Source organism: Chelonia mydas, chromosome 4, assembly GCF_015237465.2.
Source record: "Chelonia mydas isolate rCheMyd1 chromosome 4, rCheMyd1.pri.v2, whole genome shotgun sequence".
In the NCBI taxonomy this organism is placed as follows: Eukaryota; Metazoa; Chordata; order Testudines; family Cheloniidae; genus Chelonia; species Chelonia mydas.
In genome coordinates this window covers 51,144,041-51,288,219 of record NC_057852.1, presented here as the reverse complement: position 1 = coordinate 51,288,219, position 144,179 = coordinate 51,144,041, and the positions used below count along the sequence as shown (strand labels likewise).

Sequence of the window (144,179 nt, the reverse complement as noted above, 5' to 3'; positions counted from 1 at the left end):
AGCTCACTTTGGGTCCCCTCATCCCACTGTCCCTGCCCCTTTATCTTTGAACTTTCATCCCTGTAATCCACGCCTCCACCATGCTACCATGTCCTCCTTATAGTTACTTATTTTGAATGCACTTGTAGGCCTCTTCTCAGAAGGACTGCCCTAGTCATTCCCTCAGAGAAGTGTTAAACTAGACAACAGATTGTCTTCCTCAGTTCTTGTCCCTTTGCCTCCTCTCAAAGTCAAAATAAAAGTCTTGGCACTAGCAAAATGCATGTTAAACACTACCGTTCAATCACAACAATAGCAGTCCATTCCTTTCTCTGAATTTGAACATTGTCTTAAATTCTAAACAAAAATTCTTCCCGGATTTATATCCTGTGTAGTGCCATTGAAGTTTATAGGGTTTCTTAATGTCTGAAGTATCCCAGAAGCAGCACCAAAGAATGTCCTGCTAATCAATTATTGCAAACTCTTTGCATTATTAATTGTTCTCACACTCTAAAAAGCAGACAAAGGTGCATAATCCTAATTTCTAGTTCCCTCTATAATTTAACTATTGTTCAATGATGTTTCACTGGAGAAAGATTTTTCAAAAGTCTTTTTAAAAATCTGTATTTTTTACATGACAGCCATACTTTCAGCTATGACTATGATTTGGTCAAACATAGGGGAAGGTCAGAACATCATATAAAATAGATCATCTTGCTTCTAGTGACACTCCAGCAAAGTAGAGAAATAGATCAATAAAGCATTATAATCCAGATTCTGAAAATTCCTCTTAGCAGAGTACTTGCAGACATGAACAGAAAATGTGTTTTCTTTTAAGGGTGACCAACAGCAGTGCTGCTGTCACTCAGACACTGAGAGCCCTCTTTGCATGCAGATATCATGCTCTGTTCATATAGGTGGCACTTTTGTTTCGTTACCTATTGTAAATAGATAAAATAACTCTGCCAAAACTTTGATCATTTTTCAAATTAACTAAACCTCTTTGAAGGGTGGAAATATTTGAGACTCCCACATCCAGTACTCACTAACCAACTAACTCAGATGGGATGGAGGTTCAAATAATCTCATCTCCACCCCCATATTGATATCTGAGGATGAGCAGAAATTCTGAGATAATCTTATCCATCCATAACAAGCAGATTTATTTAATCAGTAATTAGAAAAATAGAATTCCTTATTCTTAATTGCACAAAGATGAGCAAAATCCACCCTGCTCCCTAAGATTGCAGTCCACAGAAACAGGCATATTTAATTCTTGATTAGACATGGCATAATGTCCACTATTCATAAAGATCCCAGGTGCTACCATTATACAAGTGTCAGCTAGCCAATTGATTTATGTATACAAATTTCTTAGGCCAAGATCACGAAATTAAGGCAGCAACAAAGAAAGACCAAAGTTTAATGTGATTAAAAAAAAAAATTTTTGTATCAGAAAAATGAATGCTTGAAACTAGTTATAAAATCAGTGGCATGTGGTTCATATTTTTGAAACTACATCTTAGGGTGATCTACATTTCAAGGAAATAAAGGACAACTGGCTGCAAATACAGGACAAAGCTTATTTTTTAGGGCACCTGCCCCACAATGTTTTATAAATGGTAAAACATGATATATTTGCAACACAATATGTAATCCTTTATATGATTATTCCTTGAAAATTTACAGATGTCAGTTTTAAGACGAAATATATGGCTCTTAGTGTTTCAAAAGCAACCATCAGAGAAGATGGAGAATCACTAGAAGAAATAAGTCTTTACCTTTCTCGGGAGCAAGAGTTTCCTGCAACATCAAAAAATCTAAGTAGAAAAAAAAAACAACTTAAAGCATCAAACATGGTAAGATGACGATGATGGGCACTGAAGTCCAGAGGAGAGCAACAAAAATGATTAAAGGTCTAGAAAACAGGACCTCTGAAGAAAGATTTAAAAAACTGGGTTTGCTTAGTCTGGAGAAAAGAAGACCCCTGGGGGACACGATAACAGTTTTGAAGGTAAAAGGTTGTTACAAGGAGGAGAGAGAAAATTGTTCTCATTAACCTCTGAGGATAGGACAAAAAGCAATGGGTTTAAATTGCAGCAAGGGAGTTTGAGGTTGGACATTAGGAAAAATTTCCTAACTGTGAGGGTGGTTAAGCACTGGAATAAATTGCCTAGGGAAGTTGTGGAGTCTGTGTCATTGGAGGTTTTCAAGAAAAGGTTGGACAATCACCTGTCAGGGATGGTCTAGATAATACTTAGTCCTGCCTTGAGTGCAGGGGACTGGAGTAGATGACCTCTCGAGGTCCCTTCCAGTCCTATGATTCTATATTTAGGCTTTAAGGATGCCATCAACACGACTTCCACATCAAGTGCTATAATAGATTGCATCTGGGAAGAGAAAAAGATAGCGGTGAGAGAAACATTACAGAGAATAACAGTGAAATAAGCCAAATATAACCACATGACACGGAGAAGCTTGAATAGACCAGCACAAGATCAAAATAAATAGCTGAAACTGGTAGACATCCTATACCCCTGACAGGGCAGGAGGATAAAGAAAGAAGAAGAAAAAAGAAAATTCTCTAGCCCAGATTATCTTCTCCTGTCTTTCTTTTTCCCAGTACTTTTGTCACAGATAGGGTTGTTTCGGCATTCCTCTTATCTATAAAGATTAGGTTATCCAATCAGAGAACAGCAACAATACTATATGACTTAGGTGATAAATCACACAATTGCAAATATTGAATTCTTCAGGAATAAGTCACAGTAAACAATTTGCTAGCAATCAATAGGCTGAAATTTGTTCTCACAAAGCATTAGTTAAAAAATTATGAATTGTGAACAAATTCATGAAAATCTGTGTTCCGCAGATATTTATGGATTTTATTGCCCTGGTCTCTAGCTCATATAATCTGTGCCTTGGAAGGAGTATTTTCATTTTCCTGTAGAAGACTGGAGAGAGGGAAGTATGCTAGAGAGAGATGTTCAAACTGCCATATGTGGCTATGTGAAAATTATGGCTTTGATTCCTGAGCAGAAATTGTCTCCTTGGGAAATAAGGAGCCCTAAAAGTTTGTAACACTGGCTGCCTAGTTATATATTTCATTTGAGGCCTAGTTAGGAATCTACTGCATGGCTAAATAGCTTCATATTAAAAATAACAAAACAAGTAACTAATAGCCTGACTTTGAAATAAAGATGTAGTCCTACAGCAGTTTTATTGGTACAATTTATGATCTATTACTAACACCTTATAATTTTCCTAGTCCAAAATGTTTTGCAAAGCACAGACATTTTGGATAACGTGCTTTGTCATGTGTGTGTTAATTTTTACAGGATACTCCTAGTAATTTGAGATGTAAAAGACCTATCAAGTTATCTAGTCTATCCTTCTGCAAGTGTAGGATTGTTTCCTAGAGTGTATGTTTTAGTACATTCAATATATATTTATAAATATTTGCAATATTTAAATATGCTGCAACTAACTGATATGCTGCTTGTACGCCTATAATAAATATAAGCAGTCTTCTTCTGTTGTTGATGTGCAAGAGCAAACCCTGCAGCTTGAGTTTTATATCACACACTTTTTATAGCACAGGATTTATAGCTACATGCACATGCTCTTTCTCTTTCTCTCTCATGCAAACACGCCGGCATGAACACTCGCACAGAGGCAGATGTATATTCCATAAGACTCACCTCCAAACATGTATAATATAAATCCATTTACAAAAAAATAAGACAAAAGTGGACAGTTTTTATCCTGTAATTCCTTCATAACATCTCAGAGCTTGATTTCTCGCTGATTTCTGTACTCATTTGCACAAATGCTAAGACGGTGTAAAATGAACCACTCTTTCTTTATTATGCAGGGCAGAGTCTTTTCCTGGTTAACAGATTATAGGCTTTTGTTTATTGAATGGTTACCTAAGTCCTTCCCATTGGTTATAGTTTATAAAAGATAGTGGGTCTGATTCTCCTCTCACTACTCCAGTCTTATGTAACTCTACAGATTTCAGTGGAACTACTCTTGATTTACACTAGTGTAAGTAAGAGAAGAATAAGGCTCTAGAGTTTTAAGAAAATCAAACATTCTTTTTGTCTTGTACCTGAGATTATAGAGTCTGGGGGCCTTAAAATTCCTCCTGTCCATGTCTTTATTACCAGAACTCAGTATTAGTCCATGGAATTCACCTCACAGGCCAGGAATTCCTCTGCAGGACATGTGAAAGTGTAAAGCTCCAGGACTGTACCACACTGTACTTGGAATCTAATGTTATCTTTGAGAAGAGCAGACAGGATTTGGTCTTTATTTGGTCAGGAGGAACTAACGTATTGCTCAGTGCAGCTCTTCTATTACAAAATTGCCATGAGCCAGTTTCATCACAGGAGTATACCTGAAAGTGTCCGGAGTTTGCAATGAATTCAATCCTGAAGAGATTGAAGGCCAAAGACTGAATCTGAATGTAGGATCGTTAGAGGTGGTTCTCAGGGACTAGAGTTGGGTCACACAGGGTGTGAAGAATCTTGAACATTCACTTCTTAGTTTTCAGAGTAGCAGCCATGTTAGTCTTTATCCGCAAAAGGAACAGGAATACTTGTGGCACCTTAGAGACTAAGAAATTTATTTGAGCATAAGCTTTCGTGGGCTAAAACCTGCTTCATCGGATGCATGCAGTGGAAAATACAGTAGGAAGATATATATATATACACAGAGAACATGAAACAATGTGTGTTACCATACACACTATAACGAGAGCGATCAGTTAAGGTGAGCTATTACCAGCAGGAGAGAAAAACAAACAAACAACCTTTTGTAGTGATAATCAAGATGGGCCATTTCCAGCAGTTGACAAGAATGTGTGTACCCACCTGCTGAAGTGAAGAAACAGAATGACAGAGCCAGAAGAGTACCCAGAAGTCACCTATTACAGGACAGCCCAACAAAGAAAATAACGGAACGCCACTAGCCATCACCTTCAGCCCCCAACTAAAAACTGGGAGTGGATGGGTCATTACACAAAGTAAAACTATTTCCCCATGTTTATTTTTCCCCCCTACTGTTCCTCACACGTTCTTGTCAACTGCTGGAAATGGCCCATCTTGATTATCACTACAAAAGGTTGTTTGTTTTTTTTTCTCTCCTGCTGGTAATAGCTCACCTTAACTGATCATTCTCGTTATAGTGTGTATGGTAACACACATTGTTTCACGTTCTCTGTGTGTATATATAGATAGATACATTATATCTATCTAGCTATCTATCTTCCTACTGTATTTTCCACTGCATGCATCCGATGAAGTGGGTTTGAGCCTTATGCTTATGCTCCAATAAATTTGTTAATCTCTAAGGTGCCACAAGTACTCCTGTTCTATTCATTGCTTATGCTTTTATAGTCCTTTGGCTAGTGAACTTCAATCTCTAGGGCTGTCAATATGGTACCATTCATAACAACAAATGTTATTGATGGAACACCTGATGCTTCTTATACGGAGTGAATTATTTTAGTTTTGTGATATGCTCGTCAAAATCAATATAACTTATGGGAAATTAGAAAAGGTTTTTTGACATTTGAGGATAGCAAGAATTAAAAAGAGAGGAATTTCAGAGCTGATATGCAGAGTATTACAAGAGAGTGGTATCAAGCTCCAAAATGGTAGAGGCCCAGTCAAATATGGCTGGGCTTTTAAAGGAGTGCAAGCTGTAATTTTACAGAAGAATCCTCAGACAATCTGTTCACTGAGTAGTGTACACAGGCTCTGAATTTTTATGGTATGCATGCAGAGTCTAGCACGGCGATGAAGAGTTTCTTTGGAAACATTAAAAATTCTCAGCTTGTTCAGTTCCAGTCCTGCCCGAAGGGAAAATCTAGAGGAAGCTGCAAATACTTCATTGCATAGTATGTCACAGACTTGGTAAAGTTCAAGAATTTAAGCAGTGAAATCACAAGCAAAGATTCCGAGGGAAATTCTAAATGCTTTAGAGAAACTGAAGGAAGAACTCAACCTGCCTGTGGACTCCTGAAATGAAATGGACTGTTTGCCTAAATGGTTAAAGTCTTTTGAATTCATTTTACCAGCCACTTCCTGCTTTAAAACTACAAGCCATTGATAACTTAAATAATTTATTTCAGGACTCTGAGCTTACACTGGATGAAGAAATAAGGCTGATGAAATCACTTCTAACTGAACCTGAGTGCTTTTGAGAATCTTAGCCTCTGTTGATGAATCAAACTTTTAGCAGTTGGTCTGGGCCTTGGACAAGATTTGAAGAAGAAAAGAGGAAGATCGAGGACAACATTCCATCATGAAGACAGGATAACTGTGTAAGACTATGAAAACCAAGAAACAGAGTTCAAAGCTTTACATTGCTCTAGACACCTGTATCTGCAAAATTACAAGAAGATCTGAAGCAGCTGAAAAAATCAGCAGCATGTTCTAATTTATTTGGAATCCAACACACATGATACCAATTCCAGGATCACAAAAGTGTTAGAATTGTCAAAATGCCACCAAGAGATTTGATAGAAGAGGATTTTACTGAAGGGACCCTTCTTTTAAATAAGCTGAGAATGACACTATTTGAAAAGTGACTTCAATTAAGTTGCTAAACAAGATTTCTGAAAAAGGGCTGCAGAATGTTTTCACATAAACTTGCGTCACTCTGAGGATTTTTGTCTTGATACCAATTCCCTTTAGTAACTAAGCCTTGATTAAAAAGCAAACGAACAAAAACTCAAAAAAAGCCCAGCCTCCAATTTACTATTGGCCAAAACTGCATTATTGGCCATAGTGAGGCTTTCAACAAAGCACGATCTTGAAAGGAACCTAAATTATGATAGCATTATAAATGTATTCCCTAAAAAAATGGAGAAAGATAAACATGATGTAATTTGTCTTTTGTGGTAATAAATCAGTTTTGAAGTTTTCAATAGATTTCAATCGACTACATCTGCTAGGAATGGGGTGGTTGGAGCTATATATATAAGGTCCCTTCCGACCTTAGTATCTATGAATCTATGAATATTCTAAGTTTGTTTTTGCTGGAGGAGGTCGGAGCTGGGGGTTGCACTGGGGGTGCTTCTATGGCATTGAAAAGTAAAGTGATGGTTATGGGAGATCTGGGGGATGAGCTAAATAATAATCCCCTCTAGACCCCCCTTTTTGACTCTCAATTTCATTACAATGAAGGGGGTGACTAGGAGACAGAGAATGATTCTATTCAAAAGCAAGGGGCAGACCAGCAAGACATGCTGTGAAGTCATTGACCAGGATGATCCCCAAGAAGCACTGCAGGAGTGGGAGGGGCTTGCAAGCTGTAGCAGGAAGCATGAAAGCAGATGTAGTCGACTGAAATCTTAATGCACCCAGCCCAATTACCTCTCTCTTTCTCTTTCTCTCCTCTGTCTAACTAAACAAAGCTATTATGGCTTAACTAGGATATGAACTAGGATATGAACTGTTGTTTTTTTCCCCCTACCCCACAGCACCTGCAACAGATAATCAAAGTCAAGGCCTCTATCTATTGCTGACAGGGTGGCCAACCTGAGGGGGAGAGAAGTTTGCAGAACCCATAGAAGAGTCACAAAGGTAAACCAAGCTGGCTGAGAGGGTATATGAGGACCAAAGGGAAGAAACAAATGCAGTTCTCTCAGGAGAAGGACAATGTTTTAGTGGCCAGGGAAAGTGTAGCTGTGGCCAAGGACAGCATCACCATGATAAAGGAGAGCATGGAAAAAGAGATGCAGAGGCAACTCATGGACTCTATCCTGAGCCAGAATGCCTGCCTGCAAAACATGCTCCTGCTAGGCCATAATTTGGGATGCAGTCATGTCCTTCAGCTCACGGACAGTGCTGGATACTTGGACCAGCAGCAACCCCCAACTGCTACATCCCCACAACAGTGCTCCTAATGGCTCCCATTCACCTCTCAAATCCAGGCTTTGGGTATTGGGAATGCTTGTGCTTGTATGCACTGAGAATTTTGTGCTATGGCACGCCATCCCAGGAACCCAGGTGGACAAGAAGAGCCAGAGGTAAGGCGTATTCACCCATTATGAGTCATCACTGCACAAAATACAGGTAATCTTTTAAATAAAGCTGAAGTAATTCAAAGGGTTTCACAAAAGCACATAGGAACATTAAACTTTAACCACCTCAACATGATATCCCAGTGCTTGCAATGTCTGCCTCCTCTCCTCCCATGGGCTAACATGCTCAGGCATGAGACTCAACATACCAACAGTAGGCATCCCTGACAGCATCCCTTGTGAGTTTATGTCCTCTGTGGGATGCCTTACTGGCTGCTTGAACCTCCAAGCAAGCGTCTGGACCTCAGTCTCCCACCAATCAGTAAGGCTTCTCCTCTGCTCTCTCAAATACTATGCAAAATGCAACATGCAGTTATAATTAATGGAACTTTTTTTTCCTACTGCTTCCAACCTATTCCATAAACAGTGACATCTACCTTTCTAATGGCCACATGCACACTTGACTACTATTCTGCAGCTTCTAAGGTGATAGTTAAAATGTTCCTTTCTTTTGTCCAAGAGGCCAGCATAAGATTTCATTAACTAAGGCATCAGGAGATAAGCCATTCCCAGAATAGCTGGACAGTTATTAGCAGTTATTAGTGTCCACAGTGCTCCTGGGGGCGAACAGTCTTTTCTCCAGTGATTTAAATAGTACTGAGTTCTGAAACATTCTTGCATCATGGACCCTCCGAGACCACCCTGCATTTATATCTGTAAACCTGTTCACCATTCCTTGTAGGGAGAAATACCTTTTTCTGTTTATAAATTCTGTGCCCTGGGATGGAGGAGCAAATGATATGTAGTTTCCCCAAAACAATTTGGGAACCCTGTGCCTGCAAAGCTATCAATAATCTCCTGAGCATTACCCAGCTTTATGACCTGGTTAGACAGCACCTTATCAGTGGCATAGCAGATCTGCATAAGAATGACCCCAACAGTTTATCTCCCTAGGCCAAATTGGTTGGCTACAGACTGGAAACATTCTGGGGTGCCCAGCTTCCAAATACAACAGTGACCCATTTCTCCATGGGTATGGGCACTACATTTGGTATGCTTGTTGCTGAAGGTCTGGGGTCATTTCTGCACAGGTCTCAAAGAAGGTAGTCCTCCCCATCCTAAAGTTCTCTAGCTACTGCTCATCATCCCAGCTCCACAGAATGATTCTCTCCCACAATCCATGCTGGTTTCCCGGCACAGAAATGGTGCTGAAAGCTGTGTAGGGATCTAGGACCCAAAGCTCTTGACCCAACAGCTCAGTTTTCTCCTGTTCTTCTATCTTATCCTGCTGTCACTGCTGCAGAGTATCCTTGTGCGGCCCGAGAAGCTGCTGCTGCTGCTGTAGAATATTTTGCTGCTCCCTCATCATTTGTTAGGTGATGTTATAGGCAAAGCCTAATGCCAAATTCGTCAGGCTGTGAGTGCTGTAATACAGCCCAAGACAGGCTGTGCATATTTGTGCTTGTCATAGAGTGGTGTAGAGAGCACTGTTAGGTCCCACAGGTTGACAGCAATTTGAAAATGGTGAGAGTCAGCCTGAAAAGGAAGTATGTGGTGGAGACAGCGGAAACATGGGATTTCCATAATTCACAGCAAAAACAATCCCACAGTGCACGCTGCTCAACTGCAAAGCAAAGGAATGTTACCCCTAGAGAATGTGAGTCCCTCAGTTCTCAGCAAACTGCCACTGTGGGTTCACACAATGCAAACTGAAAATGGAACAGGCATTCTGTATGCATGCTATTGTTACTTGCATACTCTGCGTTATGTTATGCATATCAAAAAGCTTCATATTAACCCCCCTGTATAGAGACATAGATTACCTGTTGAATGGAAAACAACCGGAGGCATCCTCAAACACATATGCAATGCATGCCAGTGCTAATCGACCAGTCAGCATGAATACTTGTGATGCCTTTCATCTAATTTAAGAAATGCATAAAGCTACAATAAAAGCTCATAGTTTGGCGTTTGGAATTTAAATTGGATGAAAACATGTTTAAACGGTGAACTGATGTAAGTGCTTGGGATCATGAGAAAAAAAATTAGAAGAGACCATGGGACCAAGGTTGGTTAGATGTGATTGAAAATTAGAAGTGTTGAGCACTGTATGTGATTTCTGTGGTGTAAATGGAATTAAACACATTATGGTTTAACAAGTCTGTGTCTGTCTCTCTTTGTAATTCAGAGGAATTCTTTTCTTTCTTTGCTGGTAATTAGTACAGATGCCATTGTCCCCTGACACTCATATAGTTTAGCTGCATAATTCTTTTTGTTTCAGAATCCTGATCTCTGCTTTTTGCTACTAAAGTTTCATGGTTTACGTGTAGGTTAATTTAAAAATCTAAATTAATTTGGATGGTGAGTGTTATTGTGGCCCTTTCTTGTAGTTCATGTATCTAAGTGGTGGGACCTGCTGATAACTGAGTAAAATAAGAGATGGGCTAGGCAGTTTTGATGTAATAAGAACCAACCTGTGCTTGTGTCCATAACTCAAACCCCATTTTTCCTGTAAGTCAAAAAAAGTCTGGCTAATTTATCTCCCATTAGTGTGCACCTCTGTCTTTCTGTTTGGCTTGAAGTGACAGTTTCAAAATATCAATTTCCCAACCAGTTGTGTAGACTCAAGGGGATGGATTTAGATGCCTGTTTATAAATCGGGAGTAACTCTAATGATGGGGACAGAGGAGGCACTTGAACTCACTGAAATTACTCTGGATATAGACTATTCAGAAGTATAAAACTGAGATCAGAATCTGGCCCAAAAGTTTCAGATAGTTCAAAGAAGATTCTTATTTTAACCAAGCCAAACAAATTCCAAACTGTTTTGACTTTTCTGACATTAGCTGAAATCTGGTGAACAGGAACAAAGTTTTAGGTGCTATGCTGTGAAACTTTGAAATCATGAGATTTCCTTTCTTTTTTATGTTTAACTGTGTTTTCATTCAAATCCCAATTCAGGGCTCTAGTGCTATATCAGAGAGAAACAAGTGCAGGATTAAATATTGACCATTCTAATGAAAAATGACATGTATATTGTGAAAGATATTTCATCCAAGCAATTTTTGAGATTTCTGTACCAAGTGGTCCAAATTTTCTATCTCTTGCACAGGTGAAAATCCACAGTAACTCCACTGAAGTCAGCATAGTTACTTCATTTACACTGGTGTAAATGAGAACAGAATTTGGCCATGAGTCTGGTATTTATTTGTGGAATTGGTAACTATATGTCCTTTACATCACTTAAAATTCTCAGTCAGATTCCGCTACCCTAGAGGAAGCAGAACTGGAACTTCTGTAAGCATTAAGAAAAAATCCTATTCAAGTCAGTTACACGCATAGAACTTCTCTGAAATAATGAATTGAAAAAGCTGCTGTTTTTGTAATCAATAGCTAACCATAACTATTGCAAGACTGATCTTTGCAATGATTTTGCAGATAACATCAGAATGAGGGTCTCTACTGAAATGATAGATATGGGGAAAAAAAATTCAACCAACTCTCTTGTTGTGATCAGCCTCCATGGAGTGATGCCTGCTAAGCCTGTGTAAGATCACTTGGAGCTTGTTACTGCATGTTTCTTCTTTCACGTGTATTTTAGTATTAAAAAAGTTGTTCAGATCAGACAGCTATGTCTAAAAATGGACTTAACTACATGGAACAATTTCAACAGTCACGGACTTGCCATAGTCACAGCTTGTGCATTAAGGGCCAGATTCTGCCAGTCTTGGTGAGGCTGAATATTACCTTACTCTGTGACTAATTGGGCTGGAACAATAATTTCAGTGAGACAATTTATGGAAGAAGGTACTATTAAATGTGTGTAGGGGTGGTGGAATCTGTTCCTGAGTGAGTGCAGAGAGAAGCTAAGCTTGTGTAACTCTCAATGGAAAGGTGAAAAGAGAGCATTGTAACAAGAAGGTATAAAGAATGCCGAAGTAGAAGTAGTTCATCACCTTTATATAATATCATCTTCTGGGAGCTCCTGGGCTTGTAATTGAAACTAATTTAGACTCCCTTACACTCACAGCACATAAATAAGTGAATGTAAGTAGGGCTAAGGAAATCTAACTATTAACACCTTACACATCACCTTTTGATTTGACCTATAGTATGCATGTTCAAACTTAGGGCTGAAGAAACTGCTGGTATGTGGAAGAGTTCTGATAGTGGATAAAGTTCCTCTTGAAGATTCTGGTCTTTATCTAAAAATAATAATCTACAGGCCACAACAAAATAACTGCAGTGGAAGGGACAGTGTTGTTCTGTAGCTGATATATATTTACAATGTAATATGTTGCATGGAACAGACACAACAAACAGATGGAAAGTGCTGAGAATTAGACAATGATCTCCTAACTGGAAGTCTACAGGCTACTTTATTAAGCACCTTCATACAACATATTCTGCCCCTCTTTACAAACTGCAGGAACTGTACTTTGAATCTACTTGTTCTTTCATTTTAATAAAAGGCCTATCAGGCCCAGTTTAGGTGTAGCTTTTTTGAGTGGAAGTGCCTAAGGGTTGGGTTGGGGCATGAGAATATTGCAGTTATATTAGTCATATTCAGAAATGGAAAATCAACTCATAATGTCCTCAACAAACAAGAGGTCTGTACTTGTTGGCTAGCACTTAAACATTATACGTTATAATTGTTTTCAATACACAGAGAGAAACTATATGCTTTCCAAATTACTGAATGGCTTTTATTTGAGGTGACGGGAAATGAACAAACAAGAAAGAGTCAAAATAAAGTTGCCATAAGATGCAATAGTTTTTGCCTTTTTTGTAACATGCTACATCCAATTTGCCTTACAAAATGGTGGCTGCCACAGCTGATAAAAATTTAAGGTTACAATACAGAAAAAGTCATAGCAGCTACATAGGTACGTATAGTGCAATTAGACTGTGAATGACTATCATCTGTAGAACTATAATACTTTATATATAATATGTATAGCAAAATAATTTTACTATGATGTTTACTCAATGAGCAGGTGTCAAATATTCAAACTGATTTCTAATGGGGACAGTTAGAGAAAAAATTATTTGTAAAATTACATCTATTTTCAAATTGATTAATATTTATGCCAAAGTGTAAATGTTCTCTCCTCCTCCTAGATACAAAATCGTTCTTTCTCTATGCAGGACATATGGGTGGGAGGTCGGAACTGTGTGTTACTAAATGTGGCAGTGTATTAAACTTTAAGGGCTCCATTCCACAAGGTTCTAAGTGAAGCTGGGCAATAATTTTCAGTGAAAAAATGGGGAAAATAATAATGAAACATTTGCAAAACATGCTTCTATTTTTTGACCAGCTCTGGCTCTGAGCACTCCTGTGAGGCTTTGAGTAACTTCAACTCCCACTGACTCCTTAACGCCAAATGGGAGTTGAGGGCACTAAGTTCTAAGGTTAATTAATAATATTACTTCAAACATTATTAGTGTCTTCCATCTGAGAATCTCAAACTCCTTGACTAATGTTAATTTATTAAGCTTCAGAGCATTGAATCAAGTAGGGATCTAGAAAGGTAATTTTATCCTCCTCTGAAATGCAGCAGTCTCTGCAATGGAGTGCAGTAGTTGTTTAAGATTGCACAGCAACACTGGACAGCAGTTTCATACAGGAAGTGAAAAAGAATATTATATCCACTGGAAACTAGAGGGAGGGAGGGATTGCAATTACCTGAATAGGATTTTAGCCAGGACACTGGTTTAACATTGCTTCTGTAACAAAATGCCACTGGATCTTTAAGACTGTAGTTGGTCAGGACTTTGATTTATGGCACCTTTTAAAGATAAGCTACTGTACGTAATGCTTGTGGTGTGCTTTTCTGAATTATAGACGGTGGCATTTTCCGAGTTTCTAAGGAATCTGTTGAGCTTGGATACTTTGTGTGGCACAGACCTTATCACCAGCTGGCCAGTTTCAGTTTTCTGTTTTAATGTGTCACGCTTTCTTCTCTCCGTTTTACGTGGGGACTGCCACTGAGGTAATGAGCTAGTGCCATTGCTAACACCACACAAGTGAGTGGGAATTCAGTAAGATTTTCTTATGACTCTCCACATTCTTCAGGTAAGCAGGCACTATTTCTTCCTAAATTGCTCCTGTGCAGTAATCAGCATATCTGTGACCTTGCAAAATGAATGAAAGCATACATACCCATTCATCTTCAACAGGCTTCCATTTTCCCACTGAGAACAGAAGCCTTGCTGGGCCCAGATTATAGTGACCAGGCACCACGATAACTCTGGGTTCAATCATTTAATGAGCTGTTCAAGGAGCATACATGAAGGTTACTTTTTTCTGGACGTGTCAAACTGCCACATTCATTTAGAGTAAGATAGCAGGAATTTGCATTTTGTTGTAGCTACACTGTTTCGTTCATCCTCCACTGGGATTTTGCTATCCTTAGATAATAATTTTATTCACTTATTTATTTTCATGGGGAAGTTCTTTGTATCTTCCATGATACTCATATAAATAAAGTTACACATGTATGGACTAATACATTGTATGTCCAGCTAGGAATTTTTGGAATCTTGTTTTTTTTCTTTTTCTCAGTTAAATCCCTAAAGAGGCACTACCTTTCCCTTGTATCCATGTTGGAAAAACTTGTTAGAATGGAATTACAACTGCAAATCTGAAAAATTACTTTTTACATTGTTACCAGATGAATATTAGAATTAAGCTTTGGACTTAAAAGGAAACTATGCGTTTTGTTCAGTGCTGATTTTTGAAAATACACAGCAGGAAGAACTTCATGAGTTGTATAGACCACGAAACAAATTTTAAAAAGAAAGTCTACTGTATAATTATTTTGCCTCAGTAAGACTGCTGCTGCCATCAACTGTCTAACAATACACCCAAGTCCTATATCAAAGCAGGATGGAAGCTGGTTGACAGACTCCCAGTAACCTAGGGCTACCAGTATTAGTGGCAGCATTATATGATGTCATTATCTAGCAAGAAAACCATTTCCTGAAAATTACCAAATGTACTAAACACTTTATAGTTAAAAGCTACCCATAATATATAGGGTAAGAAGTACTTCTGGCATGAGGGAGTCCAAATTGTTGTGCTTCAATAGCGTTCTGAAAAGAAACTTCTGCTTCCATGGCATTCAACTGAGTCTGATTGCATGGTCTATCACTCATTGTATGCTCCAATTTGCCTTTGTCCTTTACATACTGGATATTTCTTTATTATTACTGTAGACGTGGCACTGGCCACTGTCGGAAGACAGGATGCTGGGCTAGATGGACCTTTGGTCTGACCATTCTTATGTTCTTATTAGAATTGCTGAACTTTGAAACTCAAATTGCAATATAGTGACTGAAATTAATCCATCATCTTTTGTGGCTTCCTCTTCTGTGTTTTTGTTTGCCATTCATTCTGAGACTTTCTCACACATTTCAAGGTCAGGGTCACACCCTTGGGTCCTGGCAGCTCAAGAACTATGTGTATGCTCCTGTCAAATGTATTAAAAATGACCAGCTGCTATGCTGCAAAACTGTGAATGGGGGATGCTATGAAAAAGAAAGAGAAGCAGTTGGTAATTAATTATCCCTTGATTGGTAAATAGAAGAGCCATGATACAGATAAAGTGGAGAAAGCCTAGAAAATCAGACTGAAGAGAGATCAATATTGTTTAAATTAATACAGTTCATGATCACTATCAATAATTCAGTAAAATTTTGATATTGGTTTTAAATATGATTGAATATATGACAAACAGGGAGCTGGTAACTGCAAGCTATAAAGCAGTTATAAATAGCTTACCATGTTAATCTTGGCTCTCAGATCTTTGTGGGTATGACTGCACAAAGTAGTGTATAATGCCATCATATGCAGTTTCCCACCAAAAGAACAAGATACAAGATAAATGATGACAGAGAATGTAGTATACAGTTGTGTATCATGTTATGCACTGATCTTGTACCGATTTCCTTCCCACACATCCATTAGAGATTGAGAGAGTTTCCAGCAGAGGAGCAGCACAGAAATGTGTCATTGCACAGTAGACCTAAAGTGGTGACCACTCTAACTGATCTACACTATGCTGTATTGTCAGTGTAGGGTATCAAAACAGTTAGATATCAGCACAGAAGGAACCAAGGTGTAAAGTGAGGATCTACTTTGAAAAGCAACTAGGTAAAAGTGGCATTTTATTACTCAGAACACCAGTTTTATGGGTGTATTCAAAGTCATATGTGCTATCTTTACGGACAAAAAATAAAATAAGATTTTATTATTTTTTTTACTCCTGCCAGCCTTGCAGAAGCAATACATCTCTGGCAAAGTGAGCTTTTTTGTCACTCGTGATCAACCTAACTATAAAAAAGTTCAGCTTGCCATCTGTACAACCCCTTGTCTCAAATTCTGTGTATACTTGGGTAACTCTACTGAAGGAGATGAGTATAATTGATGGCACAATATGAGGACAATGAGGTTGCACAAGAATAACTGTTGGAAGAACACTGCTTGATTTTCAGATCCAAGAACTGTTTGCAAGGATGGTAATTAGGAAATAAATATGTATTTTTTGTGTGTAAACTTTGATTTGGAAATTACTGAGAAACAATAAAATTGGAGCTCAATGATGCAATTTTTGTAGAGTTACTTTTCAGAGCAGAGCCACAGTTTAGTTAAGGGTCACAGACACAGCCAAAAAATAAAAGTTACAGTTCTGAGAAGGGTCTGAGGTGGATTGGTCACTTGGAAATAAAGCAGGGTCTATACAAATGCCGGTTGCTTGACACAGATGGAGTGTTGTATCAATTTTTCCCATTCCCAAAGTGTTTTCCTGAATTTTCCTGCAGGTTTTATGACACCATGCTATTAGGAATGGTGCTATAAGGCATCTGCATGGGAGGGGCCCAGAATCAGTAGTAGCAGCTTTTGTATGCATTTTAGGTTGGCCTGTGTCATGAAATAAAAATTCTTCCCTGAACCCTCAAAGGAACCAATATAATATTATATATACATCTAATCTGCCACTATAGTAATTTCCATATTATTCTCCTAACACTGTACCCCTGCCCTCAACATAAAGGAGCAGTTTGCTGCCAGGATAAATAAATCACATTACTGGGTAGATGATTTAGTCACTTAGCTTCTTGTAGGAGTTGCAGAAAAAGGAGAGGAGAGGATGGTGGGTTTTTTTGGAGCTGCTCAGGAAGGATGTTCTTTGCATAGGCATACTCTTGAACTCCCTATTTGCCCTGGCAACTTTTACATGTTGAGCAGAAGTTCTCATTGATAATGCTGAGCTCATTTACACTGAGATATCGCAGCTACAGTAGCTTAGAATTTGTCTGTGTTGGTTATAGCTGGCCTTTGCTTACATGGAATTTCATCTAGCATTATGTTACCCCATTTCCTAGTAGTGTTAGGTCCTTGGGAATTTCCTCATACCCCTCACTTGTCATCAACAAATTTTGCCAGTTCAATGTTTGCCCCTTCTCCCCGTTCGTTAGTACACATGGTGAACAACAACAGGCCTATTACAACTCCATTGGCCACTGCACTACTTACCATTTTCCATGCTGAAAAGTGCTCTCTTCATCAGTTTTTAATCCATGATAGTACTTTATGACTCACTTCTTGGTTATTAAGGCTCCTTAATTGCCTCAAATGAGTGGCTTCATAAAAATTCTTTTGTAAATCTAAATCTTTTTATCTGCCACCTCTCTCTTCTCTTTAGAACCAAATAATTGTAGTCTGGATGATGAAAGAGAACTGCAGCGAGATCTTTCTTGTACACTCTCTAATCATTTTCTAGTACCTGCAGCTTTATATATACAATGGCTGTTTTTACTGCCACTGTACAGTAGACTCACACTGTATATATACAGTATATGTATATACAGCACTATAAGTTAAATATTTAAAAGGAGTATACTTTTGTTTACCCATTATAACCACGTTCCTTCTTTAAAAACAAAATCTTTGCTGCCATAGGGGACTGACAGTGATGAATTTATTTTCATTATCTCATCATACATCTTGCCTCTCACTGCCTCCTCCTGTTTTTACAAATCACGATACTCGCTTGAGCTAAAACAACCGTGATAGGATTTTCTAATGGACCTAACTCATTAAAAACCTGGTGCAGCAGGGGCAGCTTTTTGTAACTCGGTTGGCTGGTAGGGAGAGGGGAGTTAGAACAATGACTTTGTCTACACTTGGAGCTAAGGGTTGTGATTCCCAGCTCAAGTGGGTATGCTTGTATTAGGTCTCACTGAGCTAGAATACTAAAAATAGTAGTGTAGACATGTGCTAGCTGCCCCAAGTAAACCCCTCCCCCCCAGGTACCATGGGTATGTACTTGGAGTGGCCAGCTTGTGCTGCCATTCACGAATGCCCATGCCACTATTTTTAGTGGGCTGGCTCAATGAATGCTAGTGTGAGTATGGTGTCTCCAGCTGGGAATCACACCCCAGCTCCCAGTGTGGATGTAGCCAATGACTTCCCTCCATTGCAACTATTTTTGGGTGGCTTGTGCCCTAAGGTTGGCTAGTTCTGATTACAGGGATAGCAATTGTGCCTGGCCATTATGCAGCAAGGCGAGGATGAGAGATAATGTCTTGCACCCTTCTTCCTTCTGCTACAATCTGGCCCTTGGTATTAGACAGTGGTGCCATTCTATTGCACAGTGGCACATTTGTGTAGCATGAGAGTCTTGCCACGGGTCAGGTTTTTACATCAATAGCATGCTAAAGCCTTGACACACACCAAAGTACACACAATTACTTGCAGTGATATTTAACATCCATGGGAAAAGCTCCTGTTAGAAAGATGGAGCTTAAAAATGACCAGTGACCTCCAGTGACCTTTGACTCTCCATCTGGCTGCACCGGGTTTGAAGCTGGGATGCTTGATAAGAAAGGGGTCTACACAACCTTTTGTCGTGAGCAACCTTTATGGCCCAGAAGGAATTTGTGGATGTGTCTGAAAGGCGCAGGCGTGGATCAGAAGGACAAGGAGAGGAGGGAGGAAAAAGCTGTGGCTCTTAATGGTTTCCTACTTTTTCCTATGGCAGAAGGGCTATCAAAGCACTTTTCTTCCACCACCAGCAACAGCAGTCAACCTGTTTCATCATTTGTTTCACATCAAAATTATCACTGGGATGTTGTTTGACAAACTAAACCATTTGTTTTTTTTTTTTTTTAAAGTACAGTTCATTATTTGAATTGGTGGGCCTGATTCTCATTTACACTACCGCCTCTTTACACCATTTGGGCAGTGTAAAGGTGCTTTGGAGTGGGTGTAAATGTGACTCGTTCTCACTTGCCCAAGCAGTGTGAAGGCGTCTTAGTGAGATAAAATCCGATATTTTTTTATTCTGAATGAATACGTCTTATTATGTCTCTTGTTTGCGGGTGCGCGCACACACACACACACACACACGCTATATAAAATGTACACTAAATAGGGCTGCTAGGGTAATCATCTTAAATGACAGGGGATAATTGCTGTATTAAATTCCACATAGCTTATCTGCCATGCAAAACTACAGTGCATTACATGTAACTTGTCAGCATGTAAATTACAGTTGCCTCAGGCATCATCTTTTCCAATTTTTAAAAAACTTACTCATGCATAGTTGTATTAACTTCGAAAAGGGCTAGTGGTGAAAATGAGGCAGTTCTTGCTGGACAGCCACTCTGCATGCTCTGGTATCTGTCCACAAAGTTGATCTATCCTCTGGTCATCTCCTGATGACATATCTTAATATCTATGAATCTCAGAAGGGACCATTATGATCATCTAGTCTGAGCTCCTGCACAATGCAGGCCACAGAATCTCACCCACCCACTCCTGCGATAAACCTCTCACCTATGTCTGAGCTATTGAAGTCCTCAAATCATGGTTTAAAGACATGTATCTGAAAGAAGAAATACTTTAGTGAATTCTCCTTCTCCAGTCTTGATGCCTGTTCCTGATGGGAAAGAGTGAAATGAAGGGATTGGAGATAATTACTAGGGTCTTGTGCTGGCTGAGAATTCACTTTGTTCCATACATTTCGTATCATGACAGACAAAAGTGTGAGTAGCATGGATCTAGCTACAGTTGAGTGCAGTGGGAGGAGAGTAGGAAGTGCTTCAAATAATATGTCACTCTCTGCTAAATGACTGCAGTAGTTTTACTGGGTTTGGGATGGTTCATCCTGCAAGCCTCCTCTGACAGGAGGAGATTCTTTATTCTGAATAGTATTTGAAGCTGGACAAGGCAGCTTCGTGCACCATGGGGACTTTTCATCTCCCCACAACTGGATCTCTATAATTTGATCTATGAAGAAGGGCTTTGGGATGGCCAGGAATCAGGCGGCTGGGTGAACAGGGTGACTGTTCTGAAGCTTTGTCCTTGCATTAGTCTATATAATTCACGTTCTTGGGAAATGAACCCTTGCCTGAGAGAGTGGTACACCAGCACTTCAACAGGAGCACCTTTATTCCTCCCGGTATCAAAGGTGCACTAGGGAGAAGAATCATTTCCCTTTTCACTCCAGGCTGCAGGAACAGTGGAATTTACATACTAGACTCAGTCCTTTCTGGGTTCAAACTCCTGACACTGACCTCAACTAGAGCAAGATGGGATCCTGTGAGCCAGTTATTAATCATGAGACTTAGATATTTAAATGTGTCCAGGACACAGTTAAGGACACACAGCAATATAAAAAACTGCTCCATCAGTGGGTAAATGTGCATAAATTAGTGGTAATGTCAGGTTTGGATTAATCTTTGCATTCACAAGTATATTAAGGGATTACATTGTTTTCATTCATTCTTGACTAACCTTAGGCAAGCAGCCTGAGTTTCAGGCCTTTGGTGGAGTTCTCAGGTCATCAAGGCATTCTGGGAGCTACAGATAGTGAAGCACACACCTAACATTAAGCATGTGATAGATTTTTTGTTGTTTTTATTATTTATACTGTACTAGTGCCTAGAGACTCAGTGATAGATCAGGGTTCCATTGTATTAGGCAACGTACATATGTATAACTAAAGTCAGTCCCTGATCCAAAGAGCTTACAGTCTAAGTCCCACTAAAATCAAGGGGGCTACTCATGTGCTTAAAGTTAAGCATGAGCTCAAGTGCTTTGCTGGATTGGTAAACGGCTGCAGCAATGGTGTCCTTGACAGTGGCTTTAATGAGAATAGAGGGGAATTGAGAGTCACGCAGGCAGTGCTGGGGACTGTTCTGCAGCCCCACTGGTTCCGGATTCACCTGAAGTATGGTATATATTATTTTCCTCATTTAAAAATAAAAAGGAAAAGACATTCTTATTTGTTATTCATTGACTTAAAATGTAATGTAGTCATAGCCGTGTTGGTGCCAGGATGTTAAAGGGACAAGATGGGTGACCTCTGCAACCTGAAGAAGAGCTCTGTGTGCTCGAAAGCTTTCTCTCTCACCAACAGAAGTTGGTCCAATAAAAGACATAACCTCACCCACCTAATTACTCTTAAAAATGTAATGCAGTTTTAAAATTTCTCTATAGAAAAATGACCTATACTCTAAATAGGTAAAAGTTCATTTTAAATGAATATTTTGTAACCATTTCCACTGCAAACAATTATGCCATAACCATAGGATTGTTTAAGGACATGGACCAAGCAATAAGAGCAATTTATGTATAAATAACTAACAGCCAATATGAGATGGACTGCTATCTATGTACGGCACAGCTAATTGCTTGATATCCATGTGCAAATATAATGGCTTGTACTGTACTTAACGCCACAGCTAGACACTAAGATTAACCAGTGATTATCTGTGTGGACATGATCCTAGAATTCACGTAGTTGAGTGTACTGAATTTATCATGCATTTATTTATACATGCCCAGGGACTCTGGTCTGCAGATGAGCACAACTATGCTTCCCTCTTCCATTCATGCAGCCTGATTTTAGGGGTATGAGTGTAACATGCTGGCTAAATGTGGGGTACCTCTTCCAATGGCTCATCCACATACAGAATAAGAGCCTGTTACTGCTACAGTTCAGGTGGTCAGTGCTGTGGACTGTGCTATCGATGCTGAAGGTCACAGGTTCATGCCTGCTGATGACCTATGGTTGAGGTTGTTCCACAAGCAAGATGCATCCTTTTGAACATCTGTCTGTAACTAGCCACGCTATAAATCTCTCTTTGTAGCCTTTAGCAAAAATGAAGCTTAGTTTTATAGTTCCTAATTAGATTTCTCCGTTCCTGTACGAAGTTCCTTGTCTGGAATGCTGTGACCAACAATAGAGCATGTAGTTTTCAATTTACAAAGTGTACCAGAATGTGAACCTGTCACATATACAGCCTTAAATGCTTCTGACATATGACACAAATCTGGGTGTGATTTTACTATTTTCTCAGTGAACGGGTTGGAAAGGTTCTGGGCTGGTAATCTGGTGAAGTGGTTTCTGTGTCTACAAATTGCTGTCTTTCCACATGCAGATTTCTGTGAGAATTGGAATTGCATTTGAATAGTTAATTAATGCCTTAAGCACAGTAAATCAACTGTCCATTGGAGAATCTTATATCCCACAGCTAAATTCTGAACCCATGGGAATAGCCAGACTACACTCCACGATATGACAAATGACGAAAAGAGAATTAATACATGATTAGAGCTAAAAACAACTTATCAGAAATGCCCCCCACACCTCAATAAATACCCAGATAAACCAATCCCTGGTATTCTGCCTTTACACTCATACCACCACAGCAGTGGGGTCAATATGAATGTGAGGGCAGAATTTCACCTACTAAATGTGCTGGTGAAACAGTTGTATTAATGTATGCTGTTATCAGCTGTGTCAATCTCCAGACCTCTAGTCCTTTGGCTTATTATTAGTATGGTACTTTTACATTCCAGCTTTTTTTTAATGTTTGTTTTTGTTTCTAGGGCACAATCGCTCTATTGAATGGGTGCTTCCTGAAGCTTTTACTAAGAAGGTAAATAGAAACTTGTTTGAAGTTGTATGGGGGAAGTAGTTTAGAATGTGTAAGCTTTACCAAGGCTTCTTTCTTCAATGAACAACATAGCAGACCCATGGGTCTCATTTACCTTTGACTCTGTCTCCATCTGGAGAAACTATTATGTAATGATGATAATGGGGCATACAATCCTCTTCTCACAGGCCCCATTCAGAAATTAATTCCCCCCATGCTCAGCGATTAAATCTGAGCACTACTTAACCGAAGAATTTAAAAGGTAAATGCTGAGATGTTCACAGTTTAAACAGATGCAGGTGTTAAAATACTTTTGTGAAAATATATTATGGTGGGGTTTTGTTTAAAATCAAAAATAAATAAAACTCTTGGTCTTTAAATTTTTCTACCATGTCCCAAAACTTTTCAGACGCCCCAGAGCTTTGGGGATTTTTGGAGGCCCTGGATCTTTTTGGAGTTTCATATGCCCCGGAGCTTTATAGATTTTGCAGATTTTCAGAGGCCCCGCAGTTTGGGGATTTTGAGTATACACGTAGAACCTGCCATAGAATTACATTTGTTTTCTTAAAGTAGTTACAATAATAACATATTTTTTAAATAACTGACTAGAAGCAGAAAAGATGGAGTAAGAATGCTAAAAGAAACTTCTCTTCCTGTATGTGCCAAAGTAAAAGAGTATTACCTTCTGTGCCACATACAAGGCACACTTCTTCAACCTTGTCTTCTCTAAAATAAACAGTTAGCAACATGTACACTATCCCCCCTCCCCCATGCTCCTCTGCACCCAAAACAAAACTCTACACACACAATTCTCCCCCTGGAGAGGGGATGAGAGAAAGAAGGAACCACACATGACAGCTTGTTGGTCATATTGCTTAATGCACTTCTGGAAGCCGAGGGCAGTAAGAGAGAGTATGTAGAATAGAATAGGACTGACTCTCCTAAGAGTCCTGGTTAAAAAAGGCTATGCTCTTTGTTTGCTATGTCAGTTTCTTCCCTCTATATTCGTCAAAAGATTGGAGGTGAAATCCTGGATGTTTTGAAACCAGTGGCAAAACCCTCATTGATTTCAGGGGAGGCAGAATTTCAACCGTGGACTCTACATGAGTAAAGCATGTTGGGAAGTTATTTGTTTAGGATATGTAATTCAGCCTTATGGACCCTTTCCTAGCAATACCACTGAACAAAAAGGTTCTTTCTTCTGGAAAATTATCAGTGACTCTGGATTAGGATATCATGTATCTAGGGCAGTGTTCTCAAACCAGAGTCCACCAATTATTAATGAAATCAGGACTGGGTCCTCTACCATATTCTTATGGACAGAACATTTCTGATCAAAGAAAGTTGAGGGAAATCATTTGAATGGTTACTAATCCCCCTTAGTCACTCATTTCCCACTTTCAGTGATTTTAAAAAGTTTATACCTCTTTAATTTTTATTTTAGCATCTTTCAAAGGATTTAGACTGCATTGGACAGAAACTTCTGGATGAAAGGTGTGTATATTATGAAGTGCAAACCTGATTAATGAAACTATTCAATCTTGAAAAAATGGTTAGTGCTACTAGTGACAATAGTTATTTCTCCTATTTTGTTGCTATTCTATACAAAAGTGATTTGATATACCTGATCAGAATGATATTTACAGAAACTTGGCCAAATTCTGCTGATATTAAAGTAGCGTAATTGTAAATTAAGGCAAAAATTGGTCCATTGACTGCACTGGGTAGGTGATTTTGTATATTAGAAATCTTAGAAAGTTATATTTTCCTGTTCTGGTTCTGTAGAGATAAGATTCTGAAGTTTAGTTTGATTGCCCTGAGACACCTCTGGTTTATTTCTGTTTGAAATGGCCTTGGATGTTAACCTGAATTTGTTCCTTTGACTGAACAGTTTTGTTGACGTATTGGGGTCAGCAGAATGTGCAGATCAGCATACAGCAACTGAATGGGGTAAATGAACAGCTGTGACTTAAGATGTTGCAATAGCTCTTTAATTTAATACTATCTTTACTACACGGTACATACTTGTAGTGCACAGTTACATTGAGCTAACTGCATCTATTAAAAACATCATTTCCTTTATGCATTACTCCCAAAAGGGAAAGTGCCTATAGCAGGATGCAAATAAGACTTTATTCCAGAACAAGGAGGGAGAGGGGGAGCGGAGGAGAAAAAAAGAAATTGGATTTAGCTCATAGACTGTTCATGTTAATCCTCTTTCTAATCACACATGACTTCAGCTGAAAAACCTCTCACATTTTTCAATCTGTTGCAGCAAAACAAGCTTAGTGACAAATCACTGGAACCTCTTAAGAACTTTTAAAGCACTTTCTGACACCCCTCTGTTTCATCTTCTGAATAAGCTGTCTGCCTCTGCTCAGAAGACCTAAGAGTAAATGATAAATGCTAACCCTGCTATTGTATCTTTCAAATAGTCTATTATACCATGACTAACACTTCAAAATGACATGCCAGAAATTGAACATAATTATTTTTTATGTAATTTGCAAAGAGAAAACTACACTGAGTTTTGCATTTTAAGGGCATATTTATAAATTTATGAAGTATATTCTAATGCACCACTAGAATCCTCTGATTCTGATTGCAGTGTTATTACAGAGGAAACCACTGCAGGTTCTTAAAAGAATAAAGTAGGACACATTCTTAAAGACCTTCTCTGTTGTAGTCGTAGAAGTAAGAAATAGAAAAGAACTATTACAGTAGTTTATTTAGTCTATCCCTTTGCCTTGCTCCAGACATCTTTTCTAGTGGTTATCCAGTCTAATTTTAAAGGTCTCAAGGAATGGTGTTTCCAATTAGATGTTCAAGGATTGAAACAGAGGGTTACTTCTGTGGCTATCTTTTGTGGGGATGCAGGTTTTTCTTTCGTGACAGTTCTCTTAAACGGATCATGGAGGAAATACTGGCTCTATGAACACAGTTTTATAAAACAATTATGATATATGGCCTGACAGTAAGCAGAAGCTGTGTCACAGTGATATTGCATCTTAAAAAGGAGCTTGTATCTTAGACAATTCATAAGGAAGATCTAATAGCTAGCCTGGAAAGTCAATGTTCAGGTGACTTTTTTCTGTAATGAATTTCTCTGTCATATTTAAACACCCCAACTGACGGGGAAAAATAGACAGCAACTTTTTGTATGAAATGCTACTAAGAATAAACCTGCACTGTTTCATCATACGAGATTTATTACTTTTTCTTTGAGAGTATTATGCCACCTGTTTGTGCCTACATTTATAATGCATTGGCATCAATTAACTTAATTGATGATTCATTTCCTGTGTTTGGAATACATAAAAAGTCTGGAAATGCCTAGAAAACCATTTAGCTCTATGTGGTACTCATCAGTTATTAGACTTGGGTTTTGTTTCATTTGCATATTAGAGTTTGGGATTTGTTGCATATCGACATGGGAATGATGGTGAAACTCTCCAACAAATGAAACAAGAAAAGTTAATCAGAATGGGTCTTTCCTACATAATTATTTGGGGTGGTGTAACGGAGGATCATAGATGGAGTATTATTTCCTTAACATACTATCCTTGAATCTAATTTTGAGTAATGATTCTTACATTCCTTGATTCATCCATACCTGATCCCCGCACCATTGCCAGTATGGGGAGTATAATAGTATTTTAAACACTGCATTTTATAAATATAAATCTGGCTGCTTTTGATGGTTGCACAACTGATCCCTTGTGAACTCAAAGGATAGCATTTACTCATAAAATCCCTTTGTGTTGGAAATGAAGCAGAATTTGATTTTCCACTTTTAAATATGTGTGTACAAATGACAGTGATCAAAAAGATATGCAGAAAGGTGAACATGCATCAACAGAGCTGGCCCTGAAAAGAGGAGAGCCAACAAATGTTCATAATACTTGAACATTTACATGGTATGAAACACTTCTTGTCAAAAACTCTTAGCTGTATTTGAAATGGGCATTTTTTATTCCAGTGATAGATGTCTACAAATAGGTGTATAGTTACACTTACATACACCTTCAGATTCCAACAGGTGGAACTTGAATAACAAATGCTATTGTACATATAAGGGGGACAGTGATAGTAGAAACACTTAGGCAGGCTGGGTGTGATCGTCTACTTACAAACACAACTGTATTTTCACCATAATTAGTGGTCTAATTGAGCATCCAAATTTAGCTGATGCATTTGAACATGTAATTTATTCAAATGCACTCTTGTTTGTAATCTGTTCCTAATGTTATGTTCTTAATTACTGAGTGAGAGGCTTGAATATGAATTAATGTAGAAAGTGTTCTTATGATAAATAGAAAGAGAAGAGAAACGATGTGTTTAGCAACCCTGATAATAGACTGTATATGGAAACAATTTAAATTTCTTCAGCAAATTAAGTGATTAAAAACCCTGCAGCACTGAGTCTCAGACCCTGGCTTAGCTGACTCAGGCTTATGTGGCTCAGACTGTGCAGGGCTATAAAATTGCAGTGTAGACATTCAGGGTTGGGCTGGAGCGCAGGCTCTGAGACGCTCCTCACCTGAGACCCCTGCAGTGAATATCTGCACTGCAATTTTATAACCCTGTGGCTGGAGCCGAGGCTCTGAGAACCATCCCCACTCTACAGTGAGTCTCAGGGCCCTGGGCTCTAGCCTGAGCTCAAATGATTACACTGCAATTTTATAGCCCTGCAGTCTGATACCACAAGCCCGAGTCAGCTGACCTGGGCCAGCTGTGACCATGCCTTGGGTCTTATTGCAATGTAGATGTATGCTCGGTGGTCACTATTGTAAACTGTGTGAAAGAAGAGTGCATCCTCATCAATTTAGTCTCCTATACACAGGGTTTGGGATAATGGACAAAGCTGAATGAAAATTTTCAGACAAACCATTTATTCTCTGAAGAATGCAGTTATGGTTGACCCCAAACTATTCCTGAATTTGACACAAATTTACTGGAGGCCTGTCTTCTAACCTTTATCCTGGTGGTTAGAGCACTCACCCAGAGTGTGGGAGACCTGGGTTCAATTCCGCCTGCCTCATCTGGAGAAGGGATTTGAACTTGAGGCTCTCACATTGCAGGCCCGTGTTATAGCCTCAGGGCTAGTCTGATGTAGGACTGGCTCAATCTTTCCAGTTGAAGCTGTTTCACTTTGAATAAATAGTCACTGGAGTAGGAACTTGAACTTGGTGCCCTAACCATCAGCCTACAAAGTCTTTCTCGGTCCCTTTGCCTGGCCCCACGACTATTCATTGTCATTCATAACATTTCAGTCAATCAGACATGGATTTTTTTCAGTGTGCCAAATTGTTTTGTAATGTTTGGATTCTGTTCGACCCAAACCGATTTTTATTTAAAATTATTGATTTTCTGAGCTGCCAACAAATCGAAAAATAAATTATTTCTCCAGCTCTAATAAATGATCTGGTTCTGCACAGAGCCTTTCTTCACAATTCTGCGACTCCCTCAGCATCGGAGGGATGCAGAGTTTTCTTGTGTGGACTCCCTGCTCTGTAGCACTCTCCCCAGCAGAAACATATAACAGCGACTATTTTGGGTATTGTGTGCTCACAAAGGGGGCTTTAGGAGTCGTTTGCAATGGGTATCCTATTTATTTGTCAGTGAACGTATTCCAAATCTTCTTTTAGTGCTTCACAAAATCGAATTTAATTTTATTGAGCTAATCAACTCTAAACTAATCATACGCCCATGTGTTTGCAAAGCATTTTTATTATCTATATGTGTATACCTCAAGGATTTCCTAATTAGTTACTTGATCTTTTTCAAACTGAAAATAAATTTAAAAATCCCCAGACAATCCAATGCATCATCTGGTCAGCCAGTGCACTTTGTGTTGGACTTGTACTGCTGGTTTTAATCTATTTAAAATTTCTTGGGCTAGAGACCAGGTGTGAAATCCTGGCCCCATAGAAGTCAGTGGCAAAACTCTCATGTCTTCCTTCATGTTCCATACAGTGCTGAGCACAGTGGTGACACCAAATAATAATACTAATAACCAAAGAAGCTCCATCAGCAGCCCTGGCTCTCGGCTTTGAAGGCAAAATTCAAGTCTATTTTGTTTCAACAAGCTCATACATCTCCATATTTAGATCTTTTCCTCTGTTCTGTTGTTTTTGTATTTAAAATCCACTCCACGTCCTAATTTGTATTAATTGGTAATTGATCTTATGTTAGTAGACTGGCTGGAAGTAATCAGGTTTTCCTTTGTGCCAATCAACATGGCTACATATTTGAGCTGGTTGGATCTCTATTTTGATGAGGATGTTTTGTATTACTTTCATTGCAGTGGGCCAGTGCAGCTATCATTTACATAGTTTATTAGAGGAGACTGTCAAAGTGTGCAAAAGCAATTCCATAGCTGAAAATCAAGAGTATCTCTACTTTTGCATTCTGTTTCTTCATATTACAGTTGATTCTCTAATTGATGCAGCAAATTCAAAAGATAGTATCACATAAATATGATCAGATGTAACATTACATAGGTTTACTAGGTTAAAAGGAAACCTGCAACTATTTAGTTTAGTCTGGCAAATAATTCTTGACATTTAAGAAGCACTTTTCAGCAAGAATACACAGTGAAATATTTTTTCAAAATAAAGGTCCAAATCCTTGGCTACAGCTGAGGCATGCACAAGACAACTCAAAGGGGAAGGTGGAGAGGTGACTTTAGGCCACCTTTTGCTCCCCAGTCCAAGACTGGCTGTGGGCTGGGCCTGTTCCCCAGTGTAATTTAAAGCAGCCTAAGGGTTGCACCAATTTATACCTGTTCCGATACCACAGAGGTGTTCAGATACCATGGTGACGGGGTGTGGTCTAAGAACCTAAAAAGAAAGATAGCTGCCAACAGCATTAAGTAGCCAATAGGGCAGCCAGGGATTGCTTGACCCTGTAGATCACCAACATGGAGTGGGACAGGCCCAGGAGCCACTATGCCAGCTCTTCACCTACCAGAGGGTGGCCCATTCTACCAGCTCTAGGTCCAGTATCTGCCAGTGATTCAATAAAAAATAGCCATGCCCCAAGGGAGTATCTGAGTCAACGTTTTTAATGATATATTTTGCTTTTCAGAGCCATTGGGTGGTGGTGTCTGTCATGCTGAAAAGGGCTATTTCTCACTTCCATACTAGAAGTCTGAAATGCAGTAGGCTTTTTACCCTGTTATTAATACCCTGAGTCACCCAGTCTCATCACCGCACACCCAGCCAGACACAATGGTCAGCCTGGGTGTTCTAACCCTCTCTGTTACTTAAAGTTAAGCTGCTGTATATAACTGTGCTAACTGCACAATCAGATTTTTACTTAGGTTATTCCAATTTGCATTTCTGCTTCCAGCACAGCATCATTTCTCACTTCTTAGTTCTTAACTGAGTCATTGTCAAGAGGTCATATTGTGCCCTGCATTGTGTTCAGTAAAGCCTTTATCATGAGAATAGGTACTAGAATGTTAATGCCAAATGCATCCTGTTAAATAGAGTAAAGCTCTCTACTACTTTGACCTTTCAATATTTTGCATTTTGTTTCATGTTGTTCATTCTACATAAATTAGCAAAGGAAGAGGACAGCTTATCAAAAACTCTCTCTCTTACCTGGCTGCAGTATCTATTGGGCATGCTTTAAATATTTTGACTGTTAAATCACTACAGTGCTTACTTATTCATAGGGGAAGAAAGAGATCTTTCCATTTAAAACAAAACAACTCACTGTTTCCTGTTGATCCTAGGAAGTGATGAGCAGCCTCAACACCACTCAGTCTGCTCTTCTAAATAGGAGTCCAGGCTACTCGGAATCACCTGAGAAGTGCTCAGTACCTTGCAGGATAACTCCTATGTTACTTAATTTTTCAAATATTTCAACAGATTTGAATAAAGTCAATAGCCCAGTTCTTCACTCAGTCACCCTAAGGGAAATCAGAAAATCAATGGAGTTATGCCAACCTGACTTAAAGCAGGATCGGTTTCAGTTGGATTTGTCTAGCTAAACTTCCAGACAATGCTTGAAAAATATGTGGATAGAGAAGCATTCACTGCTTTAAATAATCTGTAAATAATTCTTTTGCTAAGAAAAAGAGTTAATATTTCACTTTCTTTCAACTGACTGTTTTAGTGATTTACCCAATTACTTAAAGGCGTAATGTTGGACATTTCAAGTGAATACAGAATGAAGAGATCATAATTAGCTGGTCAGAATTTTCACACTGACATTTTTTTCAACAGAACCCTGCTTTTTGACAAAATGAACTTTTTTGTGAAAAATTGTTTGTTTCCATCTAGAATTTTTGAGGTTTAATATTTTTTATGTTTATGAAAATCCAAAACATTTTGAGGAAAATTTGTTTTGTTGAAATAAATGGATTTGAATTACTATTAAAAATATCCTCAACAACTAATATGAAATCTCATCTGAGCCTATATACTGCTGTTCACATGAATGTTTATACCAATTTCTTGTATTTAAAATAAATAAGAGCCCACAACTGCATGACCTGACTGGCAAACTGAGAGAATACTAGATCAGGTTTAATTCTTATTCAGTTTTATTTAAAACTCCTAAGAACAGGTTTTTTAAATAAATTGACCTGTCTTGCTCTAGGATATTTAATATTTGGATGCACCTGCTTAAGGCTGAGAAATCAAAGCTATTGGACTAGATTTATCCCCACTGATACAGGGGCATACTAGAGAGCAGCCAACCTCATACTAGAAGGTCTTTCAAAGAAGATCGGTGAGCAGTACATTGACTGCAGAATGAATTTATTGTGCATGCGTCTTGCATGATGCCATACTCGCATGGTCTTCAGACAGGAGCTATGTCAAATGCACCAAAAAAGAACTGAGTGTTGAGAAGCCCCACTTGGACAATAAGCCCTGGTCTACACTAGGACTTTAGGTCAAATTTAGCAGCGTTAAATCGATGTAAACCTGCACCCGTCCACACGATGAAGCCCTTTATTTCGACTTAAAGGGCTCTTAAAATCGATTTCCGTACTCCACCCCTGACAAGTGGATTAGCGCTTAAATCGGCCTTGCCGGGTCGAATTTGGGGTACTGTGGACACAATTCGACGGTATTGGCCTCCGGGAGCTATCCCAGAGTGCTCCATTGTGACCGCTCTGGACAGCACTCTCAACTCAGATGCACTGGCCGGTAGAAAGTTTTTCCTAATATCCAACCTAAACCTCCCCCACTGCAACTTGAGACCATTACTCCTTGTCCTGTCCTCTTCTACCACTGAGAATAGTCTAGAACCATCCTCTCTGGAACCACCTCTCAGGTAGTTGAAAGCAGCTATCAAATCCCCCCTCATTCTTCTCTTCTGCAGACTAAACAATCCCAGTTCCCTCAGCCTCTCCTCATAAGTCATGTGTTCCAGACCCCTAATCATTTTTGTTGCCCTTCGCTGGACTCTCTCCAATTTATCCACATCCTTCTTGTAGTGTGGGGCCCAAAACTGGACACAGTACTCCAGATGAGGCCTCACCAATGTCAAATAGAGGGGAACGATCACGTCTCTCGATCTGCTCGCTATGCCCCTACTTATACATCCCAAAATGCCATTGGCCTTCTTGGCAACAGGGGCACACTGCTGACTCATAACCAGCTTCTCGTCCACTGTCACCCCTAGGTCCTTTTCTGCAGAACTGCTGCCTAGCCATTCGGTCCCTAGTCTATAGCTGTGCATTGGGTTCTTCCATCCTAAGTGCAGGACCCTGCACTTATCCTTATTGAACCTCATCAGATTTCTTTTGGCCCAATCCTCCAATTTGTCTAGGTCCCTCTGTATCCTATCCCTGCCCTCCAGCATATCTACCACTCCTCCCAGTTTAGTATCATCCGCAAATTTGCTGAGAGTGCAATCCACACCATCCTCCAGATCATTTATGAAGATATTGAACAAAACCGGCCCCAGGACCGACCCCTGGGGCACTCCACTTGACACCGGCTGCCAACTAGACATGGAGCCATTGATCACTACCCGTTGAGCCCAACAATCTAGCCAACTTTCTACCCACCTTATAGTGCATTCATCCAGCCCATACTTCTTTAACTTGCTGACAAGAATACTGTGGGAGACCGTGTCAAAAGCTTTGCTAAAGTCAAGAAACAATACATCCACTGCTTTCCCTTCATCCACAGAACCAGTAATCTCATCGTAGAAGGCGATTAGATTAGTCAGGCATGACCTACCCTTGGTGAATCCATGCTGACTGTTCCTGATCACTTTCCTCTCATGTAAGTGCTTCAGGATTGATTCTTTGAGGACCTGCTCCATGATTTTTCCGGGGACTGAGGTGAGGCTGACTGGCCTGTAGTTCCCAGGATCCTCCTTCTTCCCTTTTTTAAAGATTGGCACTACATTAGCCTTTTTCCAGTTATCTGGGACTTCCCCCGTTCGCCACGAGTTTTCAAAGATAATGGCCAATGGCTCTGCAATCACATCCGCCAATTCCTTTAGCACTCTCGGATGCAACTCGTCCGGCCCCATGGACTTGTGCACGTCCAGCTTTTCTAAATAGTCCCTCACCACCTCTTTCTCCACAGAGAGCTGGCCATCTACTCCCCATGTTGTGATGCCCAGCGCAGCAGTCTGGGAGCTGTCCTTGTTAGTGAAGACAGAGGCAAAAAAAGCATTGAGCAGATTAGCTTTTTCCACATCCTCTGTCACTAGGTTGCCTCCCTCATTCAGTAAGAGGCCCACACTTTCCTTGGCTTTCTTCTTGTTGCCAACATACCTGAAGAAACCCTTCTTGTTACTCTTGACATCTCTTGCTAGCTGCAGCTCCAGGTGCGATTTGGCCCTCCTGATTTCATTCCTACATGCCCGAGCAATATTTTTATACTCTTCCCTGGTCATATGTCCAACCTTCCACTTCTTGTAAGCTTCTTTTTTTAGGTTTAAAATCCGCTAGGATTTCACCGTTAAGCCAAGCTGGTCGCCTGCCATATTTACTATTCTTTCGACTCATCGGGATGGTTTGTCCCTGTAACCTCAACAGGGATTCCTTGAAATACAGCCAGCTCTCCTGGACTCCTTTCCCCTTCATGTTAGTCCCCCAGGGGATCCTACCCATCCGTTCCCTGAGGGAGTCGAAGTCTGCTTTCCTGAAGTCCAGGGTCCGTATCCTGCTGCTTACCTTTCTTCCCTGTGTCAGGGATGATGATGAGGTTGTAGATAGCTCACAGCAAGCAAGCAGAGAAACCAGTTTTCCCGACAGCCAGGAACTGTTTCTCACCCTGGACCTGGAGCCAGTACCCCCCGAACCCACCCAAGGCTGCCTCCTGGACCTGGCAGGCGGAGAAGGGACCTCCGGTGAGTGTACCTTTTAAAATACTATACATGGTTTAAAAGCAAGCATGTGAAAGGATTAATTTGCCCTGGCATTCGTGGCTCTCCTGGATGTACTCCCAAAGCCTCTGCAAAAGGTTTCTGGGGAGGGCAGCCTTATTGCGTCCTTCATGGTAGGACACTTTACCACTCCAGGCCAGTAACACGTACTCGGGAATTGTTGTACAACAAAGCATTGCAGTGTATGTTTGCTGGCGTTCAAACAACATCCATTCTTTATCTCTCTGTGTTATCCTCAGGAGAGTGCGATATTGTTCATGGTCTCCTGGTTGAAATAGGGTGCTTTTCTTCAGGGGACATTCAGAGGAGCCCGTTCCTGCTGAGCTGTTTGCCTGCGGCTGAACAGAAATGTTCCCCACTGTTAGCCACGGGGAGGGGGGAAGGTTGAGGGGGTAGCCACGTGGTGGGGGGAGGCAAAATGAGACCTTGTAACGAAAGCACATGTGCTATGTATGTAATGTTAACAGCAAGGTTTACCCTGAAAGAGTGTAGCCAGTGTTTTATAAATGTGTCTTTTTAAATACCGCTGTCCCTTTTTTTTTCTCCACCAGCTGCATGTGTTTCAATGATCACAGGATCTTCTCCTTCCCAGAGGCTACTGAAGATTAGAAAGAAAAAAAAACGCACTCGTGGTGAAATGTTCTCCGAGCTCATGCTGTCCTCCCACACTGACAGAGCACAGACGAATGCGTGGAGGCAAATAATGTCAGAGTGCAGGAAAGCACAAAATGACCGGGAGGAGAGGTGGCGGGCTGAAGAGAGTAAGTGGCGGGCTGAAGACAGGGCTGAAGCTCAAATGTGGCGGCAGCGTGATGAGAGGAGGCAGGATTCAATGCTGAGGCTGCTGGAGGACCAAACCAGTATGCTCCAGTGTATGGTTGAGCTGCAGCAAAGGCAGCTGGAGCACAGACTGCCACTACAGCCCCTGTGTAACCAACCGCCCTCCTCCCCAAATTCCATAGCCTCCACACCCAGACGCCCAAGAACACGGTGGGGAGGCCACCGGCCAACCAGCCACTCCACCACAGAGGATTGCCCCCCAAAAAAGAAGGCTGGCATTCAATAAATTTTAAAGTTGTAAACTTTTAAAGTGCTGTGTGGCATTTTCCTTCCCTCCTCCACTACCCCTCCTGGGCTACCTTGGTAGTCGTCCCCCTATTTGTGTGATGAATGAATAAAGAATGCATGAATGTGAAGCAACAAATACTTTATGGCCTCTGCAAGCAATGATTAAAGGGAGGAGGGGAGAGTGGTTAGCTTGCAGGGAAGTAGAGTGAACCAAGGGGCGAGGGGTTTCGTCAAGGAGAAACGAAGAGAACTTTCACACCGTAGCCTGGCCAGTCATGAAACTGGTTTTCAAAGCTTCTCTGATGCATACCGCGCCCTCCTGTGCTTTTCTAACCGCGCTGGTGTCTGGCTGCGCATAACCAGCAGCCAGGTGATTTGCCTCAACCTCCCACCCCACCATAAATGTCTCCCCCTTACTCTCACAGATGTTGTGGAGTGCACAGCAAGCGGTAATAACAGTGGGAATATTGGTTTCGCTGAGGTCTAAGCGAGTCAGTAAACTGCGCCAGCGCACCTTTAAACGTCCAAATGCACATTCTATCACCATTCTGCACTTGCTCAGCCTGTAGTTGAACAGCTCCTGACTACTGTCCAGGCTGCCTGTGTACGACTTCATGAGCTGTGGCCTTAAGGGGTAGGCTGGGTCCCCAAGGATACATATAGGCATTTCAACGTCCCCAACAGTTATTTTCTGGTCTGGGAATAAAGTCCCTTCCTGCAGCTTTTGAAACAGACCAGAGTTCCTGAAGATGCGAGCGTCATGTACCTTTCCCGGCCATCCCACATTGATGTTGGTGAAACGTCCCTTGTGATCCACCAGAGCTTGCAGCACTATTGAAAAGTACCCCTTGCGGTTTATGTACTCGGCGGCTTGGTGCTCCGGTGCCAAGATAGGGATATGGGTTCCGTCTATGGCCCCACCACAGTTAGGGAATCCCATTGCAGCAAAGTCATCCACTATGCCCTGCACATTTCCCAGGGTCACTACCCTTGATATCAGCAGATCTTTGATTGCGTGGGCTACTTGCATCACAGCAGCCCCAACAGTAGATTTGGCCACTCCAAATTGATTCCCAACTGACCGGTAGCTGTCTGGCGTTGCAAGCTTCCACAGGGCTATCGCCACTCGCTTCTCAACTGTGAGGGCTGCTCTCATCTTGGTATTCATGTGCTTCAGGGCAGGGGAAAGCAAGTCACAAAGTTCCGTGAAAGTGCCCTTACGCATGCGAAAGTTTCGCAGCCACTGGGAATCGTCCCAGACCTGCAACACTATGCGGTCCCACCAGTCTGTGCTTGTTTCCCGAGCCCAGAATCGGCGTTCCACAGCATGAACCTGCCCCATTAGCACCATGATGCATGCACTGGCAGGGCCCATGCTTTCAGAGAAATCTGTGTCCATGTCCTGATCACTCACGTGACCGCGCTGACGTCGCCTCCTCGCCCGGTATCGCTCTGCCAGGTTCTGGTGCTGCATATACTGCTGGATAATGCGTGTGGTGTTTAATGTGCTCCTAATTGCCAAAGTGAGCTGAGCGGCCTCCATGCTTGCCTTGGTATGGCGTCCGCACAGAAAAAAGGCGCGGAACGATTGTCTGCCATTGCTCTGACGGAGGGAGGGGCGACTGACGACATGGCTTACAGGGTTGGCTTCAGGGAGCTAAAATCAACAAAGGGGGTGGCTTTACATCAAGGAGTATTTCAGGCAGGACTTCACGGAGGGTTCCAATAAGAAATGGTGCACCTAAGTTATTGTTCTTATTGGAACAAGGAGGTTAGTCTGGCCTCTGATTGATACATGGCTAGATTACCTCGCTGCACCTTCTCTGTGAGTGACTGCAGTGTGACCTAGAGGAATGAGTCCCCTAGACAGGGGAGGGGGGGGGAAGCAAATGAGTACAAAACACATCTGGTCTATTTCTTGTTTTGATCCACTCCATCTATCTTTTACATCTTTGGCTGGCAGCAGACGGTGCAGAAGGACTGCATGCCATCCGCATCTCATGGCTGCCCGGCAGAAGATGATGCAATAGGACTGCTAGCAATCCATATCGCCTGCGTGCTCACCATAAGACGGTTCAATAGGACTGACTGCAGGACTAAAGAGAATGACCTGCTCAAGTCACTCCAAATTTAGTCCCTGCGCCCATGTCTGCCCAGGCGCTCCTGGCTGACGTGGCCAGGAGCACCTCGGACATGATGATGACGGCTACCAGTCGTACTGCACCGTCTGCTGCCACAAGGCAAGGGGTTGATGCTGCTGTGTAGCAATGCAGTACCACGTCTGCCAGCACCCAGGAGACATAGGGTGACGGTTACCTGAGCGGGCTCCATGCTTGCCGTGGTATGGCGTCTGCACAGGTAACTCAGGAAAAAAGGTGAGAAACGATTGTCTGCCCTTGCTTTCATGGACGGAGGGAGGGAACGGGGGCCTGACAATATGTACCCAGAACCACCCGCGACAATGTTTTAGCCCCATCAGAGTGCTCCATTGTGACTGCTCTGGACAGCACTCTCAACTCAGATGCACGATTGTTTGCCATTGCTCTGACGCAGGGAGGGGCGACTGAGGACACGGCTTACAGGGTTGGCTTCAGGGAGCTAAAATCAACAAAGGGGGTGGCTTTACATCAAGGTGTATTTCAGGCAGGACTTCACGGAGGGTTCCAATAAGAAATGGTGCACCTAAGTTATTGTTCTTATTGGAACAAGGAGGTTAGTCTGGCCTCTGATTGATACATGGCTAGATTTACCTCGCTGCACCTTCTCTGTGAGTGACTGCAGTGTGACCTAGAGGAATGAGTCCCCTAGACAGGGGAGGGGGGGAAGCAAATGAGTACAAAACAAATCTGGTCTATTTCTTGTTTTGATCCACTCCATCTATCTTTTACATCTTTGGCTGGCAGCAGACGGTGCAGAAGGACTGCATGCCATCCACATCTCATGGCTGCTCGGCAGAAGATGGTGCAATACGACTGCTAGCCATCCTCATCTCTTGCCTGTCTGGCAGAAGATGGTACAGTACGACTGCTAGCAATCTGTATCGCCTGCCTGCTCACCATAAGATGGTTCAATAGGACTGACTGCAGGACTAAAGAGAATGACCTGCTCAAGTCACTCCAAATTTAGTCCCTGCACCCATGTCTGCCCAGGCGCTCCTGGCTGACGTGGCCAGGAGCACCTCGGACATGACGATGACGGCTACCAGTCATATTGCACCGTCTGCTGCCAGAAGGCAATGGGTTGCTGCTACTGTGTAGCAATGCAGTACCGCGTCTGCCAGCACCCAGGAGACATACGGTGACGGTTACCTGAGCGGGCTCCATGCTTGCCATGGTATGGCGTCTGCACAGGTAACTCAGGAAAAAAGGCGAGAAACGATTGTCTGCCCTTGCTTTCACGGAGGGAGGGAGGGAAGGGGGGACTGACGATATGTACCCAGAACCACCCGCGACAATGTTTTAGCCCCATCAGGCATTGGGATCTCAACCCAGAATTCCAATGGACAGCGGAGACTGCGGGAACTGTGGGATAGCTACCCACTGTGCAACACTCCGGAAGTCGACGCTTGCCTCGGTACTGTGGAAGCACTCTGCCGAGTTAATACACTTAATGCACTTAGAGCATTTTCTGTGGGGACACACACACTTGAATATATAAAACCGATTTCTAAAAAACCGACTTCTATAAATTCGACCTAATTCCGTAGTGTAGACATACCCTAAGAGAAGTGTGAGAAGAAAGCACTAAGGAAGGCTCCCCTGCTCTCCTGCTGGTATTAGCTCATCTTAAGTGATCACTCTCCTTATAGTGTGTATGGTAACACCCATGGTTTCATTTTTTCTGTGTATATAAATCTCCCCACTGTATTTTCCACTGAATGCATCAGAAGAAGTGAGCTGTAGCTCACGAAAGCTTGTGCTCAAATAAATTGGTTAGTCTCTAAGGTGCCACAAGTCCTCCTTTTCTTTTTGTCAATATAGACTAACACTGCTGCTACTCTGAAACCTGAGATGTCAGTGTGGTTTTCTGCTTTTTAAGAATGTAACCCAGCCAGAGGGGTGATGTAGAAAGGGAAAACAAGCCTCTTTTATAACATGTTATATTTTTCCTATCTTATGTATAGTAGGTGGTGGATAGATTTTATGGGAAATAATGGCATCCTTTTCTTAACAGTTGTAATGAGGAATGGGAAGAAAGAAAATGGACATCTTTCGATCCAGAGCAATTATCTGTATAGCTGCCCTTCATAGAGACTCAGTTAATTCAGGAGTTGCTTAACTGCTGACAATTCCCCTTTTCACAGGCACCAGATTTTTAACAGATTATTTTAATAACAGAAGTAAGTGAATTGAGAAAGTGAATGAATTAAACCTCCCAGCATGTCGATGAGGTGGATAAATATTATTAACTGTTCTCCAGTTACTTCAGTTGGATTACTTCAGGGATGAATTTGAGCCATAATATATTTTACATGGATCCTGTGCTTTTACAGGACAAGTCAAATAGAGGGTAAAGTAGGTATGTCCCATGGTTATATCTGATTGTGTAAATTGGCCTGTGATTCTTTACTGGAAGAACAATAAAAGCAAACAGAAAAGTTATTAAACAAGCAAGCCTACTGAACTAGAAATCAGGAACTTCTGAGTACTAATCCTGGCTCTGCCACTGCCTTTCTCTGGAACCTTTGCAATGTCACATGAAGCCATATTTTCAGAAGTGTTGACTAATTTTGTGTGGCCCAGCTTGGAGGTCTAGGCTTCTTTGAGTTAGATTTCTATCTGCTGGTTGGATATGCATTTTTTTGAAGCATTAAGTTACTTAGATTGAATATTTAAAATATATGCAGTAATATTTGAATTGTCTCTGTCTTTAATTTCTCTGAATCGTACGGGTGTGTCATTTCTTCTCTTGATTATTTTGCTGTCTTGTTAGTATCAAAAACTAGATATTATTGTCTTTTAAAATTTTTTGCAAAAGTTTAATCCGGAGACGTTGTACTTAAACAGGAACTTATTTAGTCACTTGTTTGGATGCTCCCTCCTCGCAGGGTGCTAGAGTCCCGGCTCCATGTGTACACTGCAATTACACAGCCTCTTAGCCTGAGATCCGCAAATCTGAGTCAGCTGGCGCTGGGCAGCCACAGCTTTTTAACTGAAGTGTAGATATACCTGTGGTGTTCTGGACACAGAACAGATTCTCTTGTGCTAGAGTCTGCCCACAACTCTAAGAGCTTGTGGATTAATTTTAAGCTTTCATTTAAAAAAAAAAAGAAGGGTCTGATCTTTTGAGGTGCCATGCACCTCCTGAGAGGTGCCATTCACACTCAACTCCCGTTGAAGACTCAGATTTTTCAGAGGGTTTTTTTGGAAGTTAAAAACTTGTTCCAGTCTGACAGACAAAAGCAACAGCAAATTTGTCTGCCCACATTTGCCTAGTCTGACTATTTCAATGCCAAGGTTGTCAAGTGTGACAAAGTATGAAACAAATATTAAAATAATTTTTTTTAGCCATTGGGCCCTGCCTACTCTGATTTTTTAAATCAAATGAGCATGTCCCCAGAGAACTATATCTAAACCTGCAACATCTCTAAATTATACAGGAAAATCTTTTATTAAACAAAATTTCCTTAGTCATCCCCACACCGCCAATATTGAAGAGACTGGGGATTTCCTTGCCTTTTCACATGTGCTCAGCTTCCCTTTTATGTCTGAATTACATCAGTAACAATTGCAGTGTTGAGCCTAAAAGGCTGGGCTAGTGACTCTTTTGTTTACTTGATGCAATAAAATGTTACACAAATCACCTAGTAGGAGGAACAAGGTGTGCCTACTACACCTAGGAATTAGGCAGATTTCCTGCCTTTCATAGGCATGCAGAGGGGAAAACACAAGTCCAGACTTGAATTTTAGGTCATTTATTTTGCGATATGTGGCTTGTCTCATTCATGTAAATGTTTCTTAAGTGTAGTTATAAGTGCCATTATTTGTGAACCCTGTGACTCATATAGCCTCATTTGCACGTACATCTGCAAAACAGGTTTAAACAGACTATTCTCTAAAGTTTGAATTGACAATGCACTGTACAAATCATGCAATCTTTCTGTTCATGAAGGCTGTTGAAGTCAATAGGAGCTCAGTGCAGGACTAACCACATTGGACTCTAATTTAGTCATCTTCAAAAATCAAGATTTTAGGCAAAAGTGTGTATAGGATTTGCCAGGCCTGTTGATTAAGAACTCATTGAAAAAGAATAAAAATAGATATATTTATAAATATTTCAATGTTCGTGGTAAGGTTCAGAAGGAAACTACTTTATGTTGTTGGTCTAGTTTATATATTAAAACTTTTGGATGTGAAATTAATATGCCATTTGGAATAAACCGATGGAAAACGTGAAAATGCTGGTGCATCTTTCCCATTGCCACTCGGGGTGAACTCTTATTTTCAGAATGTCTCTTTTGGAAGAATGTTTCATTGGTGTAAAAAAATTTCAGCAACTTGATGAAGAAGATCCTGCCTTAAAAAAACAAAACTAAAACCCAAACAAATCAACAAAAAAATCCCTGTATGAATTAAGGGGCTGTGTGAATGTTTTGAGTGATAAGCAATGTAAACCATATGTAGTCTGAAGAGATGAGCTCCCTGGAAAATGTGGCTGCATATAGTGTTGTGTTTGTGCAGTGATGCCATAATCCTTGGTTCACTTAGAACAGTTCAAATGAAAACTGTCAGCAGAAGATGCTCCAGGTGGCCACATCTGAATCAGGATAGCTCTGGCGAACAATGTGAGCTAACAGGCAGTAGTAATGTGTCTGTCATTGTTTCCTGCTATCATAAGAACATAAGAATGGCCATACTGGGTCAGACCAAAGGTCCATCTAGCCCAGTCTCCTGCTTTCCGACAGTGGCCAATGCCAGGTGCCCCAGGGGGAATGAAAAGAGCAGGAAATCATCAAGTGATCCATCCCCTGTCGCCCATTCCCAAACAGAGGCTAGGGACACCATCCTTGAAAATAGGCTCAGAGGGCAGAAAATTTGCAAAAAAGGACTAACAAATGTTTGCCAAAGTGGATGAAGGTAATAGCTTCAAGTACTCAGAGTGTGAATTGTGAAGAAGAATTGTTCCTACATTTTGCTGACTTTCTTTCCTTTTTATAACGGACAGCAGTGAGAAGTGAGGCATGTAATAGCTCCCAATGTGAGTATTGTAAATGGCACAGACATTAAGAAAAGGATGTTTGCTGCATCCAAACTTCCAGAAAAATTGGTGTCCAAGAGTAATCCTTTATTTGCATTTCAGGATTTTCAGATATTCTTGAAGAAGTGTGACATGTACTAGATGAAATACTTACAAGCTTCAATAGTTGGGTTGTCAGAGGACTTAAGCATTAAAAAGGGCCCCTGTGATATTTACTCTTACCTGTGTGTAGGAGAATTTTTATTATCTGACTATGCTATCTAACAATGAAACTGCAGATTAGTCAAAGGACTAGACTGTGTCCCAAACTCACAGGCTATAGCCTATGATGAGGGATGGCACATTGCTGTATTACCCCTGGAGCATCTCAGGAGGGAATAATTCTCAGCCTATGGAGGGTTTAAGGAGGGTTCTAAATCTCACTTCTTTGCATGTGCACAAGTCACAATCTTGGCTGAAGCAAATGCAAGATAAGCAAGACAAATACGTGGAAAAATGTGAAGCCAAGAGCGTAATAATTGATTGTGTATTCTCTCCTAAACAGTAAACATTAATCAGAGATTACAGGGAAGGAGACGGGAATCATAGAAATATAGGGCTGGAGTGGACCTCCTGTGGCAGGACTAAATATACCTAGACCATTCCTGACAGGTGTTTGTCTAACCTATTCTTAAAAATCTCCAATGAAGGGATTCCACAACCTCCCTTAGAAGCCTATTCCAGAGTTTAACTATTCTTATAGTTAGAAAATCTTTACTAATATCTAACCTAAATCTCACTGCAGATTAAGATGATTACTGCTTGTCCTACCTTCAGTGGACATAGAGAACAATTGATCACCAGCCTCTTTATAACAATCCTTAACATATTTGATGACTGTTATCAGGTCCCCCCATGGTCTTCTTTTCTCAAGACTGAACATGTCCAGTTTTTTTAATCGTTCCTCATAGGTCAGGTTTTCTTAACCTTTTATAATTTTGACTCTCCCCAATTTGTCCTTATCTTTCTTATAGTGCTGTGCCCAGAACTGAGCATAATACTCCCTCTGAGCACTCCCTCTGAGCAGATCAGGACAATTACCCTTCTTGTCTTACTTAGAACACTCCGTTAATACACCCCAGAATAATATTAGCCTTTTTTGCAACTGCATCACATTGTTGATTCATATTCATGTTGTGATCTACTATAACCCCAGATTCTTTTCTTCAGTATTACCATCTAGCCAGTTATTCCACATTTTGCAATTGTGCATTTGATTTTTCTTTCCTACTTGAAGTATTTTGCACTTATTTTTATTGAACTTCATTTTGATCTCAGACCAATTCTCTAATTTGTCAAGGTCCTTTTGAATTCTAATCCTGTCCTACAAAGTGCTTGAAACCCCTTCCAGCTTGGTGTCATCTGCACATTTTATAAGCATACTCTCCACTCCATTATCCAAGTAATTAATGATAATATTGAACAGTACCAGACCCAGGACTCCACTAGATACGTCCGCCCGGTATGAGAGGGAACCATACTCTTTGGGTCTGACCTTTCAACTAATTTTGCACCAACCTTATATCAATTTCTCTAGATCATATTTCTTTAGTTTGGTTAAGTGACTATCAAGTGGGACTCAGTCAAAAGCCTAACTAAAATCAAGATATATCACATTGACAGCTTTTTCCCCACCCACTAGGCCAGTATAAAAGATGAAATAGAAGTATAATATAAAAGGTATTTCCTTCAATGATGTATCATGTAATTGTAAGAGTAAGGGCAGTAAGAGACATGTATATTTTGTTATTGGCTGCAAAAATATAAAATGAAATTTGGACTTCAAAATTTGGGAAGCACAGTATGTGAATGAAATAGGCATAGGAATAGTTCGCCTGTTCCTGATTCCCCGGGTTGTTTGCTGCCTGGGCCAATTTAGAGGCTCAAAATCAAACTTCGCCTTGTGTGTCCTCATTGAGGTGCTGTTGTTGTTAGTTACTGTTTATATAACAGGAGCCCTCAAAATGTGGTAGGTGTGGTATGGACATATAAGAATATAGAATATTGCAGCTAAGGAGTGCACTATACTGCTCTGGAGGGCATGCAAACATGACTTTAAGACATCTTGAAATACTCCACTACTCTGGGGCTGACTGTGCACCAGACTGGTCCACTGGCATTCAGTTAGATCATTCCATAGGCTACTCTAAATTACTCTGGCTCTAATAACTCCCCAAATGCTGATACAGTATTTGGGGAACCACAATCTAAACACAGGTTATAAATGCTGTTACTGGAAAATCTTCAAAAGTGAAGGCTTTGGTAAAGAAAAATAGAAAATCACCTGAAAGCTTAATTAAAAATAAACCCAAACCAATCAGTATCTATATATTTTTGGTGAAAACTGAGTATGTGGCCACTTTGTGCTGTAATTATGTATAGTATTGCCCTAACTCAGTGGTTGTCAACCTGTAGTCCATGGAACGCTGGGGGGTTCACAGACTATGCCTAAGGGGTCTGCAAAAGGTGACTATGATGATAAAGTTTCAGATCCCAGAAAAGGCATTCTGTTTTTCTGATCAATCAAAAATATGTGAATACCCCCCTACAGGTCAAAACCTGGAAGTGTTGTCATTACCATAGAAGCCCACAATTTAGTGCCCTTTCTCACACTGCATCAAATTCCATGGTGAGCACATGCAACATTTATAGTTGAATTCTGTTCAGTCAGTTTTCAGTCTAACTCTTCCAGGGTAGGGGTCTACGGATCACAGGTTGAATTTCCAAAGGGTTCTGAACCTCTGTTAGAAATTGTTTAGGGGTCCACAAATGAAAAAGGTTGAAAACCACTGCCCTAACTCACACATGTCAGCCACAGGATGATCACTCCTGTGAATGGTGAACCTTTATTGATGTACAGTCAGAGATGGGAGCATGGCTAGAATGCTTCTATGACCATTGAATCCCGGCAGTTATATTGCTCTTTTGGGGCTACTGACAACCCATATAATTTAAATCAGCCTTCAACATGGGCTCTGTATCAGGGTAGTGCAAAGACCACCCCTGCCGACCCCTCTTGAGCTAAGCAGGAGTCTATGAACTGCTGGAGTCAATGTTAGTGGCTAGGTTCCTACTGGCTAGAAGAGCCACGGTCAAATAAATATTGCCCTTTGTTTGACTCTGGCAGAGCAAGGACTTGAGCCTCAGTCTTCCACATCTTAGGTGACTGCCTTAATCATCAGGCTATTAGCTAATCCAGGGTGCTCTTTCTCTCTCTCTTGTTTTGATCAGAAATTCCTTCCTGGACTTAAGAAACCAATTCTTGACAAAAGTTTTGTTGAAATTGGCACATTCGCTAGAAAAGTTTTAGATTTGGCATGTTGACATGTTCTGACTGAAAACCATTTTGTAAAAAATTTCCTGACCGCCTCTGCTGGTGATTGTTCAGTACACAGCCTTTTAAAATTCATTTTAAGTTCATCAGACCAGCACAGATTTGTGGCTAATGCTTTGACCTGGCTTGGTTTGTGGATCAGGTCACTCACTTCAGGTGCTGGGAGGACTGCAGGTACGGCAAGAAGAGGGAACACCTTGAATTATTCTGTAGCAATTCCTCTAGCTCATATGTGAGTGGCATGCAATACTCTTTGGACAAAGAAACATTACGCTGTCTTATGGGGCCTGATCCAATGGTGCGCTGAAGAGAAGCATAAACCAGAGGAGAAATCAAATGAGCTGCTGTTGAACACAGGGAAGGGTATGGAGGAAGAAATAAGCCCTTTAAAAATATTATAGCTGTACAAATATATATCCAAATGCTAAAAACTATTTGTGTTTGTTCCTCTGTAGATTAAAAGCAGTCAGGCCTTTTATGCCTAGTTTTATCACAGTGCAAATTATTATAGACAAGTTATAACCCCTGAAAATATGGGGTTTTAAAAGCATTGACTCAGCTTTTACTACTGCAGTATAAACAGCACTGTTATGATTAAGCACTGTTATGAGACTCTAATATTTACTGTTTCCAAAATACACTTAAAAGCACAGAAGTTGTGCTTAGAGCTCAGTGCCGCCTTCTGAAATGACAAAATGTTTAGCTAATATCTTTCCCCCCTATTCGGAGCTAATTAAGCAATAACAGTAAAGGGAGCATGCAAGGCAATAACTACTTCTCATTATGCTGATTGACCCCAAAGCCATGAGCAGCTGCAGTGGTTATGCTACATAGGATTTTTTTCCTTTGGCATATACTGTACGGGCTGTCCCGTGATGAGGTTGTAAGTGCTCAAGGACTATGGATTTTTTTATGAAAGCTTCTTTTTTATTTTACTTTACTTTACTGTTTTGGTTTGAAATCAAGTAACTAGGCTGAATTAGCAAGAAATCTAAGTACAGATTAGTTCATCCGCTCAGGAAAGCACAACTGCTGGAGTGGCCAAACTTACTGACCCTCCAAGCTGCATATAATAGTCTTCAGAAGTTTGACAGCCACAACCCTCCCTGGAGGGCTAGACTCCCCTCTCTGCAGTACGGAAGTCCCTAGTCCCACCACCCCGCCGCAAGACAAAAGCCCCAAGCTCCCCTCGCTGAGTCTGTTAGGTGGAGAATAGAGGGATTGCAGGGGAGAGGGGCTCTGTGAGCCACACTTTAACTGTAAAAGAGACAAATGCGGCTCACGAGCCACAGTTTGGCCATGCCTGCACTATTGTGACATGCAAATCAGATGGTGTTTCTGGTTTCTGAGACATTGTGATGTGACGATTCAGTGCTCTGAAATGTTGATATCATTTGATCATATCTTAAAAGAATTTGCTGTAAATATTAGCAAGAGTGCTTACATGACTTGAAGGGGTATTTTCATTTGTGTGTTATTTACAAATACCCCAGAAACTCCGTACATGTGAGAGAATTACTGTACTGTGGAAATAACCTAGATTTTTCACTAGTCTGATTTGGTTGTTGGTAGGCAACACAAGGTAGCAAAAGGTTTATATGTAGTCTTTATGTAAAGGTATGTAGTCTTTGTCTACATTTCCAGGTAAGGGATAGATTTGGGAGAAACGAACCAACTAAAAAAGAAATGTTTAAACACACAAAACCTATATTAGTTTAAAAGACTTTTGGGGAAAAAAATTGGAATAGAACCAAAGGTGACACATCCTATTTGATTTTTTTTTTTCTTTCTGGCTAAAGAACTTTGTGTTTTAAATCAGGCTTGTGTGTCTCTCACTATGAGTTCCTTTAAATATATGGGAGTGTGTTGACAGTAATATACTACCTTCTGATTGGTTAAACTTTCTTTCAAGTGAGAGCTTTGTTCGTCCTAAGAAGCTCAAATCAGTTGTGCAACATGCTGTTACTATTTGAAAATGCTGAGTAATGCCAGAGCCTTTTCTTATGGCTGATGCAAACCTGGAGAATTTGCATCATCATTCAGCAGACTAATTTGGTATGACAGGAGCTTAAATACAAGTCCATGAGGAAGCTGAGCTGGTTTCCAATGAGAGGGCAGCACCGGCTAACAACGTGAAAGGACAGGTGTTACTAAGTAGTATTTATACAGCAGTGAATATTAAAATACACTTCAGAGTGTTATACCTGTGTGCAGGAGCAGCTTGAAAGGTAACAAAAGGCAGAGAAAGAGAGTGAGAGCAATTAGAAAGAGAGCACAAAGATTGAGGAGAGGAAACTTTGAGTGCTTGCCAGAAAGTTTTTTATTTCGTTTGTCTTGAGTGTGTGGTGGCACTGTAGCATGTTTAGGAAACCTGCTCTCTCCACAATCCCTAATGGAAGCTCTTTGCAGGAGCAATCTATTGGCAGGTTGCCCTCTCTGGACAGAAAAGAGCCAGCCCAAGAAGAAAAAGTGGCGCTGAAGAAGAAAGTAACTTTTTTGAGAGGGGTATCCATTATAATTGGCACTATCATTGGAGCAGGAATCTTCATCTCTCCCAAAGGGATCCTAAAGAACACAGGCAGTGTGGGAATGTCCTTGATTCTCTGGACGGTGTGTGGTATCCTCTCACTGTTTGGTAAGTTGGTGAAAGTTTATAATTGATCCTGGGGGGCAGCTGGTGGATTTTTCCCCCCTGCTATTGGATATCAAAGACCAATCTGATATGTGAGGACCAATAAGGCTACCAATATTTTTTGTTATTTGATAATGTCTGTAAATGGTACAGTACTATGCATTTGCCATTATCTCTTTCACAAGCATTGTGACACAAAACTGTACCTTTTAAAAAATATTATAAGACCAAATAATGTTTCTTATGAGTCCCTAAAGTAATAGGAGAGGAAGTATCCTTTGTTTCATTTGTGACTTTTTGTTCTAGCTGTAATGGTTCATTTACAGCACGCTTGCAAGGTGCTGGCTCTTGGGGATATGAGCCAATCAGTCTGAACACCTGTGAAATGTACAGACAGCTTGATCCAGTTCCCCACTGACTAGATTAAGCTCTGAATTGAATAGCTTCTGCTGGACAAAATATTTATTGGCAAGAGTGGGTGAGAGAAAACTTTGTTAGTTTTTTTCACTTTATTCACCAATTCACAATATCATTATGAAAGACCATGTCGCAAAAAGTTATGGAACTTAGCAGCTAACACTTACTAAGAGTGTTAGTTTTGACTGAGAGTTTTGACTGCTGCCGTAGATTTTCTGGCAGCCTACTTGTTTTCTGGCAGGTGGTCTTGAGAGCAAGCACTGAGTAACACACATCTGCTTAAGACCATGTAAATGTCACCCTGTGTAAACTGGTTGTGGACTTAAAAGAGGCATCATCTCTTAAGAAGGAACATAAGGCCCTAGCTAAATGTACAGTTGAAGAAAGTTAGGATCAATTTTGATCAGAAGCTAAACTTCTTATTTTGATGCCAAAGTCCCATGCACAACAAAAATCTACTGTGGAACTTTGGAGGTTCTGCCTTGACCGAAATCCTCCTCTACAAGTGAAGTGAGAGCTGACACATAACTTGGAACCTAGTTAGGAGACGCTGGGTTTTAGATTAAACTAGAGATAGAACTCGCCTCAACATAGCACTGTACATTTTAATTTAGGTGAGTGTTATATGAGCAAGTGATTAAAGTGTAGTAAATTATGGAGATTTCCCCTACACTACATACTGTGATAAAATCTTATACAAAGTTCACCTATTTGATCAGTGAGGGTCTCTGTGAAACATGTATTGCAACATTACAGTAGTTACCTCAGACTGATTCTATATTGTATCTCTCCAGATGCACTTGGCAAGAGAAAATCTGCCCAATGGGTTCATTAAATGTGACTCTAAGTAGATTATCAGGTACCCTGAATAATCTTAAATAAAATTTACCCAACTTTATCTACCAAAGAAATGAGATATGCCTGATATTCTTCATTAAAATGTATGATTTAATGGGCTGCTGTCAGAATAAGAACAGAATGGAAGCCCTTTGAATTACAAATCCATCTCTAAATGATGTATTATTTGGTGGTTTTTGTATTGCAATAGCTATAGCAGATGTATGCATGTCTCTGCATAACCCTGGACATTTAAGGTGCTGTATGTTGGTTTTTTGACAAATGTGCTTTATATCTTATAATTACAGTGGCATAAATTAATTAGGGAACACATAATTGATAACTGCATATATTTTATTGATCATAACACTAGACACCATATCACTTTATCATTGATTCCCAAAGGTTGCTCAAACACTGTGCACACACTAATGAATGGGTTGACTGCATTTGTTAGTGCTGGTAAATCTCTCCTTGCCTGATGCTGTCCATATACGGAGGTGAGAATCTATTGGCTTTGTAATTGTGTGATGGCCTATTAAACACCCCAGCAGACACAAAGACTGGAGGGATGGTACATGGCTAAGAATATTTAATACAGGTCCATTGTTTTTCTAGCATGCTGCTCCATAAGGCTGAGGATGCATATTGTGTATGTGGCTACCTCAGGGAGCTTTCTGAGGGTCATCATTGTGCTGTACAGTCCCTCCACAGTGGACTAAATGACTTTTGCATGACCAGACCTCCTAAAGTAATAACACAACACTGGTTTTCTTTTTATTTGATCCAGTGTAAACATATTGAAGAATGAAAGATTCCTCTTACTAGGGAAATGTGAAGTCATCTGGCAATACAGAAACCCATGAAGCTTCCCAGAGCTAGGAAGAAATGCAGTAATGTGCAAGCACTGAACAACTTAATTTGAGGAGTGGGGGTGGCGCTAGTACACAACACATCAATAGTCCTGGAGAGTGAAGTCTTGAATCAACAGTGCACACTTCCTGACATTGCTCCATCAATGTGCCTCAAAACTAGCAGTGAATGTGTAGTACAGTTTCCAGGCCCTTGTAATCTCAGCAGAGACTAAACCGATGATATTTCCTAGTGACAAGGCTTTGAATATGTCTACTTTTGAAGCTGTGGGGGGATTCCCAAGAGATGTACTAGCTAGAATGCTAACAACCAAATGTAGCCACAGCAGAATGAACGTTGGGAGGGGCTCATTGTCAAAGATCTCGTTCCCTCCCATTGCTTGTTCTGCCATGGCTATACTCTGTTTTTAGCGTGCTAGCTTGATGAGACCTAGTATGAGTATGTGTCCTTGAGCTGGGAATCACCCACCCCTCTCCAAGTGTAGACACACCTTTTGTCATTGTTTGGTAGGTAGCCAGACAAGCTAGCATGACAAAGCACTTTCATCTGTCTGTTTGCTAGATCTGGTTGAGTAATGAGAAACTGTATTAGCAAATTACCTATTCAGTGGGTTACAGAAAAATGTAATTGAATAAATTACACACAAATATTTGGCCACTTACAGGGCTAACTGAACTAATGCAAAATGTATTTACAAATAACTTATTTGAAGAAATATGTCAAAACTTGTCAGAAATAATTACTCAGTAAATAACTTGCTCTATTGTTTAGTCTGTTCCTAATGCTCATGTATCACAAAAGTTTTGAATAAACATTATTGGTTATGTCTTATGATACAACATTTCAATTTTAAATACATTTCCATAGGTGCACTGTGCTATGCTGAATTGGGAACATGTATCAAGAAATCCGGTGGCCACTACACTTATATCCTAGAGGCGTTTGGCCCGTTACCGGCTTTTGTTAGAGTCTGGGTGGAACTGCTTATAATACGGTAAGTGTGCTGAGGGTTCTATTTACCTTCTCTGTCCACTGTCAATGCAGTTTCAAATACAAAGAGAAACCTCAGATATGAGGGGGACAGAAATGTGTATGGTGCGGTTTTTTTGGTTATTTTTTTAAAAATATTTCTGCTGCAGGACACTTACTGGTTCTATTTCGTTTGCCAGCACTGATTATTTGGTTTCAAGATATTTTTAAGAAAAATGATTTAAAATGGACTGGTTTTCATAAAAATTCAGCAACTTGATTTCAATTCTTCTGCAAAGCCTGCCAGGCTCACTGATGTCACTAATAGTGCTGATACCCACACATCATATTTAAAAATACTCTAAAGGACCTACCTTTTGAACTTGCAGTGTATCATGTGTTGGCTGCCTACTTAGATTTGTGGAAGTGAACTCTGTCTTGGAATAATTGAGGAGGGATGCAAAGGTAGTTCTAAACTATCTTTCTACCTCCCTGAGGAGAGACAGGAATAGTCTCCTCGGGTATGTCTACACTACAGTGTAATCCAGGGTTATCGGAATTTGAGGTAGCAGACCCTGGTTTTGATAACCTAGGGGCTGAGCATCTACACTCATTTGTAACCCCAGGTTAGGAATTATTGAAACCTGGGTCCCAAAATGGGGCTTCAGTGCCTACCCAGCATTTTGCAAACCCGAGTCTAATTACCATCCCAAAATGTGTCCACTCTAGCCCTTTGTTCATGGTGCAGTTTGGGAAGACTTGACTCTTCACCAAACTTGACTGTTCAGAGGACAAAGGCAGTCAGCACGTGGAATTGTGAGATATTTTTGATGGACTCCTAGAACATGAGTCCAGTGGGGCTACATCTGCAATGCAAAGCAATAGGGCTAAATGCTGGGTCCCAGCTTGACTCAGGCTGGGATGTTCCACCACTGTGGGATCCTGAGACCCTGGGTCCAAGCCCTGGGTCAGCATGATTTGTGTGTAGAAGGAAGGGGGATTAGACTTGAGCCTGAGTTTGACCCCTGGGCTTACCCTGTGATGTAAACATATCACTAAAGTACTGTTCAGCTGGCCATGGCTCACCAGAGAACCATGTGCTCTGCTCATGCCCCTACATTTTCCCCCCTGTGAAGGTGTGGGAAATTTAGAGCTGGCTATGGCAGCTTTATAACACTTGGATATTACTCTAAAACAGGAGATTCCCCAGCTGCCCATGTAAAGCAGCTTTAAGTCTGTAAGTACTTAACTTGGGCCAAGAATCTGCCTTATTGTGTTGTTTTGTGACTTTTGCTACAGGTGTATATGCTGTTGGAGCCTTAAAGTATAATATATATATGTGTCTTTATGTCAAACCAAACCCACAATTTTAATCAGTTAAATCAGTTATCATATTCAAATTGATTATAGTAAGTTAGTCCCTTGAAATCTATTTGAACTATTTCTGTGAGTAGCTCAATCTATCTATATAGTTATGACAATTCACCTACATAAAATAAATGTAGGTCATTTGAAATCTGCCTGGCCTTAGTAAGACTCACTTCCTCTCATGCAGCAAGCTAATCACAGTGCACATGCTTTATTTGACCTCACTTCCATACTTCCATAAAAATGGGCAAGGATCCAAATTCTAGTACAGACTGAGTTGGCTAAAAGCAATAATAATGCTAAGTCACTCTGAACCCAAAGTTTGTTTAAAATGTGTCAACATCCTGGTGATGTCACGAGAACGTTCATTATCGTCATAGCCTGTCCCACACCCAAATAAATATAAACTGTGCATGAGAATAAAGTCAAACCATCCTTGAATCAGGAATTCTCAGAAATAACTATGGGGGCTTACTTGTTATAACTTGTAGTTATCAGAACTACATTGCTGAAATTCTGTGTAGAGTTTTATTTCTGACTCCTATGGCTGTGAACGAATTGGTTGTTATTGTAGAAAGAATTAGCCACCCAATATGTATTTATGTTCTAAGGAGTGACTTCTAAGGAGTCAGAAAAGTTACACACACATTCCTCAGCTGTGCCCTTTTTCCTCTGAAAGTCTGCAGGGTTGTGAAAACCACAGACTAGTGGAGCAGCCACAATAAAGAATAAACATTTCCTGCTCCCATATATCATTTCAGCCACAGTATTACAAATCCAAGGGACATTTCAATTCTGTGTGATATGGATTAAACTGTGCTAGCAACGGTTATGTTTAAATGTGACTTTCACATGCACTTTCTCTAACCAGTGCATTCAGGGATATTTTCCCCTCCTCCCCCCACCCCGAGAACCATGTTAGACCTGTGTTATAAAGCCATGTCAGGAAAAAATACTACTTTCTACACAGGTCAGGGAAATCATGCTAGTAACACCCACAATGTTTAAACATGGTGGTTGCTAACAGGGCTTAAACCATAGGTTGGACAATGGCATACTGCAACCTATTTAGAGCTACGGGATGCGCTGGTGGTAATTTTCCTACTTCTATCCGCACACAGTCAGCTACTATCCCTTGTTTGCAAGGGATACATTCTCTTTCTACCTATTACTGAAAGCAAGAGAAGTGCACAAAGTGTATGTACTTTGCCAACTTTTCTTCACATTTGCAATACAATGCAAAGTGTATTGTTACTTTGACCCTCTGCTCTCTTATTTGTGGCCTGCAGCTGTTAGCACAATCCACAGAAAAATGAGAGCATATAAATGCTCATTAAGCCACAGTATTTATTGCAGGCACAATTTAGGAAAAGCAGGGATGTAAAAATTATAGTGGTGCAGCTAACATTCACTCTGTCTTTAAGAGAATTACAAAGAGGTCTGTGTGAAAAAGATTAGGTAAGGCTCTGGAAGAGAGCACTGGAATTGAAGAAGGAAGTTGTGTGTGGATACTCAAAAGATCTGGTCTGATGGTTGATCTATAGCTGTACAAACAACCTGATGCAAACTTACTCCTGTGTAAATTAGAAGTAACTCAGTTGAAGTTAATAGAGTGACATGTACATGAGAAGAGAATCAGGCCCTGAGTGTCTGCTAAGCCATTAAACCCACATGTATGAGGGTGGGTGCTGGAGCAGTAAATGTGTACAAGAAGCAACCCTCCCTTAACCAGCACAGAACCTTTGTTAACAAGATAGTTTTGGCATTTGCTTGCTGGCAGTTTGATCCAGCACAATCTGTGATATTGTGTCTGAGTCACAACACTGAGAAAATATTTTTCTTTTCAGAGATGCAGCTCCCTTGTGGAATTTAACAGACAATAATAACCTCTCAATAGAATTTTTAAATTGTCTCATAAAATTTTATGGCAGGGATAATAGCTATTACATTCTAAAGGATGGTTTAAATCCCATAGACAGACTATTATTCTCTGTTTAAATTCTAGAGATTTTTACAGCAATTTCAATACAGTCTTGTTTAATTTCTGTTGGTTTCACCATTGTTATATTCTATAAGGTCTTTCTGTAAAGATACTCTGGTAAGGATTGTTGAACAAGTTTAAATACAGAATTACCTAAACTTTCATCTATCCCCTGGACTGAACCAGACATTTACTGAACTTTGAATAAAAAGTATACTTAACTTTTTCTTTTGTTTGAATTTGCAAGCACTTTTGCACTTCCTGGTTTTGACCACAAGAGGAAATAAAAATACTATAATATTAATCTGTATGGGCTGGGCCTTCTCCAGGGGAATCAGATCAAAGGTATCCCGGGCCCTTAGCTCCTTATTGTTTGTAACTAGGTGATGGAAGCACAAATAGCTGTCTGAGCAGGTAGAAATGATATTTCCGGAAACAGAATTCCTGGAACTCCACTAATGTAGGCAACATGACTACATCTAACCTAGAGTAACAGGGCAAACTGGTGTCAAAACCTGGGTTAATGCTAAGGCCTCTGGTTAACTTTCTCCCTTGTCTTAAAAAGAAGAGGAGGCATATCCCTTATTAAGCTGGTATATTGATGTGAGCTATCTCCTGCTCTTGAAATCACCTCACCCATCTCTGTAATATGTACTTTCTTTCTGCACATTTCATTGTGCAATAAGTGCTCTCTCACTTTCTTTGGGGAATATTCCCCAGTGTTGAAAGGGACCTGAAGCTTTTGACCAGGACAGGAAGCAGAAATGATTTACAGAAGCCTATTTACAGTTACAGTTTAGCGACACAGCTTAATCCCAATTAAATACGCTAGGACTTTGATATAGGTGTTGGATATTTTTAGGATGCTTATCTGAATAAAGCAGAATCTCTAAACTTTGAAATTCTCTTGTGAAGAATGAGATGCATGCAAACATTAAAATTCTATCCACATGAACTTCTATAAAGTTGGATTTAAATACCAGTTATTATCTGGTACCTGATCCAATTTGATTTAAAGAGAATGAATAAAGGACTGTGTCCATAAATCTCCAGTGCATGTCATTTCTGACTGTGCTACAACAGGTAAGTCATAAGTCAGCCTATGCTGATAAAAGTCATGATGATAGTTTAGTAGCACCTGAGCAAAGCATAAATGATTATGTACTCCTGAGATCCTCCACTATATTCAGACACTATGGTTTTACACAGCTATGAAGGACACAACACAGTTAAATTTATCTCAGTTTTGTGATAATGAAGATGATCCTGTGTGAACATTGTTTATCCACTGGTGTAGATTAACCATCATTTCTTGATTCTTTCTGTTTACCTTAGCCCTGCTGCCACAGCAGTGATATCCTTGGCATTTGGACGCTATATTTTGGAACCATTTTTTATCCAATGTGAAATTCCAGACCTAGCAATTAAGCTTATTACAGCTGTTGGCATCAGTAAGTATCAAATTTAAATTTTGGAGAAAGGTGAAGGTGATGTTAAAGTAGAAAATAATTAAAATAAGTCAGACATTGAATAGGTAGTGCCTTGATGTGAACCATTACAGAATTACTGTGCATTCTGGGGGTGGGTCTCTCAGTCGCTCCTCTTGGAACTGTTTCATGTTGTATAAATAATTAAATATTAATTGTATGCAGTGGTGTTGTAGCCATGTTGGTCCCAGGATATTGGAGAGACAAGGTGGAAGAGGTAATATCTTTTATTGGACCAACTTCTGTTGGTGAGTGAGACAAGCTTTCGAGCTCACACAGAGCTGTACTTCAGGTTTATTTATTAACATATGGGAGATGCAGGTTCAAGTCTTGGGTAAGTGCCCTAACCATCAGGCTATAGCAGTGATGGGCAAACTACGGGCCACATCTGCCCCACCAGCCGTTTTAATCCGGCCTTCAAGCTCCTGCTGGCGAGGAAAGTCTGGGGCTTGCCCTGCTTTGGCGCTCCAGCCTGGGTGCAGTGTCAGTGGCTGCGCGGCTTCTGGAAGCAGCGGCATATCCCCCTCCAGCTTCTATGCAGAGGGTAGCGTGAGGGCTCCACTCCGCATGGTGCCCCCGCCCCAAGCGCCGCCCCAGCAGCGCCCATTGGCCAGGAACCATGGCCAATGGGAGCTTCAGGGATGGCAGCTGTGGATGGGGCAGTGTGTAGCAGAGCTCCCTGGCCATATCTCTGCGTAGGAGCCAGAGGGGGGACATGCTGCTGCTGCTTCTGGGAGCTACTTGAGGTAAGCACCGCCCCGAGCCTGCAGCCCTGAGCCACACCCCTCCGTGCCCCAACCCCCTGTCACAGACCTGATCCCGCTCCTGCCCTCTCTCTGTCCACTGAATATTTAATTAATTACACAAACTGGAACAGCTGCAAGAGGAGAGATTGAGAAAGACTCACCCCAGAATACCCAGTAGCCTGGCAGTCAGGACAGAGCAGGGACTTGAAGCCTCATCAGTGGTGAGTGCCCTAACCAACAGGCTCTTCTGGGGAGGGTCTCTCAAGCTCATTTTTCCTGGTGAAAAACTTTGGGACAAAACTGAAGCCTTTCAATATGGAACAGGACATTTTTTGAAATCTCAAAGGTTTTTGGGACAGGAAAACCATTTCCTGCCCAGGTCTAGCCAGTATTTCAGTAAGCTATGAACCCAACCATCTCTTATCACAGTGGGTGCAGAGCAGTGTAGGTATTAATGCATAGCACTGACACAAACACAATAGGAACAGCCCCTCTTAGTCTTTTTTCCTATTATTCAGCTGGCACATAGGTAGCCCCTACATTGCAGTGTTCTGTTTACTTCTGGTGGAATGAGGTTGGCAGTTCCTTAGGAACAGTGCTCTTTTTAATTTGGGCAGCACATATATTTGAAACAATATAAAAGGAATGAAAAAGGAGTTCAGACAAAACAGTGTAAAAAGTCACACAGGAAGATACTTTTGTTTTGCACAGGTAATTGAATCCGATGACTTTTTATTTATATAGGGAGATACATTGAACTTCCAGTCTCCAGTATAAAGAAACAAGTTATTTGTAGAAGTGTTTGTCCACCAGTATTAAAAAAAAAATCAATATCTGACTACATTTACTTCTATTTTAATTATGCAGAAACCATATGAGTAATTAAATTAAGGTCTTGAGTTTTTGAGGTTAATGACTTCTTTTATAATTACATCTGCCTAAAATATTTCAGGAAAAGATAAGGGTAAGACAGATGTTCAAGAACTTCAAGGTCACTGAGACAGAAGGAACATTATGGGGTGACTCCATTAAAGTGTTTTGTTAAGTGCCTGTAATTCTAGCACCAAGAATGAACAATTTAAAATCGTATTTTTATTACTTTTAATTTAATTGAAAATCTGTCTGATAAGCCAGGATTTCACAAAATAATTAAGCAAAGAAGCAGCATGGCAGGAGGGTGGAGTTATCCTGAAATAATGATGCCCTGAGGGGAGTTTGGAGTCAACAGCAAATTGTTGCTATGGTGACCAAAAGAGAGTTTGTGCAGAGCAGGTAGGATGAGTTACTGCCTCACTGAAACTAGAGATTCCTGGAGAAAGTCTTGTAAATATGACCAACAAAGATGTCAAGGGAAACACTGATGGATGACGTTTAGTGTTTACTTTTCTGTAATGATGTAGCATTTTGTGTATTGTATCAGATAGTGCACATATATCCAGGGATCTGAAAGTCTGACTGTGACTCTTATATGAGCAGAATTATCTAGTGTATTTATTATTAGTAGTAATAGTAGTAGTATGGTTGTATACAAAGTTCCCCATCCAGACTGGAGTCTTTGTTTCCTTTCAAGGGTTTGATATAGCCAAAGTCAAACTGCAAGTCAGCTACCTTATCTCTTGCCTTCTCACCCACTTCTGTGTCTCTTCTTTCTGTCTGCCGCCATGGCTGATTATGCAGAATGATAAGACTGCTCTTTGCAGCTCTCTGGCTCACCCAAGTTATCTTTATTATCTCAGATGGGAATAAAGTAATGGGAAGCATCATGGAACTATGTGTTAGTAATACGAGAGATTTTGTTCTGTAGCCTTACCATCTTGCTCTGTGATCTTCTCAGCAAGCAAGATTTACAAGATGATAAGGGTTGGGCTGGATTAGTATTTGGATGGGAACATTCCCAGAAAAGTCCACAATTATGTTAATGGTTCAGAAAGTGAGGTAGTTCCCTTTAGAGCAGTACTAAAACTGTGTTCCTATATTGTGTTGGGGGCACCGTGCTGCTGCAGTTGCCATATTTCAGATGAGAGCTAAAGCTGAGCTCCTGGACAATGTATCAATTTTAAAATTCCATTATTTATTTATGTATTTATTTATTTTATAGCTCCAAAGAGCATGCTAGACACAAAATACCTCCTGTAGTCATACCAAACCTTAGCAATTTTGGGCATATTTTGGAAGCAAATTACTTGTATCTACCAACGTAATCAATTACTGCCCACCGTTATCAGGCCTCTATGCGCAGGGCCAGCCTAAGGATTTTAGTGATGTTAGTGAGACAATTCTTTGGGAGTACACCGCAAATGTAACCAATTCATTATATATAAAAAGTGAATGTATGGGGGATAATCTTTAGATTCTTCTCTGGCTCTACCCTAGTCGTCTGCTACAGAAGTGGAACCCAGCTGTCTCTTCCTTTCAAACTTAGCAATAATTTTATGTCAATTTGTGTTTTTCATGTTGACCGTTGCAAGGAGGAGGGCTAGAAAAATACTTTTTCTTCTTAAATGAAAGCTGAGAGTCTCCTTCACGTTTGTATTTCCCCCAAATCACAGGTCCCTTGGCTGCAGACTTTGCAGGGCCAAAAGGCCTATATTACATGCAGTTTCAATTCTAGCACAATCAGAGAGCGAGAAAGTGCTATATACACACAGTGCATAGTGGTCTGTGTGTGTGTGTGTATGTATATATATAATGCATTCTTTGGGATAAATTACACTACATACGTGTATTGAATTGTATTATTACTATGTAACCTGAGTAGAAATGGCCCAGTTTATACTGTATATGCAATCACTTCACTTCGTCTCCATATCAGATGAGCAGCTAAAGAGGCTTCAGATATAGAAAGCTATGAGTCTGAGAACAGATCAATTGCTCATGTATGATTTAAGGGTTTTTAATTTGCTTATGTGTATTTTGTGGCTACTCCTAGTATTTGACACCCTAGAGAGGACTCAAATTTCCCTTGTCTTTGAGTTTTGCCCCATCATCAAATACCCCAGATATAGACCCCTTCCTAAACACTAGTAATATTGTTCTGGGAATGGCAGCCAATGGGAGCTGCAGGGCTGGTGCCTCAAGGCAGGGACAGCACGCAGAACCCCTGGCATCTCCACCTAGGAGTTAGAGGGACATGCCAGCTGCTTTTGGGGAGCTCCCCCCCCCCCGCCTCAGGTAAGCACCGCTCTGCACCCCAACCCCCAGCCTTGAGCCCCCATCCACATCCAAACTGCCCCAGCAGTGGCCGTGTGACTGGCCCAGGGGCTGCCTGATCTACTTGGGTAGCCCTGGAGCCAGCTGGACTGGCCGCTGCAGAGGTCACGGAAAGACATAGAATCTGTGACTTCCGAGATCTCTGTGACAGACACGCAGCCTTAGTTATGACTAAATCAGTCCCTTTGGCAGATAGGCAGCTTAAATAAAGACTTTTCTTGGCTGGGCTGCTTTTGTATTCCAGATCAAGATTTAGGCCTTCTCTGCCTCCTTTTCAATTGGTGCACACAGATGTGCAAATAGCAACGTATTTAGGCTAATGTGGGCTGTTTCTTCTCACAAGCACTTAGGCCATAAAAGCCTGACAAGCTGGTGTAGGTGGCTCCCTTTTGTTCCCTACTCTATCAGTGGAAAATAGGCCAGGATCTAACTCTACTACTGCTCTCCTGTTGGCTTTTATTATTTTATTATACTTTTTATAGCGATGACAGTGTGAAGGATCAGATTGAGGCAAGCGATAGCTGACAAATGTCACCATCACATTTGATTGTATATTCACGCCATTTTTTTCACCCTCCATGGTCACCTACTGTGCCACAGGTGCCTGCTATACCGGGGCTGGCACTGCCTGCTTCTGCCATTCACTAGCATTACCTTGATCCTGTAGCATAGCCTCCGCAAACAGTGTATGGTGGTGTTCCTCAAGGTGTCTATGCCCTATGAACCCCCATGCCACAATTCATTGTCATGGTGGCAAATGACAGCAGGATCAATGCATGGATGCAAACCACTCTGATGCTGCATAATCACCCTTGATACAGCTTCTATCTTGATAATTGGCACAGTTGTTATATCCTCTTCCACATCCTGCTCAGGTATTCCTTCATGGCTTCTATTCTCCACTATCTTCTCCCTTCTCTCCTCTAAAATCACACTGCTGTTATAAAACACAGGTACAAAAACCACAGGTAGATAGACTTGTGCTAGCTTTGCTAAACCTAGTGTGCTAAAAATAGCAGTGTGGACATTGTGCCATGGGCAGTGGCTTGGACTGGTCACCTGAGCTCAGACCCAGGGGTCAGGTGGACTTTGAGGCACTGGCTAGCACTAGCCACCCAAGTCCACACTGCTACTTTTAGTGTACTAGCTCAAGCAACGCTAGTGTGAGTCTGTCTGTCCATGCTGAGAATCGCACCTCCTCACTGCAGTATAGATGTACTGTTAGGCTCGTGCAGATTGCCACTGACTTCACTCAGGCTCTGCAGTAGCATAAGTATCTTCTGTGCCTGAACAGATCTGCTTGCAACACTGGAATCATGCATGTTCAGTCTTTAATTGCATTTTTCTCTCTCTCTCTCTTCCTGTTCAACTGCAAACCCACAACTAAGCAGCCACAAAGTAGCTAACTACCCCATTTCTGGTTTTGCCTTGGCTGAGATCACAAGAAACATCTGTGAGTTTCGAATGTGGCCACAAACAGAGGAGATTGTGTTCAAGAAAACACGACCAACCTACGAATTTATGGCTTGTGCATGAGCTAAACCAGGAGGTACGTCTACACTGCAATAAAAAATCTGCAGTACTGAGTCTCAGACCCTGTGTCAGCTGACTTGAGCTCATGGGGCTGGTGTCACAGGGCTATAACGTTGCAATGTAGATTTTCAGCCTTTGGCTGGAACCCAGGCTTGGAACCCCTCCTTGCTTGAGACCCCCCAGTGAATGTCTACACTGCAACTTTGTATCCCTGTGGCCCGAGCCCTGCAAGCCCAAGTCAGCTGACCTGGGCCAGCCACAGCCATACCACGGGTCTTTTATTGCAGTGTAGACATAACACGTGTGAATTGAAATTATCATTCTCTCAGCTCTAGTACTCACTAGTTGTTTGCTATCTGATAAAAATGTTACTTACTCTGTGCTGAGTTGTGTAACTGAATGTTCCTGGCATGGAACTTGAACTCTACATGAGCTGAATGTAAGGTTTACAATACTGAGCTGAACATTTCATCTTATATTTGTATTGTGCCCCCTGCCTGTGCTTTGTCTTGTGCAAGAGCCACAATACAAATATAAGCTGAAATTTCTAGAAAATATGAAATAAACCACTGAATAGCTCCTGGCTTTGGATTTCTTAGTGACTTACACAGTGCAGATATATTAGCTGTTTAAAATGTATTTTGGTGAATTTTCAATTAAATGCTTAAGGGTAGCTGCGAAAATTTACAATATAAAAGAGTATTTGATCAACAAACAAGTCAATCCAACATATGTAAGGATTTACGGCCTGATTCCAAACTCTGTTACTCCACTTTAGAACTGGAGGAACTTTTAACACTTAAATCAACTGAGTTATATCAGGTTTCAGAGTAGCAGCCGTGTTAGTCTGTATCCGCAAAAAGAAAAGGAGTACTTGAGGATTTGTTAGTCTCTAAGGTGCCACAAGTACTCCTTTTCTTTTTGAGTTATATCAGTGTCAATTGTCACCTAGGTGAATCAATCTCCCAGCACGTTATATGTGTTGCCAGGTCAATGTATGCGCACAAGAATTATAAAGCAAAACACAAAATATTCTGACTACAAGGAGATTTTGCAGAAGTCAGACACTTTTGTTTTTGTGGTAACCCAGAAGAGACTATCTCAGTTCTGAAGTACAGTAAAACCCTGCTCCGTTTTGCTGGTTAAGCATCACCCGAAGCCCTAGAGCTGACTTGTAAAGACACATGATGAAACAGCAGTTCTAGCATCTGGAGAGTCTGTACAGGGCCAGACCTGCAGCACCTGCATTCATATTTGCTAAGCTCCAAGTTTCAGGCTCTGGATGGGCACTCCTGAGTTGTGATTTTATAAATCCAGTGGTGTGTGAGATATTTGGTAATCCAGATAAACCAGGGCTCCTAAGAAGGCTTTGAAGTAAGGAAGCATTCTGATGTAAAGCTGATTCATTAGGCCCTCTAAATGGAAACAGAGAGAGGATCAATTGATAGGCTTGCACTGTCTCATTAACCCCTTTCTCCAGCAAGGGATTAAAAACTGTATTCTTCTTTTGGCTAGCAATAAGTATTTGTACTCTATAATTATTCATTTACTAATACTGCTTTATCTCCTCTCTTCCTATGGGCATATCATTACATAAGCTAGAATAACTGGGATAGAATTAGATGCTTCATTGTTCATCTTCTGTGTCAGTCATTAAGAACCGGAATGTACTTGCCCTGATGTGTTGTTCCTTGACTTTAGCAAAGCTTTTGACACGGTCTCCCACAGTATTCTTGACAGAAAGTTAATGAAGTATGGGCTGGATGAATGGACTATAAGGTGGATAGAAAGTTGGCTAGATTGTCGGGCTCAACGGGTAGTGATCAATGGCTCCATGTTTAGTTGGCAGCCAATATCAAGTGGAGTGCCCCAAGGGTCGGTCCTTGGGCCGGTTTTGTTCAATATCTTCATAAATGATCTGGAGGATGGTGTGGATTGCACCCTCAACAAGTTTGCAGATGACACTAAACTGGGAGGAGAGGTAGATACGCTGGAGGGTAGGGATAGGATACAGAGGGCCCTAGACAAATTAGAGGATTGGGCCAAAAGAAATCTGATGAGGTTCAACAAGGACAAGTGCAGAGTCCTGCACTTAGGACGGAAGAATCCCATGCACCGCTATAGACTAGGGACCGAATGGCTTGGCAGCAGTTCTGCAGAAAAGGACCTAGGGGTGACAGTGGACGAGAAGCTGGATATGAGTCAACAGTGTGCCCTTGTTGCCAAGAAGGCCAATGGCATTTTGGGATGTATATGTAGGGGCATTGCCAGCAGATTGAGGGACGTGATCGTTCCCCTCTAGTCGACATTGGTGAGGCCTCATCTGGAGTACTTTGTCCAGTTTTGGGTCCCACACTACAAGAAGAATGTGGAATAATTGGAAAGAGTCCAGCGGAGGGCAACAAAAATGATTAGGGGACTGGAACACATGACTTATGAGGAGAGGCTGAGGGAACTGGGATTGTTTAGTCTGCGGAAGAGAAGATTGAGGGGGGATTTGATAGCTGCTTTCAACTACCTGAAAGGGGGTTCCAAAGAGGATGGATCTAGACTGTTCTCATTGGTAGCTGATGACAGAACAAGGAGTAATGGTCTCAAGTTGCAGTGGGGGAGGTTTAGGTTGGATATTAGGAAAAACTTTTTCACTAGGAGGGTGGTGAAACACTGGAATGCGTTACCTAGGAAGGTGGTGGAATCTCCTTCCTTAGATATTTTTAAGGTCAGGCTTGACAAAGCCCTGGCTGGGATGATTTAGTTGGGGATTGGTCCTGCTTTGAGCAGGGGGTTGGACTAGATGACCTCCTGAGGTCCCTTCCAACCCTGATATTTTATGGTGGGTAGGGCACACAATTGGAGGTGAGGATGAAAGGATCCTTCTTTCCCCTTCTTCTGTCTTTGCATATGAGCTGGACACAGGCCCAAACTTGGCACTGGAGGACTGCAAGGCCTCTGTGCACCTAGCACCACCAACAGTGCTAGAATTCCCATAGATGGCTGGGAAGTTCCTTGCATACTAATCCCCTTGTGTCTGTTGTAATATGGTCCTAAAAGAGGATAAACAGTGAGAAGAAGAGTAAGTGGAAATAAAGGCAGAGATGAAGCAAGGGGCAAATTTATGCAGGGCCTAAGTGAGAGTGAGAAGCCTTCATTTTATTATTAATTAATGTTTTAAAAATGCAAATCTACAATCAAGCCAACATTAACACTGAGGCCCAGAGTGATGGGATGTGCAATTAACTTTTTAATCAAAAGCAGTGTTATATCAGCCCATCCATTACCAACAATTAACAATTCTGACACTGAGTAAGTGACGAGCTATAATTTGAGGTGGAAAGAGCTAGGCAGATAGTGAAGAGATTGATGGTTGGAGCAGTGGGACAGAAAGATGGGTTCAGCAGAGGCATTTAGCATAGGATGGGGAGGGGAAAGGTGAGGCGGTAACAGAAAAAGTTATTAGGATGTTTGTGTTTTCTTTCATGTGTAAGAACCCATCGTTCGGCATTGTTCAGTTTCTAGTTTACGATGCCTTCAGTGGGATAAGCACTTCTGTTTAATTTTCCCCTCTTCTTCTCTTGCAGCAGTGATAATGGTCCTGAATAGCATGAGTGTCAGTTGGAGTGCTCGCATCCAGATTTTCCTTACCTTTTGCAAGCTCATAGCAATTTTGATAATTATAGTCCCTGGAGTTATGCAGCTAATTAAAGGTATGAACTGAAAAGTAAATGCTTTTTAAATTATTTTTCTCTTCCTTCCCCCACCCTCACTGCCACCAAATACTGCCTATACCAGCAAAATCTCTTAATTAGTCTCTGCTTGTTTAACTTGAGCTCCGTACTGTCATGCAATTGATTGGAAGTGGAACTACACTGGGATGAACTGGTATTTACAGCAGCATGCCAATGAGAGTATTGAGTCTAGATCCAGCATGTTAAATTAAGAAGCACAGAATTGCTCCTTTCAGTATCCAAACTTTTATTTGAAGTGAAAACTCTCTGTAGAAAGGACAGAATCAGTTTTAATGGCAGATGGGCATGTCTTGTTCCTCTAAATGTTTTAATAAATTGGACATTAAGAATCGTCTGGCCTAGATAATTTGTTTTTAACTGCATTAACGCTTAGCCCTGTTCACTACTATATGTTATGAATTAGCAACAGGAATGTTCAGGGTTTATAATTTTCACAACGTTATGAGCATATCAAAATGTGCACTGTAGCTCCCAAATGTTAAAATACTTGTGTTAAAATATTGTGGTGATGATTCATTGAATCTGCATGGGAGAAAGATGTAGTTCCTGATGTTGGCCTTTGCAGATATTTAAACTAGCAGACCTGCCCATATGTGATTGTATTTGATGCTCATGTACATGCACGTTACTGATACCAAGTGAAAGAATAAATATCAAACCAAGACAGCAGGGCTAATACAAACCCAGTGAAGGAAATCTGAAGAGTTCACAAGTCTCTCCATATTGTCATTGTTTAAATGTTACAGTAACAAAGCACAAAAAAGTCATTCAGAGTAGGGGAGACAGAAGAGCTGTTGATTTTAATAAGCTCATTGGTAGATCCTATCTGGCAAGAATTTCATATGCTATCAGTTCAGGAGGATACTTTTACAATAGCCTCAAACCTGAGTCAAAACCACAGTATGTCTGTCCATCATATCTGTCATGGCATCTCATGTATTCTCTTGTGGCTGTATAGTCCAATTTGTGAGGAGCAAGGTCTTGAGCAGATCTAGGAATGCTGCTGCAAAACTTGGCATGATGCTTGGCCCTTTTTTTCAATCCGCTTTTCACATCTGTCTTTCTCAGAATGTTTACAATATTTTTTGATAGTTACTCTCCATTCAGATCTGTCGTTGGCTGTGTCTTCGAAGTCATCAATATTTACCTTCCTATGAGTTGATATTCTGCTTAAGGTCATCTTTGAAGCATTTATGTTGACTGCCTTTCCTATACTTTCCTAGTTCCAGCTCACCATAAAGAACTCTTTTGGGGGAATCTGTTACCACCCATTCTGATAATGTGACCCACCCATTCTCGCTGAGCTTTCATAATCATTACTTTGATGCTATTTGTTTCTTCTCTCTCAAGGATGTTGATATTTGACACTTTGTCTTGCCAGCAGAACTACAGAATAGAACAAAGACAATGTGTGTAAAAGCTTCCAAGTTGCTTGATGTGTCTGTAGTAAACTGTCCATGTTTCACATCCATATAAAAGGGTACTATCACTGCAGCATTGTATTATCAGTTCTGGCAACAGTTTGAAGGTAGGCTGGTTGAGTACACTATGGGAAAGTCTTCCAAAAGACTGGCTTGCCTTTGTATTCTGTTTGATATTTCTTGACCCAGGGAACGATCATCTGAGATACTACTGCCAAGATATGTAAAGTTACTGCCATTCTTTAGTTTTGTACCAGTGATGCTGATGTTTGGCTTAGTGGTTGCTGGGGCTGGTTGGAAGAGGACTTCATTTTTTTCCAGGCTGATGATGTGTCCAAACTGTTTAGTTGCTTCTGAGAACCTCTCAAGGATGAGCTGGAGGTCACTTTCACTGTGACTAAGTAGAACACAAACATCTGCAAAGAGAGCTTCACAAATGAGTTCCTCAGGGACTTTTGTCTTTGCAGCAAGTCTTCAGAGATTGAAGAGTTCTCCATCAGTTATGTACCTTATGTATATGCCTTTTTGACAGCTATCATTTGCATAATTCAGAATGGCTTCAAAGAAGAGACCACAGAGTACTGGTGCCAGTATGCAGCTATGTTTCACCCTGTTAGATATGGGGAATGATTTAGAGAGGTCACCATCTGAGAGTTCTTGATCAGACATGTCTTCATGGAATTGACATATGGTGTTAATGAATTGGGCAGTCAAACTTTTCTAGAACTTTCCAGAGGCCATTTCTGTTCATACTGTCAAGCACTATTTTTAGATCTGTGAAGACAACATACAGTTCCATGTTTTGTTGAATGCATTTTTCCTGAATCTATCTCACAACAAAAATCATGTCTAAGGTGCAGTGTCCCAACCTAAATCCTCATTCGGTCTCTGATGGAAGCTTCTCTGACACTATTTCGACAAGCTGATGGAGCAAAATGAGAGCTGATGATATAATGCTATCAATTTTTTCCTTTGAGTTTTCCCTTAGTTTTTCTTGATGAAATGGATGTCTCAACTTTGCTATATTCAGTTGTGGTTTGATCTATTCCGTATTGTTTCAATGAGGGGCAATAATGTGTAAATTGAAAATGGTTCTGATCATACTGTGGTCAGTCCAACAGTTTGCTCCTCACATCGCTGTGGTGATCTTGATATCCCTGATGACTCTACCATGTAATGACATAGTCAGTCAGGTGCTTGGATCTTGGATGCATCAACAAAGTTTCATATTTGTCAGCTTGCCTGAAGATTGTGTCTGTAATAACAAACCCGTGTTCTGTACACTTGCTGAGGAGACCACACCTGTTAATTTTTCTCTTTTCCAACTCTGGCATTAAGGTCTACCAGACGTATGAGTTTGTCTTCACTGGATATAAATTTGTTTATGTCATCCAAATCAGAATAGAACTGTTCTTTTAATTATTCATGGCTGGAGCACAAGCATTGATAAGAGTCACAATATCATGAATTTCCAACAGAAAATTGTAGAGTAATTAGGTGTTTGTTTTTGCCCACAGGTAAGTATCTCGGTGATTTCAGGAGGCTATATTTAATGGCAAAACCAGCACCATCAATTGTCATCTTCTGCTGGTTTCCCTTTTCAAAAAAAGCTGTAGCCACCTTCTAGTTCATTACGGAGCCTTCATCTTCAGGTTTGGTTTTGCTGAGGGCAGCTATGTTGTTACTATTTCTAGCAGGTTTTCTTGCAACTAATGCTGTAGGTCTTTCAAATCTTGATGGGCTATCTTTGTCCATTACGGTCTGTATGTTCCATGTAACCACAGAGAGAGCTCTTGTTTTGTAGGAAAAACAAGAGAGATGTTACTGAACATCCTTGCTCCCCAGGATTCAAGGTTGAGCAACCAAAGTCCCAGGTCACCTGTGTAAAAGTTTGTGATTGTGACTCCAAGTGTTCAGCTACACCTGACACTTCACCACTCACCCATCGTTAGAGACTTTTTTTCTTAATGATTTGTGAGGTTTTTTAGGTGAGAAGTCTGTTGCATATGGGCAATCACACTCTTTGGGCTGCTGAAGTTGGAGAACAGTGACACTAAAGGTCACGATGACTGGGAACTACATAAGATGCAGGGGATAGTCATTGACCTCTTTTGTGCTTTATCAGGACTTATGTATTTCACAATACAATGATGCAGTGCCTTTTTAGAGGTTGGACCTAGAGGTTTCCTCCACTTGGTGCACCAAAGCAGATTTAACATGTTGAGGGTCATCAACACAGTAGTCATTCTATAAAGAACTTGATCCTGAATCCTGGGCAGCAAAAATGTTCAGCAATGCCCCAGGTGAATGAGAAGCCCTTTTACAGGACAGCAGTGCTCACCCTAGCAAGTGAAAGGGCTAGGAAAGGTGCTCTAATCATTGCCTGCCCAAATGTAATCTGAACAATTCATCACAACTGGTGGATCATCTGTAAAGGAGTCATTCTATAAGAGCTCAACAACACTGTTCCCCCCCACCACAAACACACACACTCACAGAACAGTGGATTCAGATTTTCTCAGGGCCATAGATGGCTCACTTTTTTAAAATTCTTGTTAGCCAGTGACTGTCTCTTAAACAAAAGTTTCCCGCTCTGGGTCTCTGTCTAATCACTAGACAGATTCCTGATCTCATGTGTTTTGTTTTCTTCTTCACAGCTGCTCCTCCTCCTTCCTCTCACTTTCACATTAAAAAAATACTCTTTTTTTAAACTCATCTCTTAATATCCTTGTAGCGGACCAAATCCTGAGCTCCTCACTCAGGGCTAGATCCAATTACCCTTACTTATGTTGAGTAGAACCATTGATTTCCCCATGTGACCCACCCCCATCATTGGCTTCCCATGGTGCTTTTGTCTTGTGTGTCAAACCAGCTATGCTAAACTGTGTCCCCCTGAATCACTCCTTCTGTCCACGCTATCCTCTCACAGCCCCACATATGCTATCTGTCCACGCTATCCTCTCCCTCCATATGCTGTTAGTTAGGCTATCCACAGAATAAGGTACTTCTCATTGTGAGTGAGGCTGGCAGAATCTGGCTTTCAGTTTTTTTCAGTCATTACTCAGGCAAAACTCACATCAGCTTCAGTGACGTAATGGAATGCTAATTATTAAATTATTATACCATGTACTGTATTATACCATTCAGCCACTAGGTGGCGCTGTGTGAGAAAATACGTTATTTAAAGCTACCCTCAGCCATACCTGACAGAGTATTAAAGTATAAACACATCTAGTGTGTATAAGCAAGCGCTGTAGCCAGTCCATATCTGCTACAGGAACATGACAAGTGAGGAGTTTGAAATGAATAAAGACAGAGTGAAAACTGAGTAAGGAGTTCAGGATTTGTCCCTTTGATCATTAGGAAACTGAACAGAATTCTGCGTAGGCTTACAACTTCCTAGAAAATGTAGCACATAACAATGCGCTAGAGCTACACTGAACCTGGTAACATTATAGCAGAGAATGAGAGTAATTCTCATTGAGGGGAATTGCACAGATACACACATAAAGCTTGCTATTAGTTACAGCACACATTTGCAGCGCCAGTTTCCCCCAGCAGATTCGGTTACAATATTCCTGTCCCGATAGGATCGATGGATCTATAAGCAAACCTTTCTTTCTGTGTGCAAACTCTTCACTGCATCTTCCAAATGTGAATGTTTGTGAAGTGGGGAGTAGCAAAACCCTGCATTCCTGAGATATGAATGTACATGTGCCTACAGGGAAGAACTTGTTTTGTCAATTTCTCCCCTTCCCCATTATCTTCTTAAAATGAGCAGAAGTGCATTCAAAACAATCTGTACAGGAAATTGAGTAGGGAAAATCTTTAGAACAGTCTGTGGAAAAATATGAGCACACAGCCTATTACGATATGTCTGTAGTCACCTCCTGGGTACTATTTTCAATATGTTTACCCGCAAGTGTTTGGATAGATAGCTGTATAATTCTTGCTTAGTATAATGTGACTCATGGTTATGAATATTATGTGGTAGAAATCTACTGGATGCTAATAGCTTAAATGCTGGACAGATTTTAGATATCAATTCAGTTTTCCAAAAAATGCTGTTTATAAGTGAAATGCTGGCAGTGATCTTTGTGATTTAAATTTTAACATATAATTACAGAGAATAATTAGGAAAAATTAAGAGCCTAATTCTGTTCTCATTTGTGTTAGTGTAAATCAGGAATAGCTCCACTGAAGTGAGTGCAGTTACAGCACTGTGAGTGCACTCAGAATCAAGCCCAAGAAAGAAAATAGAATAAACACAGAAGATCAAATTCTGATGTTACATGACTGTGTGGACCTCCCATTGAAGCCTCTGAAAGCCTCCTGGAGCCAGTGGCAGAATTTGGCCTGAGCCAGACATTTCAAATCCAGAATTTGAACCTTCTCTTTCCCCCAATTGTCAGCTCGAGGGGGGGCGGGGCGGAGGAACTGCAACCAGATAGCAATTTATGCTGACTCCTATGTACTTATCAACCCCAAATTACCCACATTCAAAATCTAATTGGCTACAGAAAATAAATAGGCCTAAATTATACAAATAACTAACAATTGGACATAAAAATTAATTACACATCAACTATACAACTAGGGCAACCACATAAACAATGTGGCCCACCCTAATTGGTTGGTCTGTTCTAAAACACGGCCGTCAGACCAGATAAAAAGGACGAAGGCACGGGACTGTGTGTGTGTGTGTGTGTGTGTTTTCGGTCATAAGGCAAACCTGACCCACACCCCCTGAACTGAAGGGATGTGCACTTCTCAACTGTCTGTACCCGGCCAGTGCAGAAAACGGCCGACTGAAGGGTAACATATTTTTGGACGAATGCAGGGTAAGTCTACGGAGTAATAGAAGTCTGGTCGCTCAAGCCAAATTGATCACAGTCGTATCAATACTGTAGTATAAAATCAATAGGTGGCTAATGCTTAATAGCTTTGCATGCATTTGTGCTTGTCTTTTAAGTAACCCAAGCAGATGCCTGTAGTGCTGTCGTTCATTAGCTCCTTATACGTATAGTTGTGTTGCCTTTAAAATATTTTGTCACCAGGAATATAAAACTGGTGTGTCATAAATATAAACGGAAGGGTAAACATCTTTAAAATACCTCCTGGCCAGAGGAAGAATCCTTTCACCTGTAAAGGGTTAAGAAGCTAGGACAACCTCACTGGCCCCTGACCAAAATGACCAATGAGGAGACAAGATACTTTCAAAAGCTGGGGGGAGGGAAAAACAAAGCCTCTCTCTCTGTCTGTGTGATGCTTTTGCCGGGGACAGAACAGGAATGGAGTCTTAGAATTTAGTAAGTAATCTAGCTAGATATGCGTTAGATTCTGATTACTTTAAATGGCTGAGAAAAGAAGCTGTGCTGAATGGAATGTAGATTCCTGTTTTTGTGTCTTTTTGTAACTTAAGGTTTTGCCTAGAGGGATTCTCTATGTTTTGAATCTGACTACCCTGTAAGGTATTTACCATCCTGATTTTACAGAGGTGATTTTTTTTACTTTTTCTTCTATTAAAATTCTTCTTTTAAGAATCTGAATGCTTTTTCATAGTTCTTGAGATCCAAGGGTTTGGGTCTGTGTTCACCTATGCAAATTGGTGAGGATTTTTATCAAACCTTCCCCAGGAAGGGGGGTGTAAGATTTGGGAGGATTTTGGAGGGAAAGACGTTTCCAGACAGGCTCTTTCCCAATTATATCCCTGTTAGACGTTGGGTGGTGGCAGCAAGAAGTCCAAGGGCAAAAGGTAAAATAGTTTGTACCTTAGGGAAGTTTTAACCTAAGTTGGTAAAAGTAAGCTTAGGAGGTTTTCATGCAGGTCCCCATATCTGTACCCTAGCATTCAGAGTGGGGAAGGAACCTTGACATGGTGAATAAGAGCTTTACTTATGCTTGTCTTCAGGGCTTTTATTATAACCTGCCAGGACCAGCATATGTAAAGTTACTGTTCAGGAACTTGCAAATTGTCCACAATATTACATGTACTTGAGCTTGTCTTCAATATAATCTGCCTTTTGTATTAATCCTTATTCAGTGCTGGTCTTTGGTTTTCCTTTTCTTGTTTTGCTTATGCTGTTGTTATAGTCAAAAATCATTAAAAGCCTTTCTTAAAGAATAATTAGTAGTTCTTACTTATTTTATACGGACACCACTTAACCTCATTACATCTGTGTTGGGTGGTGGGAAGTAGCAAACACCCCGGGGTAAAATAGGGCCCCAAGGCGTGCCTCCTTCCAGATAGTCCCATTGATGTCAACAGCAGAATCCGAAGTCAATTGAACTATCTGGGTGAGTAACTTCTCCATGATGTGATTTTTTTTTTTTGAAGAGGGAAAGGGAGAGTAGATGGTCACAATGCAGTAGTCATGGGTAATTTTTTTTATTGTCTAGTGAATATTTCAGAGGTTATATTTAAGCATCATTTCTATTTCTATTGCAGGAGAAACACAGCACTTTAAAGATGCATTTGCAGGGAATGATGCCAGTGTTATGGGATTACCTCTTGCTTTTTATTCAGGAATGTATGCCTATTCAGGCTGGTAAGTAGTCCAAAGATGTCCACTTGTATTATAGATTGTATGCTGTAACAAAGCCATGTATCTAAGTGTAAAAAATGACTGACATGTCCTGTATCATAGAATCATAGAAGATTAGGGTTGGAAGAGACCTCAGGAGGTCATCTAGTCCAACCCCCTGCTCAAAGCAGGAGCAACCCCAATTAAAACATCTCAGCCAGGGCTTTGTCAAGCAAGGCCTTAAAAATCTCTAAATATGGAGATACCACCACCTCCCTAGGTAACCCATTCCAGTGTTCCACCACCCTTCTAGTGAAATAGTTTTCCCTAATATCCAACCTAGACCTCCCCCATGGCAACTTGAGACCTTTGCTCCTTGTTCTGTCATCAGCCAACACTGAGAACAGCCTAGCTCCATCCTCTTTGGAACCCCCCTTCAGGTAGTTGAAGGCTGCTATCAAATCCCCATCGCTCTTCTCTTCTGCAGACTAAATTAGCCCAGTTCCCTCAGCCGTTCTTCATAAGTAATGTGCCCCTGCCCCTAATAATTTTCATAGCCCTCCGCTGGACTCTCTCCAATTTGTCCACATGCTTTCTGAAATGGGGGGCCCAATATTGGACGCGATACTCTAGATGTAGCCTCACCAGTGCCGAATAGAGGGGAATAATCACTTCCCTTGGTCTGCTGGCAATGCTCCTATGAATGCAGCCAAATATGCCATTAGCCTTCTTGGCAACAAGGGCACACTGTCGACTCATATCCAACTTCTCATCCACTGTAATCCCCAGGCCCTTTTCTGCAGAACTGCCGCTTACCCAGTCAGTCCCCAGCTTGTAGCAGTGCATGAGATTCTTTCATGCTAAGTGCAGGACTCTGCACTTGTCCTTGTTGAACCTCATCAGATTATTTTTGGCCCAATCCTCCAATTTGTCTAGGTCACTCTGGACCCTATTCCTACTCTCCAGTGTATCTACCTCTTCCCCCCAGCTTAGTGTCATCCGCAAACTTGCTGAGCGTGCAATCCATCCCATCATCCAGATCATTAATGAAGATGTTGAACAAAACCGGTCCCAGGACCAACTCCTGGGGCACTCCACTGGATACTGGCTGCCAACTAGACCTGGAGCCATTGATCACTACCCGTTGACCCCGACGATCTAGCCAGCTTTCTATCCACCTTATAATCCATTCATCTAATCCATACATCTTTATCTTGCTGGCAAGAATACTGTGGGAGACCATATCAAAAGCTTTACTAAAGTCACATCCACCACTTTCCCCATCCCACAGAGCTAGTTAACTCATCATAGAAGGCAATCAGGTTGGTCAGGCATGACTTGTCCTTGGTGAATCCAGGTAGACTGTTCCTGATCACCTTCCTCTCCTCCAAGTGCTTCAAAATGGATTCCTTGAGGACCTGCTCCATGATTTTTCCGGGGACTGAGGTGAGGCTCACCAGTTTGTAGTCCCTGGATTCTCCTTCTTCCCTTTTTTAAAGATGGCCACTATATTTGCCTTTTTACAATCTTCTGGGACCTCCCTCGATCGCCATTTCAAAGATAAAGGCCAATGGCTCTGCAATCACATCAGCCAACTCCCTCAGCACTCTAGGATGCATTGCATCTGGTCCCATGGACTTGTGCATGTCCAGCTTTTCTAAATAGTCCTTAACCTGTTCTTTCACCACTGAGGCTGCTCAGCTCCTCCCCACACTGTGCTGCCCAGCGCAGCAGTCTGGGAGCTGACCTTGTCTGTGAAGACTGAGGCAAAAAAAAGCATTGAGTACTTCAGCTTTTTCTGCATCATCTTTCAGTAGGTTGCCTCCCCCATTCAGTAAGGGTCCCACACTTTCCTTGATTTTCTTCTTGTTGGTAACATACCCGTGGAAACCTTTCTTGTTACCCTTCACATCCCTTGCTAGCTGCAACTCCAATTGTACTTTGGCCTTCCTGATTACACCCCTGCATGCTTGAGCAACATTTTTATACTCCTCCCTAGTCATCTGTCCAAGTTTCCACTTCTCGTAAGCTTCCTTTTTGTGTTTAAGCTCACTGAAGATTCCTCTGTTAAGCCAAGCTGGTTGCCTGCCATATTTGCTATTCTTTCTGCACATTAGGATGGTTTGTACCTGTGCTCTCAATAAGGCTTCTTTAAAATACAGCCAGCTCTCCTGGACTCCTTTCCTCCTCACATTAGCCTCTCAGGGGATCATGCCCATCAGTTCCCTGACGGAGTCAAAGTCTGCTTTTCTGAAGTCCAGGGTCCTGGACTCTGTGCTGCTCTCCTTTCTTCCTTTTGTTGGGATCCTGAATTCAACCACCTCATGTATATCTTAGTTTGAATTACGTGATGTATTAAGAGACAGATTCTGCTGGTTTTACTTATGTTCAGTAGTTACTCTGTGGGTAGCCCCATCAAGGAAAGAGAGTATTTTTGCAGAGTAAGGTGAGTAAGCATGGACGAATCTGGCTCAAAATAATTATTGATTTACATTTTTGGCCTCAGGATAGAACTGAAGTGAACAAGGAGGACTATACTTTAATTCTCATAATCTATTTTAATTAAAAGCAAAGCAGGAAAAAACATTCCCTTTGTTAAATATATGGGTAATTGCATGCATAAATACTGTTTTATATGGGCAGTTAAACAATTTGCAAGAGGAATTGTGTTTCCTGTGGACCTCGGTCTCTACTTTTAAGAAAATGTAGCCCAAAAGACAAGTAAAAACTGAGTGCTTAGAAGGGTATATTAATAACTTTAGTTGGGTCACAAAGTAGTGATATAAGACCACTTTGCACTTGTTGACTAGCACCTTACATCATTTTAGTGGGAGTAAAGTACTAGTCGGTGTGAACTATGGTATCAGAATCTGGCTCAAAGTATCTTACTCAGAACTTTCCTCCAAGTTCTCTCTCTCTCTCCGTGTCACTAATGACACTATTGTAGGCTGGAAACAGGTTGGTGTTTTTAGCTTCTTCCTTATAATTTATTTATGCTCTATAGGTGTTCCACATTGTGCAATGTCTATATACTGTGCAGCTGGAGTTTAAAACGTACTGCAATGCACAGACAGGGTTTATTTTGAGAACTGTTTGGAAGCCTTTTTTCCCCCTTTACACACTGCTCACAGGCACTAAAACACTTTGCCTTATACAGAGGATGAGGCTTGAATGATAAGGGTTTGGTTTTTTTTGGAGGTGGGAGGGGTGGCAATGGGTAGAATCAGATATTTGAATTCTTTGCCAGCCTGTAACTCCCCTTTTGTACAAGGGCATTACAAACATGCCCAGTGAATTACTGAACAAAACGCATTCAATTGTGTGGGGGGCACCCTAGAGAATCCACAGGTTCAGAAAATAGAGCTGGCATTTTGAAAGCTGAAAGAAATCTTCCTGATTGTATGAAATCTCTCTTCCCTCCCCCCATCCCTTTCTTTCTTTCTCTCATTTACCTGTGAAATGGACTCTGGCTTAAAATACTCCCCTTAATGATAATTTTTGTTTTATTGCTACTTTTGAAAATCCCTTATTTGGACATTACTCACCCTTGAGGCTGTAAAATAGGTTTTAAAAATATTATCTTTATACCTCTTAGACCTAGGTACCTCCCTTTCCCAACCAAAACACTGAGCTCCTCAAAACGTACATTTAAAATAAAAGTAATCACTTTTTGCCTTGCCTTTCCCAGCTACCAACTTTTAATCCTAGGTCCTTATTTGCCATTTACAAAATTAGTAAACAGAATCAGATCTAACTTTTGCCAGTGCTTCTTCGAAGCTACCTCTCTCTCTTTGTCACTAGCTCAAACTGATAGGTTTAGAGCAGAACAGACCAGAGCACAAAGAGGTATGTCACACACTAGCCTTGCTGGGTTAGTCACATGTGGCTAATTTAATCCAATAAAATAACTGTGAAGAAGCAGGGCAAAATTTGGTGTTGTGACCATAGGTGCTGACTCCGTAGGTGCTCCGTGGCTGGAGCACCATGGGGAAAAATTGCTGTGTGCTCTGCACCCACCGGCAGCTCCCTGCCCCACCCAAGATCACCTCCGCCTCCCCCCATGAGCACGACTTCCCCGCTTCTCCTCCCAGTGCTTGCCGCCGTGAAATAGCTGTTTCAAGACGTAACAAGCTGTGGGAAGGAGGAGCGGGGAGAAGGTGGGGGAGAGGCGGGGGCGGGACGGGGATTTGGGGAAGGAGTCCAATGGGGCAGGGAGGGGTGAAGTTGGGGCAGGGACTCTGGGGAAGGGGTTGGAATGGGGGTGGGGCAGGAGTGGAGTCGGGGCTGGGGGCGGGGAGGCACGAGCACCCACCGGCGCCAGGAGAAGTTGGCGCCTATGGTTGTGACCCAGGTTACTGGCTGAATTTAATACGCGCCCTAAGAGGCAGTAGTAAAATGAAGAGCAAGGATGTTTTATTGGCTATGTCTGGAATTTTATCCTGCATAGAGCAGGAGCGGAGTATTGTGTATATCAGTAGTGGGTGAGAAGCAGGACAAAGAATGTAGGGAAACACAATCTTGCGTTACTGAGAGAGCTGCTGCATGGCCACCAAATTATTTCTGTCTAGTAGCTGGAATGAGAGTTTAGAGATGATCACGTAGCTAACTGCTTTACTAGGTATAAACCAACATCCTTACGTTACTCCCCCCTCCCTTTTTTTACTCTGTGCATTTGCAGGTTAGGGAACAATTACTCAAGAAGTTTGAGACTTACTAGTGCTCAGTGTGTAGGACTATGGCCGCTGCATAGCCTTACGTATGCAGATACACAGCTTTGTCTAGCTCTTACACTGGAGTGCAAAGGCCCCATTGATCATGCAGTGGTCAGTGTCATAGCTTGCAGGATTAATGACCTTGGTTACTGGCTATATACATGACATTAGCCAATACTGGAAAGTTGTAGTTAAAGTCTGAGATGGATTCTTTTGAAATTGCTTCTATTCTGGTTGCTCCAAAGGCCTGGTCAAGGTCACTGATATAACATTTATAAGACATTCTCTCAAATGCAAGCTTAAGGCTAGGGCCTAAGACTGAGATTTATGTGGCGTAAGGGGGATTTTTGGCCACACTTTTTTCAGTATGTGAGCTTGGGAAAAAACCCTAAGTGCAATGTCAGTCCACATTGGCATTGTGTAGGATTTTGTCTGGTGTCGTGTTCTCCTTGATAACTAGCAAGCCAACTTTTCTTCTAAAATGGAAGGAAGGCAGAAGGATAAATAGGTGTGATTTCCTTCCTCGGTATAATTGCAAAGGTAGGTCTCTAAAGAAACTGTGATAATGGGCAGGTCTGTTTACTGAATTAAGAACATCTACATGACTGTTGGAAAATTAATCTAGGATGAAAATGCACTAAAGTTTTGTAAAATTTTTCTCTCATTTTCTAGGTTTTACCTCAATTTTGTTACTGAAGAAGTGGAAAATCCTGAGAAGTAGGTACTTTATTTCCCCCCCTTTCCTTTTAAAAATGATCAGAAAATTAAAATGCTGTAGAAAAAGCAATGATCCCTGGAAACTGCATGCTGGTCAAGTTGCTTTTTCCAGCGGATCTGGTATCTATTTGAATTGCTGTTGCTTGAAGATTTGCTCTTTCTGGCCCTTGGTGACCTCATTGTGCATTCTGCTTTCATATGCAGAGAAAGCAGAAGAGTAAGTAGATCTCCAGAGTTCTGAATCTCACCTTCAGGATATGAATAACTACCAATGGTTTCATTCAGTGGAAGTTATTTGTGTCCTGCTAGGGAGAATCAGGCCCAAGAATGTTTCTGAATGTTATATTATGTGGCAATTTTTCTATTGTTTAAATAGTGATCTAAACAGCTAATTCTACAGTTCAGCAAAAGAATAACTTGATTTAGTCACACAGGGTATATCTACAGAGCAAGTAGCAATCCACTGCTGTGAGTCTCAAAGCTCATGTCTACAGATTTGGACTTGTGGGACTCATGATGCTACAAATAGCTGTGTAGACATTTGGGCTTGGGTTGGAGCTTGGGCTCTGAAGACTAGGGAGGGAGGTGGGCTTCAGTCTCCAGCTTGAACTGCAATTTCTACACAGCTGTTTTTAGCACTGTAGTCTGAGCCCCACAGGCCTGAGTTTGTAGACCCAGGATCTGACACTCGTAGGGTTATCTCTGTAAATGTTATCCATGGAGTAACACAACAAGCAACGTGAGCGTGTGTCAGTCTTTCACAACGAATATGAGCTTGTCGCTCTGGTCACCTGTAAAAAAACTGTATGGATCTCCTTTTGAGTCTTATTGGTTGTCTGCCCCTAATAATTACAAATGAATATGCTCCTTAAAGAAAAAATGGCTAGATTCTGAAAATAAGTCATTTGGCTTCTGAGCTGTGAAAACCTGGGAAAAGCTATGTAAAGATGGTAAAATGGACTCTTGTGGGCTGTATGCTGTCATAAATATAAAGGGAAGGGTAAGCACCTTTCTGTATACAGTGCTATAAAATCCCTCCTGGCCGGAGGCAAAACCCTTTCACCTGTAAAGGGTTAAGAAGCTAAGGTAACCTCGCTGGCACCTGACCCAAAATAACCAATGAGAGGACAAGATGCTTTCAAATCTGGAGGGGGGGGGACAAAGGGTTTTGTCTGTCTGTGTGATGCTTTTGCCAGGAACAGATCAGGAATGCAAGCCTTACAACTCCTGGAAAGTTAGTAAGTAATCTAGCTAGAAAATGCATTAGATTTTTTTTTGTTTAATGGCTTGTAAAATAAGCTGTGCTGGAGGGAATGTATATTCCTGTTTTTGTGTCTTTTTGTAACTTACGGTTTTGCTTAGAGGGATTCTCTGTGTTTTGAATCTGATTACCTTGTAAAACATTTATCATCCTGATTTTACAGAGGTGATTCTTTAACCTTTTCTTTAATTAAAATTCATCTTTTAAGAACCTGATTGATTTTTCATTGTTCTTAAGATCCAAGGGTTTGGGTCTGTGTTCACCTGTACCAATTGGTGAGGATTATTATCAAGTCTTCCCCAGGAAAGGGGGTGTAGGGCTTGGGGGGGGATATTTTGGGGGAAGATGTCTCCAAATGGTTTCTTTCCCTGTTCTTTGTTTAAAAATGCTTGGTGGTGGCAGCATACTGTTCAAGGACAAGGCAAAGTTTGTACCTTGGGGAAGTTTTTAACCTAAGCTGGTAAGAATAAGCTTAGGGGGTCTTTCATGCAGGTCCCCACATCTGTACTCTAGAGTTCAGCGTGGGGAAGGAACCTTGACATATGCGCGCGTGTGTGTGTATGTGTGTATACACATACAACACACACACATATTCATCAGAAAAGTATAATCTTGTGAGAAAGAATGAGAGAATTCTACATTTCTTTTGGTGGGGGAAAAGAACCTTTTTCTAGCAGTTTTTTTGTTTTGTTTATTTGTTATTAGTCTTATTGCTTATGTTCAAGTGTCTGGAATGCTACAGTAAGTCCTGGGGAGATGGATTAGTGGGCAGAGTGCAGGTGAGGTGGTCAAGGGTTTGTATTCGACACTATTCCTCTCCTGGCTCTAAGTTATATGGCTATTATCAATATAGATGAGGTGTTATTTTAAAAATGCACATGTGCACGCACACAAAATCCCCACCAGACTTTCCACACAGTTAAATCTCTTTGAGAACTTGCACACTGAAGAATATATTGTAATTAAACAATATTACTAATTATTTTTGTTATGGATAATTTTGGAACTGTCCTGCTTCTGTTTAGGTCAGCACAAGTTTTTTGCGATTGGGTTAAATGAGTGTGAGATCAGGTATTATGTATTTCTGAGCATATTGCTGCTCTGCTGGTTAGAACGTAAGGGACACTATTCTTTCTTTAAAAGTACAAATAAAAATAATATTACATCCCACAGAGTATACATATAGTGGGCTAGATCCTTATCTGCAGCTGAGGTGTACTCAGTACAACTTGGGAAGAGGGGAGCATGAAGGTGGCTTTAAGGCTGCCCCAGGTATACCCCCTTTCTCATGGGAACATCCAGTGCGGGATTCCCCTTAGGTATGGAGAATATTTAGAGAGCTGGTTAAGGTGGTATTGTGGCTGCTTTGCACAGCTGGAGCAGACCAAAGAATTGTGGAGATCTGTATTGTTTCAGAACTCTGATAGTCCAGCTGATTTGATGTGTTCCATTAAAAGATAGTTTCAGAAAAAGGGGCTCAGCTTTACATGTGTAGGGTTGCTTCCTCCATGCTACAAAGCTGCTGAAGCATCAGTTTATCACTCTTCCTAGTCAGGGTGCTTTTTGCATGGGAGATAAAGGAAGGTTTACTGTGTTTACTGTGCATCTGATGGCACATTCTCCACATGAATGTAGAAGTACATAAGAAAAAGACAAGGGTTTCCAATGCATTATTTAATAACTATCAAAACACAATTGGACTAAACAAATTATTACGTGCTATGCTGAATGCAGCTTTTTAGACTCCATTAAACAGTCCTGAAACAGAAGTAATTAAACAATGGATGTTTTTTTTAAATTCGCATGCTGCATGAAGGCTGGATTGTAAAGATGCTGCTTGCTGTTAAGCATACTGAGAGGAATTCTGCATCTGAAATTTCTCCAGAGATAGAGTAGAAAGATACCATTGCCTAGATATTGTGGCAAAAAAAAAGGGGGGGGGGGCTTTTGAAGATAGCTTTGACTAATATTAATAGGGGCTAACTCAACAGCCCCTAAAATAATGGGAGTGTTTCCATTGACTTCAATGAGCATTGAGTCTCAGGCCCCTAAACAGCAGCTGGTGACGGGTATTTGTCAGGCCATGCTGTTATTTATAAAGTCTTCGAGCTGTGATGCTGACATTGCTTAGAATCCTTTCCATCAGTGTTATGTTAAAGATCACACATAGTATGTCAGTGTTGGAGTGGTATTACATGATGGGATTTAAACAAAAACTAAGGGTGGTGCCTTGAGCTGGTTAACATTTGTGACTCCTCCAGGTGTGTAATTTGTAATATATTTGTAAATGGCTGTAGATGTAAATTACTTCAGAAGCAAGGAAGTTTGCGGTGATTCCTTCTGTGTTGTGATGTGCCAAGGTAAATGTTTGCTTCAGAATCAGTCACAGTTGTGCATTTCTAGGTGTGGCAGAGCATGTAAAATAACTGGCAGCTGGTACTTGGGTGAATGATCAGCTGATTCTCAAACAGTGTCAACCAGCCTTCTGCCAGCCTGCAACAAAATGTGCCTAAAGAGTTTTGTGGAGAATTTAACTAATTACATCACTAGGAATAGGGAGATGTTAGGGCACCTACCGTCCTTATAACAAAGCTGTCAAATGCCCATATTTGGTGCATAGTCCCCTTTTCACTGGCTCATCCTATGAATCCCTCTCCATATCTGCATTATGAAGTGAGTGGAAGGGACCAATACTTTAGAGTCCATGCTAAAGAGCACAGGGAGATGCAGACAGCTGCTTGATTGTCTTCTAGATTATAAACTCTTCAGGGCATAGGTTGTCTTGTCTTCTGTGTCAGGTACAGGACCAGGAACATTATTGGGGTGTATCAAATATATTAGAAAATTCTATGTAATAATTAACAAATAACTCCAAAACGTGCCACCCCACAGCTCCTCCAGCTGGGAACTGTGTGTGTACGAGACAGTCTGCAATTGGTTGTGCATGGTTAAGCCCACTGCACCCACACAAACCCCCTTAAAGTCAGCAGGAATTTGTGCAGGGGCAGCTTTCTGCACTCAGGCAACAAATTGCAGGATCAGGCCCTTAAACAGGTTAAATCCTCTGAGCCTGAGGCACTCAGATACCAAGTTGATGTAAAAACCTAGATAGAAGTGATAGAGAATACACAGATACTGAATAGGAGGGGGGAAAGATACTTGAAGCTACAGAAGACACAGTGGAAGAGAAAATAAACCAAAAGAAAATGCGTGATAATCCTTTTTTTACTTTTTAAAACTGAAAATACTATTGGCCTTGGGATGGAGGAGGATTGAGTCCCACTTCAGACACGGTATATACCCCTTATTTTACTTTGAAAAGTGCATTTAAAGATTTAAGGATAGGTGTGTTTTTTATTTCCTAGTGAAACTCTGTTAATTACCTTATGCTCAAGCCTGGAGTTTCATTCTTTATTTGTTGTAAGCACAAGTGTAAAGAGCAAAGCCCCTAGTGTACTAATGGGACCTGAAGTAACATGGAGGTTAATGATAGCTTCATGCATACTCTGAGGTCACAGTGTTCAGCTGCTTAACTATGCATTTTTTTAATAACTTGAAATAATTTTGTTAACCAAGAATATTTGGAATTGCAGTGAAATCCTTTCTTTTTCTGCAGTGTAAAATTAACTTCTACATATATGTAGTGGGTCAATAAGGATTCTTATTCAAGATAAAAATATTTGAATAACCCTAAAAGTAAAACTTCATTAAAAATTACATCATGCAACCATGCCATCTGCAGCTGTGTTCTCTTCATTTTTTCATACATGATAAGGATCAGGCCTTGTCAGGACTGAAAAACCGGTTAATGAGCTAACAACCGGTACTCTGAAAGCAAGCAAGCTTGTTACTTTAAAAATGACAGAGGAAGCAGTATCAGAAAGTAAAATGTAGAGGCCTGGAATTTGGGCACATTGAACCTTCAGATTAATCTCATATATGGTCTTCAGGTTTATTCTGTGCTTTGCGCTAACTTATACCGCCTCATAGTCTTTGGCCAAGACCTTAACTACAGATATCCATCCCTTCATTGTCGCTCTTCAGCAAGGACTGGATTTCAGGATCAGAACCCTAGTTTGTAAAGAACGTTTAGGAGCCCTTGGGATGAAAGATGTTATAGAAATTATCAGTCTGTATTTGCATTAGAGTTGTGCCTTGAGGGCCCAATCAAGATCAGATCTCCACTCAGTCAGGTACTGCACAAACAGATAGTAGGTTGGGAGATGGTCCCTGTTCAGAATTGTTGATAGTTTAAAACCCCAATCCTGCATTACATATATATGTAAGCGGACTGCTGAGCCTGCACGAATCACAGTGCAAGATTAGAGTATAAATGGTAAAGACAGAAGAAAGTATTATTCCCATTTTACAGATGGGAATCTGACTCAGTCATTAACCACTTGCTCAAGGTCAAACAGGAAGACTGTGGTGTAGCTGAAAATTAAATCCAGATCTCCTGAGTCACAATCTAGTTTTAACCACAAAACCATCCTTTCTCTTTGGAAATATACGTTGTTGTTTGTTATCATTGTTATATTTTAAAAAACAAATCTACTGCAATGGTATCCAATATTAGCAGCATCAAATGATGAAGAAAAGAAGACATTTGGTTAGTGTCCTGATGTGTAACAATATGTGAAGTTGGTAAAATCCCTGGAAGCATATATATTAGGAAACTTCTATGCTCTAAAATGGCACAATTAGCCATTGTGATTAACTATATTTGGCATACTTCTTTTTTTAAGGGTCATTTTGTTGCAAATATTCTGTTTCTGTTTGTAATATAACTTTGGTTCAACACGGGCAATCTATCATTGTTTAAAAAGTTACACAGTGCAAAGGATGTATTATTGAGATGTATAGTGTTTGTAAGCCTGCTCTCAGATTGATAAATCATGTCTTGTGCTGTGGAAAAGCCAAGAAATGAATTGCTTTGCTATGACCTTGGGGTCTGAGATTAGTCAGTTTGTCTATTAGACTTTTCCAGTGTTCTTTTCACTTCACTTATTCCTTCTTTTCTAAGGAGCCAAGAAGCAGTAGACTTATAGCAAGTTACCAAGGCTTGATATTATCAGTCATTTTGAAAAAGCAGGGTACCAAAATGCTTTGTATAATCTTGGTTTTGTATTGGGTTTAAATAATTTGAGTGTCATGTTTAATTAATATATGGTCTGCATCCAATTTGTATTAATTAACACTTGAATGTCACACCTAGCATCAAGGAAAACTGAAAGGGGAAAAACTGTCCTGGAAATTTTTCAAAAATGTCTGAGTATGTGATGGACGCAGATGAATGAAACGAGAGAGGTCTCAAAAGTGTGTGTGTGAAATTACAACACGTGTGGTTTGTGGCCTTTTAATATTTGACATGGCACAGTGTGATGCTCCAAAATGTCAATGTAAGTCAATAACTTGAATCACGCTGTCACCAACAAGTCAATACCCTTGGTGGCTTGTGGGCAGCAGGGTTCAAACCCAGAAGTTCTGAATCTAAAAGTATAAGTCTCTACTACTTGAGCTAGAAAATGCAGCTGTTACTGCAAAGCTGTAGCAGATCCATTAACCTCTCTCTGTGGCATAACCACAAGAGAGAAAGAGAGACAACAACACTGTGTAAGTCTGGGTTACATGGAGCACCCACAATTCCAATTGACTTCCATGTGAGTTGTTCATGCGCAACATCTATGAAAATGAGGTACCTAAAATGGAGTTTTTCAGTTTAAAAATGTTGGCTTTAAGCTCTTTGTTCCTCAGTTTATAGAGCTGTGAAATGGGGATAATATCTTACTTCATGTAGGTTTTAAAAGGTTTAGAGCCTGATTTGAAGCCCATCAAATCAATCTCTTAATGCATTAATGTTTGTAAAGTTTGTAATGTTTGTAATGTTTGCTTTGAGATCTTCAGATGAAAAATGAATAGTAGTACAAAGCATTATATTTATAAACTAGCTGCTACTTCTAGGTTTGAAAAGTTTGGTTTTTGAAAAGTTGTGTTCAAATAATTTATAAAGTTTATTCACAAGGAGATGGCTCCTCCTTTATGCACTTTAAGGCCCTGATCCTAGACTTGTGTTCAGTGATGTAAGTTGGGTGACTCATAGTCCATGTAGCCACATGTGTGAATCTTTGCAGGATTGGGTCGTAGGACTGTGGATGCAATGGATGCAATTTTCTTTTCTAGTAAAATACAGCAGAGCTATTCTCAAACTGCAGTTAGGCAGCTCTATTTTTTCCCCTCTCTTTGGAAGTTTGTACCCAGATTAATATATCCTGCACAAAGGAACACAGTTACTGTACCTTGGGATCAAAATCCTTCTTGCATTAGTCTGCTTCAGATAAGCATAAAAGATACATTTGGCTCCAAGTCAATTTGTTCATGTACGGCCAAAGTGCCAAATAAGTGGTACAGAAATTATAGGATTATATTGTAATATTTTATCATGAGGTAATCAAAGGTGACCTGTATTAATCTTTCAAATGCTTTACAAAGCCCAGTGGATGGTGTGAATTTATAAGGTGTCCAGCTACCCTCCAGTAAAAACTGAAGGGCAATTTTATATTTTCCTTCATTTTTCCTCAGTATACTTTTTTGTGTCTTGTGACATTTTGTTTCGGAATCTTTATTCTTTATCTCAGAATCATTGAGAAAAAACAAATATTTCTACATCATGTTTTTCTCGAAATTATATTTCTAAAATTTCACGTAGAGCCCTAGAATAAATAATGCAAGGTGATCAGGACCTTAAACTCCCATCAACTTCTGCAGAACTTTGAGATGCTGCTCCTGATTCGATGCCCATTGAAATACCTGGATTCCTGGAAAGTCTCCAATTTACTTCAGTGAGCTTTGGATCAGATCCATAGTCTGCAGCATAACTCACTTCCTATAGCTTCATTAAAGGGGCACTTTTGTGCAAAAATGATACATAATAATCATATACTGAGCTAAGCTGTACCAAGAGCTCTGAACTGAGAGAGATACTAAATTGTGGTTCAGATACTTCCTGCCTTTCTGACTCCAGATGATATCCAGAGGTAGGACCTCTAACTCATTTGCTGCTAACAGAGATAGAAGCTGAAGGGGTGGTCTGCTGTTGTCTTTAAGATTACAATGCTATTTTATCCATGAAGAGTCTGGAAAATTGAAGTAATGGTTTCACAATCAAATCTTCATGTACCTGTAACTCGTTAACTAGTAAGAGAATCTGCTGATCATGGCAAACAAAGCAGATGAATTTAACTGGTGGAATTTCCTGCCTAGAAAGTAAACATTGGTTTTGCTCCTGATGAAGCCTCTGAAAATGCATACAACTAAATGACACATGCATGTAATTCAGTCATGGACTAGGTATTTATCATGATTGCTTGAGGTGAGAGAGTTGGTTTGCCAGTCTGAGAATCTGTCTTGCTAAAGTGAACTTTCCTGTACCTTGGCACATTTGCTGAGAGTGTTGGCTGGCCCCATACAGCTAAAATTATGTTTGCATTTGCATTATATCGACCAATTTTTAGGTCTTCCTAAATTACCTATAAATTCCTTTCTGAAACTTGGCCTTTCATTCCTAGAAATCTGTTCAGCTCTTTGAAAATTGAGAGTGCAATTAAAAGAAAAAATCCTGACTCATTTCAGGTGCTTTTCATAGCTTCTGAAGCTCCAGAATGCTTTCATTTTTGGACTAAATGGCCTGACTGTTGTTAGTTTAAAATGCAGGCCAGTTAAGACTTTGGGACATTTTTAAAAAAAGCAGCTGAAAAACAACAGTGATTGTGTTTTGCAGTTTGCGGCCCATATGCATGAATTGTGACAAGGACTGATCGTACTCCTTATGGCTCAGATGTGAGGAGTTCTAAGGAGAACCTTTGACATCCCTACCTCTCACATGGGTGATTTGAGGTGGGGAAACAGGGCAGCTGCAAGTGGAGGCTACCTAAAGGAAAGAGCAGAAAAGGCTGAAAGCTGGAATGGCCTTGTATTCTAAGTTGCTTTGTTCTTGTTTAGTATCCTTTTTGTATTAATAAAGCAGCTCAGTGGAAAGGGACTTGAATTGAACCATAGTTTGAGGCTTTATTTTATGTGTCCTGGCTGAACTATCTGCCCACTGGCTTGAATATATATCGGTGGAATATTTCTCCGGTTCCATGCTCATCTAGGCATTTGAATAATTTTCTGGTGAAAGTATCTGTTCCATTCTGTTGAGTCAGTTAAAAATGCCTTTCGACATATTCAGAGTTGGGCTGCCTGGTCATCTTAATCCTCCTGCTACAAACATTTGCCCATTGCAGCTGACTAGGGTTCTCAGAACACTTTGTGGCCTGGCATAATGTGAGATACGATACCTATTATCTACAACATGATAAATTAAGGATGCAAACTCAGCCCTCTAACTCTGAATTCCCTTGCTTTTATCTGTTTAATGCAAAGCCTTGATATTATGGGACAAATCCTGCTCTCTGCTCTGTGGCTGTAGCAGAGCCCACTGCACTGAGGTGTTGCCAGTTTGGGAGAGGTCAGAGGCAGAATTTGGGGAGCACAGTTTGCGTCATGCAGTTCAGCTCCTGTGGGCCCAGAACATGTGTACAAAAAAGTTTTTTCGGTTTGGAAAGCAATTCCTCCACCTCGGCTATTATGACACATACACATGATAGTGATATGAGTCCATCTGAAGGTGATGTGCTGGGAGAGAGCAGGGACAATGAATCACTATATGAATGCCCCTGTCATTGTCTCCCCTCGAGTAGAGTGCAGGCAGCATAAAGGCAGTCTCAGGGCCACAGTACAGGCTGCAGTTCGGTGGAGGATGATTCTTCTTCCTTACCCCATGAAAAACCCCAGCTGCTGGGTCAGTGCACTGCTTTCCAGGATTTGTCCCTTTGTGTGTATATTTAAATACTGCACATTTAGAAACTGATCAGCCCAATAATTATTAGTTCAAACTGTAACATCTGTGATGGTTAATCGCTTCTGCATGGCTTTTCTCTTTTCCTCCAGTTTTCCCACTCATTTTTACAGCTGGTTCAGAAACATGCACAGAGAGTCATTTCCCATGCCATGGGAAATAGAAATTATCTCTAGCTGCATCTTAAGGCATTAGTAATCTCTGCCACTGGAGGCTGTTTTCTGAAAACCTATGTGACTTCTGAATTGGTTTTCTGAGAAGACAACCCACTAGTACTTTAAAATCAGATGACTTTCTGGCCTTCTGTCTACTATATCCACTTCATTGTCTCTCTATTTTAATGTAAAAATTCAGAAGTGTGATGCTCTGTTTAGTAGATTGGCTGCCAGTAAGAGCTATTTGTGACAAAGACTCAGCTGATATGCCAATCAATGCATGAGTGTATCAGTCAGGATCGAGGCTGATCTAATCTGTGGCTTCTATAAATGTTGCAGAGATATGTTTTAACATGGAGTAGAACAACAGGGATGCCTCATAAAATTACAGTGAAATAGGTTAAATGCACCAATTCATTATCAAATAGCAACATTAGATCGCTTCTCCAATTATAATAGGGCAAAATGTCAAACAACCTTTGTGTGAGAAATCCATCCACACATAATAGTTCCATTTAAACATTAGTAAAGACTGTAGGATTGGATCCTTGGGCTTTGAAGACCTAACCTTAGCTGACTGTTTTGATACAACTATTGCTTTATAGTTAAAATTATTAGTCCTGTGCAATAAGACTTAGCATCAGGCACCTACCATGTGTGGACACAGAAGGAGGAACAAAGGGAGTATGAAGGGATATAAAAAATAAATGTGATAGGCTCAGGGTTGCTTTTATCAGTGTTGCTGTCATGTATTTACATCTGTAGATATGTGTATCCTAATAAAAAGAGAAGTTCTAGCCTGGTTATTACTTTTTCACTCTCTCCTAACTGACTGATGTCGGATCCAATCATAAGTCATGTCAGCTTGTTAGACTTATGAGTTTGCACATTTTAGGGAAGCAATGCAGATGTTTTAAAAGGGTATAAGCATAGGAATAACAAAGGCTGTTGGTTGTCCAATGAAAAAGAGGGATAGGGCAAATGTAACTGGGGGGAAAAAGAACAGGAGAAAGGGACAAATGAATTGCTAGGGAGAAGGCCATGATATTGTATTTGACATTGGCCAAGGTATGTGTTTCTGTTTCTGTGGGGTACAGTAACCAGGCCCAGTCACTTCCCTTTTGCTCCCTCATGACCAAGGGTCACGTTGTAGGCAGCCTGCATCAGCTTCCCCTCTTGGAATGCCTAGGCCTTTTTCTGGGTCAAAAATACCTCTCCTTGAGGACGAGGTTTATTAATATAACATAAATTGCAAATAAAACTCAGAATACCAAAGTCCATGCATGGTCCTCACAACACAAGGTTTCTCTTCCTCCTCTTTTCAGGCTCTCCCACCTGTCGCCTTTGCAATTTCTCTCCTGCTTGGTCAAGGTCTGTCCCAGGCCTCTCTGCCTGGGACAACTCTCCTGGTCTCAGGGTCATCTCTGACAGAGCCTTTCCTCACTCTGAAAACTCTGCCACAACTCCCCTCCCCTTCATTGCAACCTCCTGCTGCTCTTTATAGGATAATCACCTTTCTCTCTCTCTCCCAGATGTGGCTCATTCTGTAACCAGAGTTAGTGAGCCCCAGACTTCAAGAGGTGAGCCATCCTGTTACAGGTACTCTTGTTTACATTAGTGACTCCCAGTCTATAGTCTGTCAACCACTGATGACACATGGTGGTGGTTTACACAGAGATGGCTGGTCACATGATGTTGGCTGTCCTTGTTTCCAGATGCTTCTATGGGAGTCTAGGGTCTTCATTGCAAAGCAGAATGTGGATGCTTGTAAAAGCATCTGGATTAAGCAGAAGGAACTGCCTGTCCTACATAGTTGCTGCTATGTAAGAGGAGGAGGAGCAGAGGAAATGAGCTGCCAGCTATCATTGGTGAGGAATATACAGGGAAGAAAGGAATGAGGCTGCCAGATATTATGACTATAGAAGCAAGGAGAGAAGAGGATCAGATGGTTGGGCAACATGTCTGGGGGCAGAAGGGAAGCAAGAAGTGAGGAAACATGTGCAGGGGAAGAAGAGGTGAAGTGGACCAGGCAGCCGAGAAGCTTGAAGAGGGGAGCAGGTGGAGACAAAAGATGGAATGGGTATGGCAGGAAGAGCAGAGAGCATGATTATCTCTTTTTCAAGGAGGATGCAACAGTTACTGCATTAGAAGCTGATAAGTCTTTTTCAGTATTACTTTCCCACAGAAGTAATTATTGTAATTGCCACAAGGATGTTAAGAGATTGTGAATGAGCTGGTAAGTGATCTGTATAATCACACTGGGAGAGGAGGCAGGCTGTGAGAACAATCTCTTTGTTAAGATGTGGTTAAGATAGATATCAAGAATTGGTTCCCATCTCTGTTTAGATATCTTCATCTGCTGAGGGTAAATGGCATAAGATGAGATGGATTTGGGAATGATTGACCTTCCGGGGAGCCACATAAATCCTGAAGCAGATTCTGAAAACAATTTAAACCATGTAAAGATTTCAGAATTATAAGTGAAAGTAACTCTAATCCGGTCAGGGCAGTTTATTTAGGGATACTTTTGCAGAACAATGCATGGAAGCTTAGAAATGTAATTTCCATTAGGTGAGAAAGGCATGATCCTACTGGTTGGCTAGTGATACAAGTTGTCAAGCAGGAGCATGCACTGTAATAAGGTACCAAACTACTGTTTCTGGTCAGGATAATGATGGAGTACCAGGAATCAATGGCTATTTTCTGGGATGATCCCCCCTGCCCACAAGAAAGGGGGAAGTGCATTGTCCCTTGCACACCATTCTGATTTCAATATGACAGTTCCATTGGGGCTTTATAATGTTTGAAGACAATCATGGCGTGATTCCAGCATGTGCCACGCTACTGGTGGAAGGTAAGGCCAACAGGTCCACATGAGTCAGGTGCCCATCCATGAAGTTCTGAGCGGTAAGACCTAACATCCACTGTGTTGGGAGGCTTTTCCCCCTGCCAAATCCATAAAGCCCCAAGCTCCTTCCCCTTGAGGGGACACTATTATTAAAAACTCAATACAAGGACACTCAGTTTCCCCATCCCTCCATCTCCACAACTTCTAGGTTTCTCCAAAGGTGGGGACCAAAATAACTCCAGGTTTGGAAGTAAAGGGACCACTTGAGGGGAAAAAGTTTACACCGAGGTTTGTGGTTATAGAATTTTACAGTTTATGCTGGTTTAGTGGCTCAGAGATGTTGCTTTTATTTATTGCAGAATTGTCAGTGGCTAACAGTTCTGGCTTATCTCTGTATTTCATGTTTTGTTTGCATTGTGATGTGGTGCATCACTGTGCCTCCAGTTACTTTGTGTCAAGCCCGAGTGTTTCATCTACTGATGTGCTAATCTGCTGAGTGTGTGGTGTGTTTGCTTTTCTTTTGTTTATTTATGTGACGCATAGTTACAATAAATCCACCTTGCTAAGAGAAGTAAAACCTTTTACCCATAATCCACCTGGGTATTTGTCAGGATTTCAATCTTAGCTTTATTTTACTTCACATGTAACAGTGAAACTTTCTAGGTTTTCATATACCTACATCTCGCCCCATTCATGCCTCTTTGACATCTGAAGTCCCGTGACAAGTTGATGATGTTCGTATATTTTAACAGTTTTATCTTTCACTGAGGGATATACAATCCTCAAGCTTTATACTGTTACCATTCGAGCAAGAAGATAGTGTCCTTTTTTATAGGAACTCAGAATTTCTTACTGGGATTTACACTGAAAAACTAGAAATCTCCTGCAGGACAGGTGGAAAGTTAAAGCTCCAGAACTGTGAGAATTTTTTTTTTTTATATAGGAGAGAACATGGCCATTGTGAACTCTCATGTAAATACTGGAGCTAAATTCTTTCATCAAATGTGTTGAGTGTATCTTAGATGAATGGCTTGTATCTTGGATGCTGTGGAAATCCTCTGGAGCCTTCTGTACACTTTATAGTGTTTTATGCCCTGCTCCATTCTTGTCCTGTGTATCTGTCACAGAGCATGTGGTTTAACCAAAAGGCTCTATCAATTTGGTACCTTTCAAAGCACTGAATTCACTTAAACTAAGATGGGTTCAGAGATGTGTAATATATGCAGTCAAATCAATGGGAGTTTTGCCTGAGTAACGACTGCAAGATTTGGCCCCTTTTGAAACCACACAACATGGTTTTCTGTGGAGTGGAGCAGCTACAAGTATGATATTAACATTAAAGAACTCCAGATGTGTACATCTGATTGCCAGTTGTGTCTGATCACATTCTAGGACTGAACTAGGAACTAGGTACCAGGCAAGTTATCTGTAATAAAATGCAAATATTTATGAACGGTTTTATAGAACATATATTTGCATAACTTCCATTCAAAGGGCACGCTCCAATGTCCACTGAAGACAATGGGAGTTTGCAATAGCCCCATCTGAAAAAGGTAGTTTTTCTTTTCTCTCACATTAATGTTTGTGTTTCTATTCTTAGCAGACCTGTACAGTAATGGGGGGCTTTGATTTGCAGTGATTCACAGAAGTACGTGGAGTTGGTTCATGCTTTGGCTTTAAATAAAATTAAACTCTCAATGTGATACCCAACATGGTCTACCCAGCAAGTTCAGCATGATGCTGGGTAGATCTAGTGCACACTTTCCACACAGACAACTAGGGAACCTTGCTTGGGAAAGCACTTTGCTGCTGCTTTGACCAGGATTCATTGAAAACATCCCTATCTCCTGGTTAACGCTTGCTTCTGATGGTAGTATGTTGATAGCTAGGTTGGGGAAGGTGGTGTGTTAGTTGAATCTGTATTTTAGTGTATCAAAGTGTGTTGTGGAGGAAATATTTCCTACTGGTTGCATGTGAGGGATAGCCTCCCTACACCTACAGAAGAAAAGAAGCACTTATTCTACCTGGGTCAGCAGTAAAGCTAGCTGAATAACTTGATCAATTAATTTCACTTTTTTTATCTGAATGAAATATACAACAGATGCGTTCATTATTCACTCTACTTTAATCAATAGCTAAGTTATTTTTAAGTTACATTGTAGTCTTATCAAAACAAATGTAATTTGAATTAGTAGATACTGCTTTCAGATATACATATGCATTGTATACTGACCTTTTTTAAGCTCTTAGTTCACAGTTTGACTGATACATTGGTAGTTTGGACTTCAATATTTTGGAATCTTAAAGAAAGGAACAATGATAGAGGCACTTTAAACAAAGGGCTATTGTTAGGTAACATAAGATTTTTATCTCTGAAAGTCATTACCTTACATTACAGTCTGTGTCCGTGAACTGTGAATTAAGTGGATTAATATAAGACCTTAACAGCTCCAGAAGAGCTATAGAGTGAATAATCTGCATTTACAAAAATGCCTAAATAAATATAGCATTTGCAAGTTATGCTGCTGTAATCTATTGTATCTATTCCCATTAATTTATGGGACTTTTGGGTTAAGTACTACTAGTACTTGCATCTTTATCATGTCATTATTTTTTGAGTGCATTACAGTAGTATCTAACTCGTCTTTTAGAAGTATTAAAAGTAGTTCTGATTACCCTATCTTGACAAGGACATAGCAAAAAAACGAAACAAAAAAAAGGGCGACCAGGGTGGGAAATTAGAGGGTGTTCGAAGAGAGGCAATGAGAATAATTAGGGCATGTAAAACTCTTAAATGAATAGAGCTTGAACTGTTGACTGGGATTGCCTTATCTTAGAGACAAGGCAAATGGGAGGAGACACAATAAAAGGATATAAAATAAGGAATGGTATAGAGAAAGGGGACAAGGTGATTTTATTTACCCTGTGTCAAGGTATGAGAACAAAGAGCTACTGTGTAAAATTGAATAGTGACAGATTCAAAAGTGATAGAAAGCAAATAGTTTTGCAACACACAAATGGCCCATGGATCTCATTGCTACATGATATCACTGAGGTCAATATATCAGCACAATTCTAAAAAGGATTAGATATTCATATGGATATGAACAATATCCAGAGTCATCATAGTAAATATATTTTTTATGTTTTGGAATGGATATAAATCCTCAGGCTTCAAGGGCTTAAGCCAATGTCTATCTATTGAGAACTAGAAGGATTTTTTCTCTAAGAGCAGTTATCCTGTAACTGTCTACAATAGGGTTTCTTAAACCATCCTCTGACGCTTCTGTATTGGCCACTATTGGAGAAAAGATATTGGACTGAACGGCCCTTGGTCTGTGGGAACACTTTTCCTCACCAAGGCCCCAGTTCTGCAATCTGCTCTGCACTTACTCCAATTACCTAAATTGCTTGTAGGATCAAAGCCAAAGTTTATCCTTTTCCATCTGCTTAACATTTTCCCCATTCCCCTCCAGTAAGTCCAAATGTGCAACTCGTGCTTCCTGAAGTCTATCTGAGTAAGAGCTGTTTTGTTATGGAGCACTAGAATGTGTGCTATGTTCGTGTACTACTTTGTATGTTGGCTTCACAAATATTTGCACATTTTTGAGAGACTTGGTTTTTATTTTTGGTGTTCATCTATGCTAGTTCTGAGGCAGAATAGCATGACATATTGTGGATCTTAAAGAGGAGTTACTCTTTTTTTTGTTTAAGTTTTGGTGTGAAAGAGCTGTGGATCGTTTTGTTTTGCCATGGACATGGGTTAACCAGTGGACAATCCCCAAAAGATTGTAACTTTTGTTTAGAAATACTGTAGGTCACATTTGGCTCTTACTGACAGTATGGCCAAGACTTTCAAAAGTAACTACTGATTTGGCATGTCTTCTCTTTTTGGATGCCATATGTGAGATTCATTAAAGGGGCCTGACATTCATAAAAGGTTAAAAGCAGAGTAAATAACCCCTTTAAGATCACTCAGCTTGGTCACCCAAAAACTGAGGTACCCAGGATCACTGGTTGCCTTTCAAAATTCAGACCAGTATCTACCTCTTTCTCCTGTCATTAAAATATGGGCATATTCTACTCTCTATTACACCCAGGCAACTCCAGTTGAAAAGTGGAGCTGTACAAGTTTAACAGAGCAGAATTTAGCCTGTTGTATTTAACTGATGTTATCTATACACAAAAGTCAAAGCAAGGAAATTCAAAGATGAATCTTAAGTCCCCGTTAAACTCATTTCAGAGATCTCCAGTCAGTGTGCAGCGTGCACGGCATATTATACCATATGTGCATGAGCATATTTCAGACCACACTTGGAATTTTCTGGCTTTGGTGTGCTGTGTGAGAACTCGATCATTTCTTACAGTACCTATTTCTAGGTGCTGCATAAAGCATGCAGTGCACATAGTAAGTTTGCTGCAATATATCTAGCAAGATCTCATTTCCTTGCTCTCTTGGGGGAGAGTTATTTACATGCTAGATAAGCCCATTCGTCACAGTGCAATACTGTTAAGATGTCTTCCTTTAATTTTCTTTAAAATTCTCTTATTTTTGAAAAGTGCTAACTAATTAATGTCCCTCAAGGCACTTGCGTTACCATTTTTCTCATTTTAAATTCCTATAATAGAACAGCCTTTGTTGGTAAATTATATTCCAGTTTCCATGGCGCTCTTTGTTACAAGTAGCTGCTCTTTTCATCACTGAATAGTGCTATTTCAATTCAGGCTGAAATATCAATGGTAACATACAGCAGCAAATTGTTCCTTTATGATCCTTGTCATTGTTGAAACTCTCCTGTTAAGAATTAAATGTCAAAGAATTTAATGAATATGAAAAGTCTGATTCCTTTTTTCTTTTTACCTTGTGAACCTAAGATATCATCCTTTGTTGTTACCAAACGAGGTTATTAAAATGCTAACAATGATGATTCCTAAAAAGCTCAGATGCAAGAAGCAGAGGGCACCGTTCTCCCCCACCTCTGCGGTAGCATCTGAGCAAAGTGTTTTGTATTCACTCTGCTTGTTAGAAGGCTCTGAACTTCAGCAGTTCGTTTTCAGAATGGTAGCAGCCTAGCCAGTCTGCTCCATTACATTACTTGAGGTGTTAGTGTGCAATTTGCTATTACATAAAACAGAAACATGTGTCCTCAATATAGATAATAGATATACATGCAGATCAGTGCTGTGAGTTCCCAAATCCTTTCACAGTCAAGATGTCCCAATCCTTACTATGACAAAGACAGATGATTTGACAGCTAATGTATTTCTAAATGGGATACTCCTCTCTTACCCATCCCCTGCCCCATCTCTCTTCCCTGGCAATGACATTATAGTTGTACGGCAATTGGTTTCAACTGGCTCAGACATCCAGAGCTGCGAGGCCCAGTCAACTCCTTTCCCAGCTCAGATCCCCTTGTTTGTACCTCTAAGTTCCATGCCCGTGGCTGCCAGTTCATTGGCTAGTGTGGTCTTCATGATTTATGGGAAAGCACTTGTCTATGGCTGCTGCTATGTCAGTGGCATTGGAACAGTTTTTATAGTGTGGGTGCTGAAAGCCATAGAACAAAACTGTAAACCCTGTATATGATGGAAACCATTTCAAGCCAGGGGGTGCGGCAGCACACCCAGCACTCGTGTGCTATGTTTGATATTAAATCTGACTTGAATTTCAGGAGACTTCTCTTTTTTTTCTTTTAATACTAAAAATGATTCTGGCTATGGGCAGTACGTCCTGCTCATAAATCAGGTGTTCAGAAATTCAATCATTCTAAAGTCAGATGAGAACCTGGTGCAATAAAATATTTCTCTCTCTCTCATTTTTTAATATATAATTGCCCCCCTCTATTTTTTTAAGCCTTCTATTGGGATGTGTGTGTTTATGCATTTCCTGTAGCAGCTGAGGAGAAGGTAAAACTGAGATCTAGGGTTGTAAAATCCAGATTGCAAAGGGGTCATGGCCAAGGCTTTCCCTCTAGACCTGTTGGCAGATACTGAAATTTAGGGCAGCCTTAAGGACAGTCTAACTGAGGCTGGAAGACCAGGCTATTGCACAGTCCGCTCAGGACTTGGGGAGTACAAACATGGTTCAAAGCCAGTTTTACACACTTGCCCCACTACACACATTCACTCCCTAAGATGTTCTGTGTGTTGTTCACTCACAGCTGAGGATCTGGGCCTTAAATTTTAATATATCATTTACTTCTGATGTTTTCTTGAGAATACCAGGAGTGCTTATCCATTCTGTGCAGGAAGATGAGGGATTTCATTATGAACATGATATAAAGCCGATTAAAGTGTAAATGTGCAAAAATGTCAAAAGTTGAGCAATTTATCATTACTGCCTTCTATGGTCTAAAACAATAAAAAGTGTGAACCCTCTTTAGTTGATTACACCAAGCTTCAGCTGAACGAGTTCATTCCATTCCTCTGTAAATTTTTTTTTTTTTTTTTTTTTTACGGAAGATACCACCTTAACTAGATGGCAGCTAGGGCTGGAACATATTTAGAATCGTGTGTTCTAATGTGCAACCTGGCCAGCCAAACTGCGTTAGAACATGGTATGGCTGTAGTCAAGTTTAAACCATGTTACAAATAACCAGTGTGTGAATGGGGCACTTGGCACCAAACCTGCCAAAGGCTTTTGACATGTTTACTTCTGCTCAGTCCTGAGACTAAAAATGTTTGGTTTGGATAATATGCTGTGGAGATCAATGTTTAGCCCTTACAGCTGGTACCATTATAGGTCTTGAGTTCTGGCTGTGAGAGCATTTTAAGCCACTGCTGTAAAACAAATAAATAAAAATTCAGAGTAGTGAATTAAATCCACTGTTTTAACATTGTTTGACCTGTCCGAGTCAGTTAGTCATGCAGCAGGCCCTTTCTTAAGTGAAACCAATTATAATCCAAGTGAGGTGAGTCAAAAAGCAAGTAATTAAAAGCATTTTGCTTCCCTTGCTAGGTGACAGAAAGTGAGAAGGCCTGATTCTCTACTCTGTTACACCTGTCATGCTCTGTCATGCTGGTGTATCTCCATTGATATCAATAGCATAAAACTAATACAGTGAAGCAGAGAATCAGGTCCTTTAACTCTCATTCTAGCAATAACTTCTTTGGCACATGGGGTGGTGCAAATGAAATTGTGGCTTAATGGTCTACCCTTTCTCTCCCCAGAGAGTCATGATCAAAAGACGATGAATAGAGCTCACTTGATTTAAGATTGTCTGAGCTGCAAGACCATAAATAACAATCCTAGTTCAGAACATATGGATGCTGGGAATGACACATATTGACAGGCATTGAAGGGAAAAGAGCAGTGATTTTCTTCACACAATGTTCCCTACAATAATCAAAATAATAATCACTTATGGCTCAAGGCTACAAGCCTAAAAATTATTGCACATGTTCCCATTAGTATTTTCAAAAGTGCTCACTCAGGATCTGAAGCAGTGAAAACTGCGGTTCTAAACCACACAGTACACAAAGTTCACAACTTCAAGCCCATTTGTGCTCGATTGCCCTGGGAGGTGGTACTCTTTTTCAGTTCATTGTGTCCGTTTTACATCCCCACCCCCTTTCCTGTTACAGAAGATGAAGATGGCAGCCTTTTTAAACTTTACAGGACAGGTGTGAATCATTTTGATTTCTCCTTCACCATAATGGGTTATATTGTATGCCCCCCATTCTTCATGGGAAATACCAACAGATCTGTGGATGCAGACTTGCAAATGTTACACATCCTTTTGTTCTGTCTGTGGATTTGATGCATTCATGCATGCAGGCATAGGCTGAAAATCTGTGGATACAGACCTAAGACCCCAGAGATGTTACTCCTAGCCTGTGCGTCATCTGTGCTTCCACTGAGTTCCTGGCTTCTTCTGAGCTCCTGGCTCCTTCCAAGCACTAGTCACATGTTTGCTCCCTTTCTGTGCTGCATTTATTTTCTTCCATGACTATTATTTGGGGGAAACCTGTAGCACAAATGTCTTCTGGATATCTCCCACCATGAATGTGGCCCTATTACCCATGTAATAGACAATTTTTAAATTGTCTAAATCTGGAAGCAATGCACTTACAGAATTGTTTTTAAAAGACTTCAGTGATTCCCTGAGGAAATATCATTGCACAAGGGTAATTCCTATAAAGGAACCTGAAAGGCCTATGATGGTAAATTTTTAGCACACTAAAGAAATAAACAGTATGTACAGTACTGCATAATGAAAACCAAACTTCATTTCCTGCCATAGTAACATTGTAGCCATGTGAAAGAAGTTAAGACTTCTGCTCATTAGGGTTTACTCAGCAATAATATTAACTGCTTTCACCATTATTACAAGATAGTACATTTATTACCCGAATGGTAATAAGTAATTTGCTTTGTTTTTTGTTTATTTTGGTACACTGGACTAGTTGCATTATGTTTTGCAAACAATGGGTCTGATCCGGCTCCATTGAAAATCAAGAACTCAAATCCAATTGCTTTCAGTGATAGGATCAGGCCCATAATTTATATTAGCTTTGAAGAGTAAAAATCTGCAATTTTGCTGGACTATGTAGGAAATTTGACTTATCATGTTCTTATCATGTGAAAGGGAGAGCAGAGTTCTATGAGAGATTGTGCCTTTTATCAATGAATTTAATATGAAACTGCTGCAGTGTAAGGGCAATACATTCTCATTAGACAGATAGGAATTTGGCAGATAATGGCTGTTTGTTGCATGCATTACTGAAGACTGAAACCTCCATCTCATTTCAGAATTGCCTTTGCTTTCAAATATGTTATCCACATTAAAATTTGCACCAGTTAAATTAAACCGATTTAGCTAAACCAGTGCACACCCCAAGGTGGACATTCTTATTTCTGTTTTAAGAGTCGCATACTTCAGATCAGTTTAAACTTGCTCCTCATCAATCTAAACTGTACTGAAATAAATCTGGTTTCAGCCAAACTAAGAGGGTTCACATAGCCTTTTGCACTAATTGAACTAAATACAGTAAGTAGGTTTAAAATCACACCTGAAATTGAACTACTACAACTCTGTAGGTTGGATAAGCCCATGAGTGAGCTCTTCTCTTTTCCCGGGCATTATATTCCACCAAAGATATGTAAGGGAGTATGAGCAAATCATTGATTGCTTAAGATCCTGCATTTCCTATATTCTGTTTACTTTTTTTCTCTGTGTGTGCCTGTTTTACTGTAGTTTTTCTCTTACTTTGCTTTTTATATTTGCTTCTTTGCCTTTATTCAGCTGCTAATCTATACCTGCTCCCTTTTCACATCTTCTTGCAGGCCTGTAGCCTCACTTTTTTGTGTACGGAGTTTTTCCCTGGACAGTGGGCTGAGCTAAGGCTTTAGTAAAATCTACATTTAAAGTGAATACAAGGAAATGACTTTTTGCTTGGCCGCGGAGCTATACGGTGTGCGGAGACACACCATACGTTATGACTGTGAACTCAGCTCAATCTGTTGAGCATATTTTGACTGTATGACTGTCATTTCATGGAAAGAGCAGCCTGCAGTGGTCTCAGCTCTGACCACTGACAGTTTGTTGTTATAAAGCTTGTCATTAAGGCTGGGATATGAGCTGTAGACCTCTGGGAATGTTCATAACCTGACTTATTGAAGTTGCTCTTCCTATCCCCAGGTTCTCATCTTTTCCTTACTGTGTCTTCCCTGTATGTTTCTCTTGAAAATATTTACAGTGAGTAATGCAGTAGCAGACCAGATTGCTGGATGAGCTATGATTTTGCTACACTTAGGATCAAATCCTAAACCCAGTGTATAGCCTGAGTAACTGGGCTGTGACCTAGGGAGGTCCGCAGAATCCATGAAGGCAGAAATTCTCTCCCGGTCCATAACTAAGTAGTGGAGCTCTGACAGTAGGGGCAGGTGAATGACTTTTGCATCTATACAGTTACAGGTTTACCAACTGCATTCCTACCCCCTAATTTTTCTGGGATGCAGGGAGCCTCTCTCACTTGTGTTCCGTGGAGCACATGGTGTGCACACCCCCAATTCAGACTTCCCTGTTCCTGCATTGGAACTGCACCATATGTAGGGCAGGAAGGTGGGATTTGCCCCTCAATAGTAACTAGTCATGGGTAAATCTTAAAAAGTGTAGAGGCTTGGTTCGGTTGGGATAAGCACCCAGATGTTTGACTGTTCCCTAAATATTAACTGGCCCACAGAAAGAGTGAGAGTGGCACTAAAGTCCAGTATTTAGGGCAATCACCTGAGAGGTGGGGAAGCCCTGTTCAAATCCCTACTCCTGAAGCAGAGAAGGAATTGAACCAGGTGAGTACCACATCCTAGGTGAGATCGATACTTGTTTGCAGCCACACCTTGTAAGAGCACTTGCTGCTTACAAGCAACATTTCCCGTGGGAACACTTTCCCTACTGTGAATTTTCGACACTACCCATAACAGCAACAGCCACTTTGGAACAACATAGCAAAAGGACACCGATATGTTGCTACTAATGAGCGTCTGCTGTATCCTCACCATTGGCCTAAAGGTTGTATCAGAGGCTTCCTCCTCCCCCCCTGGCTCTTTTGTAAGGAGTCAGGCATGCTCTTAGCACTGCTACTGGCTCAGGCCCCATAGGCAAGATAGATGTTTCTCTGCCTATAAGCACCTGGTTTGAAGATCATGCTGGGGCTTAGTTGTGAAATAGGTGTCCTGGTGCCTGTGCCAGGCAGCATGCCCAGAAGCAGAAACTTAGGTGCCTAAGGGACTTTTACCCTGCAAATGTAGGTACAAATGAATTCAGGTGCCTTCAGCATTTGGTGGCAGCTGAACAGGGGTTTTGTGGATCTCAGTAGTACCTAAATTTGGATTTTATATGCGTAAATTCCTTTGTCGATGTAAGTGTCATAAGCCTTTCAATGCCTTATAGATAACAATTATGTCTCTCATATGACCTTATGGATAAATAGTACATAATGGGTCCTGTTAAATGCAGTGTAAACAAATGCCCACTACTATGGAGTATTAATATGGATCCAGTGTATCCGGAGTGAATTTACTTCATTGAGCATGCTCACTTGCACTTGTTTCGTAACTCCAGTTTTTCTTCTGGCATTATAGCTACTCACGTAACGGTGAAAGGATTAATTTATGAGATAGAGGTGAATAAAGGTATCTTATTGCAGGCTGGGAATTCTCTCTCCAATTTGACCAGTAGAAAAGACTCTTTTAAAGCTCCTACTTAGTATTTTAACGTAGTGTTCAAATCTGGCTTGATGTGCTATACAATGATTAAGTCACAAAATGCAATTCTGAACTGATGCGTCAATGAGAGGTCAACCAGGGCTGGATTACTCATCCCTTAAATCATGAAACTGGATCGTCACTTTTGTCAAAATTTGCCATTGCAAGCAGCCATCTAACAAGCAGCACTCACTGGTGTTAAATGATAATGTATTGCAATCCCCTAAGGGCCTGATCATGTTGGGAGAGAAAAAAGAGGTATAGATGAAGCACTTTTACATAAGAGCACTAAGAACTTAGAGGTCACCAAGCCTCTTATTCTGCTCAAGGCTTTTGGGAACATGATGATTCCCAGTCTTCAGGCAATGTAATGAATGGCACTTGCTGACTAGTTATGTTTTGTTGTTGTTGTTGTTGCTATCAGCAGAGTTTTTAGTGGTACTCAGCATAATGAGCCAGGACTCAGTGTGCTAAATACTCTCAGGTTTTAAAGTGCTTTTTACTTCTTTGGTTTTGAACTGCCATTTTATTTTAGAGGACATTATATTGAGATCTGAATTAGAGGCACCTTGTAGTGCTAAGGTTCTTTAAGGGTTGATAAGTACTCAAGATGAAGAGCAGACAGTTTTAGCTCAGGTAGTTGAAGGTTTTGGCTGCCTGAACTCAAGAAAGTCAGAATAGGAGATTATACCAGCAAGTAGAGGACATATATATTGGTAACAATGCAGTAATTTCATGGCTTTCCCACCAGTACTTGAATTCTGTATTGTGTGCTATCCACCCCGCCATTGTGTCTTGCATTGAGTGACATATACAACCTGATGGGTTCCCTTTTTCTATAGTTACCTGAGACGGTGGGCCTCTTCCTGTAATAGCATTGGGCTTATGCAATGCCACAATGTACATCATATTGCAATCATTGCTACATGATCCTAATTATCTCTCTAGTTTCTATAGTACTCATCACCATGGTTTCTAACGTAGTTAAGATGGGGAACAGTGTACACCACCGCTGCATTTTTAACATCTCATTCCATAACCTCCTTTCAACTTGAAAGGTCTGTAAAGGTATCTGCAACAAGGTGCTCTGCCCCTTTAAAGGCCAGGGGGTCTAGAGCCAGCCAGTCCTGTTTTCAGGCAGACCCCTTTAAGGACAGGTGTTTGGGCCTGGTAGAAGGGATTCTTAGACCCAGCTGGAAGGGCATGAGGTAGTTATAAGAGCCAGAAAATGGCTCAGATGGTGGGAGAGCTGCCAGGAGCTGGGTGGTGATGCTGATAGTGGTAGTGATAGGAGGAGGAGGAGGAAGTCCCTGGGCCAAGGGAACAGCACCACATGAAGAATGTTGGTTCCTAGGGTTATCAACCCTCCAGGATTGTCTTGGAGTCTCTAGGAATTAAAGATGAATCTTTAATTAAAGATTATGTCATGTGATGAAACCTTCAGGAATACATCCAAGCAAAATTGGCAAACCTATGGGTTCTTGTGGTAGGCACTGGAGAGGGGGCTCCAGGATAGCTTATAGGAAGACTGGGAATAAGTTTTTTGTGTGTTTGTGTTTTGAATAATAAATTAAGCTCTGAGGAAAAGGGCCTTTGTGGAAGACAGGCCAGCAGCCTACAATGTTAAAGAAGGTCCTTATTAAATTCTTACCTAGGAGTGGCAATGTAGTTTGCAAGAGTTATGACAAAAACCAACACATAATGGGTCAGTGTGTTGAATCCCGAAGGCGCTCTTTGAGGGAGCTGATTTTATTTCTTCTGGGATGTGTGCTAGCAGGTTCTGTGGATCATCCAGAACTCCTGATCTTCCCTCTTTCCTCCCATAGTTGACCGTGTCCATTGTTTTTCGTACAGAAGATTGCTACATGTAACAACCTTTAGATCACATCGAAAGTAAAGCGTTGAGATGAAAATGTTTTGTTTTGCCATTTTTGAAAGAATGTTTTTTGTTTGTGTTTTTGGTTCAAAACAAATTTTTATTTCAAAATTTAAAAAAATCAAAATGCTCAAAACTGAAATGTTTTGTTTTGAGCCCAATAAGATGTTGATTGGACACACAATTATATTTTTTTCTTCAATTTGCTGAAAATTTTTAAAAATATTCCGTTTCAGGTTAACCCAAAACAAATTCTTCCCTGATTTTTAGAATTGCCAGTGAACTTAAAAAATCTGTTTTCACCTAGCTTTACTCCTGACTGAAGGGAATAGCCAAGAAGCAGGAGCAACCCCTTCTCAAGGCAATGCATATCCTGTATCTACCATGCTGCTTCCTGTTAACTTGGATTGATTAATTATTTCTCAAAGCTGAGTCCCTTCTTGGTCTGAACCAGAGGAGGTCATTTTAAGGGAGGCAGTGTTGTTTACTGAGTAGAGCACTGGACTAGGATTCAGGAGACCTGGTTTCTATTCCCAGCTCAGCCATTGGCATGACCTTGGACATGTCATTTTGCCTCTGCACCTTGGTTTCCCTTAATTAAAAAAAATAAATGAATAAAAAAAGATAATGATACTTGCTCCTTTGAGAGCTTCTGATCAAAAGTGTTGTATAATACAAAGCTCTTATTATTGTTTATTAACATGTTGTTCCTCCTTCCATATTGATAAAATAGCAGGGTTTTACATGCTTATTGCTGCTATTTCTGAGGCAAACTCAATCTTCAGTTATCTTCATAAATTTCACTCCTCGGTGTGAAAGTCAGTTGGCACATGGTAGAGCTTTTGAGGGCACTGTTGCATATGCCTGACTGAGGGCAGAATATGCCTGACTATGTATTATTTGAATAGTTGACTCAAATTAGAGACATGGAACATAAATTTATTTATTTTTACCTGTAGCTTCTAGTTATAATTTTTTAGATCACCAACTGCTCATCTGTTCATGCCAATCATAGATATAGGGATACAAAGACCAAATGGCTTTTTCTCATGTTCATATTTGCTTCATTTTCAGGGAATGACTAGCAGATTGCAACTAATGAGCTTCTTTGTGTATTCCAGAAACATACCACTCGCAATATGCGTTTCAATGGTTATTGTCACAGTTGGCTATGTGTTAACAAATGTGGCCTATTTCACTACAATCAGCCCTGAGGAATTGCTAAATTCAGAGGCCGTGGCAGTGGTAAGTTATGGATGAAAAATACAAATGTATAGATCTGGCTACAGTTAAAATGGATCTGCTGCTGTTAAAAATGATCATTTCCCCCTGAAAATAAGAATAAAAAAAGTGGGACACTTATAATGAAGCTACACAAAAACACCCTTGTAAGGCCCCAATTTAGCAAAGCACTTAAACATGGATTTAAGTCTCATTGACTTTTATTGGATTCCTTATTGATGCATAGGGATGAATTTAAACTTGTGGATAGCATTAGCCCATCCCTATTCAGCTGACTTTTTAGAGTTGCTGGGACTTAAGTGCATACTTAAGGTCAAGTACGGGTTTAAGTGTTTTGCTGAACTGTGGTGGTGTCAATTATTTTTTTGGCATCTGTCTTGCAATAAACAAGTGTAAAACCACATGCCAATATTGATACAGCTAAGGGTTTTTTCAATAGGAGAATCTGAACACCCTGTTTTCAAATGACTAATTCTGTAACATGTATAAAATCTAGCAGCAGAATGTTTCGTGGGACCACAGAAAATCACGGGCAGCATCTGTGTGATCCTTCAAACCATGAGGATAAGAAACAAAACTCTTATAGTAATGACCTAGGAGAGTGAGATGTGACTGGCTATTATAGACTGTAGGATGACGGAAGCTAAGTATTCAGAGTAGCAGCCGTGTTCGTCTGTATTCGCAAAGAGAAAAGGAGGACTTGTGGCACCTTAGAGACTAACAAATTTATTTGAGCATAAGCTTTTGTGAGCTACAGCTCACTTCATCAGATGCATTCCGATGAAGTGAGCTGTAGCTCACGAAAGCTTATGCTCAGATAAATTTGTTAGTCTCTAAGGTGCCACAAGTACTCCTTTTTTTTTTTTTTTTTGGAAGCTCAGTGTTGTGATCATTGTACAAAATATTATGCATGTTTGTATATGTATGACAAATGTGGATTAGACATCGATTCTCCTTCATAGAATGTAAATGAATAGTTGACAGCTGACAGTATTTAAAACAAATATTAGGGGCAGAGTCTACCCCTCTTCCATGAAATAGTACCTTAATTGATAAGTAGCCACACTGAAATAAGGCTTTGCTGTCTGAAAAAGGTGCTACCCACTGAGTATGAGTGGGAGACACTTGTCCACAGTAAGTTGGATCCCACCAGTGAAGAGAAGATGACAAATGTGCAGTACAATGTCACAGAAAGTTATAGAATGGGATCTTGTAGAAACTATTATTTTTTCTGTTAATTCATATTGCTCTCTTTTACCAGACCTTTGCTGAACGATTAATGGGAAATTTTTCATTAGCCGTTCCAATATTTGTCGCCCTTTCCTGCTTTGGATCTATGAATGGTGGTGTCTTTGCCGTTTCCAGGTGAGAAGATCCAGGTATTATTGGAGTGTGTGGGGGAGGTGGTTAAGAACAGAAGAACAGCCATACTGGGTCAGACCAAAGGTCCATCTAGCCCAGTTTCCTGTCTTCTGACAGTGGCCAATTGCCAGGTGCCCTAGAGGGAATGAACAGAACAGGGAATCATCAAGTGATCCATTCCCTGTCGCTCATTCCCAGTTTCTGGCAAACACAGGCTAGGGACACCATCTCTACCCATCCTGGCTAATAACCACTGATGGACCTATCCTCCATGAACTTATCTTGTTCTTTTTTGAACTAGTTAAGGCATGACTCAAAACCAAGAAGGGCAAATGAAACCCGGATTAATTCCTTTAACTATCAGGAGAGGTTGACTACAATAGTTTTTATGACTTTTATCATGTTTGGCATTACTATCACATTGCTAAAGCCCTGTGAATTGCTTTAAAATTAGTCCTTTTAATGTAATACCTAATGGATTGATGCTTTATTTCTATGGGGTAGGGTAAATGTGAGAAAACACTAATATTAACTGCTGGTAAAGACTGATAATGTCGGGATGGGGAACGGTTATAAGCCTTTTGCTTTGGTTTCTGAGTATGGGCTTCTGTTATCTTTTAAAATCTGAATGTCTTTAATAAAAATAAGTAGAGCTGCTGAGGATAACTTTGAATGTGTTCTGCATCTCTAGTGAGCTGCTTTGACTTCTCTTTGTAATAGAGTGTATTTAAAGTCTGTCCACATTTACTTCTCACCAGGATGTTCTACGTTGCATCCCGTGAGGGTCACCTTCCGGAAATTCTCTCCATGATTCATGTCCGCAAGCACACTCCTCTGCCAGCTGTCATTGTTTTGGTAAATCATATAACCAAATGTTCCTGCGCAATATTCTGCATTACAGGCTTGCACAGGAGGATTCAAGCAGAACTTGGGGGCACTGCTGGAGTCTCATTTATTTATTTATATTTTGGGGTTTGGTGAGGGGCAGAGGAATGTAGGCATTGAAGTGATCTATTCTAGTGCCTCCTCCTCTGTGTTTCTGATGGTAGCACTTAGCTCTTTGTGGCTGCTACCTAAATCCTGTCTCATTACACTTTATTTCTAAGGATTTGGAAAGTTGAAAGAAAGTGATTAATTGGACCCCTTTCAGTGACATGAATTCTCATAGAAAAAGGAAGTAGAGAAATAAAACTCAAATTCACTTAATTGGAAGCATAGCTAAACAGTAGTGTCTGAGAGCACCGTAATGTGACAAATGCAAACCATGATACACAAAGGTAGTATAGGAGAGGGGAGCCCTGAGCAGTGCAGTGATTGCTTTTTAATCTTTGTGAGAACATGTGTCTGAAAAGATGGGGAACAGAGAAACAATTGTGAAAGGGCTATGAGAAGAAAGGAAAAGCACAAGGTAGTATAGTGATGGGCCAGTTACCAATTCCTAAGACAGACTCACAGCTAAAAGTTGGCTCTGTGTTCACACTGAAGACTAATTTATACAGGAAAGCATTAGGAAAAAAGAAGAGCAGTGGCTCAGGCCCTAATTTTCAAACTCAGTTGCCTAATGTTATGTCTGTAAATAAATTTCCATTTAGGACTCAGTCTTCTGTGGGGATTGTGGGTACTCAGCACCTCTCAGCATCAGGCCCTGAGGAACCAATGGCCCTGCTTCAGATGGCTTGACCCTTGTATACATGTGCAATCCCACTGACCTGAGTGGGACTCCATGTTGGTGTAGGGAGTCTGCTGATCCAATCAGATAGGAGGATTTGGGCCTAAATAAACACTTACAATAGGTGCCTAAATACTCACTTTGGATGTGCCCATATCAGTTTAAGGGTCTGTTTACACTGCAGTCAGACACAGGTGTGGTTATAGCATGTGCTGACACACCCAAGCTAACTTTAGTCTAGCTAGCGCAAGTGGTAATAGCAACGGAGCTCAGCAGGATGGGCTAGCTACCTGATTACAAGCCCGCTAGGGAGGCTGGGTACATATTGTGCTGGCTTCCACGCTGCCACGGTTTCACTGTTATTAGTACCTGCCCTCGCAAGAGTAAAGCTAGCTCAGGTGTGTCTCCATGTGCTGCAATCACACATCCAATTGCAGTGGAGCCATACACTAAATGTTTAATTTTAAATTTATTCATCTAAATTTAGGTGCCCAAGTTTGAAAATTGGGTTCCCTAGGTGGGGGCGGAGGGAGGGGGGAAGAATGTTTTAATGTATTTGTTTTACCCTGCAATCTTCCATTTGTTTTGCTAAATATTTTATTGACTCTTTTGTTACTTACATTTCTGTTTAGCACATGGCACAGTGCAGCTTTCCTGAGTTCACTTTTATTGTGCTAGTACCAGTCACACACACTACTTTTCCTTCTAGAAGCAGCATGCTTCTATATGAAGATGGCTTTTATGCAGACTCTTTCCTATTGTTCATGCCATCCTAGATATAAGTGCAGTTGTTACAAAGATGATGTTCTGTGCTGACCCTTAGCATCTCTGCGTTTTCCTGTTGTGTGTTATGTTGAGGGCTGAGCTTGTTTTGGGGAGAGGAGGAAAATGAGCACATTCAGTGCTCGAGGCTCAGTACACAAAGTGAAGAAAGGAAGATATTGCTTATTACATGCCAGCTTATTTGTGGCTAGGGGAACTCTTAATATCAAGATGTGCATATAACAAGCTGAAGTAACCATGTGATCCTATTTGTAGCCTTTTTTGTGTCTTACCCCTATTTCTGTCCTCCACCATTGGTTTCCCTGCATTGCAGCATCATGCTTAAAGTTAGATTTTAGGGGGGCACGGTCTGTGGGTGAAATCCTGGCCACACTGAAGTCAAATGCTGAATTCCCATTGATTTCATGAGGTGAGGATTTTATCCTGTATCTTTTATTTGTAAAAAAAAACTAGCACATTTGGGGGACTGTGGAAATGATAATGGGCTGGAAGTCAGAGGGGGTGTTCAGTGGGGTAAGCCCCGTGTTTGAAATATTTACACTTCCTGTCCAAATCCCAAAGAGGTCTTTACTGCCAAAAATCTATGTGTGGTGCGTTAGTTTTTTTCACTGAAAAACCAAACAAGTTAATTATCTCACTGTAAAATCCTAGTGGAGACAAGGTAGAGGTAGTTTTTATCACAATTTAGCTAGGCAAGGCCAGCCTTACATGCCTCCACCTCCCACCCAGGGTTGACCTTGCCTCACTACATCTCAGTAAAAACTACACAGCCTGTCTCCACTAGGATTTTTTACTTTTTTGTTTGGCAGTCAACACATAGCCTATAGCCAGGTTGACCTAGCCCTTCATTCCAAAAAGGATAAATTGGCTGTGCCTTTTGAATTAGACCATAAAAACAGAGAGCTGGTTTTCACTAGACATTTTTACCTTGCGTTATTGTGATACTTAACATGCTTGTAAAAGCGAGTGTGGACAATCCCCAGCCATTTGATCCAGGCTATAAATGTTTATTCTTTAACCTAGGCTGATCCCTCTGATTAAAAAAAAAAGTTTGTAGCCTAGAACAAATGTGTGGGGAGTTTCTACACTAGTTTTTACAAACATATTAGGAACTGCAAATTTAATTAACTGCCAAAGTGCAAAAGTCTAGTTTAGACATAACCTGAGTTCCTGTGTGCTTTATGTAGACATTAAAGATCTCGGGGCACTTCTCATAAGGGTAGGGGCTTTCCTGGTGTTGACCAAAATTTCCCCTTCCCCTGCTGTGTACATCCTTCTGTGTGACAATTTAGCTGCTGTTCTCCACTCCAGAGGTGGTTGCATTTCAGAGGTGCAGTATGTGTGCAGTTTGTGATTGGTTATGGGACGAAAGTCATACTATAAATACAAGATGATATAAATAAAAGAAGTGTGTGCATTAAGTCTCTCTTATGCTCTGAATTTCTTTTGCAGCACCCTCTAACAATGATAATGCTCTTCACTGGGGATCTGTACAGCCTCCTGAACTTCCTCAGTTTCGCCAGGTGGCTTTTTATTGGACTGGTAGTTGTTGGGCTGATTTATCTCAGATATAAACGTCCTGATATGCCTCGTCCTTTCAAGGTAACTTCAGCAATCTGACTGTTTTTACATAAATCTCTCTCCCTGTACTTAACCCTCCCCTAGTCCACAGACTGATGATAAGGGAACAGATTTTCTGGAGTAAAATGTTAGCTGCTGGCAGGCAACCGATGTTAACAGAATTGATTCTTTTACTGTAGTTTAAATGTTTAACTTTAGAATTCCCAGCTTGTTTCGCTACAAGATCTCTGATGAAGAGCAAATATATTAATCTAGCCATGTTTCTCTCCAGAGAAGAAGTCTTTCTTGTTCACTGTTGATGGGGTTTGGGGAGAAGCAGTTGTATGTTTATATTTAGGTTCGTGTGTGAAAATGAAGGTGTTTGATCAATTTTGCTCACACCGTGTTGAGGAAGTAAGGTAGTAGGTTCTGACTGCTCTGTAATCTAACAAACTGTTTGAAGATGCCTCCTAATTGTACACAGCTGTGTATCTTTCAAACTGCCAGTATTTTGGGGGCATTGCAGCTGGGCCTCAGTCTGGCCTTTGGTTTGCAGGCCCAAACAACGTCATCTACATTTTGCAACCAGAATTAATGTCAGGAACAAAAATTGGTAATTAGACATCAAGAAGGTATTTTTTTAATTTTTATTTTCCTAATCTCTCTGCAGAGCCTTATTTGGCATTAATCACCAATTTCAGGTACAAACAGGTCATTAGACATTAAATTACTGGTATTTGTACCCACAATTTCAGGCACAGTTACTTTTGAGCACTAAATTGCACCCAGAAAAATTGCTCCTTCTGGCCTGCTAGTTATTTCGGCCTTGATTCTGCCACACTTATTTATATTAAGTAGTACCTTACTATGTGAATATTCCCAGTGAGGTTACTTGTATAGCAAGACAGTATTTAGCATGAGTAAGAGTAGCAAAAACCTATCCCTATTTAAATATGAGGAAGAAACTTAACTTAGAAAATAATTTGCCTTGTTGCATTCTTGTAGGCGTATAAATGAAGGGCAGCAGCTTAGCACATTTCTCGGTGATTTCTTTTTTACAACACTTTGACAGGGTACAATAGAGAATTGGTAATGTCTAAAGGCAAGGGGATCATCTCTTGAGAATTCTCCATTACACTAGGCTTCTAGTTAGCAGCACCATCATGCACCTCCGTCAAAGAGGTGAAAAGACAGTTTACAGCATCACCCTCGAAAGTTGAGAGAATTAATTGCTATTTTTTCTGCTTTCAGAATGGCACTGATAACATAATCAGTCATGCTGTCAGAAGCACAATACTTCTTCAGTAACTGTCAGTTACCTAATGCTATCAAATATCTTTTATCCGTGGTCAAATGACAATTTAACTTGTGCTCCTCCAGCCAGATTTTGTTTTGTACCTTAGGAAGGATATCAGTATGTACTTAATAATTTTACAAGACAGCTGGTGACTTGAGTGCTTTGCTTTATTTTAAAATAGAGTGTAATAGGTAATTATCAAAGAGGAAATCTTTACTATAGTTAGTGCTGCTTATCTAAGAGAGGACTAGAGGAAGGACTTTTGTAATATAACGTATTTACGACTCTTACATTTTAAAGGATGTAAAGTGCTGTGGTGTTTTATTGTGTAATTAAGAGACTGCTGTAGAACTTACTGCGTAACACTGTATTTAATTTATATTCTTTAGTTACTCACATTTCAAAGACATGTTCCAAAACACTAGTATTTCTGCAGAACCATAGTGTGCTGCTGTGTTTTATCCAATTTACATTTCATGGAACATTAAATACCAGTGTCATTCAATAACCAAGGTCAGTGGAAAGTAATAACGTTTTTTGTGTTTTTTTTTTTTGGCCTGTGTTTCAGGTGCCGCTATTTATTCCAGCTTTGTTTTCCTTCACCTGCCTCTTCATGGTTGCACTGTCACTTTACTCTGATCCTGTCAATACAGGAATAGGCTTTGCAATAACCCTGACTGGTGTCCCCGCCTACTACCTCTTTATCATATGGGACAAGAAGCCAAGGTGGTTCAGAAGGCTCTTAGGTAAGTCCACATTAATGCGGGACTCTTCCTTCTCTCTCAGAACTTTTCAGTCGATCCCTGTAATGGGGTTGCCACCCCCAAAACACTCTCTCATAGCATGGGGTGGCCCTTATCACTGGGCCTAACTCCTCCCACCCCCCTTGTTAATACTGCTCAAAAACTCTATAGCCCAGTTTGGCTGCTGCAGTGATTTGGCCCTCCAGCTAAGTAATTAACAAAAACACCACCCCTTCCAGGCTATACCAGTACAAACCTAAACACAAAGCCAGAGTCATCTTGCCTATATCAAACGGTGCCCAGCCCCTTCTTTCTTAGGGTCTGGTCCAATTTCAATAACTCATACAACTTGACACACCTCAGCTTTCAGCCGTTCCCAGGCTGTTTCCAGTTTCTCCCTCTTAGTCCCTCCTGAAATCCTATGGGATGGCTCTCTAATGAGCAGCAACTCCCAAGACTTGCTTCTTTCCTGGACGCCTCCCTTCTCTTTCCATCTCCCCTCTGGCATCTGAGTATCCAGGCTTCTCCCTTATCTATTCCAGAGGCCTGATTGAGTCATATGACCCATTTTCCCCTGGGGTGGCAAGTTAAGTATGTCACAGATGGGGCTGAGACCCAACTCCCCTTAAAGGGTCAGCCACACTGTGATAAGCCCCAAACTGGAAAGGCCTTTCGATTCTTGTCACCACTCTGTTCCAGGGACAGCAGAGCCACTTGCTTTTCACTCAAATGCTGTAACCATTAAACTAAACTCCGGCTAATTAAACGGCCACGTCTGCAGCATGCTTATTCTTTAAACCAATCAGACAGACAAGCATTTTTTAAACAAGACATTTCAGATTACTTAACCCCTGTGCACCTACCACACAGGTATCTGAACCCAGTTAAGTTACTGACCTTCCTCCTACAGTCATTTGCCTGTTCTAATAGATTAAATGTTTCCTTGAGAGGACAACAGCTTCTGACAACTAAAGCATTGTCCTAAATGTAGGTCTGATTCTGCACTCACTACTCAAACCAAACACCTATGGGCCGCAGTAGGACTTTGTTTCAAGTAAACTGTGCTGGATCCTTTAATTAATCCTTCATTAAAACGGATCCTAGATGGTGACGTGATTCTTAATGACAGGTTTCAGAGTAACACCGTGTTAGTCTGTATTCGCAAAAAGAAAAGGAGTACTTGTGGCACGTTAGAGACTAACCAATTTATCTGAGCATAAGCTTTCGTGAGCTACAGCTCACTTCATCGGATGCACACAGTATGCATCCGATGAAGTCAGCTGTAGCTCACGAAAGCTTATGTATTATTAGCTGTATTATTTTTTTTTTTACATCTGAATCTAGTTGAGGAAAATTGTTTATATACTATTTTTGGAATTTTTTCAAAAACCTGTGAAACTTTTGATGTGTTGGGAAAGAGCTGTCTGAAGCTCTTTTGATTAGAGACGAAAAAACAGTACAGTTAATTTTAAAAAATGCTGTCCCACTCCCTTTTTAATTTTTGTTACTCATCCCTATTTTGTGAGGTTTTATCATGAGACAGTTTCAGTGCAAACAGAAATATAGGCAAGATCTCCTAAGAGATTTGAGAAATGGTGGGCAATTTGTTAAACAAAACTGGGTGAAAAGCTTGCCTTATGCTGCAGACACTTGGTGAAAGCTAGAGATTTGAATAGAAGTTGATTTCCCCACTACAGTTTATTAAAATAAAAAATCAAGGGCTCTCCCCAACTCCACACCACTGGGCTTTACTGGACCTTTAAAATGAGCTTGTCCTAATAAAGTAGCACAAGTGCCTTGTGTGCATGCAACATGTACTTCTGCCAATGATAGGCCAGTTTGTGCCTCTCAGCAGCAATTAACCAGCCCTATTCTGAGTCGGAGATGTCCACATTAGTTTATGATTTCTTTGGCTTGACGTTTAGGAACTAGAAAATATTTTCTTAATAAACCAACAATATTTGTTTGCATTTTCTGGTGAGAAGCTCTGAGGTTTTGCAACATAGTTACTTGAAACTCTGTGGCCACAGGATGCCAGTGTTGAACTACAGTACTCGGGTGAAAGGAAAATATTCTCTTTAAGGGAGATTGGATATACATTACGTTTTTTCTACCAGCTGTGACAGTGTGGCTGATTCTTCTAGCCCTTCGGAGAACACCGGATCCTCATGCAGGAAATCAAGCCAGATGCCTGTGTAACACATACAGACGCACAGTACTGGCTCAGAGGGGAAAGCAGCAGACACCTGTCAATATGGGTGAAACAGCTTGTTCAGCTTCCCTGTGTTATTCCTGTAGTAACAGTAGTAGTTAGAGAAAACTGATGCTGAGAGTTTTGAGGTGGGGAGGAGGCGATAACCCACTCATTAAATAAACAGCTTTGTTTCAGAGTAGGCAGTGAGAAATATCCCTGGAGTCATTTTTTAAAAATGATATTACTTTGCAGGAGTTGATACTGCTGCACTGTCGAGACCAAAGAGCATTTTTCACATGTACTGTTTCAGAATAAGTCTATTTAGGATGCTTCTCTGAGATCTGAATAATGCATTTAGCTGATCTCCCACAGAGACTGCAACATGAGCATTCATCTTACTTATCAAGTTACCGTATTTCATAAAAATAACTTCACTTACTGTGAAGTTAATATGCCTGGCCAATGTAGGTAGCCAGAGAGATGTTTGGGTTCACTTTCTCTCTCTCTCACTCCCAAATGGCTTTTAATCTTGCACCAGGCAGTTAATATTTCACTAGTATCATACACCTGTGAGACATAGTTTTACCCAATGTGCTTGGACAAATCATTATCTGCACCTGGCTGTTTTCTTACCTGTGACAGAATTAACCTGAAACCAAAGATCCAAGAAAAGGGGCACCCTACAAAAGTAGATCAATAATGAAAAGAATGTAGCAGAGATCAGAGGTGGACCAGAGCCAAAACACATGAATCTGGATCAATGTCTCTTTATAATGGGCTGAGCATCCCCCAACCTTTGAGGAATTTAAAATTCAGCAATTGCTCTGAATGTTGAGGGCTGAGCCCATATCAGGGTAGAGATATGCTGTACTTGTAAAATCCATCCCTTTCTTTACCTGCTATTTCCAGACATTAGAGGGTGCCATGTGCCCATTCAAGGTGTAGCATGATATGTTCAGTGCTGCTCTCCTTGCTGAGTTAATGAGGTTGGGCTCCACAGGAATTCATCTCCGCTTTATGCTAGAGAGCAGCAGCAGGCCCCTTGTCCTGTCGTCTACATGTCCAGTGAATCACTGCTGTTACTGTGAGGTTTCTTTCCCATTCCCAGCCTTTATTCTGTGGTTATAGATAATGACTGTGAGCTCCCCTATGAAGGCGGTCCAGATGAGCCTGACTTTTGTTTATGCTCAGGGTCCTTTAAACTGCCCTGGAAGCGCACAAAGGGCTTTACAATGGATACAAATATAACTTGTGGTGCCAGAGTGGTATAAAGGGCCTTAGTGTAAATGAGAATCAGGCCCAATATCTCTAGCCACTGCTTAAAGCACAAAAGTACCATGGGTGTTTCAGTGCTTGCAGCTTCTCACTTCCATAATCCAGGCTACAATGCAGAGTATTTCTTCTGAAAAAACTCCTCACCTTAAATATTGTATTAAACCTCTGCGCCCCCCACCCCCCGCCCCAAATAAAAAGGGCAGAGAAGAAGAGCTGTACAGAGAGAGATTCTCCATTGTCTTGCACCTTGTGTCATTTACCAGTGCAGAGTGAGTATAAAACACTAACAAATCAGAATGGTAGTGTGTTACCCCCCCAGTGCCCTCATTTTGCACTGGTGTAAATGACTACACAAGGTGCTGGGCAGTGGAGAATCAGGCCCTTGAGTGGCAAGGATGCCTTTTAGTTTAAGATGAACTTTGAAGAAGAAGTGAATCTTTCCTTGGTATTCAATATTTATGATTGGTGCCCGCATCAACAGTGTAAACAGACAAACCACTCAAAGGACAAATCCCACTAATCCATGACTCTTATCTTTAATAATAGCAAAGGTCACAAAGAAATATATAAAATTGTATCTAACTTGTAACATGTTTAAACCAGTGCAGAGGCGTTACATGCACATATTTAGTATTTTATTTTGGTCAAGCAGATTCTGACACAGAATATGGGTGCATCATTCAGCATATTTGGACCTTTATTGCAACATTAACATTGTTTGGTTTGAGCTGAACAACTGTAGAGAATCAACTCTCTAGAGATAATGTCTAAACAGAAGTCTCTCCAACAAATAAGAACCCTTCTATACCTAGTAATTGTCCCTTTTTGGCATAGAGCTGAGCAAAATGTGGTTAGAAAGGGAACACAGTGGTAGGGATCTTTAAATGAGACATTTTATGATGCTATGACTGGTACATCTAAATACTTATGAACACATATAATTGGTGAGTTGAACAGCTCTTCTAGGAAAATCTTCCTTGATTGCTTCCCACATATCTCCAGTTTCTTTACTTTTATCTTTGCAGACAGGGTAACTGAAACATTGCAAATCATCCTGGAGGTTGTCCCAACGGAAGATGGCTTGAAATCGTGATCACTTACATCATGAAGAAGCAGGTGTTGCCTGAGTGCCCCATTTCAGCTTGGGGCATTGGGGTAGGGAGGTTTTTCCCCCTCCCTGGAAGTTCAGTGAATTACAAGAGCAAGTCACAGTTAAAATTAAGCCTGGAAAAGAATCGGTTACTAGAGCTGTAATTTTTTTTTACATTCTCAAACTTTTGTACAAGGAGTTGATATGTAGAAAGTACATCTGCTCTGTGCTGTAAAATAACAGAAGCCACAGCACTCATGTGGACATCGATCCCATCTTGTCTCTCTGGGAGAGTGGGGACAAGTAGAAAAAAATGAAAAATCTCATTAATATTTCCCTTTTATAATATTATATTTTAGCAAACCTTAGGTTCTTCAAATTGGGGATTTTACTACATTGTCAATGAACATTTGTTCTGGAAATGTTTTTGTAATCAGATATACTGTGAACAGTGTATCCTGCACCCTGCTCATGAAGAACCTAGCCTTCACCGGAAGGAAGGGCAAGGTAAAGCTCCTTAGCTAAAAGTTTGGGTCAACATTGTTCTCTCTCCCTCCATTCTTCACCCATATCTTACTTCTCTTGTCTCAACTGAAGCAGCACCTCAGTTCCCCACATACAAACAGGGTGGCTTCACCCACCTTTGTGGTGGCCTAGTAGGATTGCTAAATTACCTGAGTTTTTTTCAATAGAGTAATTGAAAATAGATTCTGATATTTAATATTGATTTTCTGCTAAAGGGAAGGCAAATTTTAGGTTTGAGGCAATAATTTGATGCATTTGAAAAGTTTCTACAAGCCTGAAAGTTATCATTGGTTCTGCCGGTATTCCACGGTATATATGTGAGAAATATCTCTCAGTCCAGTAAATACTTTCAAATCAGTTGAGACATTTGAAATTCAACCACTGAACATACATGGATATTTGTAGTCTAGGAAAATGTGGATCTGCAGTCCTCATTTAGGCAAAGCTCCCATTAAAGACAATAACAGTTGGTTAACAGATGTGATTGGAAGTACCACCAGTTATGGAATCAATGGGAATTTTGTCCAAGAAAGGACAGCTGTTTTGGAATAAGCATACTAAGTGAAAGGTGAATTAGAGAAGGTTTGGAATGTTGAATTGGATATGTACACAAACCGCGGGATGTTTTCTTAAACACATACCGAGTTCTTCGGCCTTGTAATCTCAGCAAATGATGTTCTCCTACAAAACCTACTTCCTGGTTCCCAGTTTCAACTGAAACTAGAAATTAGGGAGGAAATTGGGTTGCAAAAATTGAAGGCAAAACTTGGTTCAGAATCAAAACAGTTTGGTGGGTTTTTTTTTCCAGTTTGTGGTTTGGGTTAAGGTTTGGCTCAGTTGTGACTTAGCTTGCCCTTTCCTATTAATAATACTTTGCACAGTAGGTGAACACTGAAATATTTTAAATGATCAAGAAAGTGGTTCTATATTTCAAAGACTACTCCAGCCTTAGGATAAGATGTTACTGTTAATATGTTAGAAAAAAAAAACGTAATTAAATATTTAAATATCTACTTTTAAAACTGTTGCCTATTAGAAGATAAATTGTTTCTTCAAAACCTTCATGAAACAGACAGAAATCTTTTAATTTATATATATTGAGGGAAACACTAGAACTATCTAAACTTCTACCGTTAAAGGGATGCTGTCAACTTGAAGTAATCAATTTTTAAAAAGAAGAGGTTTAAAGTCTGTTCACTGCACATGCTTCTGAGGTCTCCTGCCAGTTTTTGTGGTCTTACAATCACATTTTCCTGGGTTTTTTTGTGCAGTTTTTTTCTCCTGTGTTTGTGTGAAAGACCCACATAAATAGGGAAGATGCACTAATTGACTAGATTGTGTGCAGTTAGTATTACTGTTTCCTCTAAGTGCAGTCAAATGAACAAAGTAAATAGAGAGGACAATATTTTTCCGCTGATCTCTTTCAGTTATAGTAACCTTAAGTATTGTTTGCAACTACAATAGACAAATATTTTCAGACGGATTTTTAAGTTGACTGGGTTCCTTTAAGTTTACTATAGTATTATTTTTGTTTTCTTCTTACAGAGACTGAAATTTAGAAGTGTTAAGAGAGCCTGTTTCAGCCGTCACTTTTCAGTAGCATTAGTTTCACACAAGCAATTACTTTGTCTTAAGAGAAATAATTGAATTTACTGCAATTGTATATTTAAAAGAAAAATAACTTGTGAAATAACATAATGATTTTTAAAATGGCACACAGGTGCTTATGATTCTAATTAATGATTCAATTCCATGAATATATACAATGTTAATGCAAAAATATTTCAATCAGATGTCCATTGAGTTACAAAAAGTCAGAACGAAGGACAGGTATTGGGTCCTGAAGCAATGGGTATAACTGCACAAAGCAAAGGAAGTAGACAATATAAAGAAATCCTTGGAATGCTGCTTTTGATCTTTCTAAGATGTCATCTTCAAGTCCTTCAAGAAAGATCCCCTAAAATAGCATGCTAAACTTACGTTGTGACTTTTCTCATTTAGGGCCCAATTATGCACCCATTCAAAGCAATGGAACTAGTATTATGGTAAGGATTTGCATCCTACTATTACTAGTGTGGATAAGAATCAGGACCTTCAACTTTTATCCTCCTTTTTTTACTCTCAAACCTCTTTACCAACGAGCTACTGTCAAAACACCTCTTGCTGGGAATATGGGATGTGTTTTTTCTTTCTAGTGTTGGTCTTTTCAGGCTCTGTCTGGTATTCCCTATGCAGGCAGACCTCCCACTGAAGTCAATGAGAATGAAAGTTTTTTCAGCATAGAGGACTTCAAGGGAGATATTGAGTTGCATCCCATAGAGGCACAGCATATAGCTCACAGCCTAGGGAGAGGGGGGACCATGGTGATGGTAAGCCACCTTTGCACCCACTCTATTCCAGATTTTTCTGGGGGCAGAAATGGCCCTGGAGGCATGTTTAAGATACAGCAGCCTGCCCAGAGCTGCCTATGGGCACCAGTGTCATCCAGAATTTCTGCAGTGCTCCATGCTGCAGGTCCACCTCTGACATGTCTCTCCCATCCCTAGCCTCCCACCGTCTGTACCTGACCTTGTGAAGGGGCTCTCATATAACAGCCTGAGACTGTCTTACTACACTCATGCACTGGAGATATTCTCTCCTGTTCAGATCCAGGGCTTGTAGAGCCCCTTTTATGCTGTTCCTTCACCCAGCATGCAGGAGCTGGACTGGTTGTGATAATCTCACCCTTCAAGAATAGACCATTAGGGCCTGAGCACCATGTGTTTTTGTTTACACTGATGCAAAGTCTGTATAAATCACTACCAGATCAGAACAGCAGTGCTTTGCACAGATGTAAATGATTACATGGATACAGGCAATGAAGAATCACCTTATATTGCAAACTGTGACTAGCAGCTGCAAAATCTTAATCTGCTCTTTGATACTACCTCAGTGCAGGGGGCTGGATTAGATGACCTCCTGAGGTCGCTTTCAACCCTACATTTTTATGATCACTTAGGATGCACTAACCAGGAGAGGAAGTATGTGAAGGTTAATGTCAATTATAAATATCTGCATGTGATTTGTTACAGCATTGTCTCTGGATAATGAGGTGCCGAAAGTCCCCAGTCAAGGATCAGGGTCTCATTGTACTAAGTATTGTTCAAACACACAACTATAAGATGGTGCCTACCCCAAACAACTTACAGTTTGAGTATAGAGATGTATGTGACTGGTGCTACAATTCTAAGATAAGGGCCAAATAAATTCCTAAAGAGATTATGTAGCTACTGCCACCATCTATGAGTAGTTATAACTTCTAATACAGCATAGAGAGAATAGGCTCAGGAAAGATTGTTTTTTATTAGCTAGTTTTACAGAAAATAGTAAGTCCATATTTGAAATGAAAAAACAGATTCTTTCCATATTTTTATAATCAGTTTGCATGTGTATATGGAATCCCTCATTCACATCTAAATATTGTTACTACAGGACTGTGAATGTTTATAAATGTTGACAAGATGTTAAGATACATTTTTATCTATGTAAACATGCAACATTGTAGCATTTTTCTGAAATAAATGTAAAAACGTATTTCTATATATTTTCCAAATACCTAACACTTCTTATGCAACCAAAATCTTGACCGCAACACAGCTTATGGATATGTTCAGTTCCAAAAGCATATAGTATAAACTGTATATGTGTATATATTTCCATAATTCATGTATTCAATGAACAAACTTTTAAATACTAACAATGGTGCTACTAGACAAATGAAAATGTCTGTGCTATATTTTTGTAAATATGTAGAGATAATTCACTTTATGCACAGAGATTTCCAAATATTTTACTTTGATTTGTGCAAATCAAGTAATATCTTTTACTAATACATAGTCACAAAACCCATTCACAATGATCTGATATAAATATATATCTGATTTGACATAATCAGTTAAGGGTCCAGCTGATATTAGCAGGAGTTGTGCCTGAGAAATAACTTCAAAACAAGGCACTATATAATTACAGACAGTATAATAAAGGATTTGAAAGCATTTCCATTATAAACTCCATTTTGGCCTTACACGTCACATGATATATTTAATCTTGAGGGCTGTAATTAGTCTGTAGATATTTTTGTATACAAAATGTGGCATAAGTTTATTTTAACTGGAACCAGTTAAATTTTTTGAATTTTGTGACTTCAATAAAAAAAAAAGGAGTACTAGTGGCACCTTAGAGACTAACCAATTTAAGGTGCCACAAGTCCTCCTTTTCTTTTTGCGAATACAGACTAACACGGCTGCTACTCTGAAACCTGTAACTTCAATGAAATTTCTTTTTTTTTTTTTAAATGAATACAAACTTAAATGAACTTTTCCTGAAAACTTTCTCCTGGTTTTTTTTTTTTTTTTTGGTCACCAACTATGGAGCAAGTTCACATTTTAAAAATGTTGAAATTTTGCATTTTGAAAAAAATTGGAGTTTTGAATTTAGAAAAGGAAAAATATGTTTTAAACAATGATTCCCTCCCCCTCAAACTCCACACCTTTTAAAAAACCTTCTGATTTCTTTTAACTTCAGAAAGAGGCAAAGAAATATAGCTCTTCTGGGTGGTTGTATGTGCTTGTTTGTTTTTATTTCCAAATGCAAATCATCCCTAATTTTAACCATGAAGTTTCTAGTATTATTTTTAAGGGGAAAGATTTTAAGTTATTTGTGTTAGTATAATGGGTAGTTAATTTTCATAACATGCAGTGAGATGAAAGGGACTTTGCATATTATCTTATGGCTTCATAATTTCCAATGCAAACACAGCCATTTTATTAGGATATAGTCTAACTTTGGTCAATAAGGTGGTATGTATTTACGAAGCAGATTTTACCAGCTAAAATATGTCATGGTTTGTGAAAAGTCCATGTCAAACATTGTATCCAATGATCTTTACTTACTGATTTGAGTATTACATAGGGTAGGAATGGACTTAAGAGGTAGGTAGAAGACATTTGATCTTGTTCAGTTCTTGTGATTAGAAGTGGGTAGGACAGCTACCTGAGAGCTAGAGCTGGGCACTGGGCAATGAAAGGTCGCTTCTGCTTTATATGTTTATTGGAAGACTTCCCTTCGTTCTCTCTCTCAGCTTTTTGTAGTGATGGTGTCTTTGTAATGGCTGGCCTTGCCTTAAATATCTTGTTACTGATGTTAAGATAGGACTTAATGAACTGACATTGGTATTTCTGACTTACGTTCAGGACTGTGATTTTTTTTTTCTTTCAAATGTTGGGATATCTTTTGGCACAGGATATCTTAGCTGTCATATCTGGCATGACAATTGTGTCGTGAAGCTGAAAAACATGAATGATAATGTCATTTGACTTTGTTTTGTGGTTCGGAGTTAGGGTTCAGCCCTCTGCAGACATTGGGTCATAATTGAATGTATTTTCTGTTCACCTAGTTTTTGTTAAAGTGCAATTTAGTAGCATGCTGACTTTGATTATAAATTTTTGCATTGACCAATGGACACTCTTGTTACCAAACTTTGCTAGTCCAAGACTGGATTTTGCTTGTATGTTTCTTTTTTGGCAAGGAACTCCAGGAAAGTATAACTACAGTTGACTTGCCAATTCCTGTTTACATTTTTTGGTCTTGTTTTTTATTGAAAGGAATTTAACCTAAAATATTTTAAGTTATTTTTTCCTTCAAACACAATGGGGTGGGGTTTCTTTTGGTTCTTTTAAATGTCCCAAACAGCTAAAATATAGTTCTCAATAAAGGCTTGTATTGCAAAAGAGTAGGGAGTTTCAATTCGCTTTAAACACTTTATGAATGCTGACAATATTATGTTCAAAAACTGGTCTTTAATATTTTCAGTCTGAGGATCTAAAGTTGCTACAAAAACATCTGTAACTAGCCAGTGCTCTGTGCCTATAACACATTCTTCTTGTGCATTCTCTCTCTCACATGGAGAGCTACAAAATTTTCCAGCTGGCAGGCATTTCTTCAGAGCTTTTTCCACTCCCAAGAATTCAGCTAGATCTTTGAAGTAGGAAAAAACCCTTTCCGCCCAACCCCATGGCTTAATGTAGCCAGGATCTCACCACAGTGGCGTTGGAACACTTTTTAGAGTGTGGGTGCTGAGACAAAACTATAAACCCTGTATATGATGGAAACCACTTCAAGCCAGGGGGAGCTATCGCACTCCCAGCACCCCTAGTTCCAGAACCCTGTCTCATCATTTAGAATGAATACATCTGGAGGTGTATGTAGAGTAAATGAACCTGAAGTAACAATACCCATAACACATCTCTGAGCCCACAGTGAACTCTATTAAAATGGATTAGATTCCTGAGTTCTAAGATGCAATTGGTTTTTAAAACTAACAGTTATAATTGCATTTTAAACGTTCTGTACAGATTTGTGTGATGAACTTTTTTCCATCAAATTATTGATTTGAGTATTACGCCCTCAGGGATGGGAAGTATGGGTTTAAATGTTCTGGGACAATTTTTATTTTTTTCTGATGCCATTGGCTTTGCCTCAGGGAAAGCCATTTGAGGCAGTTTTAGCTGCCAGTAACTATCTGCTACTCAGTCATTACTGTGTAATTGGATCTAAAGTACATTGTATAATTTACTAGTAGCGAGATTTGCTTGCCTAATTGTGGTATCCAGCTGACTTCTAGGGATACTAATCAATGCATATGCATAGCACAGTAGACAGAGAACTGTATGGATGAGTGAATAAGTCTTGAAGTGAACTTTCCCTTTCTCAATCTCAGCACATTTAATGGTTATAAAAGTATCAAAAAAGATCTTGGATTTAAAGTGAGCACAGTGTTTATAAAAGGTGCCAGATTGACATAGCACTGGAAACTGTGCTCTATGTATAGACAAAGTGAGGTTCTTTAGACTGTGGATTTTTGTATGTGTTTCTTATTTTATACCTGAGACAGCTGTTGTAAGAAAAAATATGTAAAGTTTTTATGGGTGTGATATCCATTGAACATGCAGCAAACATTTTACTCAGAATTTTCCCACTCCTGTAAATATGGAATCATTTTATTGGGGGAAACACGTCAATATTTAGAGCAAAGCCAGGTAGAAGCAATGAATTTTGTTGACTGTCATGGGCATTATTTACTCATTTACAGGCTTGCTGTAAGAATCTCAGCAGCTGTTTTATTGGAAAACTATGTGTTTTTTTTCAAATCGAGCCTTTGCATCAGGCTACATTGTTTACATCCTGTGGTGGTCTGTTTCTTTCTCCTACATTCTCAAGATGCACCCTGACTTCACTTGGAGATTACAAGTATCTGTCCAGGGAAAGCATCTCCTTTTAGTGGCTCTACTGCAAATGAACATTTTATGAGATCTGCCTCTGGTTTAAACCTGTGCACCCACCTCCTATAGGTTTTAAACATTTTGCGGAAGATACCGGATACCAGCTGAAATAGTGTTTCTTCCCAAACTGAAATATTCCTGACTTTCACATAACGACATGATTTCAAGCACTTCCATAACAACTCTTCCCCAGATACTGCAAATAGAGGCTTCCAAGCCTCTGAAGAGTATCTTGCATGTGTTGCTACACTTCTAATTCATGACCAGTGCTAGCCCATTTCACTTATGAAAGATATAAGGACAAGGATAGACCCCAGCCTAGTTTTTGCCACTTACACACACTCATTTTTAAAAGTGCATTAGGAAATTAGTAAATGCTAAAACTATAGTTATGGTCACATTTTTAAAATTAGCTTTTTAATCTGGGCATGGATACCATTACATTTGCCCATGCAAAATGGGCAGTTGTGTGCATAACATCCAATTAGCCGGCTCAGCCTTGCTTTTAGACCGAGCTAACCATTTGCATGTGAAAATGTAGGGTTTGGTGCACTGACTCAGGCATGTTTTCAAATATCATGGGCTGCATTGGAGACATTTTCCCTTCATTTTTAAGGAAAAAGGTTTAGAATTTTTTGAGACTTGGGGCATTGCATTCAGTATTTTTGAATCGTTCAGGTATTCTGACTATTGGCTGCTTGGGGCAGGGAAAGACGTTTCTAGGGAGTTCTCACTATATTTTTAGGTGACATACTGCATAGTGAAACTCAATATTCATAAATTAACTTGGTTGCTGTTCATATTTCATAGCTCTGTTTGCTAATTTATGTGCAAGATATATAAAAATCATTAAATGCCATGAGATTTGATGTTTGTTCTACATACAACAGCACACCAATGAACAAAACTGCAGCAGTTTTTATTGATGCTAAAGTCTAGCTACCTGGGATTTTATAATAAATATGAATTAGAAAAAAGCAGGATAAATCAGTTCCTGTACTGTCAGCTTGGCAGAGATGATTTATCTTACCTTTCTGACAAGGCTGGATTTGACTGAAAACCTCATACAGCTTGCTTCTGCTTCAGATCACGCAAAGGCACTCTGGATTGTGAAAAGCAGGGTAGCTTGCAGTGCTGTACTGGTGCCATATTTATGTGGCGATATGTGAACTCTGAAGTGCTTCAGGTTGTATCTCATGATAATTATTACATATTACAATGAATCTACCTGAACCCATTTTAATTCCTTAACCCATATTTTAAACAAAAAACAGTTTTCAAGTTTTTTTCCAAAATCTAAAATAATTTTTAGAGCAATCCAGTAGGTGGGAAATATAAAGCTTTATCTAAAGTGGACATGTGGGTGATAAAATGCCTATTACCCATGTTCACCTATGTCACTACATTTAGAAATGGAATGGCATTACCCACTGGCTACATAGTGAGGTGGAAGCCCAGCACTCCTTCTACCTGTTATTTAGAGATACTTTTCTCGGTGAGTAAATATCTTAGACAACGCTGTCCCAATTATTAGGTTTTGCTGTGTTGCTGGTGGGCTCCTGACAATGATGTCTGCACCGAACTTCAATACTTGAAATAATAGGTTCTGCAGCTAAGCAACTGCCCTCAACAGAAGGTGGAACAGGAACTATGGTGTCAGGCTTTGTGCCTGTGTTTATGTATGGGTGACTTGTGTAACTGTAATACTGTTGCTCATTTGGAAGATGTGCTCATATTGGAAACTGTTATGTACGTGCCAACATATAGATGATAGATTGGTGCAATATGATCTCTCTCACATGTTTTGTTATGTAATAGAATTTGAAATGTATGTATATTCAATATGTAATGCTTTTAGTTGGCTTCCTCTTACACTGTATATGTGGTTTTATGTGTGTGTGTATGTATATGTATGTATGTGTGTATATATATAAATTATAATTATAATTTGTTTAAAGCTAGTTATGTAGAAATGCATTTCTATGTTGGAAGTTTAATAAAAAATCAGTAAAGTATCCTTTAATGCATTGGTTTCATTATTTTAATAATATTTCTAAGGCAAAGCTTGAATGGGGGCATTGTTGATGCGCTATCCAAGTTTCCATCCCTGATATGCAGGAAAAGACAAGCAGAAAGCATATAACCACCAGCCACTTAAAAAAAAAAAATGGGGAAAAGGCATTAGGCCCGAATTACTGGAAAGCTCTGTGCCCCACTCCAGCAACACAAAGCAGACATAAACCTAGTTGGCAGTGGCATATTGCAACTAATTTATAATCCAGACAAACACTTAAATGCTTTTAACAATGACATTATAAAACAGAGCACAATAAAGCACTGATAGCCCCCTTCAATCGTTCTCTCAATATCTTTTTAAATATCCCCTATTCCCCAAAGTAAATGGGCAAAATAAGATGGGCCCTAATTTTCTCATACATGACTAGAAGGATCATAAAAATAAATGCCTTTCCTTTTTCTGTGTTAATAATAATAATAGTGTTAATAATGAGATGCCCCTAGAAAAGGGTACTTCTTGGCCATCAGTGGCTTGTGATACTTTCGTCCATTAGAAGAGAAATTCAAGGTGCACAATATTGCACTGCAGAATGAATTGATTTGCTGACGTCCTCCATCCATCTGTGCGGTTTGACTTTGTAATCCAGTTGGTGGTTGACTGGATCATTTTCACTGAAATATCCATGTTAAACCAGTTTTGCCACACTGAATGTGCCACTGTTTTTGCAGAAAAAAATGGCCATGACTAGACATAAGGATGCTTGTTATAATCTTAAATTAGCAAGCAATAATGGCCCATCAACCTTTGTACTGATAATTTTAATAAAAGGGAAATACTAGTAAAGAGCCAAAACAACGGTGAGTACATGTTCAAAGGCCTGCAGGTAAACCTACCTTTTACCTCTTCAGTAATATTTAATAAAACTGATTAAACAACTTTATGCTTAGTTCCACTAAATGATTTTGTTTAACTTTAAGTGAAGCATCCAGCAATGACAATACAGCATAGGAAGGTTCACACTGGCTGTGGATAGTTTTGGTGATACTACAAACACCAGTTGGTGATGGGTATTGTTTGCACCTGTTTATCTCTACTGATAATGAACTGTACCAGCTTCTGGTGAACTTACCAAATATACTAAATCATGCACAAAATGTAGGCCTGGGATTCTGAACTTGGTGCAACCTGACTCAAGATGGCAGAGAGAATTGAAAAGGTTACAGAAAAAAAGGAGTAAAGGTTGCGTGGGTTTTTGTGTGAATGGCTAGGGCCAAATTTTCAAACCACACAAATGTGCACATGCGTTTTATTCATACAAATGGAGGCACTCACAAAAAGTTAATTTGCATATCAGGTAATTGTGAGCCTAACTACTGGATGCAGAAATCCTGACTCTACTTCATATATATATATATATATATATAGCTGTGGATGCATGTTCACAGATTCTGAGGCCCATTTGAAAATTTGGCCCTTAGTGACCTACCAAAGTCACGGTCCACTTTTGGTCATTTTCATGGTCATAGGATTTTAAAATTATAAATTTCATGATTTCTGCTATTTAAATCTGAAATGTCCCGGTTTTGTAATTGTAGGGATCCTGACTCAAGAAGGAGTTGGGGGGTGGGGGTCGGGGTGTTGCAAGGTTATTGGAGGGGGGGGTTGCAGTATTGCCACCTTTACTTCAGCAGAGCCGAAGTCAGAGTGGCAATGCCATACCATGCCCTCCTTCCTTCTGGCTGCTGCTGGCGGCGGCGATGCCTTTAGAGCTGGGCAGCTGGAGGGCGGTGGCTGCTGGCTGGGAGCCCAGCTCTGAAGGCAGCACCACTGCTAGCAGCAGCACAGAAGGAAGGAGGGCATGGTATGGCATTGCCACCCTTACTTCGGCGCTGCTGCCTGAAGAGTTGGGCCCTCAGTCAGCAACGGCCACTCTCTGAAGTCAGCAGCGCAGAAGTAAGGGTGGCATGGTGTGGTATTGCTGCTCTTACTTCTGTGCTGCTTCTGCGCTCTTACTTCTAAGCTGGCCAAGAGCTGACGCTCAGGTCTGAGGGCAGCACAGAAGTACGGGTGGCAATACTGCAGCCCCCCCTAAAATAACTTTGTGACCCGCCCCCCCCCCCGCAACTCCATTTTGGGTTAGGACCCCCAATTTGAGAAATGCTGGTCTCCCTCCCACCCCCCGTGAAATCTGTATAGTGTAAGGTAAAAAGCACACAAAAGATCAGATTTTACTGTCATGATGTGATTTTCATGGCTGTGAATTTGGGAGGGCCCCAGTAATATACATATTCGTCTACATTTTTTTCTAGTGTAGTACAATGCAATAAGTTTTGTATGCTGTATGTGTACAATATTTATCATATTTTTCAACATTAGCAAATACTGTGTGACAACCATCTGCTAACACCTCATTTCTTTATTTCATTTCACAGTTGAAATTAAAATGGATGAAATCAAGGACTGAACTGTTCAGATAATATAATGAGGAAGCTTTTTGACTCTAGATCATTGATTCGAAGCCAGACTATGGTGGCAGCAACTGAAAGTCATTACACTACCTTCACAATTGGCACTAAGTGGCATCCATATGATAGTTGCAGCAGAGACTGGCTGGCTATACATGACCCAATCCAGCATATGCTTAGCCTTAAGCATGTGAGTAATCTTATTGAAGTCAGTGGGAATTCTCACATGCTTAACTTTAAGCATGAGTAAATGTTTTGCTAGATCGGAGCCAAAATCCCTACCAAATTACAACTGAAGCCAATCTTTCCACGAAAGCTTTGTGGAACATTGGCAGGGCAGCACTGCAGAGTTTACCTTGCCATAGCTTGTGCTAACTGTGTTCTGGGCCTAAATCAAGCCATCAGTCTCTAAGGCTATCAGTCTGGGCTCTTTCATGAATACTTATTTCATTTACAAATATTCAGAATCAATTTCTGTCGGGTAAGCAGCAGTGTTAGGAAGGCAGCTGAAATATGGGTTTTGTATTCAATTCTTTTTTCCAGATCACATGCATGTTTCTGAAGTTCTGTTGTAAACAGTTAAAAATAAAACTCAGTTCTCCAGGCTGATATAAAACCTTGTTCTCCAGCAAAATTGGATGTGTGTGTGGAGGGACAGGAGAGAGTTACAGGTGGAGGAAACGTACAAGTATCAGCATTCGGTACACTAATTGTGAACTGTAGGCTACTGTCTACAGGGAAATAGTGAATGAAATCAGCTAGAGAACTATGTTGCCATAACTTTGGAGTGAAGGCTCTGATATTAACATCTTCACTGCTGGGCTGCTTCTTGAGTGTCTGTGCAGGGGCAGCAGCAGGCTGTTAATACAGCAGTGAAATCAGAGTAGATTGTTCAATCCTGACAAATGGGGTGAAACTGGATGTGATATATGTAAAGTAACAGCAATCCTGTACCCACTGAAATCAATCCATTGACTTCAGAAAGTACAGGATCAGATCTTTACTTTCATTAGATGATGGCAATTTCTAAAGTGCACAGTGTTGGCTTACCTCAACTCTCAGTGGGAGCCTTACTGTTGGATTCAAAGAAAAACCAAGGTAGGCCAATGTTGAACACTTTTGAAAATCCCATTCTCGATGCATATGCACCCAGTGCACTAAAGTTTGGATTCTTTCCGATTCTGTTGGGGGCCCTGAGAGTCCTTCATGCTTCCAGCTGAGAGCACAAAGTCAGGGTGACCACAACTGTCTCTCACAGTCTGTCTACACTGCAGGAGAAGGTGTGATTGTAGCAAAGGTAGGCACACTCTGCCTGTAATCTAGCAAACACAGATGACAATAATAGTGAAATAGGGAAGGTATCACCAGTTTGTTTTCTGGGGTCTAGATATTCAGGCCAGCGCACCCTAGAGAAGCAGTTGAGGGCTTATCCCTATTACCCTAGACACAGGAGCCTGAAAAGGGATACTACTCCTTGGTATCCACCCCCTCTTCTCTTCAACCTTACAAAAGGATATTACAGCTGGCCCAGTTGGCTCCACCACCAGCTGACCAGACAGTGGTTCTGATGAAGAATCACAGGCAGAAGAAGACCAAATCCCAGCACCCATTTTATCATCTCTTGATGAAGTTATGAGACCTGCAGCATCTACCTCAACCCCTGATGACTACAAAATATCCCAGCACTACTATGAAGAATGGCTGACACACTGGAGATCCAAATGGAGGTGGTCCAGGAAAAAAATCACACAAGCTCCTGAACATCTTTCACACATCTGTTCCTGAACATCTTGCAATGCCCATGAAGATCTAGGTAAATTACTTTGGCAGACACCTGCTTCTTTGGCACCAACATAAAAAAAAGGGGGGACTGTTACTACCAAATGATATCCCAGGGCTTCAAGCAATTTTACATTCATCCCATGCCTGGATCAATGGTTGTCTCAGTGGCTAAAGCTAAAGCTAGGCAAAGCCAACAGAAAGCAACACCTTGAGACAAGGAACCCCAGAAACCAGATTTATTTGGAAGGAAAAAATGATTCTACATCAAGTCCTCAAATAAGAATCACCAATTACTAGGCCCTGTTGGCAAAATTGTGATGATCTGAATTGGGACTCCATATCCAAGTTTGCAGGCAGGACTCTTCAAGATAACAGAGAAGAGTCTAAATCCTTGATTGCTGAAGGTTAAATTGTAGTCCACACATCTCTCCAGCCCCTGATGCTGCGGACACAGCTCCTAGATTCATGGCTACCTCAGTTGTCATGAGGAGGTAATCTTGGTTCCAGTCATCAAGGATCTCTAACAAAGTACAAATTATAGCTGATGATCTTCCATTTGAAGGATATGAAATGTTCAGTGTGAATGCAGATGAAACCACACTCTTTGAAGGACCCTTGGGCAACACTGTCTAGTACTAGTGTATATGGTACCAATTTATTCCTTGCCATGTTTCATCATAACTATGGAAGCAAATAACTCAGAATAAATTATTTGATAGAATTATCTCTTTTTTTCTGCTCATAAAATATCTGTGAACATATTTTTGCTGCCTGGAATTTACCTGTTGTTCAAATTTATTTAATATCTTTTTGAATTTTTTAATTTGATGGCAAACATTCTAAATATGAACAGTGGTGATTGGTCAAATAAGTCACATGATATAGTTTCTATTCCATGAGTTGATGAGTGTAAGCCACTTTTTGTAAACATTTGCTCAAATGGTCATAGAAAGTGAATTCACAAAGTTTTTGCATGAGTCATCCAGCTCTTGTCATGACATCTCAGTTTTAAAATTTTACTATGAAGTAACAAAGCTACATTTTCAAAAATGGCCATTGAATTTGGTTGCTTCTGTTTTTGGGTGTTCAGCTTCAGATATTTTGGCCCTGATTATAAGCGGTGCTAAGGACCAGCACCTTTAAGTGGAGCATTAGATTCTCATTTTTCAAAATGAAGCTTAAGGTCTCAAAGTGCACACTCAAAAGCTGAGTCTGCTGACAGCACTTTTTAAAGGTTTGACGATGCATTCTGTCATTCTAAGTTTAATCTGTGGAAAGTATTTCTGTTTGATACTGAAAAAAATGAGACTAGTCTTTTACTAACTAGTGTACTGGGTACCATTTATGCCTTGGAAATGTTCAGTAGACCAAAGGTTATAATTACAGAGACAGTTGTCTGAGATATAGCAATAAGTATGGATTTTACATTAACTAGAAACTCCTTTCTCTTAATTAATAAAACTTAGGTCTGATCGCTACCGTAATACTCCTGCTTTTTTAATGTTTGTTTCTGTTGTTTCAGGAATTGATTACTGTAACTCTTGTGACAGGGTCAGGCTGGATGGCTACAGGAGAGTAATAGAAGGCAGATATATTAGCCCCAGGTTAAGTAGGTCCCTTTTCCCTGGGTAAGGTAACAGGGAAGGTTCCAAAACAATCAGGAACCTTCTGGAGACAATTAAGACAGACAGGCTGATTAGAACACCTGCAGCCAATCAAGAAGCTGCTAGAATCAATTAAGGCAGGCTAATCAGGGCACCTGGGTTTAAAAAGGAGCTCACTTCAGTTTGTGGTGTGCATGTGAGGAGCTGGGAGCAAGAGGCACTAGAAGCTGAGAGTGAGAATGCATACTGTTGGAGGACTGAGGAGTACAAGCATTATCAGACACCAGGAGAAAGGTCCTATGGTGAGGATAAAGAAGGTGTTGGGAGGAGGCCATGGGGAAGTAGCCCAGGGAGTTGTAGCTGTCGCACAGCTGTTCTAGGAGGCACTCTAGACAGCTGCAGTCCACAGGGCCCTGGGCTGCAACCCGGAGTGGAGGGCGGGCCCAGGTTCCCCCAAAACCTCCCAACTCCTGGTCAGACACAGGAGAAGTTGACCTGGACTGCGGGTTCACGAAAACGGCCAAACTGAGGGCTGTCTTGAATCTCTGAGGTGAGCAAATCTGCCACTATGCACAAGACCCACCAATATAGAGGAGGAACTTTGTCACATTCTGTTTTAGCTGGTTTTGCCATATATTATATTGTGCCACATCTAATGGGTTTTCCAAGCAACAATTGCCATTCAGCTGAGATGGTCCAGGAAATTTTATCTCTCTTCAATTTTGTCTGGCCTTCATTATCTCCATGTTTATCAATTGGTAATGTTTAAAATCCTGCGTGTGGTTTCCAGTTGTCTTTCTGTCAGATATTCTCAGTATCATTCCAAGTTGGTTAGTAAGTAGCCTCCTTTCCTATTGTCTACAAGTTTTTCTTAGGTATTGCTGTATAGTGGAAGAACTCCTTCTTTGGAAAAAAATTCATTGAGAAATCCAACTTCTGTGTCTTCTAGCTTGGTTTTTAAACCCGACACAAATTTAACTTAAATTATTATTCTTAAAATAATACTTTATATTAACAATTTGAAAGGGCTTGATATTATGCTTTGTTAAAATCTGAACTTTTAATATTGTTGAATGTATTGTATGTTAGTTGTTAGACGTGCTAGTGACAATGTAGGATTCAGGCCTGTAGTTTCACCTGAGATAGAAATTTAGGTCTTGTTTGCCTGTTTGATTCTTGATACACTTATATTCTTACTGATATGTGTGGACAAAGGGATCCTAACTAATATGTGTAAACAAAGGACAAAGACACTGTGTATGTTGCTTCTGCCTAGCCAGATGTGTTTGTTAGTATAATGGGAACAGAAAAGAACAGTTAAAGTTCTACTGAGCATAGTAGGAGGATAATTTATGAGCGCACACTTTAAGACTGCCTCAACTCCTATCTCATGGCACGGTCAAGCAACCAGTTGGGAGGGGCAAGTGGGGTTTTGGGGGGGAAGGTATAAAACACTAAAAGGCCAAAGAAATGCCTGTCCCTGACCTTTGCACAACCACACTCCTTACCCCTCCCATGGAATACAAAAGAGGAGGGACAAAGACCTCAGACTCACAACCCCTCAAAATGGAACATGACCATAAATTGTAAGGGATGGGACTGAGGGCATGCATTTCAGGTATAATTATGCCTGCTAAGGAATGGGGGAGAATGGGACACTGGGAAACAAGGCTCTGCAGCGTCAGAGTTATGGACATGCTTCCTGGAAACTAACCCCAATAAACATCGCATTGCCAGCACCTCAGACTTCTGGTCTTCTGCTTTCTGTTTGCATGACAAGAACCAGGGCAGAGGGTGAGGGGAAAGCCCTCTAACATTAATATTAAAAGTTTCCCACCCTGTTATTTTTATATACATAGATCTCTTTGGATCTGAATGTCTCTATACAATATAATCCTTTGGCTTCTATGGCAAAAAGCATAGCAATTCACTGCAGAATGTACTGGTGTCAAAATTATTTGTGGATTCTAATTGACATTGTGCCATAACAGCTTATAACAGAAAGCCTGTCCTGTTCAGGAAATCTAGAGAAGTTATATGCAATGAATTCGAATTTGGGTCAGTATAAAGAAAAATCCCATAATACTGATGAGTTTAAATAGTTATTTTTTTTCAGTTCTAGGTATAAACCATTTTATGGTGTATTGTATCATGTTTTCTTATGACTGAAAGATTCTAATAGTTATCACTTTAGCATTTTCTCTCAAAATTGTATGACTGCCAGTTGGAACAGAGAACAGGTGAAGCTATGCCAGGTCTGTTAACATACTTAGGTCCCCCCGGCCCGGATAGGTTTAAAAAAGAAAGCAAAGAAAATAAAGATATTTTTCCTCTTCTTTGGATGCCACTATAGGTCTCTGTAAACCAAGAAGTAACACACCAGCTATGTGCAGCAGCTTCATGAAAGTTGTTGTGATGAGGAAATGTGGGACATGTCAGAAACAAGCCAAAGTACAATGTACACTACCTTGGAAACACATTGTCAACTACTACAAAAATTGATAGCATGTTAATGATCTGGCATGAACTTGCTATTTACTAAGATTTGCATCTCAGTATGGCAAAATACAACTCTTTCGATGGATGTCTAAGCATAAAGGAGCCATCTGGGTGGGTGGTATCTGATTTCATTTGGAGTGGAAGCTGTTTGCTCAAAGCTTGCTATATTTTTATACGCTGTGTATCATGACTACAGAGTTTGCCATAGGTGTAGCAGTGCTCTGTGCTTCTTTAAAAGAGTATCTAGTTTTAAACATCTCTTCACTGGGTATATTTAACTAAAGGAAGCCCAATGCTGGTCTCTACACCTTGCATTTGTCTTCCAACTGACTTAGTTACAGAAAACTTTTAAAATGGACTTTCAATAACATACCTGATTAAAACTCCAATATTTGGTTTGAGGCAATTTTTCACACTTAGGCCCTGATTGGGGAGATCTACAGGGGAGGAGGAGGTGGAGAAGTGGGGATTTCTCTTGGCTGAGGGTGGTGTGAATGGGCTGGGGCAGAGCCAAGGGAGCTGCATATATTACTGCAACTCCCTGGATAAGATACCATAGCTTCAGACAAGTAGGTTGAAATATTTCAAATTTGTTAGGGGCAAGAGGCCCAATCTTGAAAAAACGGCAAAAGCTTTTGCAAATCCCCTTTTCTTTCTTTCTTTCTTTCTTTCTTTCTTTCTTTCTTTCTTTCTTTCTTTCTTTCTTTCTTTCTTTCTTTCTTTCTTTCTTTCTTTCTTTCTTTCTTTCTTGCCAACTCTGGGCTATATTATCTTTTCTTTTGAGCCAGTCTGCTAGGGCCCTGGGGATAGCTGCAACCAGGAGAAATGGGATGGAGTTGTACTGTCAGAGAAACGGAGAAGCCCCAACAGGACAGAGCTGGTGTAGAGTCACAGGGTCTCTCCATATACAATATTCTGGCCTCCCATAGATCCACCAGCTTTGGTCATGGTTCCTGCAGCCTTTTCTGCCCCAGAGTCTCTCCCTCAGATTGACGGCGGGAGGGAGATAATATTCTGACCTCTTCAATTTAGGCATACAAAGTAGAATGTGTCTGGAACAGGCAATATTATAATCACACATTAAAAATATATGCAGACAGAGTTAAGATTGAACAATGGACTACAATTTAAAAGGATATTATTAAAATGTTTTTGTTTAAGGTGTTCTAAATAATAGAAAGTAAGGAAATGTTCAGTTATGAGTTTAATACCATACATCTTTTTCCTGGTACATATTCACTGGGGCTGAATGAAAATTTTCATCAACATTTGAAATTTTTAGGGGAAAAAAAGGGGACACACTTTTTACAAAAATGTTTGTGACATTTTCTTCTCCATTTACAAGCTTTAATTCTTGCTCACCTGGCTACTACAAGTCATGCTTGGCAATCCTCTAATTTTGTATAGCTTTTATATCATCTAAATATTTTATACAACTAAAACATTATACCGTAATTCATATAATCAGCTGGGCAGTTGAAAGGTAACCTCTAAAGAAAATTTCTGTTTGTGCCTTTTGTTATTCTTTCTAATGTACAAAGAGGAACTTTTTGGTATGAGAAATATTAGCCCTCTCCACACTGTGCTGGAATGGAATATAGGAAAATTGATAGCATCATCACAAAATGCTACAGATTCAGAAGTGAGCTATAGAGAGGAGAATTGATTTTTGAGAAGAAATGGTTGGGGATTTTCCATCAAATTGTTTTTTGAGGAAAAATGCAGCTTCCACAAAATCAATATTTTCTGCATGAAAATGTCTATTTTGGTAAAAATGTTAAATTTCCCATTGTGAAAATCTAAATAAAATATTTTGTGCTGAGTCAGGTTGACTTGAATCAAAACATTTTGATTTATTGAACCAAATTGAAATGTTTTGTTTTAGGTCAGTTCTTTATAAATCTGTGGCTGCTTGAGCTTCCATAATGCCCCATGGATGCGTCATGTCCCAGTTGTCCTCTGTACGCTTAGCTCCTTGTCCGGATTACATTTCCCATTTTGCACAATTGTTTTGCCTCTGGTTGAACCACTGTGGACCCACATGACCACAGCACACAATGGAAAATATAGTCCAACCCGAAGAGGGCCTAAGGAGCTTCTTGTCTCCATCCCAGGGGAATGGAGGTGGGGTAGAACCTCTTCCCACATTAGGGAATCTCATTAGGAAACCTGTGGAGAATAAATCTTTCTGGAGAAATGTCAAGGTATAACAGAATCCATAAATGCTAAGTCACAGGATTTAGATCCAATGCGTTACAGCGTACACAAGCCCCAGGGTACACAATATTACCTTCATCCCTGGAACTCTATTTGTCAAATGGAAATATCAGGTGTAGTCTTGCACTGACTTGCCTCTGTAGGTTTGTATGCCAATCAACTGTTCGCAAATGTTAGAACTCCTTAAAGGGCATCTCGGTCACTTTATATACGATTTACCAAACTATACCTCTGTGCAAATGGGTGAAATTACGGATTTAAAGATTTATTATTATTTTGTTGTGTTCATTATGTCATGAAGTCAGTGAAGCTCTGCTGATTTACAGCAGCTGGGGAGCTGGCTCGTTAAGTAGTGCCATGCTATGCCAGTCGTCCAGTGTCAAGTACTACTCATCGTAAAGCAGGGCAGAACCTGGCACTTAGTTTGTCTTCTGAACCTACTGAAGTAAATGTATTGGGGTGGGAATCATGCCATGGAAAATTTTTATATATAAATCCCTCACTAACCAAATTACAGAATCACAGCATTCTGAAACATTTCTACAATGCCATTATTTAAAGTAGCAGAAGGAATATAACATGAAGAAGCATACAATCTATAGGAATAAAAGAGGAAAACATACTCTTTGTACAGAAAGGGGATGCTTTACAGCCTTAATCCATTATTAAAGGTGACCATTCATCCTTGGTAATCAGATCAATTTGTGCTGAAAATTTAGTTCTATACGTGTGAATTGGAAGTCATCTTATCAGTGTTTTACTACATCAAGTCTGATAAGCTCCCCAATTCATTTCAGTTAAGCTTCTATTGATCCACTTAAGAAATCAATTTGGCTTGGTTTGATTATTTTGTTGGGGGATTTCATTTGTCTGGAATCTGAAGTTATGAGAAAAATGTGATTTAGCATTGTGTGTTTGTGAGAGAGAGAGAGAGAGTATTATATGTAGGCCAGAGCAACCCAGATGGTGATTTGATTTTGAACTCTTGATTTTTTTTTCAGTTAATTACAAATGAGTCTGTGTACAATAGCTGAATTGTAAGACATTTACAGAACAATGGAGTCAATGGCAAACTGAGACAGTGCTGAGTGTGGTTGTGACCAAAACTCCATCTGGAAGAGGGGAAACTGAGGTACAACTGAACGGTGCTGTAAATTGAAACCCTACCAGTAGAAAGGAACCTGAAGCTGGTAAACACTATTAACAAACATAATATACCTGCCAGTGGGAGGGGGGAAAGCCCAAGATAAGTGTAAAGCAACTTCTTGGAAGACTGCAGAGAGAGCAGCAGCTAGGAGAGATGGGAAATTCTTCCCCAAATCTATAACTGTATGATGGTCAGTGAAAATGTAAATTGTCTACGGAAGGGTGGGGTGTCCAACAAAATATATCTCAAGGGAAGGTTCCAGGATTCAACCCCACAAAAATACGTGTATTCCCCATCTACCAAAGGCATTGCATGATTAAAGCTGCTCTGCATAATGCCAAGACCCTTTGGTCACCCAACTAATCAGGAATATTGGGGTGAAAAGAGCATTTGGGAGGGGGGAGATATATTCCCAAGTGTACCTCTCCCATGGGATCCACAGGAAGGCACTTTATAAAATGAATTTGACACTGGGCTGTTATGTTGTCATGAAAACTGTTTTGGTGTAATTATTGGGTGTAATGTTTACTGTATGAATGGATGAAGTTTAAATCGCTGACTACATCTTTGTTTACCTTTCTCAAAAAGGGGGGGAAGAACATACCTGGGGTACATGGGAAGTTCCCCCTGCTCTGTTCTTTTTTCTATTGGGGTAAAGATGTGATGGATTAATATATATAATCTATATCAAACTACAAATTCCATTTTGTTTTGTGAACTCTATTTTGATTGTAAAACTGTACTGTACCTTCACTGTTGCCTTTTAATCTCTAAATAGAACTGGGATTCCTGGAAGTGTTGGCAGAGAGCTAACAAAGGAGCAATCAGGAATCATTAACCAAAGGGAACCATCCTAGGACAATATGCTAGTTGCAGCCCAAAGGTATGTCTCCTGGGTAGACCAAGCAATGTAACCAAGCAATGGATCACCTAGTGAGAGACTTGCAGACACTGAGGAGAGTCATCAGATGGGGGATGGGAATCTTTTAAAAGGAACGCTGTCTCACTGTTTTTTTTGAGAGACAGAGAGAGAAGAGAGCAGAAGCAGAAGGCAAGGCCATGCAGGAGGACAGGAGGGTCCAAAACCTAAATGGTGGGTCACTGGAAGGAGGGTTTTACATGCAAGTTTTTGTTATGTTTCCATAGATCTGTATATCTCTTGTGCTTTGTCTGTGAGTAAAGTGTGACTCATTTAGAAATTCATTTGCCATATCTTTGTGTCCCTTACTTTCATTGTCATGTAGTCCCCAAAAGGCGAAACAGTTACTCAGAGGATCCACCACTACTGTAGAGGTTTTGGGGGAGTTGGCCCTACTTTTAGGGGCTAGGCAGTCGGAATGTGAATTCTCATCTCTAGTGCTTTTTTGTGTAGCTTGTTGTGAAACTAGGCAAATATCTAGATGGTTGACGTACTCCCTGGAAGACCTCTGCATACCCCCTGGAATACACATCCCCCTGGATGAGAACCACTGTGCTAGATAGTTATCACTTTAGTGCTCCCTGTCCAACTGGCTTCTCCTCTTGCTGCTACTCCCCTGTTCCTGCAAAATGGCATCTTCAGAAGTGCTCTGCTCCAGGCCATGGCTCTGCTCCAGCCTTTTTGCCATAATTCTGGCTCCACCAAAAGCTTGTGGAATCCACACAACACAGATGTCATCTGTTGCAGTCTGAGGAACAGCATTCAGGGACAAGGACTGAGCGCATGGCTGATTAATTTTAGTGTATCCCAACCTGATCCTTATTTCACTGCCATAAATTTAAACAGCTGGCAGTAAAATTTATATGCATTCCATTATTGATGAGCACACAGAAGGTTGAGATTTATATATTTTTAGTTAGGATTTTGTGATTGCTCATTTTAATGATCGTTGGAGTTAAGTGTATTAATAGTTCTTGAGTCATATTTTTCAATAAAAACAAACACTCTGTTGAATATATTTATCTCTGGAATGGCTCTAAACAAGCCAAGAAGTATTGGGTTGACTTGATTTTATTTGCAACTCAGTTTTATGTTCCTGTTGTTAATCTTTGAAATCCAAATATTCCATTTCAATTTCATTTTAGCAATAACCCAAGCGTGTGCTTTTGAAAGGCATTATTCTTAGCGAGGGATTTTCACACTGCAATAATGTATTACATTTAAATATTAAATGCAAATACCCTCACCTCCTCCCCAGAAATAAATGATAAAAACCCTTGGGTTTAAAACAATGTTAAAATTGCAAAGATAAGCACCTAGTCAGGCAATACCAAAGTTAAAGCTAAACACAGAACTTTAATGTCTTGTAATGCAGGAGAAAATGCAATGGGAGGGAGAGAAAATGGAAACATGTAGGAAATCAAAGCACACCAAATTATAAGATAATGTGTACGTAGACATGTTCACATAAACACCCTAATTTATTGTGCATATGCTAGCTCTTAACTCCATCTTATTTCTTTTTAACTGGGAATAATTTATGATGGCATGAAGAACTGCTAACTTCTGCTTGACTGAAGTTCTGGTCTTGGGGCCTGATTCAAAGCCTAGTGATTCAACTGGAAGACTCTTATGGTCTTCACTGGGTTTTGGATCAAGCCATAAAGCACCTCTAAATTGTAGCCCCTGAGATTTCAGCTTCAAAGGTGAAAGTTTCAGACAAATATAAGCAATTGAAAATAGGCCATTATTATGGAAACTTTTTTGCAACCCTAGTTACAATGTTTGCTCCCATGACAGCGATAACAACTCCATTTATCTTTCTTGTACCTTCTAATAAATGTTTTTGATATTTTTCTCTATTTATTATACTTTGACTTATAACTAGGGTTGACTTCATTGAAACAATAGGTATGCTGTTGGGTTTATTGTGAGATGCAGGGGGAAGATGGAGGAAGGAGATGGGGGGAGGAAACTAAAGCACTTGGAATCTAATACTCAGTTTTTTCACTTCTTAAAAATGGGCAGTTTCAAATTATTTTATGAACATGACTGTGAAACCTGCAAAATGACCTCTCAGTCCTCAGGCCCTTTTGTAAAATTCACTGACATTGAAAGAAGTCTTCCAGGGGAAAAATGTTTTGCAGCATTCATAAAATGTGTTTAGATTTCTGATGAAATTTCACAAAGCAAAAGGCAACTCTAGACGAGTTCATTAATTCCAATCCCTGTTCGCTAGGGGATAAGTTAAAAGCTGGAATGCAGGCACATAGCATAGCAGTATCAATTATAATAGTAAGATGACTAAAGAGATCAGTGATATTTAAATGATACTGAGGCTGAAAATTATACCTTTCCTGCAGAGTAAAGGCTGAAGGAGATCCTTGCATTCAGTCTATAATTTCTCCTATACGGGGAATATGTGGCTGTTAGACCTTCTATTGATTTTTTTCTTTGACAATCCAGCAAGAGTTCCCCTCTCCCACAGCTGCTGTGTGTGGCTTATCTCTGTGTAGCTTTATAATGGCTTTTCCCTCTGTTATGTTGTTCTAATCTGTACCTTTTTGATAAGTAAGATGCCAGGTTTGCAAGATTTAAATGTAACTGTAACACAATAGTATGATGCATTATCCTTTTGGCTGGTGTCAACATGATGTCTTGTGCAAGGAAAACCAGAATTCTGCCCTCAGATCTAGAGGTGTGAAAGGTTGCACCTGAATCTCTGAGGGACAGATATATTGTGCCCATCATTTTGAATGTAAGAATGTTTTCTTCTGTTAGGCTCCAATTCTGAAAAACATTTAAGTGTGTGCTTAAAATCATCCCTAGTCAGCAAAGACTTAAGCACATGCTTAACTATTAAACACCTACTTAAGTGCTTTGCTGAATAGGGATGAAAAGAAAGAGAAATGAAACAAACAAACAACAAGCTCTAATGCAGTGTTAAAATTGAAAAATCAAGCGCTCTAAAAGGTAGAACATCCTAAAAGTTAAAGTTGCACCCACAGTGTTGTTATAGTGGGAGTCACAGATGGAACTAAAAAGAAAAGGAGTACTTGTGGCACCTTAGAGACTAACCAATTTATTTGAGCA

At 40.3% G+C, this 144,179-nt stretch overlaps 1 protein-coding gene across 2 annotated transcripts; it reads left to right on the top strand.

The window, feature by feature from the left end:
• Positions 1 to 47,993: 47,993 nt before the first annotated feature.
• On the top strand, positions 47,994 to 128,451 carry SLC7A11 (solute carrier family 7 member 11). 2 transcript variants are annotated; one of them, XM_007063729.4, is made up of 12 exons: positions 47,995 to 48,597; positions 51,589 to 51,715; positions 56,375 to 56,490; positions 65,594 to 65,719; positions 73,631 to 73,730; positions 79,091 to 79,135; positions 106,499 to 106,622; positions 107,881 to 107,984; positions 108,740 to 108,836; positions 111,886 to 112,035; positions 113,859 to 114,036; positions 118,528 to 128,451. In XM_007063729.4, exons 1-12 carry the CDS (start codon positions 48,321 to 48,323, stop codon positions 118,593 to 118,595), a joined length of 1,512 nt encoding a protein of 503 aa, XP_007063791.1. In that variant the 5' UTR covers positions 47,995 to 48,320; the 3' UTR covers positions 118,596 to 128,451. The 2 variants fall into 2 exon arrangements, with proteins under 2 accessions (XP_037753141.1, XP_007063791.1); XM_037897213.2 differs by lacking the exon at positions 118,528 to 128,451 and having other exon boundaries at positions 47,994 to 48,597; positions 113,859 to 114,653.
• Positions 128,452 to 144,179: the final 15,728 nt, after the last annotated feature.

Coding starts and splice junctions, on each gene's coding strand:
- SLC7A11 (XM_037897213.2), top strand. CDS start 48,321: ATGTTTAGGAAACCTGCTCTCTCCACAATCCCTAATGGAAGCTCTTTG. Junction 106,623..107,880: donor ATTCAGAGGCCGTGGCAGTG/GTAAGTTATGGA, acceptor CTCTTTTACCAG/ACCTTTGCTGAACGATTAAT. Junction 107,985..108,739: donor GGTGTCTTTGCCGTTTCCAG/GTGAGAAGATCC, acceptor ACTTCTCACCAG/GATGTTCTACGTTGCATCCC.